The 129730-nt window shown below is 42.2% G+C and overlaps 1 protein-coding gene across 4 annotated transcripts; it reads right to left on the bottom strand.

The window, feature by feature from the left end:
* Nucleotides 1-18938: 18938 nt before the first annotated feature.
* Nucleotides 18939-88928, bottom strand: ELOVL6 (ELOVL fatty acid elongase 6). 4 transcript variants are annotated; one of them, XM_085222899.1, is made up of 4 exons: nt 88608-88924; nt 45211-45342; nt 27591-27742; nt 18939-24853 (listed from the first exon to the last, which is right to left on the bottom strand). In XM_085222899.1, the coding sequence occupies exons 1-4, from the start codon at nt 88694-88696 to the stop codon at nt 24429-24431; spliced, it is 798 nt and encodes a 265-aa protein (XP_085079025.1). In that variant the 5' UTR covers nt 88697-88924; the 3' UTR covers nt 18939-24428. The 4 variants fall into 4 exon arrangements, with proteins under 4 accessions (XP_085079025.1, XP_085079027.1, XP_010708396.2 ...); XM_085222901.1 differs by lacking the exon at nt 88608-88924 and adding an exon at nt 84975-85168; XM_010710094.4 differs by lacking the exon at nt 88608-88924 and adding an exon at nt 49531-49555.
* Between the last annotated feature and the right edge of the window lie 40802 nt (nt 88929-129730).

Raw genomic sequence — 129730 nt, 5'->3', positions numbered from 1 at the left:
CTTAACCTCAGATTAACATCTGCTTCATTTCAGTGTCTGTCTGATAGCGATATCAATAAACATCATCATCTTACAGTAAAAACTGATAATTAAATCTGTGCCTGCTGACTCGTTATCTTTTGTGCCCAGGGGAATAGTTGCAGATAGCAAAGATTTAATAGATAGGAATATTTTATATTTCACTATATAATAATGAGTATGAAGATCTTGTAAGCACGATCAGGGATTAGGCACCTGTAGTGTGTGCCTATGGACCACTGAAGTGCAGTGCAAGGCAGACTGTCCTGGCGTTGGTCTGAGCCTACTGTCAGTGAGTGCACCTCCATGCTCAGATAGACTGATATCTGTGGTACTGGAGTGGACCGCTGTCCTAGTTTCTGTCTCTGTGAGGTTTTGTGGCTGCTGAAAAGGAGTGGTTTGTAGGGAAAACACGTCAGTAAGAAGTTACCTTCCATATGTGTGTGTAAGTAAGAGGACTCGCACAGTTTTGTAGGTAAATTTAGTGTCTGGCTTTGGTTGAACAGAGCCACAACTGAACTATAAAAATCCTTCATTAGTGACTCCCTCCAGACTGCCCAGTAGTCTGGTGGTAAACAGTCTCTCAAGCTGATGGGTGTACAGCTCCACCCGTGATGAGGAACAAGAAACGTCCCAAACCAAAGCACAAGGCACTTTCTAGTGTTACATGGGAGCCCTGCTAGCAATCATACCTTTCTTGGTCAGCAGCTTGCCTCCAAGCTGACAGAAAAGACAGTCCTGCCTTCTGCATGGTAACACCCCAGTGCTGGGCTGAATTCACAATTCCTGTTGACTCCTATTTCTTGCTCAGACCTGCTCAAGTGGTCCATACAATACAAGCATAGAAAACTACAACTTTGGGAAGGTTTATTTTGGCATTTAGCTTAATGCACAACCAGCACTTTCTTGGATGGTGATACAGGCGTGAGTGGAGGGCTTTGGGTTGAGAATGAGGAGAAGAGACAAAAATCCTCTAGTTAACTTTAACATTTTTAAGGAGTCAGCCTATGCATTTGTACCTTTGGAAAAAGTCACTGTGAGAAAATGTAAATGAAGTTCTGCACTACCACCAGCTTTCATGATATTAAAGCAGATATAGGTGCAATGTGGCAGTGATTTGATACCCCACAAAAGATGGATCCAGGGACTCGTATTTGACGAATATTTAGAGATCTGAGACAAGTCTTTCCTTCTTTAGCTAATCTCCATCATTAAAACATGGGAGAATATCATGGATTAATATATTTTACATCATGAAAGCCTGATCCTATTAAAATCAAAGGTAACTATCCTCTTGATCTTAATGGGTTATCATTTCAGTCATTTAAATAATTTATATCTTTAAAAAAGTCTTGTTTGTAGCTCTGTGGGAGTATTCATTGCAGAGGAGTCAATCAGAGGTCTATAACATGTATTGAGAGTTTGTGTAATGCTTCAGAATGAGGCCCAGCTGGAAGCAAAATGGGGTGTGAGGAAAGATAATAAGGTACGTTATTCAAAATCTTCACTGACAGGACAAACCTCATCTGCCAAGGCTTAGGCTAAAAGTTTTTGCTTCACTTTTCCCATGTGAGCAGTCCCAGTGGTCAAGCCACTTGCATTAACCCATTTAGCCTCCCAGAAATGTCTGTTTGTAGAGAGAAGGGAGAAAGCCTTGCTCTTTCCCCTCATTCCGGAGAAGAAGAGGTGACACTTGAGCTTTGTTTGGCTTAACTTGTTTATAGCTGTATTTCGTTTGGCTAAACCTGTTTGTAACTTTATTTTCCATTAGGAGAAGAAACTTTATTTTCAGAGAGCACAGCCCTATCAAAAAAGTCACGGGGATACTGGGGGATGGCAGCTGGACATGAGCCAGCAGAGTGTGCATGCAGCCCTGGAAGCCAACAGTGCATCAACAGAAGTGTGACCAGCAGGGCAAGGGAGGTGATCCTGCTTCTCTGTTCTGGGCTTGTGAGGCCTCACCTGGAGTACTGCATCTAAATGGGGAGTCCTCAGTACAGGAGAGACATAGACCTGTTAGAGCACATCCAGAGGAGGGCTACAAAAATGAAGCAAGAGATGGAACACCTCTTCTATGAGGACAGGCTGAGAGCTGGGGCTGTTCAGCCTGGAGAAGAGAAGGCTCCGAGGAGACCTGATTGTGGCCTTTCAGAATCTAAAGTGGAGGTATAACAAAGAAGGGGATAGACTCTTCAGCAGATTCTGCTGTGACAGGGAAAATGGCTTCAAACTAAAAGAGGGGAGATTTATTTTGGACATAAGGAAGTTGTTCTACAATGAGGGTGGTGATGCACTGGAACGCGTTGCCTGGAGAGGCTGTGGATGCCCCATCCCTGGAGACACCCATGGTCAGGCAGGACGGGCTCTGAGCACATGATGGAACTGTAAGTATCCCTGTTCATTGCAAGGGATTTGGACCAGATGACCTTTAATGATCTCTTCCAACTCAAAAGAATCTATGATTGTATAAGTAAGAGTAGCAAAACTTTGGTGAGACTATGTATGTTCTCAGAACTCTCAATTTTGAAACATGTTTTGCTTCTGATCCAGTGGTCTCCAATCTGTAGGGATGTTCTGAACCCCTTGAAAGTGACTAGGAGCTTGTCCACTGTGTTTTTTTGAGGGTGCGGGGGCTCTTTTGGCATATGAGGACTTTCTCACCTATAATCGGATAAGTAGCTGGGGAGAATTCTACATGAATCACATCCCTATTCCACCCTACTTGTTGGGTCTGAGGGCTTGGACAAGGCTTTGCCCTTCCTCTCAGGGCACATCTCATGTATTTGTGATGCTGTGTTGTGTTCTCTTCCCTGCTCCAGGGCCAGGTGACTGTTTAGCTGGTCCTGCAAACTGCTGTCTGGCTTTTCCTGACACACAAGGGCTCAGGGCTGCCTTTCAGCCTGTACAATGACAGCTTCAGATCGTTGTCTGTCCTTAGAATAACTTGCTGAGGAAAGTGGTCTTTGGCTTGATTAAATTGTGGACTTTTTGTTTGGCTGGCAGGGCTGGAGACAGTTGGGCAGTGCCAGGTTGAGGCATCCATGTTTTCCTGACACAAAGTCCTGGGCTGTGCAGCAGGCATGGAGCTGGCTGGTGAGATGGGGCAGGTGAAACCTGAACAGCTTGGATTGATTGGGTAATTTGTGCATATTGCTATGAACACATGAACAGCCATAAAATGCCAGTCAGTGTTATGAAGTGCCTAATAGAGCTTTTTGATTTACTGGTGCTGGTTTTGTTGTTGTTGTTGTTTTTGTATGCGTGCATTGGTAAAGAGCTTCTGGGAAAAGGAACTGTAGTTGTTAATATTCAGAGATTAAAATGTTGGGTTACCTGTCCAGTGGTGTCTTGGAAAAACTATATCTCATTATATGCCTGATTAAAGTGAGATCAAAATTAATGGCGTGGGGCTCACGTTAATGGAGCAAAGCCAGCTCATAACCTTTGCTCTTTGAACCCTTTTGAAATTTCTGGAAGCATATAGATCCCCCCTAGAAACCTTTCTGCTTCCCTAAATGTATTTCCAACTACAGTTCTCAAAGGAATGCATTATTATTGGCCTATATTTACATTTATAGAGAAAACACTTCCATCTGAACTTTTAAGTGCTTTACTGATGCTAATGAATTCTGGCTGGGGAGGAACATTATTTGTGTTTATGAATAAGGCACCTGAGGCAGAGAGTGAGAGAGCTCTTTTGATGCATTAATACATTAGGGCAGCTGCATAGCCCCAGCACTTTGCAGCCAAGCCTCACCCAGCACCTTTGCCTCTGTCCTTGAGGTCTAACACAACGTCTCATCCTCAACACAGTGGGCCCCATGGACTTCCTGGCCAGCTTGTGTGCAAAATGGGAAGGGACCCAAACCCTTCTTTCCCCTCTACTGTGGCAAGACATGGTTCCCTTGCTGCACCAGACTCCAGCCCATGCAGCGTGCTCTTCTTTGTGGTTGCATTGACTTGAGTGACTTCCAGAATGTTCCTGTGGGACAACAGCACCCTCAGGTGTCACTTAGGTGTTAACCACGCTCTCTCTTTCAGTGCTCTCATCTAAAATAAGTCATAGATTATTAACATTGAAAATACCAATAAGATCATCTAGTCCAACTATCAAATGAGGAGCACTTTCAAATATCTTGCTTCTGCAGATTTCATTGTTTTCAATGATTTCTGGTTGAGTTGCAACCTCCACAGATGTAGTGAACCCCAGCTCCCAGGTCTCCTGCTTGCCTTGGCAAAGTCAGCTGCCATCTCCCAGAGCAATGGGCACACATCTGTACCACTGGCACCTTGATTTCTGAGCAGCGGAGATCTAAGAGCACAGGAGAGAGAGGAACTGTGGCAACCTCAGACAGGGACCTACACAATGCATCAGAACAGCACTACATAAGCCAGAGAGCATGCATATAATCAGGGAGTCATTCAGTAGCAGCTTGCTGAAGCCGAGTGCAGCCTCCAAGCCTTTGATTTTGTTTTATCTTCTTCTTGAGGCATATCTCAGGGGGCTGGAGGATGTGTCTGATGCTGGAGATGTGACAGGATCAGGGCCAGGGAGTGGCTGTTTATCAAGAGAATGGTAGAAGTTCTCTTCCAGCAGGATAGTTCAGAGAGCTGGGGCAACAGAAGGGAAGAAATTGGCAAATCACTGTTATTTGTTTCTAGGTTCTGCTCCTGGTGAATTCCTAGAATCATAGAATCATTTAAGCTGGAAGGGACCCTTAAAGGTCATCTGATCCAAATCCTCTGCAATGAACAAGGACACCAACAGCTCCATCAGGTGCTCAGAGCCCCTCCAGCCTGACTTCAGATATCTCCAGGGATGGGGCATCCCACCTCTCCAGGCCACATATTCCAGTGCATCACTGCCCTCATTGTAAAACAACTTCTTCCTTATGTCCCAGCAAAATCTCCCATCTTTTAGTTCGAAGATATTTCCCTTTGTCATGTTACAGCAGACTCTGTTAAAGAGTCTGTCCCTTTGTTATACCTCCCTTTTAGATGCTGAAAATCTGCTCTCAGGTCTCCTCAGAGCATTCTCTTCTCCAGGCTGAACAGCCCTAGCTCTCTCAGCCTGTCCTCATAGAAGAGGTGTTTCATCCCTTGGGTCATTTTTGTGGCCCTTCTCTGTACATGCTCCAACAGTCCGTGTCTCTGCTGTACTGTGGACTCCACATCTGGACACAGTACTCCAGGTCAGTATAGGTCTCTCTCTCTTCCATCTACCTTAGCATAGCTTTCAGGAGGATCTGCTCCATGATGTTCCCAGGCACAGAGATGATACTAACAGGTTGATAGTTCCCTGGGTCATCCTTTCTACCCTTCTTAAAAATGGATGTGAGACTGCTTTTTTTTCCAGTTACTGAGGACTTCACCTGATCACCATGACTCTTCAAATATCATCAAGAGTGGCTTAGCAACTACATCAGCCAATTCCCTCAGGACTCGGAGTTGCATCTCATCGAGACCCGTAGGCCTATGGCTGCTAGGCTTATGGACTTACAAGCTTATGAAATTACTGCTCCAATTTTTGCATGTAGAGTACAACTTGAGTTGCATTCCAAGATTGCTTGGAGGCTGCAGATAGTGACCTCCCAGGTGAGTTTCCTGCTGACTTATTCTACAAACTGTTTTCTCTATTCTCTTTCTTTTGTCCCAAGTGATAAATATTGTTGTTATTGACACCTAGCAAATCAAAATGCACAAATTCACATTGTAAAAACTGGGTGTGAAGTTCTGTGAAGCTGTAAAATAAGGCACTATTAAAAAACCCAGCCTGTACTGCTGCCAGACAGCACCATTAAACAAAGAACTGTGAACTAATTAATCTAACTTAAAAAACAGCGTTTCTCCCAAAGCTCTTATTAAATATTTTGGAAAGCGGTAGGAGAATTTGGCAATTTGATGTATCTTTGACAAAACTCATAGCAATAGCCTTGACATGCTTAGGAATTTGTGCAGAATTTTTCCTTTTTTTTTGGGAGGGGGGAGGGAGAGGAGACGGCAGGAGGTACTTGTGGAATTTTTTTGCTGTTGTTTTCAAGCAAAATTCCCTGTGTGCAACTGGATCTTAGAAGGGTGTAAAGACTAAGTGAGGATCTACACAGGTTTTTCATCATCTCCAGTAGTAGCTGTATTGCCAAAACTATCATCCGTGAAGGAATTTCATCAAACACAAGAGGAGTGGAAATTAAAGCCATTGTTTTGAGGTAATAGGTAGCAATTGTTTTAAGGTAAGAGCTGCTTTGATTTCCATACTATAATGTGTGATGTGAAAAAAAAGAAATGAGGATCTGGGAGGCTCAGTTTAGAAATAACTTGTTCTTACAGGCAGATCTGATGATTCTTATTCAAAAAATTCAGAAGGTGTTTGCCACATACTGTTCTTAACCTTATAAAGAGGTAGAAAATTAATTGTGGAAACAAACAATGCACTTTATATAAAATGGACTGACCACAACCTATGCAAACCTATCTTTGAAAACCTTGTCAAGAAATGTCAGAAGGTATTGAAAGTGCCTATAAACCACAAGAGCTGATGGTAGGAAGCTCTGGGCTGTGTGCTGTGCTGCTTTGAGCAGTGGCCAAGGGCTCTGAGCCACAGTTAGGATCCTCTGCCCATGCGCAGCTGGGAGAGAACCACAGCTCTGATAAAGCTGTCTAACACTTTTTAGTTTGCCAGGGCATTTTGTGCCTCTTAAGACTTCAGTATGCTTATCTTGTTGCAGAACCAGGTCACTGGACTGAAAACTCTGTAGGAGGAATGTTAGGTGGGTTTTACTTGTAAGAGAATTGTGTGCTAGGGTTTGATTTGGGACATTAATCTTCAGTGCTATCATCTCCTTTCACGTAACTGATTAAACTCTTTAAAAGTGGGACTTCACATAAGTATATATCAACTGTTGTTCAGTCTTCAGTTTGAAACAAGTAGTATTTAAATGCAGGAGAGCAATGAGCGTATGTCATGGGGGAGCATTACCTCAGTATGTGTGAATGCAGGTCCTGCAGAGTGCTAGCACAGGTAGCTGGTTGCTTCTTGTGTTATTTTTGCCTTGTGTTAGGTATAATCGGAAGACCAGAAGCTGTTCAGCCAGAGCCTATACATCAAAAGATATACTGAATTATAATGCTAATAGGTATCTGGAACTGACTTTTATGTGGTCTGATAGTGATAGGACAAGCGGGAATGGCTTTAAATTAAAAGAGAGGAGATTTAGGTTGATGTTAGGAGGAAATTCTCTACTCCGAAGTAGTGAGGTCCTGGCAATGACTTCCCAGAGAGATTGTAGATGCCCCAACCCTGGAGGTGTCCAAGGTCAGGTTGGATGGGGCCTTGGGCAGCCTGACCTGCTGGAGGCACCCAGCCCACAGCAGGGGATTGGAACTGGGTGATCTTTTAAGGTCCCTTCCAACCTAAGCCTTTCTATGCTTCTATAATAACGATATATGCCCTAATACACAGGGAAACCCTGTTCCAATCAGCATGTTACAGTAAACCCAGATCTGTTTGTTTGCCGCGCTCTAAAAGCATATAATCAGCAGTAACGTATGACTGGACAGCTGGGTTAATCTTTTTGCTTGGATTTATGAACCTGTTAACAAGCCTTCCTATAACCTCTGAAGCAGATTGGTAAAGATGCTGTTATTAAATCGCATGGATTTTGGCCTCAGCATTGTCAATGAGAGGCTTTGTTGCTGGCTGAGAGCGTAGAGCTGTGCACTTGAAAGTGGGTATTATAAAAATGTGTATTCTCTGAATTAACAGTTGAATGAATTTTGGCAGCTAGTTCTGTGTTTGATTTTGTATGTTCTCTGGTAACGAACTTTATAGATACAAATATTTGAAAAGAATTAATTCAGACTGATGCAGAAGTATTCAGTAAAACAGAGACATATATTCGCTGCACAATGATTTTTGCTCTCCCAGCCAGGGGCTGGAACTGGTCCCAAGCATGACCAGTCACAGCCAAGCAACAATCAGTTTGAGAACAAACTATTTGTTTACAAGCCTACTCGATAGATAATTATACACCTACTTATTAAAATAATTGGTAGATTAAATGGTTGTGTAGTTGTTTGTAGAATGGCATTTGTGACTACTCTAAAGAGAACAAAATAATTCTTTCTGGAATCATGGAACAAGAAATAATTTTTAGGAAATCACAATTGGTCTCTGGTGTCCTGCAAATGAAAAGAGACCGGGTTCATCCATCCCTGGGTGCAGTTCATTGAGAATGGGTTGTTCTAGATCCAGCTATGGACGAAAGACTGAATTTAAAGTGGCCAAAAATTATACACAGCTGTAACTGTGAGTTTTAAAATTCAAGTAGGAGAAAGCTCAGAAAAATAAGAAAAGCCATTTCCACATGGCTGAAATGAGATAACAACCCAGGACAAGATCCCTTTGACACTGCCTCTGTCTGAGCAAGTAATTGCATGGAGGGAATGAAAAAGCTGAATTTGCAGGGTGCATAGGAAGAAGGAGAAGACAAAAGGAGAAAGGTGGCAGCAGTTTTGAGCAAATGCTTTGGAGGCCAAGGAGTAGAGCTGTGGTGGAAGCTTCAGGCAAGGCCCTGTGCTACCTGATACTTTGTTACATTTTGATTTCCAAGAATGTTAAGAAGGACGTCAGGAAAGGGTGCGATAGATGACATTGCTAACCAAGGCTTGTGAAGGTTTATTTTGTCAAAGTTAGTGAGTTTTAAAAGCACAATTCAAGGAAGGTTTTCCTGTTTGTTTTCTGCCAAGATCTTGAGGTCAGACTGTTAGGGAGAGATGCCTTCTGCAACAGAAAAGCAGGAAAGAATATCTGTTCTTGCCCATGTGGAACACACATTCTAGAAAATAAGTCAGAGTTCACAGAAGTACACTTATTTACAATGTGTTTGTCAAAGGAAAAGTGTGTAACTTCATCACTTTCCAGGAAAAGGGAAATTTGCTGAATGGCTGTTTACTGCAGATAGTTTGAACAGCTGCACAGGTTGCACCTCCTCTTACCTTCCTTTTGGGTGTGAGTTCTTCCTTCATCTCTTTCTGAGTCCCCGATGTCTTAAGCTCTACCTATGAAACTGTGCCACCTCTTCTACCCTGATCCCCCATTTCTACAGCTTGGTGCCTCTCTGTCATTTTCATATGTGTTGAAAATGTTGGTTAAATTCCTTCCTCTACTAATGAGTCTGTTTGCAAAACTAATTATGGCTGTAAGCCTTTCCCTCAGTATCTTTGCCTAGCATTCTTTTCAGTTAAGCCTCCACAAAATTACAGAGCTCCTTCCCTTTCAGTCATGTGTTTTTATTCTCATCATTCAAAAGGTTTGGGATCCTGTCCTCTCCATCTCACCCCTTTGCTCTCTGGGGATGTTTCCCCTTCTGTCTTAAAGAGATGCCTCCACACCACTCCAGGAAGACACATTTAGGAGAGATTTACTGCCACATAACCACATCCTCTGTTGTTTTTTGGGTTGCTGTTGTGTTTAGTCTCTGTTGAGTCAGAGTGAATGGCTGCATTACTGCCTCTCACACATGTGCTTGCGTAGAACATCATTTTCTGTACAGTACAAAACAAAGCATGATGGATATAACCCATTTGGTTACTGTTGAAACAAGAGACCTCTGTCCTCAGTCATTGGGAAGAACCTCACATAGATTGAATGGATGATTTTGTTACAGTCAGGCTACACACTGAACTCGTACTTTTGGACCGCAGTTAACTGGTAGACAGCAAAACACACCGGCAATGCGACAGGTAGTTTGCTGACAAATCAGGCTCTGGCAGCACGAGGGAAGGCCTTCTGCCCACCTGCGCCTTGAGGCAGCGGATGAAGGACCGCTCACCGCTCGGAGGCTGCGGAGGGCTGCCACGCTGCCGACCAGCAGAGGGCGCTTTGGCACAGGAGAGGCGTCACGGCGGCGGCTCCCGGCTTCAGGGAGCGAATCCGCCCGGGATCCGCTTCAACCACTTGGTAAGTAAACACGGTGATGGGTTTCTTGGATTAAATCTTGATGATGCGGGACGCATTTGGCGTTTCTCGAAGCAGCTGATGCAGAGTTGTTATGTCTGAAAACAAAGCCTTTCCTCTTTGCCTTTCCATTTTCCCAATCAGAGGACACGATCTTGGTGGAGTAATAATCTAAAGCCTGAAAAGGTGTTTGGATGGAATTTGCATGACACCTGGATCTGACCCTCTGTAACACAGAATAAGCTTCACTTATTACTCTGAAATGTCTTGCTTGATTTTTCTTACTTAGTGTTCTACGTAAGGAAAACTAAAGGTCTGTGAAATGGAATTTGGTTATTTGTGCAAACAAGTCTCTGAAGAGCAGCTTACAGCTGTGCTTTGCCTGCTCAGTCCCTGCTCCTTGCAGCTAGTCCCACTGTGCAGGCACGTTGTCCTCTCAGGCTTCACTTATATCTCCCCAAACCAGATTTGCAAATGTTATAGCCTGGGCTCTAGAGCAGTTCTGTCCCCCCCTCTGCTCAGGCAGGCTATCCCCCACTGAGACTGGGCCGTAGTCCATAGGTAAGTAAGTTAAAAATCAAGGCGTTGCTCTGTTGCATGCAGAGTTACAACAAAAAATATCTATCTTCAGATATTCCCAGCATGATCCAAGTTTAGGAGCAGTATGAGAAATGACAGTTCAATTAAGGTGATGGGTTCTGCTGCAGGGAGACCCTGGTTGCTGAGATCCAGGAAGGACTCCCACTGGCTTTGTGTGCCCCTGCACAATGTGTATTTTAAGCTGCTACTGCCTACAAGCTGTTTTTCTTCAGCAGTCTTTATATTCTGCTGTATGTACACCTGTAAGCATTCTGGGCAGATGGAGACACATCTCAACATCTTTATTGATTGATTGATTGATTTTTATTTTTTGGACTTTCTGTTGTTTGGGGTATTTATTTCTTGCTCTAAGTGCAACTGTTTTTTTTAATATTTGAGCTGTTTTGTGACTTGCCTGTTTCTTCACACCACTTCATCAGATATTGTCAAATAACATTCAGCAATGGGCAGGTACTGTTTAGCAAGCAAGTGTGCAGGAAAATATGCGGGGGGTTAGGAAGGAGAAAGATGTGAGAGAGACTCAATGCCTTGCAGAGAGCACTCTAAGAATGGCAGCTGCAGTGGAAGGGCTGGTAGAAAAGAGAAATCTGCATTGTATGAGGATCTCCCCCCACAATACACTTTCAGAGACATTGCTTCTTTCCTGAACGCTTCTGTGCACTGTGTTTATTGTTGCTTCAGCAAAGCTTTCAACCAGGAAGCGCAAAACCTGGTGGAAAGCTTCTCTCAGTAAACATCTGATTTTTAGAAGACGAATTAGGAGGAGAGTGAATGGCTTCAAGTTGTGCCAAAAGAGGTTCAGGCTGATATTAAAAACTTACCCAAAAGAGCAGTCAGGCACTGGCACAGGCTGCCCAGGGAGGTGGTGGGGTCACCGACCCTGGAGGTGTTCAAGAACTGTGGAGATGTGACAATAAGGGACACAGCTGGGAAATACTGGCAGTAGGTGGGTGGTTGGACTTAGATGTTCTGAGAGAGCTTTTCCAACCTTAATGATTCTATGAATTTATACTTAGGACAGAATACATTAACACTTGCTATTGAAACTTCATAGAAATTCTGTTGCCATCAGCTCAACATGACTCTTAGAAAAACAGTAGTTGCTTCTCAGATTTACTGCTTTTCTACCATAACTTTCCATTAATTTCATTCATAGACTGATTATGCTTTTAAAACTGTTCTGCCAGCAGCTGCTTGAGGGCTTCTTTCAGTCATTTTCCACAAGTTAAGTATACTTTCCTGGCCATATCTGCTCCACTGGAATAAAACTGGTTCAGTCATTTTTAGAAAATGAAATGTTGTTCTGTTATTACCAAGCATACAGCTCGGTAATCATGAGCTTTATATTTCTTAGAAAATGCTTTATCTGGCTCTAGTATGCTAAGAAGACCCATTAAGGGTCATAATAATAATCATAGGAAGGAGCACAGGACTGAGAGGCAATCCAATAGATCACCTAGTTCTTTCTCCTCTGGGATAAAGGCCAACTATCTTTATAACAATATCATGTTCTCCTATAATACTGTATCTTCCTAATATATGTTCTCCAGTTCTTCCAGTGATGAAATGCTGCACTACAGCCTTGCCATACAGTCCACTGCAGCACTCCTCTCTTCCTGCCACTACCATTTGCTTACGCATGTGTGCTATAAATCCTCCATGGATGCTTTGAAGTACAGCAGATGAGCCTGAGAAGGTCAAACCAGCTGTCTGCTTCAGAACAAGACTTTCTGAATGGCCTTCTTTGGAATGGCAGTTTTTCAAAAACCTTACCCACTGACATTTTTCAGGCTTTCTATTTCCAGAACGATAAAGATAATGATCAAGAAACATGATTTTGTCTCAGCAAATGAGAAAGCGACTGTGGGTAGTGAAGAATTCCTCCCCCCAAAAAAGCCTTTGTGCATCCCATGGAATGAAAAATAATGTTGCAGCTTGCACGCATACAGTGCATGTATGATTCAAAGCAGAATTAGTTTCCTATTCGTCTCTAGAGATGGAGCTGCTCTGTGGTTGGCATGATTCAGAAGGAACTCTGCATGAGATATTTCATCAAGTTTTGAGATTACTCAACAACAGAGAACGAGAAGTCCCATGGCATTAAATCATTCTGACTGAAAGACACTGTAATATATTTTTATAAAAAATTGTGCCTCTGCAAAATTTCCACCTCTCTGTAGGACGTGTCTGTAAGGAATTAAATTAAACCCCCACTTAGGCAGAGGAAGGAAATAGGATTAGGAAAAAACTTCCAGTCTCAGTTGATGCATAAATAGGTAGTGACTGAACTGCTATCTGTAACGCAGGAACAGCAGCAGATCACTGATTTTTGTTCGTTCTTTATCACACTGTGAATGGTTACTACTTGCTTGGATGAATGGGGGTAATTTTTGCCAATGACTTTCTGCTAACAGTTTTTGTGGTTTGGAAGTCTAAGTGTAAAAATAATGGTGCAGTGAATCAACAGAACTTGGCCTATGTTGTGACTTGCTGCACTGCTGGGGAAAAACAAATGCTTTCCATGCATTCCTGCTATAGAACTATGTCCTAACTCTTCTCTGGATTGAAAATAGAAGGATAAACAATGATGGTTTATTAAAGGGTTCTGGGGTACGGCCAAATAAAGCTCATCAAATTTTTTGTGCTTGACACACAGGTATTGTGGTCAATGCAATGATTTTAATTCTAGTGGTGCTCTCTGATCTTCCTCTATTTACAAGATTTTTATAGACTTCACAGTAAGTGAGTAATGTCTTCTTCCTTCATTTTATATCTCTGTCATTTTAAACTACTATCTGAATGAACTATACAGCTTTTTTGAAGTATTTTCTGCTGAAATTCCATATGCTTGTCAGGCTAATAGCAGAGACAGATTTGCCTCAGTCTATTTTATGACATATCCTAGGAAAATAAATAACTGCATCATATGAAAGAAAAATAGTGTTTTCTATTCCCAAGGAAGATTCTGTCTTGTTTCAGGCTTCCACTTCTCTTTGAGTGTGTATGTTCATTCTATCTTTGATAACTTCATTAAAGATGGAGAAATGATTTATTAGTGCTCCCTTGTCCCAGCCTTAGCAGCTCTGCAAGCTGTGCTATAAGACACCAACTTCTTAGAAAAGAGGAAAAGCAGAAAGAGAAGGAAAGGATGCTGAGAAGTCTTCTGCTTCATTAAAAGTGGAAGTGGAATTAGATTTTGGCAGCTTTTCTGGTGGGAAAACAGACCTATAGAAACATCACAGGAGTTTGGTTTCTTGTCACCAAACATCCTAATAGCCACAGCATGCCACCTGTGATTCGCTTTCCTAGAGGTGTGGGAAATGCTGCTGCCTTTGATTGATATCGGGCTCAGTAAAACAGTAGTTACTCGTTGATCTAACAATCCTCCCTGCTAGCAGTTGAAGAGAGAGTGAGCAAAAGGAGCTTCCTTTGCCACTTCTGCATCTACAGTATTTCCCTTTAGATGCCCAATGGCATAGATAGATGCTCTGTGGCAGCAGGAGCTTGAACTACGGCCATCAATGTCAAAGGGCAGATCCAGCAGGCCACTGAGGGATTTGCTCTGTTGCAAACTCTCTATGGTCTCACACTATGATTTTAACCATCCGACAGGAAGCAGCCAATTAAAAAATATGAGAGCAGAGAAGTGCTGGGGAGGCAGCTAGAGAAGTCACAGAGATGTTCACTTTCTTCTGATGGTGACACTTGTGTTGGGATGCATACCTCTTATTTGCCATTTGCTGTCCGTGGATCACAGAGTGTCATGCAGTGTGGTGGAAGTATGCTCTGAACTACACTGCTGCACTGGAAGCTGCTCTAGATGCACCAAAGGGAGGCAGAGAGCTGCACAGGCACTGTGCATGCATAATCATTTTGTGCTGCAGAGCAGAAACTGGTGGCACCATCAGTGGATCCTCGATGGGTGACCTCTGCACAGGTGCAGACAGCTGGCAGTGAGCAGCAGGAACTGTGGGAGGAGAGGAATCGTTCTTAGAGGATGAGATCACACAAACCTTGTAATTATGTGCTGTACTGTCCTCTAATTATGACATTGAGATTTTCAGTTTGAGTCTTTGAAAACAAGTTTAAGAAGTGTCAAGGCAGTAGTTACTCTAAAGCTTAGGATGTGTTAAGAAGTCCTGCTGGTGAAATACCTTTTTTCTTTTTAAAACGAGATATTTGTTCCCTTCTTACCATTTGCATGACCAATGGAGAAATCAGCTAAAATCCCAAAGTATTTAAGTATTTTCTTTTGAGACTTTCTATATATTGACTTTTGAAATGTTCCTTGTTGGTGATAATTATAGCAACACTTGGCTTCAGCTGCAACAGAGGGAGATGCTTAAAGATGAGTTGCTCTCTAATGGATGCTACTTCTTCAAGTTTTATGGTTCATCTTCATTATTTTAATTATTCTTCTCTTTGCACAGTTATAATCACTATAAGGTATACATTACTGGACAGTATAAACAGCCTGTATGAACTCAGAATAGACTGCTTGTGCTGTTCTTGTGCAATGCACAACTGCTGCCACAGGCATGAACAGGTATAGGCAAGTGTGACTGGGAATAGTTCCGCCAAGTTGCAAACAGGACTGAAAGTTTCACACTTGGAGCCCACTTGGAGCAAAGAGTTATGGAAGTTGGTGGATAATACTACCTTACATGTTTGCGTAAGTGAAAGGCATCTAAATGAGTAAATGAGTAAATGAGTAAATAATTTAAAAGTAATTTAAAAAAAAAAAAGTAAAAGAGAGATATCTCAATGTCTCTGTTCATTGTAGGGGAGTTGGACTAGGTGACCTTTAAAGGTCCCTTTTAACTCTAAGGATTCTATGATTCTTTCTCAATCTTGGCTCTATTGGCTATGGCGTGCACAGTCTTTGCTGGTTATTATCCTGAGCACTTTCCTTTCTCTGTTACATTTGCAAAGAAAGGTCCACACTACAGCTCTTCAAACTGCAGAGTGCCATCCTGTGGCACTGAGCTTATCAGTAGGGCTGAGGAACAATTTACTTATAGCAATAATCTGGACATTTTCTTTTAAATTGTCATTATTGCTTCATTTGTCCATTTAAAACAAAAGAAGAGTGATACCTGCATAGAACCAAATCATTCATGTCTGGAAAGCACCTTTGGTGCTGTAGACAGCTAGCCACCAGTCTCAGTTTTTCTACTACAGCGATTTTTTCCCACTGGGAGAGAATGTTCACAAGGTACAGTTTGAAAGTAGGATCCTTAGCAAAAATGGGGTCTATAAACTTTACACTTCGGTTGCTATTTCACAGCTTTGCCTGCAGCACAGATTCAATGTCTGCCTAAGATACTTGCAGACCGTGGATGATAATTCTAAATTCTACTTCACTGTTTCTTTAAAAACCTCCTGATTTTAAAACTCAGTTGCAACCTTTTAGGAAAGTAACCCCAAAAATTTTGTACAGCAAGTATTCACTCAAGAGACCTGGGCAATTAAAATATTGGTGTTTTTATATAGAATCACACATGAATTTTGATGTCTTTTCTTGATCTCTTCAGAATTCAAGAAATAAAGTTAACTCCTGGAGTAGCAGTCTGTCACTATCCTACACAGAGGGTATGGGAAAGTGAAAAAGGAAAGAAAGTGGAGAGAGAAGGAGGAGAGAGGAAAGGGATGAGAAGGAGAGGAAGACCCCTCTCCAAGCAATTAAGAGTGAAGGAGATGCCTACATGACTCTCGTACATGTCAAGTTTTCTCAAGCCATGTACATTTGAAGTTCTCTCCTCCAAAAGACAGAAAGCCTCTCTAACTAACATCCCCACCTCCAAAAACCAGCCCTAAGAAAGCCCTCACAGCTTTCCCCTCAGAATGTCACAATTTATTTTGTCAAGGAGATCTTGCCATGGGAGGTTTGGAGTTTGCATTCCAGAAGTACCTCCCTGGATCAGGACCCTGACAAAAGCCAAACATTCCATGAGGCACTTTAGCGCATGCTGTTTCTCCAAGTTGTGATGGAGACTTTTGGTCAGGTTTGCTGTATCCACAGTTACAAAATGGCAGGCTTATGAGAAGGTATCTGGGTAACAGAGATCGCCTGTTTTTTATCTTCAGTGTTCTGCTACCAGCAACTCTTATTTTTTTTTTCTTTTTTGCACCTGTAGTCATTTAATTTTTTCACCAATTTGGTGCTTTTATTTCCAGAATAAGACCCTCAGGCTCTTTAGCCCTGCTGTGCTATGGAAAGGACGGGAGCCTTCTTACCTGTCAGCAATTGGCATCTGTCTGCAAGGGATTTCTCTCTGACCTGCACTCTTTGAGCAAGGTAGGCGTTCCCAGCCTCTGCATGCAAATCCATACAGTCCACCAAAACTGTCTGCTGTATGCAATGATCCTGGCACACCACCACATTCCATTTTAATTCTTCTTCTTCTGCTTGAAAGAACAGGTTTTGCCTCATTTAATTCAAACAAGCCCAAGATCTTCTCCAGGTAACAGTGACAGAATGAGAGGCAATGGTTTTAAGTTGAGCCAGGGGAGGTTCAGGTTGGATATTAGAACAAACTTCTTCTCTGAAAGAGTGTTGATGCATTGGAACAGGCTGCCCAGGGAGGTGGTGGAGTCACCATGCCTGGGGGTGTTCAAGAAACGTGGAGATGTACTTATGAACACGGTTAATGGGCAGTATAGCTAGTAGGTGGATGGTTGGACTAGATTATCTTAGTGGTCTTCTACAACTTTCATGATTCTATCATTCCAAGATCATGCAGAGAACATATCAGCTCAGAGGTGTCCATATAGAGACATATATATATATATATGACATATGTAGGAGCATCTATCCTGACATTTGTTTTGCCAGTACAGTCATATTCTAAAACGTGTAGCTTGCACAGATTTTGCTACTTCCCTACATAGTTTGTGCCCTGACAAGGCTTGCTGCTTTAGTGGAGGGCATGGTGGGAGTGCACTAAGGCGCTCAGCCAGAAGCAAGAGCTTAACCTGGTGTCTTCATAGTTGTTCGTAGTTGTGTTTTGACCACCCAGTCATCCAGACTAAGTAGATGTTTGTGATAAGTCAGCTCCATTGGCATACCCTTACTTTTCATTTTAAATAAGCCCTGTTAACAATCTGACCATCTGTACTACCCTCAGGGCACATCTGGTATAGACTGTGTGGGGTGAGCCCAGGAGCAGAAATCCAACCAATAACATTCCTGAGGTGGTACCTTGTGGCCACTCCATTTTCCAAAGCCTTCTCCAGGCCCCCTGGGTCACCCTTGCCACCCTCTGGGGTGCGGTCACAGGACTAGGGACCTGCAGAATGAGGATTCCTCGCACCCATCCTGTGCTAGACCAGAGCATCTCCACCTCTTCAACACTTGCCTGTGTTCCCAGTCCCGTACTTATATTGTGCCAACTACCAGATGTGAGGGGATGTTTACCTGAGGTTCAATATGTTACATTCTTCCAGCCTGAATCTCAGTGAGCAGGAGTAGCTACAGGCTATAGTCAGAAACGACACGGTGTTATGTTCATTACTTTAAGAGATAGCAGGCCTGTAATGCTTTTATCTCCTTAAACCTGGCCTTGCTTGCACAAAAGTGTTCCTGAGTAAACAGTGCTCTCCTCAAAAGCTGAGGCCTTAGGTATCTTGCAGACATGCCCTGAATTTCCATCAGCCAACATGAGCACCATTTATCTTATGTAGATAAAGCCATGTCGAAAGCCAAAGAGGTGAACAGCAAAGCCATTGTTGGCTGGGTTCCACTGTCTGCCTGATGAACGCGTGGGGAAAAGGCTTTCAGTGCCCTTGGCAGTTCCTGTGCCACCGGTGGGCTGTAAATGCCACTGTATGTCTCCCCAGCCAGCCCAAATATGGGCCTGACCAATCCTAGCACCAATCATGGTAATTTTAGTAAAATTCTGGAAGAAAAATAATACCGATCTCCCCTCCATAATCCTTTATTTGTGACATGTAAAGCTTTTATCAACAGATAAACAAGAAATAAATTATTCTATATGGCTCATTCCAAAACCATGATGATCAGGGAATAAAAGGGGCACGTGAGGGTTCAGGTTTTGTTTCACCCCAGAGATGCAGAGATCAAGACAGCGAAAGGGCAAATGTGAATAAAGAGAACATGCGAGCATCAATTGCGCTGCACTGGAGTCATACAGATGCATATGTGCACACAGAAAGAATACACATAGTGCTTCTGTGTGGCATGTGGAAATAGGAACATGGCAGAGATTTGCTGGGAAGCAAAAGGCAGAGCAGTTCAGGCTGTAGCCTACTGGACAGAGAGTTGTTTTTCTTTCTCAACAGTTGGACTTGATGGCACTACAGGGAACTGATTGGGCAGTACAGATAAATAAAACACAGAGATGCATTTTATTTTGAACCAAAAGTTAAAATTTTATTTGGAATATCAATATACCAAAAAAAAATAAAATAAAATAAAAAACTTCATTTTATGTAGTGAAATAGCCATTTGAAAATGGTAAAATAAAGACATTTCTCATACTATTCTCTCGTAGCTATTGTACACGTATTATTTTCCTTGTTTTTTTTCTTTTCTTTTCTTTTCTTTTTTTTTGTTTGTTTGTTTGTTTGTTTTCTGAATAGAAATCTAGCTTGAGCTTTAGGGCTCCTCAAAGCCTAAAGCATGTAGTGGCTCTTTAGAGAAAGCAGATAAGTGAATCAGAGCTGTGTTTCTTCAGCAGACAGCCCTGTCTGAAGCTGTCCAGGGCCGGACAGACATGAGACTTCTCAGGAAGGTCACTATTTCAGGGGAATATCATTTCATACCCATTGGGAAATACCCTCTGACCCCACTTCATGCAGCATTTTATCGAGCTTTATGATGCACTGAGAGGTCCCTGGTCTCCCTTCAGTGTAGGGCTCTTGTGCAGATCTCACCTTATTCGTGTTTAAGAAATCGAATTAATTCTACCCTGTGTGTGGTTGTCGCTCTGCTATAAAATAAGTCTGTAACAAGGCACTGATCCTGTCCTTGCCCCTGTAAGCAAATGGTTTCTGTGCCCATGTACACTGACCACAATGGAGTGTTTGTAATAGCAGAATCAGGGACTCATCTTTTAGCTTGTTTTTAGTAAAATAAATGGGATGGGCAACCATCCTCTGCTATATTTTACCTGCTTTATCAGGGGGGTTGGACTTAATGGTCTCAGAGGTCCCTTCCAACCTCTGCCATTCTGTGGGATTCCATGAAAATGTATTGAAATAAAAGAGTAGAAACACACTGACAGTGCTGAGCTGTATTTCTTCTCTTTTAGAAGGCTTTTGGAAATAGAACTGAGGACTAACATCAGGGCCTGGGCGGTTTGTGTCACTTCTCTCTGAACCAACCACACTGCAATAGACTGAAGCAAAGCTGGTGGACATCTCCGGGCACCTCACTAGCAATCTCATTTTCTGCAGGTATTCAGCCACGTGCTGAGCTTATGTGGCACAGTCTACACTGTGCTGAGCTTTCTTCCTCAATCAAAGACACTTTTGTTACTTAAAATTGGTTCTGCATTTATGACTTGTGATCAGTAGCTCTGTTTCTAGTTCTGAAGTACAGAGACAGAATGCAAATACTGGAGACATTATGGCACGTGCTTACAAAGGCTGCTGTGTCATGGCCACAGTAATTGGCGCCTTACACTGACTGTTACCTGAAAACGTGATATTGATCCCCTAGGTGTCATTGCTCTCAGTTAATCCATTCTCCTACATTTTTCTTTTTAGGAGAGAAAAACGACAGCCCCAGCAGTTGGCTGGCTGTTAAAGCACAGACCAGCAGACCGCAGGAGGCCTTTGGCTGCAGCCTATTTTCCATCGTGGCACACCCTGGGCCCTGCACAGCCTCAAGGCAAGCAGGCCACTGTGCACGAGTCAGTCCAGCAAGAGGCTCAGCCCTGTCCTCAAAGCTTCCTTCCTACCCAGGCACCGACTGGTCTCCACTGCCACCTCACCTGCAGTTCATGCTCCCCTACAAAACAGGCTTTGTTTATCCCTGCTGTTCAGCTGGACCTCTTCGAGTGATTCCTTTCCATGCTTAAGCCCTTATGGTAAGACAATGCTTTTATTCATTTCCTCTGAAATTGTGGTGAAATATGTCTTTGGGAAGCAGCCACTTATGTGTTATCAGTGAGCTGAGATGCACACCATTTATGACTGACTTACAGGAGGCTTGTCAGCATGAGGACTTTCCTTCTCCTCTCAGACACAGCTTGAAGGAACTTTGCAATTACCCAACTTCTTGGTGTTTCCCTATCAAATCCTGCTCACAGCTGCTTACAGGTAAACATGCACAACCCTACTGTTTTTATTTCAGTACACTGGATGAATGTGTCAGACATGAAGTACAGACCTTCAGCCCTGGCAGACTGACCTTATCATCAGTGTAACTTGCCTGACTTCAGCAGTGAATCTCCTGACAGCATTGTGGTTACTGTCACAGTCCCATAATTTTTAGTGCACTATGCAAGCTGCAGTCCCCCAAAGCATGTGTAAATATGGCAGAACTGCAGCTTTACTTAAAGTTATTGCCAAAAAAAAAAAAGGGTTCTGGTAGTGACAGAATAGTGTGCAAGTGTGGCCCCAAGGTTTAAACTAGGGGAAATAAGTAGGACCCAGTTAGCTGTGTTTGGGTTGAAACAGCTGGAATATTAGACGTGTCATTAGAGATGACTGCCTCGCTGTTCAAGTACATAGGTTAAAAGTGATGTCTAAATATCAAGAATGCGCTTTTTAGAGGAGGGAAAAAAACAATCAAAAAGGAAAAACAGTATATGTTGACTTTGGTCATATCCTCAACTTCTTTAATTACACTTGCCTCCAGTGTAAAATCTCAGAGAAGCCCCACGGCCAGTTGGAACTGGCATGTAGAAATGCCTCTGTGACATGCCAGTTCCAACTTCTGATGGCAGATGTATCCTCATTTATTCCTTACGTGTCTGATCTTGCTGTTCCTTCCCTACACACATACTTGCCAGCAAACTTATCCTCCCACTGGACTCCCCCTCCCCACAGGTTTCCCCGCACATCTGGGGTACACTTGTACTGCATCTGGAGGACGCCTATAGGCCAGCCCCTGGTCTGGAGCTGCTGACCAGACAGCTTAGGAGGTACCTGGCCATTGGGATGGCTGGGGACATCTCCAGATCTAACCTGAGAGCTCACAGGGATGTGGGCAGACTGGGAGAAAACAGCACCTGTGAGGGCTTTCAGGAACGGGAGTAAAACGCCTGCTCTGTTCAAATCAGTGTCAGCATTACCATCATTTCCATCTTGCACACACAGAATGCTTCCCCTGCCCTCCCCCCTCATGCAATTAAGGAACACAGTGCACAAAACACAGTGGGTTGTTTGCACACTCGTTAGCAACCCATCCTGTTTTCTGTCTGTGTAAAACTTGGGCCACAGGTCTTCCGCTAGCTGCAGTATCACTTCCTACTTGTAAAGCTTCTTGGGCTTTTAAGCCTCTACCTGCAATCCTCCAGCTACCAGGGGTTGCATGCAGCTCCTTGCGTGGCATGATGGGGCCACCAGTTCCCATCTAGGGTGTAGGTAACTTGAAATTTGGGTTTTCCTGGTCACTCAGTCTTCAAAACCTGGTTCTTAGCCAGGGCAAAATTAAGCGTGAGGATAAAGGCTTACTCAGCATTACAGTTATCTACTCCCAGGCTGTAAAACAAAATGATTTACACATCTAATTGGTTTTGCCTATTGTTTCCATGTACACAGTAGTCCTATTAATGAATATCATAGCTTCATTACTGGATATCACATTTTGCTGTTTGTTGTGTACCATAAAATAATGTCAGCACATCAATAACTTAAATAACACAAATGTAAACATCTTTTCTGCTTGTTATAATTATGATTTCGGCCTACAGAGGCTTTTTGATTTTTAAGACCATTCACATAACATGGAATGTAACTTTATTTGTTTTTCTTTTGAATATAATGAGACACCAAAAGCCCTTGTCATCTTTTAACAAGATACTAAAGCAGCTCTGTTTCATGAATGACAGCACAATTAAAGCTAAAAATCAGAATTAAAAAAAAAAAAACAAACAAACTCTTTGCACTGTACAATCTCAAATTAAAACAAGAAAGATAATGACAATCTTTTGCGTTAGCCAGGAAATGTGATTCTCTGCCGCTGGGCTTTTTTCTTGCTGACAATTCACAGAACGTGTATATGGGTGTAGTTATAGGTGTGTGTATTCTATGCAGAACAGCAGTCCCTATTTTGTTGATCTAGTTCTTCTAATTGTTTAGTTAAGCTACCTAACTGATACAATTTAGAGTACTACAATAACACATTTAACATCAAGTTTACATACTTGCGTCTTTGAAATACTAGGAACTTTTACACATTTTATTTGGCTTTGTAAGGACTGGAATATCACAGATAATGCAATCTATTCATCTTTGAGAGAATATGGCTGTTATCAACTAGCTCTCTAAGGTTCAGAGTGAAATACATTTCTCTTATTTCTGTAGCCGACTGCGGAGAAGAAGAGTGTCTTCTTTAGTGGTCAGTCTGATGTTACAGTACCGACTCTGCAGAGAGAGAGATACATGTTTAATGAAGAACAATTCTCTCTGGACATTAGAGCTAAGCTGTTGCAGCAAAATCACTCCGCTCAGACTAATTTCCTATACCAATCTCAAGAAAATCTTATTCCAGGCATGTTTTGCAGTAGTATCTCCATGTGACCAGAGGAGGGCTCTTGGCACATCTTCATCCAGCCTGGCAGGTGAGTGCAGAGGCACAGAGCCACCCAGCGCTGCCCGGTCCTGCACCTCTTCCCGTCTCCTCGCCTCCCGGGTTCACCCGACGCACGGTTTGGGAATCAATGGGAAGAGGCGTTGCTTGCTGCTCGCTGGCTAGAGTGGCTTCTCATTTCCCCTCATTCCATTCCGTGTTGCTATGGGTTAATTTGAGATTGATGGATGATTCTTAAAAATCATGTTTCAGGAGTTGCCTCCCTCTCCTTCCTGAACATTCATCTGCTATTAGCCCCTGGTAATTTAGCATATATCGGTTGATTTAACCCTCTATGTCTTATCCTGCTGCAGAAACTCCTTGCCGTTAGCTGAAAAGCGCACCTGGAAAATGCACTTGCTGAGATATGTATTGCAACAGCGCTTCTTTTCACATTAGGCTCTTGTACAAGTCCTGCTCCTTCCTGCACCCTAGAGAGGTGCCTGCCTCCCAGCCCTACTCCCTTGGCACAGGACAGAGCAGAGCACTCAATCTCTTCTCCCCGCCATTCATGACCACAATGAAATTCAACCGCTTTCCACATAGGTGTACGTGACATCCTCTTGGGTTTCATTTTGGCTAAATCTTTTACAGAAAAGATTTTAATTTCACAATCCTACCATTAATGTAAATGTTTTGTTCAAGTTTAATGCTGAAAAACTATTAGAAAGAATTTAGAAACTTTTTTTCACAATAAAATTCTTTTCCATCCCAGGGAAACACAGTTAATTTAATGTATAATTTCAGCTCTATTTTTTCCCCTTTTCTTTTCTTCTCACTTTCTTCTTTTCTTTCTGCTTTTCTTCTCTTTTCTTCTTTTTTTTCTGTTTCTCCTTTTCTTCTTTCTTTTCTGGAGCAGGCAGGTACAAGAAGGAAGGAGGCTTTCATCAGCAGTCCTTTGAGTTAGAGTAGATTGCAGTGAGTCCTCACCATGATAGGATCATAAACTTACTGGGTTAAACCAAGCTAACTTTCCCTAAGCTGCCAAGTTTTAGCTGCACCATACATATATGTGTTTCCTTGTGCCATTTTCTTTTCTTGTAATTTTGTTTTTCTTGATGACCCTGAGCTATGGCTTCTGTCTCATTCTCACCACTAGTCAACCTTCTTTGCTTTTGTGGTTTTGCCGATATAGGCCTCAAAGAAAAAATGGCAGAAGAGCACAAAGTAGCTGAGGTACATGAGAGAGGACCAGATGATATTTTGCACATGGGAATGGCACTGGCCATGCTGCATCCAGGAGAAGACCAGGTAGTTGATTACACAGCCGACCAACATCTGGGTGATCTGCGACAAGGTGATGAACATGGCAAACTTGCGTGAGACTCTGAAGCCAGCAGCCCGCAAGGCATAGTAAGAGTACATAACAGCGTGCACTCCATAGTTCATGGTCATAAACCAGCCACCGCCAGCCACCATGTCCTTGTAGGAATACCAAGAATAAAGTAACACAGTAATGTGATGGTACCAGTGTAAGAAGATGAGCTTCTGTTTTCTAAGAATAATGAATATTGTATCTCCTGTAACAAAAAGAAAAAACAGAAAGAAAAAAAAAAAAGGGAGGGGAGGAAATGAGAAACACATCAAACACAGTTACTGAATTCTGCAATGCTCTCTTCCCATTGCTCTTGCTAGAGTATATGCTTTTGTAGCATGAAATAGCACCTCAGCAACTGAAGTCAGAGCTTGTCAGATCCGAGCGCCAGCTTGGGTCTCATCTCTTGGTGCTTTTTGGAAAACCCAAGAATCCCCTTTTTGTTGACTGGAAATCCCCTGTTTGAATACTCCATAGGTCTTTGCTGTAAACATAATATGTGAAAGCCTAAAGTGAGGCAGGTGGACATACATGCATCACCTCCGACTGTCAGGCTGTCCATCGTGCACTGTGACTACAAGAGAAAACCAGAGAGCAGAAAATCTACAGAGGAAGCAGCACAGTGGTTTGAATGTCTACCTGCAACTGGCTCTAATTAAATGTTATTATGCAAAAAGCTATTGTGTACGTTACTGAAGGTCTGTAATTGCCAGAAAAAAAAAAAAAAGGTTTTAGAAAGAAATTTGGTTTATGTTGAAATGAATATTCTCTCTGCAAATTCATGTTACTGTTTTAGAAAAGCAAATTTTATTCCTCATTCCTGTCTTTTTCTTTCTTCTGCTTCTCGTGGTTGCTCTGAGCATCCCAATTAGATCTAACCTATACATAATTAGATATAATGAATATATATGTATGCTACTTATGTGCTATTGTTATAGACAGTGTTTCCAAACAGGTACTTTGAGATTTGAATCAGGGCCTTATTTCTACATATATATCCCTGAAAATCCAAATAAGAGTATCAGTGAGGGCTGGAACTGAAACTGCACCATCTGCTCTAGGTCTCCAGTAAGCCATAATACTTCTGTTTATCTCATTAGCTACAAGATGTTGACTCACATTTCAATAAGTAATCATATGACCGATTTATTGTTGATGCGTAGTTCGAGCTGACGTCCTCCAGTTTTAACCAAATGAGATTTCAGTGGTTTTGCAGTAATTTAAGCAGCAGGAAACCAAAAGATTCTGACACAGCAAAATAATTGGTGCCTGTCCCTCCCAGTGTTTATGCTGATGAATTGCTATCCTGTAATTTGCTGAATCAAATTCTCTGCTGAAAGGTAAAGACTTATTTTGCTGCACACCTGAACACTGAATTCTGCAGCCCTTTGAGGTTTGGCAAAGGCATCCTCCTAAAGGAAAGCTGGAGGGCTGCTGAATCACTGTCTTCTTCCTGTTAAAACAATCCTCTCTTACACTAATAAGCTGTGGGATCAGAACACACACAGATGGGATGTTAAGTTGGCTTTGGCATGCATATCGTAAGTATCATTACAAATAAATCACTGGAGAGACAGCCATTTATAAAAAGCCGCATCACACTGGATTTGGGATTTAAAAAGCCAGGGATGTTGTGGGAAACTGGCTTCTACCTAAAGATAGCTTTCAGCATTCAGAAGAAGCACATTACTGTTCATAATTGTATGCCCACACATATATTTAAGGATGAATGCTGCAGAATGGAGGTAGCTTCTTGCCAACACAACGGCTCTAGCCCAGCCTCGCACCAATATCCACAGGGTGGGTGGCTGCCAATGATGCTACTCAGATTGGTCTGCAATCACTAACTACTTCAGAAGTGATTGGCCAGCCCTAGTAGTGCTGAAGGGAATATCAAGGGAATCACCCTTTGTCCTTACAAAAGTTTCATGGGGAGAAGAAGGGATGTGACATTTTCTCAACATCTGTATCATGTTCATAAAGTATACTGGTCCCTTGGGGCTGAACCTACAGATCTACTGCGTGAACTTGCAAAGCATGAGACCCCAGCTATGAGCAACACCGGACTTGTATCTCCTGCTGCTGGAAGACATGGGGTAACAAACACAAAAATACAAAGCACATGAAAAGTGCTTGATGGCAAGCTTAGATATTGGAAGGGTGGCAGTGTGTTCCTGGCAAATTGTTGTAGACTTGAAAAAAAAACATCTCTGGAACTACAACTCTAACTGATATTTTCTGATGGAGATTTCTTATTAGCTTTTCCTGGTTTTCATTCTAACTACAACTCTTACTGTGTCAGGATGCCAAATACCCTTGAGTAGTGGCCACTTGCAGATGAAGACAGTGTCTAACAGCAGGAGCTCTAAAGAGGAACAGGTAAACCTTTTGCCACTTACAGGATGCCTCACAACTGTGAATCCCTGGCTGATGTCCAGCTGTTGTTAGACAGCTAAAATCTATGGCTGGCAGATAGGCTACATAAATTAATGGACAGGTTGGTGATGAGGCAGACTCCGGTCCTTTAAATACACTGGAACTTAGTTGAGGACTTGGACCTACCTGTTCTGTTACCTGAAACCAGCGTCATCACAGGTGTGCTGACAAAGGCTAGGAAAAAGCTCAGAAAGCTGAGCTGTAATTTCAGCTTTGAAGATGTGTCTAAACGAGGCATACTTTGGAGACCTCCGTCTGGACAGCCTGAGGTGTATATAAATAAATGAGATTGTCCAGTATGACTAGGACAACCAATCTAAGGGCTTTACGCTCTGCCAAATTAATTGCAAAAAAAGCAGTTTTGAAACAATGACAAAGGCCCAGCTGCTTTTCATAAAGACTGGCAGAGAGGCAGAGGAGAAAGAACAGCACTGAACTTGATGGCATTTAGAGAGAATGCTCTCTTCGTTCTGCTTTGGAGAGAAAAAGGAAGACAGAGTACTCACCTAGTTCAGGTGCTTTGCTTAGCACAAATGCATATGCCCAGAATTTGCTGACAGGTCCAATGTAAAAACTCTGGTCACACACTGACTGCTTCAGGCCTTTGGTCATCAAAATGTACAGCATGTAAGGAGCAGTTCGAACAGCACCGAATATACTTTAAAACAAAAAGAGAAAATGAACAAAGTTGAGTAGATACTCGGCACCTATATGTGGTCACTTCAATTCATCATGAGAAAAAAAAAAAAAGCCATAGATGTTCTGAAAAAAAATGAGCTTGAGACAGCCTTAAAGTTGGATAACTCTTCTGGCTTCTAGGAAGGTATTCTGAACTCATATTTGCAAAGTGGACTGCAGTAGTATTCCCTGATGAAAGTCTGGAAAGGTAACATCAGTGGTTTTTATTTCATTACTACAGGAAGGAGCCTTCTGTTTCCAGGAACAGTTGGAGACCCTAATTCCACTGAGAAAAACATGCAGAGTTTTGATGCTGGTGGCTAGAATATTACAAAACATGAGTTAATAAAGAGCTGCCATCAATACAACCAGGAACAACTCTCTCTTCTGATTTCCTGAGTTTTCTCGTCTCTCCCTGCACATGTTACATCCATGGGAGTTCTGAGCAGTGAAGAAAACAGGCAGGGTGCACAGATTACAGTGGGATGTTGTAGTCAGGGCTGGTGGTTTGGTGCACATGCTGACTTCATCTCTTAACAGATCATTGCTAACAGAAGAACTGACTGGTTGAATTGTCGTAAACAGCACAGATTCACCCTCATGTCGTCAGCAAGGTGCAAGGTAACAGTGTTCTGTAAATGAGAAACATCATGAAATTTGAATCATACTAATTAGTGCAATTATAGAGGAGATAAGTTCAGATAACAGAAGACATCCAGCTGATGGAAGGAGATTCTGTCTCAGCAGTGAGGCACTTTGCAGAAGTAATTGCCTCACTAGAACCCACCCATTGTTTAATACTGTCGCTTAGTGGGCCTTCAAAAGCCACGACAAATACGGAGTGAAACAAGCACCTTTCAGAAAACTGGAGCAAAGAAAGGCCCAAATTCTTGTAGGGTTGAGTACATCTTCATATCACACATCCCTATGCTTGTATTCAGATATACCTTATCTCCCCTCTAGCTTCTCTGTGGCCCTGTTCTACCTGTCTTGCTTGGTCAGACTGGATGGTTCAAGTAAGCCTGCCAAGCTCTTGATAAACATTTTTATATTATTTGTATGAAGTACTTAGATTTCCAAATCTACAGCATTAATGCAGCCAGTCCAACTTGCCTGCTGTTAGCAGCAGCTCTGCCCTTTGCCCACCCTAGCCCACTGCAAGTTATGCTCCTGCACTTTTCCATTTTGTTGCGTGAGGTTTGACTGTGCTGTCAGAAAATTCAGACAATGGTCAACACTGCTCTGTTCTCCATAGAAGCTACTAATATTAGCTGCTATTTGAATGGTGGTATTTGTTCATGGGTTCTACTGCCAGACAAGTCCTCCTGTTCTGCATGCAAACAAAAAACTCATCTTGCTGTGGTACAGGTTTACAGAAGGTATTTAGGTAAGCCTAGGCTTCCCAACAGAGCCACCCAAAGTTTTGAATATATTTCCACCAATAGGCAAGATAGCAGTGGTAGTCCCTCACATACAGATTTTGGACTTATCCATCCCTTCACAAAGAAGGGAAAGTGCAACACTTCAGGTGTCCCCGCAGCCTGAGATGTGGTTCCTCCACAGGATTTTCCCTCCCAGAAGTGCTGTCTGTGCACGTTTTTCTCACGTCTTTCTGGCATCAGTCCCTTCCACCTGGCAGAGAGTGCCCAAGCCTGCTGAAGGAGTTTTGAAACTGGGTGCAACTTGTTCCATGCCTTCCCTCCAGTGTTACACATATGCTGTTTTCCCAGGAGCTGCATTTCTTGTTCTCAAGACGACAGGAGATCTTCACAGCAATGTAATCAAATCACTTCCTGAGGCACTGAACTCCTCAACTTGGCCAGGGCAAGCTGCTGCTTGCCTCCTGTTTTTCGGGTGGTGGCAAAATCAGGTGGAGGAAGATCGGGCAGAAGAGTTAACAATACGCAACCAGTTACCCACTTCTCCCATTCGCAAATACTTCAGAGCTGACATTAAAATGGAAAAAAAAGGAGGAAGTCTTGAATTAAGAAATCAAACAGCTGCAACTATGGATCTTTGTTTGTAAAGAAATTGTACTGCTTTTCTAAAATATCATATATTATTGAAGTTTTAAAGCCAAGAACTCACAAGCACATACTCAAATAGGAGGAGCAGTGTCTCAAGCAACAGGCAGACATTGATTTAACTGCAGGTGACTCAGAATGGATGCCCATGGACTTAATCTAGACTGATAAGAGAGCAGAAGAGTATTTGCCTTGTGGGGATGGCACAGTCACACTTTGCTGTCCTAGTGATGGCATGATGGCATGCATGTGACTCCTTCTGTCTTTCTGTTAAGCAACAATTGCAGAGCTCTCCTTGGAATGGGTGTACATGGGCACACACACACTCATTCTTAATTGCAGCAGGAGTAATTTCATGGTACAGTAGCTTCCCTAAAGAGAGGTTCATGACTCCAGAAGAAGTGACAATGGCTAAAGGTGGTGTGTCAGACACCTGAAATCAGTATCAGCGAAGAACAAACTAGATTTTAGTATAATTCACAAAGGAAGGCTTTATAAATAACGAAGAGGTAAACTGGAAGTAACTGATCTGGCTGATCTTAATACATGCCATGGGTAGGTAGCTATTTGTGCCAAAACACTTGCCAAGAGGCACTTACTACAGGAGACAGAAAAAGATCTAGTGTATGCCTGCAAATACGCCTTGGATCCGGCGAGCTTGTTGTGTTTCTGTCACTTAATCTTGTTTGCTCCGTGAGGTAAGATCAACCAACACATTTCTATCTTGCAAAGACATGATGTGCAGCAAAGTGATGACACTGCTTGCTCAGTAAATCACTTCTGTTTCATTTTGCCCTTGCCCTACTCTGTGCTGTAGCTTTTGTGAGGTATTGAAGTGAACTGCTTACCAAAGCAGTCTGTCTAGCGCGAATCATCCACAGGGATTTCAGAAATAAGGTAGCAGTGAATTACTGTACAATTATACCCTTTTGCAACAAGAGAGACTGATCAGAAACAAACTGCACAAGCTAATGCAGCTTTCTCATCTATTCAGACTCAAAATGTCCTACATTCTCCTCCCTCCAGGCAGTGGCTGCTCTGCTAGGCTAACAAATGCCCAGCTGATATTTTGCTGGCTATAACATGAGCAAAACGCATCCATGAGTAAAATAAAACCTAAAACTTTTCCCTCATAAACTTGCTTTCAAATGTAGGCCTCAAAAACCATCACATGCATGGGTCAGGGCAGCATTTTTGAAAGAAAACTGAGAGCCAGGAATTCCCTGATGTGACAGAAGACAAAAACAATCAATAGCCAAAGGCTGCTCACTGCTCCATGTTTCCTCCACCATGCTGTCAGAAACATGGTTTCCAAAAGCCAGAGAGGGCAGCAGGCAGTTGAGACCCCTATTTGACCTCAGCTGTCACTGTGGCAGGCCCAGCTCCTCCCGTTGCAGCTACATCCCTACAAGTGGCACTGCTCAGAGCACATCCTAGCCCAGGAGCAACACTGTAGGACTGAGCAGGGAACATGGCTGGTGCATTAAAAATATACATTAAAAAAGCTAAAGAAATCCAGGCTTACATTTATCCCACAGCAATGGCATTATTGCATTTTGTACTGTCCTACTCAGACATTACTCATCCTGACCATGTCTTCTTATCTAGAAACAAGCCCACACCCCAACTTTTCAGCACATAGTTCAGCACACAATGCAGCAGCATATCCTGAAAGCACTGTGAGATCCACAGAGAGGAAATCCTTTGCACTGGATTAGTGCCCTAAAAAAAACAAACAAGCTGATCCAACGCCCCATGCCCATTGGACGGATCTCTGCAGAGACAGTGACCAGAATGAGTGTAAAATACATTAGCTAAAGGTGTCAGAAGCAAAGTGTTTTTATTTTCTAAAGCATGTCCCTGTGCGCTGTAATCTGTGCAGGTGTGGCACCAGCAGGGAGCAGCAGGGAGCCCATGGGCAGCAAGACCATGCTGTGCTGCCCAGTACTAGAGAATTACCATAGGGACTTCCTAGGGACTGCTCAGCACAGGCATACGGCCAGGCTCCTCTAGCACCCAGAGCCCCACAGCCTGGCTCATTAATTCTGTCCCATCTGCCCAGGAGGCAAGTCACAGAATCTCTGCAAATGCAATTCCTCCAAGTGTGGTCCTGGGACACCCAAATTGAGGATAATCAGGGCCCCGGAGAGCAGATATTCCTCGCCAACTCTAGCATCCACACGGTTTTGCAGTCCTTCCTTGTCACACCACAACGGTGAGAAAAAAGGAGGCAGCTTTTTTTCATTTTAGCATGCAAAATGTTTACAAAGGAAGGACACTGAGTTAGAAAGAGATGTTCAAAGGTCAGCCCCACCAAAGAATGCAGCGCTTTCTAAACCTCCTTTGTGATAAATCAGGCTGCATTCAGCTTTCAGGCCTGTTCAGCAAGTGTTCTCCTAGTCAGATTAAGTTTCCTTTCTCCTTTCTGCTTGGTCTCTTAACAAAATCAAATGGCCTTTCTGTGCCCTACTTCATGACACCTGCTATCCTGATGCAGGAGCGAGAGGCTGTGGAGTGGGTGGCGCGTGGCACGAGCACAGGGTGTGTGGACACCCCTTGGGCTGGCAGTGTGGGGTAGCCTGGAAACACATAAAATATAAGCAGACACTGGGAAAACATACTGGGAAAGCATCAGTATGAAAAGTAGCTGTCTGAATTAAGTTTCTTGAACAGAAATGCAGCTGAAGCCACCTTCATTAGAAAAGCTCTTAGCCCCCCACTGGATGGCTACCCTTGAATCTGACATGGCCAAGAAACTCAAACTCCTGAAATAAAAGGTCGTAAACTAAGATCAGTATGGACAGGCAAAGCAGTCAGATAACAATGTACTTGCTACCTTGCTATGGATGGGGTGATGATACTACTAACCAGTGGGAAAGAAGGTAATTTTACGGAGCTGTTTGCTTCCTCCAAACCTAAAATCAATCATAGAATCATAGAATGGCGTCAGTTGTTAAGGACCTTAAAGATCACACAGTTCTGAGCCCCCTGCCATAAGCTGGTTTGCCCCACGATGTCAGGCTGCCCAGAGCACCATGCAAGCTGGTCTTGAATGCCTCCAGGGATAGGGCATCTGCAGGTTCTCTGGGCAGCACTGCCAGGGCTTCACCACCTTCTGAGTAAATAATTTCTTCCTAACACCTAACCTAAATCTCTTTTTTTTTAGTTTAAAGCCATTCCCCCTTGCCCTATCTGTGTTTACACTCTCTGGTGGCCGCAGGCCCTGCAGGAGAAGTGTCCCAACTGACAACAAGCTTTTGTGTTAGCAAGGAGAAGATCTCATACAAAATTTTAGTAGTTACAACAGGAGGTTTACGGCAGCCCACCTTCAATCTGTAAAGCAAAATATGAAATTGCATTTCTTTCAGTTCTGCTGGGATCTGGCTGCAGTGAGGATAATGGCTTATAGCTGAGTTGAAATCAAAGGGAATGCCCAGGTTAAAGCAGTTACTTGGATGGTGCAAAATGAGGAAAGGATATTATGGCTGGGGTTGAGCCCACTGGTTTTTATAGGTGCCTGGGCACCCATTTGAAGCCTATTGTTCCCAAACCCTTAGGGGTAGACATGACAGACAGTTTCAAGGCTGAGGAAGAATTAAAAACATAACAATAATCTTTCAAGAGTATGCAGAGATGACATTCATTCCCCTGCAGGGAGGGGACTGGCAAGACCTGCCATGAAATACCAGCTTCCTACGTAAAAAAGCTTGGGCTGAAAGAGAAATACATTTCCTGACTAATTGCCCTTAAACTTCATTGGATGAATCCAGGAATGTATACGGTGTAAACTGTAAGGTTGCTTTAGGCTTATCTATCTGTGATTGCAAAATCATGGTACCCTTGCAGCAGAGTGAGCAACCATAAACTAAGAAACTGATCATTAACTACAGATAAAACACGGGAAATAACTGGCTGTCATTCAGTGGCCTACATGGAATTGATGGATCTTATCTAGATCTCAAGTAGCTCAGTCAGTGCAATAAGACATGTACTCTAATCTCACAAAAAAGCAGTCTAGAAAAGGATCTGGCATCCTACATCCTAAATGGTCAACGTGGTACAAGGACAGCACACATGAAATTTTTTCTAATTTATTTTAATATATTAATAACTGACTTGAAGAGTCATTTCATATGTCTGCAGATGGAGATTAAAAATATTTTCCTTGCTTTGTTGAAGCAAGGGTTACATTTTTCAACTAAATGCATCTGCCTCTTGGGTAGTAAAGGATATGCAGTGACAATGTATTCACTAGATTATAGAAAACTTTGGAAAAAATAATACTAACTAGATGTTTGGCCACATGTAACATTTATGAGGCATTTCACAAGCATTTAAAAGAGAAGACTTCTTAATAGTGAGTTACTTTGAAATCCAAGAGACACACTTGTTCAAATTATGGCAGATAAACTAAGCCCAACTGTTATTTTTATAATGGCAGAGAAGACTGACATAAATAGGCTGCCGTTTCACCATCTTTCAACATTTCTGAGGTGTTTTTGAGCAACATCTAGGTTAGATATGGAAAGAGAGAGACCTGGCCCTGCAGAGAGACTGTTCTTGGGAAACACATGCAAACCACCTTCCTGTTTTACCTCCCAGAACTGGCCCAAGTACCTCACAGAAAAACCCCATCCCCTCATCAAATCTGCTTGTGATGAGAAGGACAACTCATTCTCACCACAGAGCAGACCTTCCTTGTTGCTGTACCAAAATTTTGGTCTTATCTGCTTTCCAACAGCCAAGAGTTCTACCACTGCCAGCTTGAGTTGCCCCACAGATACCAGTGCTTCAGCAATATCCAGGCCAGCAATTGCTTTAGCTCAGATGTCTATGTCTAAACCATTCAGGTTTAGACCTAACTTCCTTCAGGCATTTTTTTGTGTTGGCATCACCAAGGCTCTCAGCATTGTATTTGTGAATATTTCTGTCCTTAATGGCGTTCACTCTTGCAACAGCGTTGTAAACTGGCTGAGCATTGATCCATTTCAAAGACTGAGAGGTAAGGCAAACTGAAATTTAATTGTCCTGTCAAAACAAAATCTGTGCCTGAGCCAGGACAAGCAATGTTGTGCAACATCATGAATTGCATATGGCTCAGCACCTTGTCCATGAGATCTGTTTGACTTAAGCAGGACAATTGACCTCACTCTATAAGTGAAAACAGTATTAGAGAATCCACATAAATGCTCTGGACTGAGGCATTTTCAGAGAGAAGACCCTCATATAAACCATTTTCTGACCTATCACAATTTTTTTTCTCACTTTTTACTACTACTCCCTAAACTTCCAAGTCACAAATTCTCTGTCTTAAACACCCCAGGCAAATCTACATTTTTAAATGGTTTGTGGACATTAAATAAAAAAAAGATTGTCTATAGACGTACATTTCTTAACATCACCTTTTCATCATGGACACCTCTGATATGTTGGTAGCATACTCTCAGGACATAAAACACAGAGCAATGTGTGTGAGACACAGTCAAAGTTCATAAAGCCCTATTATCCAAGAAACACAAACAGCTGAAAACTTACTTAGCTAGAAGATCAGATAAGAGCAAAGAGCAATGCATGCTTGCCCCACACTTTGTTGTACTCCTATTTTTCTTTGACATCAGGCTAATACAAGCATGGATTTGATCTGACACAGCTGGACACGAGGCACGAACAACAAAAGTCCATATAATGAGTTTGAAGAGCATCCCTGCTTCTATTTCACTTTGTCTTGCCCCCTTGATTTATGTAGGACCAGATCCCAGCAACCTGTTCTACGTTAGGAGAAAATATTTGAATTCTTTTTCCTCATGGATTTTTTGCTGCTGTTCTGATTATCATGGTTGCTTTGTATGTGTGCTCCTTGCTGATCCCTTTACTCGCACCAGTGAACTCAGAAGAAAACTAGACATTTAAAACCACCCTCCTGCAGTTGATCCTGATCCATGCCCAACTCCTTGTGACAGGTGCAGATACAAAAACCACACCAGTGAGGTGGAAAATTCTGTGTCAGTGTTCTTAAAAACTCACGATTTCCTTTGCTAATGCCTTCATTTGATAAAACAGCAGAAAATGTGACTATTTAATGCCATTCAACAGCAAGTGATTCTATGGGAAGTTCATTTCAACAGGTTTCTATCCAAGTCTAGGAAGAAGAAGAGTGAAGACACAACCAAGCCAGCCCAGTCACAGCTGCAGCTACATGCATGGACAAAAACAGACCCTGAACTCTCACAGTAAAAAGAAAATCTCATTATTTTGAAGTCAATACGGGGATTTTGCAGAAGACTGCAGTGCTGGGATTTGCAACTATCATGATGTTGCTGTGCACCTCAGTAGAATTCCTTTCGGCTCTATATTGTTTCTGTTTCACCGGAAAAAATTATGCTAGCTACAATTTCCCCATATTTTAACTGAACAAACCATTAATTATTTTCTTACAGTTGGAACGAACAAGGAAAAAGTATGGAAAAAACAACTTGGTTCCATGATATCCCTTTTGCCTATGAAGTCTGAACACCCTTAGAAAGCACATTTTCAAAGGTTATGAAACCAGTTTTGAAGAGCACTTACATTAATCTCATACTTTAGGAAGAACATAGAACTCATTTTCTTCAGTTCATGCACCTGAAAGGCAATAAGGTACCTATAGTCTTCATTGTAATTGTAACTATTGTAATTAAGAGCACAATTTTCATGCATGATTTGGGGTAATAAGTGCCTTTAGCTTCCTGAACTCCCTGAAAGCTTGAAATGATGCTTTTGTTCCAACTTGTAATTTCACTTCTGCAGCTGAGGAGGACACATTCACTGTCTTCCAGAAGGTGTATCTGCTAACTAGAGATGGACTGCCTATGTTGTGGTACCTCCAAAACACACGGACACAAATAGTTACCTGCGAGGCTGCAAGAACACAAAGAATTGGGCAAGTCCCCTGCAGAGAAACCTTCCTTCTAAAGCCCTACTGCTCCACTGCTCCTCAGCCTCTCCCCTCTCCCATTCCTCTGACAAGGCAGCAGAACAGATGGAGCTTATGGCTTGCCCACTTTGAGGGTGATGGAGTCCTATTGAGGGTGGAATCAAAGCCACTGCACTCTTAAAAAAAAAAAAAAAAAAAAAAAAGGGGGGGAGAAAAAAAAAAAGGAAAAAGGAGTTGAGAAATAACATATGCTTGTCTCAGTGTGACACTCAGGTAAAACCTAGTGGTCAGCAGTACTGAACATGCATGATGATGGGGTGCTCTAGCTCTGAGTACCATGTGTGCAAACAAAAATTCTGCTGATCTTTGCAGTTTTTATCCCTGGTTTAGCCCAAAGAATTTTCTTTGCATAAGTTCCCGCATACTTTGAGGTTTGGGCTCAGTCCTATCAAAACCCAAAGCAAAATTTAGAGAATTCCCCTTCCATCTCTACCCCTCTTACATATAAACCTTGCATTTCAGACCTGCTTGCTGTATCTGACCCAGATGTTTCTCCAGAAAGCTTTTCAATACAAATCATCTCAGTTTTCAGTGGGGACCAAACCTGAAGCCAGGCCAGCTCAGAGTGATTTAAAAATTGTGCAAATATTTTACAGGGCTCTACGAAATAATACATCATTTGTGCAGATTTATATACACATAAGCATATGCACTCATGCCTGGGTGGTTATGACTTTCCCACGTGATGAATTATTGGGAAGGAATGGAGGAATTGGAGGTATGTTAAAGTGACAGCTCACTCTGTGGCTTCAAGTGAGGGCAGATACTGTGCTCCTTGCTTCTACATGGGGCTACTCCCTTCCGCCCTTCTCTCATCATAAGATTTCCCAGTCACAATTCACCTGATTCCTAAAACTTTGTCCTTTTTATTGACAAAATTAGAGGAAAACAAAACAAACAAACAACAAAAAAACAGGCTTATTTCCTTTCCTCTCCAGGGACCTCATTGAGCATCTCAAGCAGTGACATCTCTGCAGGGCTCCGGATCAATGGATGCTGTCACTGAGCAATTTTAATCATGTTAACTCCACAGCAGTGTAAAATCCATCTGATTCTCTCTTGCTAAAGAGCAAGCTCAACACCTCTACCAATTGCTACTTGGAAAAGCTTATTTATCTGTGGATAAAAATCAATCTGCAACAGCTACTGTATTCTGGTCCCTCCTCACCAAACCTGAATTCTCCCTCCAGGAAATGCAGTTTGATCCTACACCTGCCTTCTTTACAATTGGGATTAGCTATACTCAGGCAACCCTGAGGAGCAGAGTTCAAAAACAATGCAGCCCCACAATGTAGGCTGGTGGCGGAGCCTATGCTGCTTACAAAGAGCCACAGAAAACAAAATGCCAGCATCAGATTCTCATGAATAGTTTTTATAGCAGTTGTGCTTGGTCATCGCAAAGAAACATGAGAGAACAGCAGAATTTGCTTACAAAGACACCATACCACACTGAAAAACATTGTTTTTCATTCTTTGCAAGAATGCAGTTAAGTTTTCCAGCTCTACCTACACATCCCTCTATTTCATCTGACTTCCAAAGAGTTGGTTACAATCCAATCAATAGTAATTACCCGTCATCTATTCTTTGCCCCTCAGTGTGCTGTTACCTAACAGCGGTCTCTGACCACCTGGCACACTGGACTAGCAGGAACACTATTTCTTGACGAAAGCTATCATTTCTCAAGCAATAACTCACTCTTCCATCACTAAATAATAACTGGATTCTGGCTGCTGCTGAAGAGCCCCAGCACCCTGCAAAGGCTGTATATACAGTGAGGCAATTTTCTGTTGAGAACTATTTCTTAGTTCTCAGATATTTATTTCAGCAAGTTTAGATTGTGGCTAAGCTGCTAAAAAGAAAAAAAAAAAAAAAGAAAAAAATCAATTTTCTGCTTAAGCCCTGCATTTGGTGCAAAATCTCGTAAGAATTAAGGAATTCATCTAAGGATTTCTAAAGCAGCCCATGAGGATTCATAAGCATAGTGTACCTCTTAAGCGATCTTTAATGAATGCTTTAGGAGCATTTGCACTTGTTCCTGTGTCATCACTAAAATTATTTTCAGCATCCAATGTTATCTCAAGAAAATTTTAGAATAACTAATATTCCAGTGATTTAAATGATAATCTGAAAAAAAGTGACACATCTATTTCTGCAGGATAATTTAAAGATACTTACAGGATCAAATGTATCAAGTTGGCAAAGTAACCGCCATGTGTAGCATTGAAATGTATGTATTCAGGAGTTTAAAATTATCCTGGGCAAATAAAGCCAAAATATAATATAGTAAAAGATTTAGCAGAGAATCAAGCCACCCAATGGAACCAGCAATCACTAAAGCTATAAAACAGGCAGGTAACAACTCAAGTAAAATCTAAGTTACAGATAACGACTAGTATTTGACTGAATAAAGAAGGCTTAAAGAAGCTAAAAGTTATAATATAGCTGTAATGAGATGCTCCGAGTCATAAATTAAATGGCAGCTACAGGTCTGGAGTCACTGATCTCCCCTTTCGGCTCAGTGCTCCTGTGGGCAGTCCAGCCCAGGAGGCTGCCTGCAGCTGGTGAACAGCAAATCTGCCAGGGATGGAGCAGCAATACAGGGAAGGTGTGGAATGACACAGGCATGAGGAAGCTCACCTGCTTAGAAGAACACCTTAGAAAGAACATTGTACACTTGTCACATGGTGATGGCTTAGCTAAACCGTGGCTCATTACCTGTGGTCTGCTTACGCAGGCTCAGTTCATTACTCCCCTGATACACTACTCAGAGAAGAGAGAAATCAGCTGCCATGGGCTGGGGCAGGGTGACTGCATGAGAAAGGTGTAATTTGGAGTTACAGAGGGTCAACACTCTCACTGATTTTGAGTGGGGACAGCAGGGCCAAATGGGTGCTACAACTGGTTTCCAAATAACGTACTGCATTCACTCTACATTTGGTTTTCCAGCTACAAAAACAAACAAATAGGAAAAAAAATCCACTTTTTTTTAAAGGACGGAAGCCCACTTTCATGCTAAATTTAATGGCTGCCAAGGGAAGTTTTCAAGAAATATTTAAATGTTGTACTGAGGAACACATGGTTTAGTGGGAAATATTGGCGATAGGTGGATGGTTGAACAGGATGATCTTAGAGGTTTTCTCCAACCTTGGTGATTCTGTGATTCTAAAGAAAGCAATTTTAACAGGAATTGTTTAGCCAATGCTATCTGCATCTCCTGTAAAGTTGCATTAGCCAGGTCTCATGTGGCTTCAAACACAGTTCTGGGAATAAAGATGTTTGTCATGAGATGCAATTCCTATTTAGAATAAATAACGTACATATTGGGCATGTCTTCCTGAGAGGACTTTATTGCTCCTAGTCCATATATTTCTTCTACCTTCACACTGTTATTTTAATTCCAGATAGCATTTGTTCTGCAATTTATAAATGCACTGTTTGCATTTCCCTCTTGGGCGACAACTATTAAGTCTCATCAAAGGGATTGCCTTCTTTCCAACCATTCTGAACTCCTGCTTTTCACCCAGCTTTCAACTTTGATTCCAAAATGGCAACTAAAAGATGTTCCCAACATCTTTTAAATAAGAAAATCAGTTTATATAGATGAGCATGGCTCAATTGAAATAAATCATTAAGTAGATATTTGGGTTCTGAACAATCTCATGTTGAGAATATCAATGCTTCTCAAATATAATTCCCTTGCTTTCAAGTTCAAAAGAGAGAAGATAATTAATTCACCTTAAATGCTACTTATTAACTAATGCTATTTGGCAAATATTGCTCTTTCATTAATTTATGTTCTCTGAGAATTTTCAGAACCTATATAAAACTTCAGAGTATTTTAAGATTTTAATGGTCTGTTCAGCAACATATGAAATGAAGTTGTGTTTTAATCTCTGTGGTGAATGGCAGACCTTGGGACTGGATGGAAATTTCAGTGAGTTTTCATCAACTGTCTTATGCATAGGCATGATAACTAGAAGGTATTTCAGAGTCCCAAATCCGAACAATTGGATTCCTGTTTTTAAAGTTATGTCCAGCCCTTTCAGATCAGCTCATCTCAGGACTGAGCTGCAGATATAATGATTTATTTTGGATTATCTTATTGGGAGCAATCTGCAGAACAAGCGCATACCTTTCTTTCTGACTGAAGGAACTGGGGCTGTTTAGTCCAGGAAAAAGGAGGCTGAGGAGAGACCTTACTGCTCTCTTCCAATACCTGAAAGGTGCTTACAGTGAGAGCAGGATTGGTCTTTTCTCACTGGTGACAGAATGAGCGGAAACGGCCCCAAGTTACACCAGGATAAGTTTAGGTTGGATATCAGGAAACACTTCTTTACAGAAAGGGTTTTAAGCACTGGAATAGGCTCCCCAGGGAGGTGGTTGAGTCACCATCCCTGGATGTGTTTAAAAGCCATTTGGATGTGGTGCTCAGGGACATGATTTAGCAGAGGGTTGTTAGTTAGGATAGTATGGTTAGGTTATGGTTGGACTCGATGATCTTTAAGGTCTTTTCCAACCTGAGTGATTGTATGATTCTACAAAATGCTGCTGTGCTTGTGGAAACAAATCCATTAGAGCAGTCTCATAAAAGAAAAGTGAGTAACCTTCTTCCAGTGAGATACTTTGGTAGTGTCTTTCAAATACAAAATAAGTTGCTACTGGAATATTTCATTTTTGAGGCTTTGTGGAAGACAACTGGTGGCCATTCACACCATTTCAACCTCTTGAAGAGAAAGTGTTTCCCAGGAAGAATGACATACAGATACCCTATACTGACATCAGCCTCTGCTACAAAGCACAGCTGAAGCTGTATTAGAATCTACATGACCTCAAATAATGATAGCAACTTCAGCAATGCATAGTCTGGCCACACAAAGACAAATCATGTCTCTCATGGCACCAGTCACAATCAGATTTAGCTTCTCTCTTCCTCCCTGTATACAACTGCACCACAATGGATGCTTTAGGTTCCCCCTCTCTTCTATTGATGTGATTGTGTCCCTTAGGGAAAACAACATTTTGCTATTATTAGTCAGCATCCTGACACTGATTCTTCTGCTGAGAGCCCTTTAAGGATGGAGAGTGACTGAAAACAGTGCCATGCCACTGTCTTCTGCGAAGGCAAGGCAATCAAACCCTTGTGTGAGCTCCTTGATGGCAGTGCTACCCACACACAGACTCTAAGGCCCATAAAAGAACAAAAATCCAGCTGAGTTGTAATGAAACCATGAATTAATGATTACACATCCTCCTGTGAGACCCTTGGTTGCAGTTTTGCTGATGTTTAAGATGCCAATAGGCATTTTTGATACAGACTAACTAAAAAAATACTTTGGTGTCAGTAAATGACCCTAACTTCTTGTTCAAAGGAGCACAAATATAGGACTAGCAATTCAAACTTATGTTTTTGCAGGTTTTTCACTCTTGGAAATTTTCTTAAATACACGGCTGTCATTTTGACATGCAGGTGAATCAGCAACAATTTCTTTGGGATCTCATAAGTCTGAAAAAACAAACAGTGGGCTCCTGTTGACAAAGAACACCACAGAGCTGCTCCCACAAGACCTCAGTGCACAACCAACTGGCTGCAAATGAAGTGCATAAAATGGAAGAAAAACAAAAAAAAAAGACTGAAACCATGTCATGCCACAAAACAATGTCTTCAGTGCTTGAAACAGATCAACAAGTCTGCTAGAAGGGAAAAGGAAAACAATCCAAGAAAAACATCCCAAACTAATTTATCAGCAAAAGACATCAGAAGATCATGTTTTCACAGTGGTTTCAAAGTGAAAAGCAAGATTTATTGTCACTGCCTCCACAGAGGTATTCACATAGAAGCAGTAACTTTATCCCAGAGACAAAATGTTCGAAACTAGTTGATGCTTCCAAAGGGAAATAAAGCTGCTTTTCTGTCTTGCAGATCCTGCTGGCTGCCAGTGTTGACACAAAACTTACTCTTGACCGAACTCCCTGAATGCTCAGCAAGCTCAGCAGGGTGTTGTAACTTGTTTTGTTTATTTATAAGCGTAGCAAGTTTCCTACAGTAGCTGCTACCACATTTAAATATCTTGGCAAGAGCAAGGCGTGCAGGATACATTGTGAAGGAGGACCATGTCATTGCCTGGCAAGCAATTTCGTGGGTTTTTTTTGTTTGTTTGTTTGTTTTAAGTTCAGAACACAATTTTTCCAGCCTCTGCTAAGTGTTACTATTTCTGAGGATATTTGAAGTAGGTAAAAATGGTAGGAGTGCTAGCAGAGAGATAAATAAGGACTCTGGAAAAAAGTCTTGCTCTGACCTTGAGGCTGAGGAAAATACTGAGGGCTCCCTAGGCAGGCTTTTCTTCCTCACTATAACTGCTCACAACAAAAGTACATTACTTAGCATTTCCTAATGGTATTGTAAAAGTCATAGTATTTCAACAACCCATAAAGCTAACGAGGAAGACTTTTTAAAATTGAAGAGCATTTTCCTAGATCTGTAATAAGTCTACAAGTGAAACAACAGCATCTAAAGCTATCCAAGTTTACCTTCAGAGGAAGTAGATATATCTTTCAGATCAAGTATGTGCAAATGAAACACCTCATCATGAAAGGAGCCAGAAAAAAAGTCTCTTGGAAAGTAAAATTCAAGCCCCTTGTAAAATTTATGGCAGTCAAAGTCTAGAACAGCTGGCTACAGAGCCAATAAAGTTGGGAGTGACTCTGGAGTGATCATTCTGGCAACATGACACTTCACAAAGGTGAAAACCACATTTTAGATTTCACGCAGACTTCCCCATCAGCTACTACAGACTGTGCATTAGTTATTTCATATGATTACGATGGGAAACTCCAGCTATCAAGTAATGAACATGTTGATTTCAAAGTCTGAATGTTCTCAGTCCACCTACACAGCACTTTCACACCATAGCGCACTGCTATTTGTTGATTACCGCATTGCTTTGTTCTTGAGAACTAACTAATCAGTGAAATTGCTTACAAGCCCCACACTGTCAGCCTTACAAGCCCCACTGCGTCATGTCAGCCACAGAGTCACCTCAAAGCAGCATGATTTTAAAAATCATGCTAGTGACCCTCTTTGAAGCACAGTTATGAAGTGCTACAACCTCTCTGCATACATCAGCTTCTTTCTTCTGGCTATGCTCAATAACAAAGTATAATTGCAATATATACTTAGGGATCCAGCTGGCTACAGATCACTTTACAAACTGATTCACAAGTGACGTGTCACCTAAGAAGCAATTCAGCACTTGCTGAACTTCACCAAGAGATGACAAATGTGGACAGTAACAACAAAATGACGTTAGACACACAGCCAGAGGCACAGCACCAGATGCCATAAAACAAAAACAGTAAATTTTCAATGTTAGAAATTGCTCTCAAAGTTACCCCAGAATGCTCAAAGCTTTTTATCTTATTATTATTATTATTTTAGGAATCTTTAAATGATTTAAATCAAGCAAACGTAGCTTAAAGTTCTACAGGTAGCATGTTCCAGCTGAATGAAATAAGTGAAAAACCTAATTTATTTTTCTTCGCCAGAGTTTTAGGAAATGCATAAAACTGATTCTGAGAAGAAAGAAAATAAGTATAAGGCAGCAAAATAATCAGACTTCTCTATTTCTGCTTTGATTTACTCTTTAGGAACTCTCAGCATAAGATACCCACATCTGTGAAAAATAATTCAACATTCATGGCTGCTCAGTACGCACCGTGCTTTCTGTACTTGTGAACTATTCAAATCAGTAATTATTATACTGATACTAGAAAAAGATACTGGTATCAGTGTTAGATATTTGTTTACAGATTTTTCTGTACTGTAGAGTAAACTATCAATGTAAACCTGATTTCCCCATACTCAGTGATATACAAGAAACACGCATCTAGAGCTGCCCATCACTAAAACAGAGCCTTTTTGTTGTGGAGCCACCCATTTGCTGTATTTGTAAGCTCTTCACTTCTGATGGAATAACCAGAAGCCAAATTCTGATCTCAGTCACAGTGGCCCAGGTTTATCCCACTGTAATAGAGGTCAGAACCTCAATTAAATATTCTGTATAGGCACCCATATAAATGTAATGCCAGCTAGCAAATCAGAACAAGACTAGCGTCTTAATTCGTTTATTTCCATTTGTAGTTTGCACGGTAAATTTATTGCAATGATTCAATGATTCATGTTTTTTCTCCTGTCCTCACTTTCTTTTTCACCTTTGCTCTCCAAGAGCATTACTGATTTCTTCCCTCTTTGAATGCTGTATGATCTGGCAAGTCAAAGGGGACCATTTAAATTGTGAGGATTGGACCAGGACATAACCCTAGGGAGCAAGCACTTAAGAAAGGCCACTTCTGGGCAAGCTTGTTGCCATACTAGCACTGCTGTTAAACCTTACAAAACCAAAACCCTTTTCACAGTCTACTGTTGAAAGCAGTTGATGAGAAGGAATGCCTACCTGAAGACAGCAAGGCTCAGGGACCAGAGCACTAGTGGTTTCCTCAGTTCAAATTTTGCTCGTTTATTCATTAGGTGCCGACCACCAAAAATGAAGGCAGCGTACAGTGCTGAAAATAGAAAAGATTTCTTCCTGCAAAACAAAAACAAACAAAAACAACACACCTGTCAAGAACTGAATTAGTATCAGATAGATAGCAGAGTCACAGCTGGATATAACTGCCAAGTACTTATGTGTTTCCTTGAAAGGAAACTGCAGAAGACATTCCCGCAGCCCAGTGGAGATTTCTGTTCCTGTACAAATCTACACACGTATAGATGTTTATAGATATACAGGCATATAGATCCAGGTATTACTTCAAGCAAAACTGACCCTGGGGTAGTTCTCCCCCAAAGGACAGACATGTTTAGCTCTATGTCTTCCTCGATTTACAAAGACTGATCTTCTGTGAAGATCAGAATAGACACTAGAGAGCTCATGTGGTCCTCTACCTTCTACAAGCACAAGGTGAATGCTTCATGAGGTTTTGTGACTTGTTATTTTCATATCCTATTTCCTGGTACTTGGCAATTTTGTTTCCCACTGTTTCTTACAAAGAGATATTTAAAGATCTTGAACATTTCTAGGTAGTATGGCTCTCAAACCAGGGCCAGATGCAAGAGGTCAATAGCCCCATTAAGCTGCAATGATGCTGTCATGCCCTGCTTACAATTGCCATTGTGGGAACTCCAGTGAATGTGCTGAGAGGTCATGCAGGGCTCTGTTGAGGAACTTTAGTGATACTGGTTAAACTGCAAGCTTTATTTTTTAAAAAGCTGACAGTAGCCCAGCTCAGCAATAGTCAGCAAGCATTTGAACTCTGGTACTATAAATCATTGCAAATCAACCACTGGATGTTAGAAATGGACTCAGTCTGGGATTTTTTCCCCACACATCACTATATTACACAGAGTAAAACACCATTAATGTACAGCTCTAATGGTGGCCTGACTGGGTGGCTATATTTAGGAGCAGATTTTTCTCTATAAAACTATAATTATACAATAATATCAGTGGAATACGGCTTTGCATCAGGAGGTGTTGGTTCTTTCTGAATCCCTAAAGGAAAGACACACACAAACTTTCAAGAAAGCTAACTATTTTATCAATATCCCAGGAAAGGTGATAGCAAGAAACAAGATCTCACGTCCCTCCTGACACAGGAAGGAGGAACACTGTGATCTTCATAACTGTACTGGACTTCTTTCTTCCTCAGCAAGATACACCATAATAATTCATACTAGGTGATATTTCATTTTAGTCCTTATTACTGACATTATTTCTTGTGAGTTCAGTCAGCTGAATGAGGTCAACAGCCAGATTACACTAATTAGAACAGATTAATTTTAGGTCACTTTACTAGCTTTTTAATGAGTTCAGCATTGTCTGCAGTGATTGCAAACAGCATTCCCATTGCACACAGCTCAGTGCTGGCAGTACTAGACATGAGGTGTGACTGCTTGCATGATGTGATGCAGAGAGCAGCTGGAAGCTGTTTCAGACAAGGAGTGAGACAACACCTATTTCCTACAGAGAGAAGAACAATACTGAATGAGGATTAATTTGACTTTGAATGCATTTTATTTTTATTTTTGATGACTCCTGATGACTTCTGATAACTTCTACTTTTGCCAGCCAAAGGTCTTAGAATTTTCCACACTCTGCAGCATAATAGTGGATAGTTATGGTTAGTTCAGTGAGTTCAGTGAGACAGTTATAAAGGAATTGCAGAAGTATGTACTCTTATTAATCTGTTAAACAGCATTGGATTAATATTACCCAGCCTCCAAGCAATACTTTTGTGATAGACATTCATGAGAGGTTCATGACTACATGACTGGTCCCTGGACTGGAGATACAAAGCAACAACAATCTCACAGCACTCAATTATATCTGACACGTTTTCAGCCAAAGAGAGCTCATACCAAATGAGGCTTTTTAAAGACAGAGTTTTGAGGTCATTCAACAGCACTGCAACTTTTCATTACTGCTATCTGTAGAGACACTAAGTAAAGCAGAACAATAACAACAACCTGGAATCTTAGAAAAAATCCAACCCCCAAGTAACTCTGTGGCAGATTCACATCCATTTGCTTCAACGCTAGCATGTTCACGTGTTTGTAGTCAACACTGTTCTTCAGGGTAACACAGCAGACATAAAGACAAGGCTGCCAAATCCTCCACATTTTTCTGACATTTCTGTTTCTCGCAGTTGTCTCCCACCTTCCTACATTTTCAGACTTCAGGGACTAAGTACTATCTATACTGAATACAACTCCATATCTTGCTGTAGAAAGTTGCCAGCTTGTTCCCCCAGAAGGGAGGCAGAGGAATTTTCTAGAGGAGCTGTAAGATGCCCTGCTCCGTCTGGACATTCCTGTGAAACGGGAAAGGCTGAAAACGCAGGTGGCATCCCTCACCTAAATGCATACTAATAGACTCAGGCTGCCAACGTGCACAAAGCGCTTCGGTCACTGTCTCATAACAATTCTAAAGCAGGGACAGGCTACGGTACTTCCTTCAGCTGGAACATAGCCTACAGTGTTTGACTGACCCTCTGCATTGTGTAAATCAAAGAGAGATTTATTTTTTAATAGAAAGTTTGCATACTTATACGCTTTCCAGAAGCTCGCGTCCTTCATTAAGATTTGCTGCCTGTTAGAGCAACAGAGACAGGAAAGAAGAGAAGGAAAAGAAGTAAAATTGAGAAGAGAGAGGCAAAAAAAAAAAAAAAAGTGATTTAAAAAACACTGAAAAGAGAAGAAATGACATAGCATTCAAAAATAACAGCCTAAGGCCTCGTGATGAGTCTCACACACAGCAGCACGAGCCATTCTGGTATCTGTGATGTGAAGTGGAAGTGAGATTACTCTAAACACTGCAGCGCCTCCAACGAGGTGTTTGCAGCCCAGATGCACCATTGTCACTTTCTTATTCTGAAAATAGCAGCCTGAGCCATTGTTGTAGAGTTTGCTGATACTAATGAGGAAACTGATACAGGTATATAAAATTTAATACCTTCAAAGGATTTTCTTTAAAAGTTAAGGAAATCCTCTCAGAAACACACAAAGGACAACCTTCACTGATCTTTGAATTATACAGAATAAGCCCTATTACAGCACTCAGCAGGGGCACAATAAAGTGAAGCAGGGTTATTCACTTCAGTTTATCTTCTATAGGTTTTTAGACATGCTTTTTATAAATATGTATTTACTTTCCGCACACAGAGCTCATTCTTAAATTCATGACCACTTCTGCATAAGCAGTTAAAGGCAGTACAACAAGTCAAAAAAAACCCAAACAACTACATCCCAATAGCCAGAGCAGAGACAGTTTCAGGGTCCTGATGTTTTTCTTATGGCATTCTTCATCAACATTTTGTTTACTTTACAAAAAAAAATACACATTTCACTAAAAAGAAACACACACACACAAAAAACACTTGGTAAGATGAAAGATATGGCACCTTCCTTACTTGCTTCTCCCAGCTTTCAACAAAAAAAACCAGTTGTGTTTATTATTGAAACTCCAACCTTGAGAGCCTCAAGCAACTGTAATGTGATGGAAAGTACAGTGATAATAGTGGGGTAGCAAAGTCTTCAGCTGCAGCAAATAAGGACAAGCCCAAATGCAGCAAGCCCTTAAATGAGGTCTGGGAAGGAGTGGATCCTGGCTCCACCCCTTCTGGTCCCACAGTATCTTGCATGCACCTCAGCTCCCCTGGGTTGGCCCTGCCTTCCCACCAGGTGCTCAATCACTGGTTTAGGCTGTGACATAGCATTTCTGCTACAGCAGCATAAATCACACAAGCATCTCCATGACCGCAGTCCACTAACAGTGGCTAGCAGCCTTGGCAAAGGAACTTTCTCTTGGAGGCTTGTTTAAGTATCATACATTCTGTGTGTACAAAAAAAAAAAAAAAAAAAAAAAAAAAAAAAAGTGAAAATGCTTCACAGTCTCTCTGGGTGTCTACTTCGGAAACGCTGTCAAAGCAACCCTTTCTCTCCCTCTTCTCAGTTTCAGCCCTGACAGAACCAGCACAAAAAGATGCGACGTGTCAGATGTGTGCATGGAAACACAATCTGAGAGCTGGAGCTGCTGCCTTTGTTTCCCATTGATCACATCACCCTCATAATGAAGAAAAAGTGAAATGCAGAAGACGAAGACCAGCCCCAAATGCACACGGCAACACAGACCAATTTACTCCTACAGCCTAACCATCTTTTGACATTTATATTTAGAGCAGCCAGGACGAGTCAGACACGCGGGTAGGTGACTCACCAATGACACACTTTGACGTCACAGGCTACTGGAGTGTAAACAGGGATACATCTCAGAATGATCGTCTGATTTCCAAATCTTGCCTCTCAAGGAGTGCTCAGACCTCCAACTCCCTTGTGAGGGGCACTGCTGGATATGTGAGGGCTGTCCATCTCAGCAGCCAGGGCAACTCCCCATGCACCCCTCTGCCAGGGCAAGAGAAGAGGAATCAGAGAACAAGTCCCAGGCAGGGTCCACTATCCCCACAGCTGCCTTTTCACTGGGGTCTTATATCCATCAACACATTTATGGCATTATCAACATACAGAAGCTGCATCCTCAATCCACGGGCTCAAATCCATAGAAAAGCAGCTTGGTTTAAAGGGAACTGAACTTTTTTTGTGGCTTACCACAAAATCACAAGCATCTGTGATCCAGCTGGGTGCCTGCCTACAGATTTGTTCCCCATCACCAGCCTGTGTAGGCACTGCTCCTGGGGAGGTAAGGTCAGGGAGTGAGGGGCCAAACCCTCCTTGTTAGCCATAAACTAAAGTGAATGCAGCTAGGGAAGAAAACAACAATGGGAAACCTTATAATTTGCTTTCCTTTTGTAGGGGAAACATTAGAGAGGTGTAAAGGTGCTAAAATGAAGTTAAAATTCATGGACAAATGTTTTAGATAGAATAGTCAAACTCAGCTGTGAAGAATATGAAATCCCTTGGTCTTTATAATCTTATAAGCTTAATGAAACAAACTACAAACCCTTAAAGCACGTAAACTACAATCCCAAATCTCTGCAATGTCATAAAAGAAAAATTACTCCTCAAGCAGAAAGCAATGCAGAAAACAAGATCCCCAGAACTGTGGATATTGATACCAGTTGCCAAAAGTTTATTATCCATGAAGGCAAAACAGCTTTATCCTGGGCTCTGTCCCAGATTTCCTCCGCTTCTAAGCTATGCTGTGAACAGGGACCCTCCTAACGAAGTAGGTGACAGTGTGCTTGCAGTGATGGGAGTCTTCTGGGTGTCTTTACCTAGTGCAGCAATGGAAATCTCAGCCTGGCAGGCTGGATGTCCTCATTCTGCTGATATCCCAGGTGACAGCATTCAGCCTCTGCTAGAGTCCATGCACATATCTCCAGCATCTCCATTCTTCCTTAAGGACAGGCCAGCATCTGATCTTACTGCTGATGCTGATCATAAATAACTACTATATGGCCCAAGATTTACAGCATTAGAACTACAAGTTGATTCATAGGAATGTACTGGCAAAACAATGACCATCCTTGGCCCTGTTAAGAGTCTTCATGGCTGCTGATGTAGTCAGAGAAGCTTCCTCTCCAATAGGAACCTCGGCTAAACTCATTGTATCGCTTTGATACGCACCTATGTAATGCTAAGAATTGCAATGGTTATAAGAGGTGATGAAAGCAGTGTCCCCCTGGACCCACCAGGCTTTGGTAGGCCTTTAGGCAGCTGCTGGAGAGATGGCAGAGAGCAGAGAAGCCAATGTAGGTCAGAGCACTGCAGCTCTGATGAAAAGTTACAGTACTTTCACTCTTAATTTCATCAATGCAAATTTAAACCTCTGGCCTCTACAATAAAAACCTGGAGCTAGTAAACAAGCTCAACAGCAAGTGAACTTGAGGACTACTGACCTACATCTCTCCTGGTTAAAGCTGCTATTTGTACCGAGGTGTCACCTGAAAGCAATTAATGATGATATAAGTTATGTTATAGAGACACAGCTTGAAAATAACTAGATCTCCTATTGCCCCACTCCCTTGATCTGCTTCATCTGATCAAAACAATCAATGATTACGAAATTTAATGAGTTTATATTTAAGTATTACATCAACGTAAGACCTACAGATCCAGCAAGATCCCTCGCAGCAATTTCTGAATGTTATTTATATAGACAAGCGCTGCTTTAGTCAGTGCTTTGGGGACAGACATTTATTTATTTGACAGGACACGATGCAACACTGGAAATAACAAATCAGCCAGACTTTGCTAACACTACGTATATCCCTGCATATGCAGGTCAGCTATCTCTACCATTGCAAGTGCAGCTTGTAAGTACCCTTGGAAATAGTGACTTTTGGATCCCCCAAAATATCGAGAATAAAAATAATAATTTAAAAAAGCAGTTGTTAAAAGTGGAAAAAAACAAAAACAACAACAAAAAAAAAACCACAACATCCAAAACATGAAAAATGCAGTGATTGCAAGCAAGTTTTTCAGTCTCTCCTAAAAGACATTCCAGTAGATGTTGCTTCCTTTCAGCCTTCTGCAATACTACCTCAAAATGATGTTGCCTCTACTGCTAGTGGATTGCAAAACACAAACAAACAAAACACTTCTGAGCACATTCACAGTCAAAAGACACAGGATTCTCCTCTGGAGCACAGCGTAGCCTTAGAAACAGGGCAGCCACAAAACATGTACAAATAAGCCTTTATATATCAGGCTTGGGGACTACCTTATGGACAGGATCACTTTGTCACTCTTTCAGTGCTGGCAAAAATTAAATTCTCCTTGAGGAAACCAAGCTGAAGGGGTGCCTGAAAAGCACAATAAATTAGAATGACCTCACTACTCTTCTATTCCTCATCTAAAGGCTGAGATCCAGAGAGATAGACCTGAGCAGGGCAGCAATGCCATTTTGTGGCTCAGGTCTGATTAAAAGGAGACACTGTTGCCAGTGACATCTCTGTAGTGGAGCTGCAGAGTAAAAGGACTTGCTTTCAAAGCCTGTAAAAGCTCATTGCTCTGTGAAGGAGGAGGGGGACAACAGAGCTCACAAAAAAGATATTTGAGCCGAGAAGGAAATGAAGGAATCATTTCCATCATCCATCAATGAAGAAAAATCAGACCACCTGGAGAACAACTACCAGCTCTGACCAGTCCTGCAGTACGCTTTGATGATGACGGCAAAGATTGCTTGAAGTATCTAATAAAATCTCAGGATATCTGGCCTTTGTCTACTGCTGTGTGATCAAGTGACAAAGGCAGCCAATGGAAAAGCTGCAGCAAACCTGAACTCAATTGTTAATTAAAGGAAACCAACAGAATACACACACACACACACACAACACACACACAAACACACACAAACACAAAGTGCAATCTTGCATCTTTTCAGCCATATCTCTAAAACAAAGAGCCCTTCCAAACAGCAACTCCCTCTTTTACCAACTGGGTAGCAAGTTAGAAAAATGTTTTCCAGCAGCAGGAAGAAGTTCAGAGCTGCCACAAGGCAGGTTTCCATGTTACTGCCTCCTTATGACATGATGCTCTGCCTCTTGTCCAACATGTCCCCCAGCACGGAACGTGTTAGCTGGCTATGTAATAATTACCGAGCAAAATTTTGAGGAACTAGATTTCTTCACTACATATGTAAGAATTTTATGCTTTTATTCCTAGCAGAGGCTTCCATCCTCAGACTAATATGTTAATTTATTTTTGAGTACTTTCTATCTGTTGCAATTCTCGTGTCATGGCCATGACTTATAGTCTCTTCCTTAAATCCAGAACTGTTCTACCTGAAATCAGTGCCTTTAAAACAGAACATTACAAAGATAAAGGAAGAGGCAAGCTAGCCTGAATCCAGCTAAACTTATTTGAGAAGAAAACGTACAACACCCTGAGAAATACTGCCAATGGTAAACCAGCGGAAGTAATTTTCTCCTTATGGTCACACTTCACAGTAGCCAGCTCACAAAGTAACAGGCCAGATGACACTCCTAAAGCCTACAGTGGAAATGAAAACTGGGCAAGAACATAGTAAATGTCTGTGATCCCCACCACCCCTTCCCCAATTACTCCCATAGCCAGGCTGTTTTTCAGGCATTTTTGACAAACATCCTGTTTGCAGTCCTGAACGAGCCTGTAGCAATAGGCATAAACCAGCAGGAGTGGCACAAGGCAGTACAAAGTGCACAGTATTAAGGCGGCTTACCTATATCCTGTCAGCAACAAGTTGATGACAGCTCATTTGGGCTTTTCACCCCTGCCTAAACCTTTGTGCCTGAGGCAGGCGCCCACGTCTCCCATTAGAGGTGATGGGACATGCCAGCTACCTGGCTGAAAAGCTGGGGTCTTTCTTTTCGCTTCCAACCGTGAGAACATGGCTGTTCCCTGCCCTTAGTTGCTGCCTCACCTAATTAGATGGGATCCTAAACTGCTTAGCAGTATTTCACTTTCCATCGCAGTACAAAGAGCCCAGGTTACTATAGGATTAGCAAGCATAACATTAAAGTGTTGTGTACACATGGAGAGGTTCAAATCCTGGTTTCTGCCAAATCCTGGTCGCAGAGGACCTGCTGGAACATAGGAAGTACCAAAAGGAAAGGAATCTGGACCAGAGTGGAGGTGGCTGCACACGTGACACTGCACAAAGGAAAACCAGCATGACCAGGAGATAGAAGTGACTGGCACACAGCTCCAACGGAAGGAAATAAAAATGCTTTTAAACAATTCAAATACCACCTTCAGAATTTAATGACCTCAGTGACTAAGGGGCATAAACAACAAATTACTGTAAACGAAGAAGAAAGCCTGCTGGCATGTCAGTGATACCACTTCAGATGTTTTAAAATAGAAAGCAGTCTCTCACATAAGTAGGGAAATAAGTGATCCAACCTTCACTTTTTTCCCAAAGGTCACATAACCAAAATCTCCATAGATATTCCTTTTGCTATCATTTCTCTTAATTGAATTGCCACCACCGATTTTCTCTGTAACTGTTGGATTTCTCTCCAAGGCAGGCTTACTAACTTAGGGCTTATACAGAGGTGAAGAAAAGTCTGGTTTAGTAAAGAGACAGGGTACTCCTCAATAAATTTTTATATCACACAGAAGGTGTGATGTACCCATTTATTCTCATCACCTATCCTTACCACTTTCTTCCAGATGACTTTTACAAGACACCAGTAAACCCGTGTCTCCTGCACCTGCCCATGTTCCTGTCCAGCCTATGAGCATTAACTATACACAAACCCATTTTCATTAGTGCCTCGTGCAGGGATACTCTGATGCTCCCTTGGCAGCTGTGTGCAGGATCTGGGGGGTAACACAACAACCTTCCCTTGCCCAAAGCAGCACCATCCCAGCGCCTTCCAGCCTGCACCGACCGGGCACTCCAGTTTCTCTGCAAGTGCTCTGCACACACATTAACAATAGCGTGCTTTTACAAGTTTCTCTCCCTGGGAAAGGCAAATGCTATCTCTTTGAGGCTGGTAATGATCAACGCAACAGCATGTTTGCTGTGGAGCTAACACAAGCACCCAGAGAAAAATGTGTAACAATGTACATTCAACAAGTTTTTCCACTTTCCTGATACCCTAGAGCAAATGGCAGTTTGCCTACACTTACTGCTTCCCTTTCTCTTTTTCCCCTCAGCTGTAGCCTCCTTTGAGATTATTAAGACTAAGAGCAGTATAAATGCAGATCCGGGAGTTTCACAATTACCCTGTTCAGACCAAGCTTTCACTACTGTCTCAAGTTCAAAACACCAAGTGGAAAGAATTTACTCCTTCTTTAAGAATCCATGCCAGCAATTCTCTTCCCTCCCCATCTCAGTGTTTTTTCATTTTATTTTTCTTTCCTGCCTCCCATATCCACAACAACTTACAAACATATATGTGTCCCTGCATCTCACCCCTTCCATGTTCAAAAGCAAAAAGTAATTGGCTGCTGCCATGGTACTGCAACTACACCTAGACATCAGAGGCTGTTTCCAGCTAGTGACTGGGTGTGCAGAAGGGTCTGAGTAATGCGACTGAGCTTTTAGAAGGAAGCATGGACGAGAAAGGCCTTGCAATGAAGGCCGTGTTCCTGTGGCTGAGCTTCTCACCCACATTTCTAAAGAGCGTCAGATCCAGGCTGCAACCTGCGCTCCACCCATCCTGCCCCACCCTGGGAGCTTTTGCCCTACATAAAACAAGGGAGTTACAGGGCCACCAGCCAGGCGACAGGCCTAACGCAACTTCAGTCACAGCCCTACCAGCCTGTACTGCTTAAGTCTGCAGATATTCCTTTCTTCTGATGTGCATTTAAAGACTGCAAGTATACACCCAACACCCCAGAGCATCTCCCAGTGCTTCCCTTTGCTTGGATGGCAGGAAGAATGAGTCCCACTTCTTCCCACTCACTCCCATTAAATAGTGTCAAGTGTATCCATAATAACCAAATAACACTGTTAATAATACTATAGGAACATGCTAAATGATCCCATTAAATATTAATTAGAGAAAATGGTTTCATGAGCCAAATAGGTCAGTGTGCTAGAATTCAGTCTTACATAGTAGAGATTTAACCAAAAGCACTAATAAGTTTGCATTCAAAAGGAGACTGTAAACATTTTTATTTATTTATTTATTTATTTATTTATTTAGTAGAATGATATTCAAATGATTAGGCTAAACTTGGAGCTCACATTGTGGGATCGGCTCACACACTTCTGAGAAGTCTCAAGAAGATGAATTTGTTCTGTCAGCTCTTCTAAACTTTGAAGATGACAAGAGGCAATGTGAGAGCTTGGGAGCTCCTCGGGACCAAGGAATTTCTACTGTAATTAATAATAAAAAGAGCCAGCAATGATGGGCCTATTTGAATCTAGTGTCTGCAGTCATTCAATAGAGCAATGAAGGAAATGATCTCAAGCTTCTCTTACCCACCATGGTGTACAGAGGTATTTTAAATCATTTTATATGTCCTCTAGCTAAAAAGAAAATGTCCCAGTAGGAATCTTAATCATCCTGCAGCTAATAGAACTGAAAGGTGCCAGAATAGAGCCTAAGAGATGCTGGCATGACTTATCCTGCTATGCCGGACAGCGTGAACTCTCCTGAGAAACTCCCTATATCCCCAGCTCCTCAAATCCAAGAAGACCAGAATGCTGCAGTGACCAGTGAAGCTATTATGTTTTTCCCCAGCAAAATTTATCAAATGATTCCTCTCTAGGCACAATTTGAGAGCAAACCTGCAACTCTTCCCCAAGCACAGTGAAGCCCAGCATGAAACTGTTCAGCTCTTCAAGTATCCTGCAAGGACAGACCATATAGCAAAGACTTGAAATCAATCTCTGCTTCTTTCCAGAGAAATATATGGCAAAGACAGAAACTAAGCTAGGGAAACATTTGCCTCTGAGGGGGTTGGGGTAAAGGAGAAATGAAAGTCACTGCAGCCACTTGCCAGAGAGGGGACATTAGTTGTTTCATGAACATTACCTGTGATAAGTCAACGCCTGACACCTAGTTTCTAAGCTGCCTTCTCCATGGTGTGCCTGGGGGCACAATACAGGGCTTTGTCATCCCTTCAGAAGCTGCCAGGGCAGGACTGAGAGAAAGAAAAAAAAGAAAAAAGAAAAAAAACAGGAAAAATGTGGAAACACAAATCTGAAGGAAATCAAATTCAGGTTGTGGTTGTGAGTCAGGTCAGCCAGCTACAGAGTAAAGGCAGGGCCTTTTCTTCTCTTTCTTTCTCTCCTTCAATGCCAGACTTGTTTAACAAGGCTTTCCTTGACTGATTTTCTTTTGTAATTAACAAGTGAAAAGGAAACATGCCTCCTTGCATTTAAAAAAATAAAAACAAACATGGCTGCCCTAGCAAGCCATTTCAATTTCTAGGGATGGAAAAAGGTCTTGCTGTCTCTGCTTAAGCACTGTGCTACTTTTCAGCCTTGGTTAATTTGGGAGGGAGGGTGGGGGAGGGAGCAAGTGTTTTAAAAGATTGAGGATTTTTGTTTTCATATTCAACGGTAAACTACCAAAAAAAGCAGTGAGACAGTCTCTAGCACATAGGCTGGGACAAAGCTATCACAACAAACACAGCGGGTGGCTCAGCTCACAAGCTCTGAAAGACTATCTTGATGCTCACCGTGTGCTAACCACAGATGCTTTAAATAAAAAATAAATAAATAAAAAGATCTCTTGATGCCTTACATAGACTCTCACAGCGCTTCTCTGCTAGGTGTCTGTTCAAACAGCCTGGCAGGTCGTTCTTGCTCTCACGCAAGAGGGAAGGTGAGGAGGTGTATGTAAGTTCTCTGGCAGAGAACAAACACATAGACACCAGCCTGGAGTGCATGTAAACTGGAAGACAATTCCCAGCTGTCTTGACACCAAAGTTCCACAAGATTCTGCTTTCTAAGTGCAGAAGCATTTGCCAGCATCAAATATAGGGATTGGCAAGCTTGTGAGAAAGATTAAGGGCCAGCTGAGGGGCTGCGTGACCTTGCAGGTTCCTTATTGAATGATGCTGCTCCAGGATCTGGACAAGCCTGCCTGTCAAATCGCAACACAGGATGACTGTGCTGAAAGTGGCCTGGGAGCACTGACCAGGAGAGGAAAGACTCCATGGTACACAGGGTAGCAGCAGTATTTTACCTCTCTTGTCACAGGCTCAAAGCACTCAAATCCAGCAGCTTCACTTTGCAAATACTTCTCCTTCACTTTCCAGCAGTTCCTTTACTGCTAAGCAAGTGACGCCAACGCAAACCCTACAGGATAAAGGGCTAGAATTTGTTGATTATGATAATGGAATCATAGAATCATCTAGGCCGGAAAAGACCTCCAGTGCCAAGTCCAACTATTAACCTCACCTACAAAGTCCCACCACTAAGTCACATTTCCTTAGTCCGCATAACCCTTAAATATCTCCAGGGATGAAGGCTCCATCACTGGCCTGCGTAGCCCATCTCAATGCTTGTCCCCCTCTCTCAAAGGTTATCTCTCTGCGAAGAAGTTTTTCCTAATGATCAATCTAGACTTCCTCCAGCATAACTTGAGGCTGTTACCTCACATCCTATCCTCTCAGCATATAAAGGGGCACTAAAAGAGGACAGACTCTTCAGCAGGGTCTCTTGTGATAGGACAAGGGGAAATGGCTTCAAACTAAAAGAGATTTAGCTTGGATATACGGAGAAGGTTTCTTTGACAATATAGGCTATCAGGCACTGTCACAGATTGCCCAGAGAGGTGGTGGATGCCCCATCCCTGGAGACACCCAAGGTCAGGCTGCGGGAACTTTGAGCACCTGATGGAGCTGTAGATGTTCCTGTTCATTGTGGGACTAGATGTAGCCTTTCAAGAGTCCCTTCCGCTCCAATGATTCTATGGTTAACTCATCACCTGAGAGAAGAGACCAACACCCTCCTTGATGCAGTCTCCTTCCAGCAGCTGTAGGTAGCAATGGGACCAGATGCACACAATGAAATTCTGACCAAGACTCATAAGCCTTACTACAATGTACCAACAGAGCTGTACAGGCACCTTTACACCAGTCACATTCCAAGGAGGGCTGCAGTTCTCAGGCAGAAAGAGAATAGGGCCACTCATGGGCTACCAGCAGGCCCAGCGGCCGTGTTCCTTTGCATGCTTGCTCGTGGGGCTCTGCCCCCAAGGCCTCTCAGGACTCTGGAACCAGGGTTGAGCCCTGAGATCTCTACAGCTGCAGTCCTGGGCCAGGCCAAGGGCCTGCATGGATAAAGGCTGGCAACTCAGGCAAATGCAGAGAAAGTTAGAACTCTGGGGTTGACTGCATTCCTCTGGGGTTGACTCACAAAAGCAGTGTGAGTCAACAGTCTTCTTTACAAAGACTATACCTCCACTCCCTTCAGTTCACATCCCTTTGTGGGGCCAAAGCACTGGTGTTTGCCTGAGAGCAGCCTCCCTGTACTGTTCCGCTTGGCTTTGCTCTCACACAGTTCAAAGGGCTCCACTTTGGATGGAAACACAGAGCACAGCGTTGGAACACCTCTTTGGGGAGAAACCTGCCTGAGCTGTGCCCGTGCATGGCTTCCTCATCATTTCATTTCTTTCACTGAAACGCTTTGCTGCATCACTGCATTGGTTTGGCTGACAACTGTGTTTCTGGTAATGAAATAGTGAAGTATTTGCTAGCCCATTGCAAGTAAATATGACATTTGAAACAAGAGCAGGGACATGTTCATTTGGTTTGCATCAGAGGCCATGGTTTTGCACTGTAATGGAACAAGAACAGGGTTAAGAGTTCAGGGTTTGGTTCACAGCATATCTGTGGAAAGGAGTGAGAAAGGGAGCCCAGCTACTGCAATATAGACATTGGCACCTATCTGGGAAGTACTGGTACTTCCAAGTTCTCACTAGCTTAGGCTGACAAGTCTTTGCTGGTCTCACCCACCAAGAGACCTCCTGGAGCTGCCCTGATGGCACATGGCCCCCTCCACAGCAGCCACCAAGATAAGCAAGGAGGAATGAACAGCAACACTGTCTCTCCAGGTCAGGTCAACTCAGGCCAGAGCTGAGGTGATGCGGAGAAATGTATGTTGCCCAGCCTGTGCAAGAGAAGCCAATAGGCTGCCAAGCCATTGTCAGCTTCCAGCCATAAATTCACACGTAGGTAAAATACAGTCTGTGCTTTTCCACATAGCTCTCTATCTCTGGCCATAAATATATCAAGACAAAATAAAACTAGCATAGGCTGCTGCATTTTATTGGGTGGGGAAGCAGGGAACAACCCTTGCTTAGGGCATAAGTATCTATTTCCACAGCTGGGACATTCAGCTCAGCCAAACTCAAATGCTGCAGGCAAAGCAGCTCTACTGCCTATCAAATAATAAACTGTCTTTATTATCTGTCTTCTAATCTGCATTGGACCAGTGGGAAATAATGCAGCAAGGAGGCCAAACACAGCCAAAGCACATGGTGAAATGGCAGCAACTCCCAGAGATGTGCTTAGGTCTGGTCCACAGCTCCAGAGCATTAGTGGAAAATTTCCTTCTAGTTCAGAGTACTTTGGGAAAGCTGAGTGTTAGTTGGTGAATGTTGTTTTCAGCATTTGCTACCATAACTCTGACAGTCAAACTTGACAGCTTTAACAATCTTATTTTATTTCTTATTCCCTGCAGTCCCTCTCCCAATACCTGTCCTTAAACAACCTTTCTAAGGGGACAGATAAACATGCAGTGATCTTTCCTTCTGTGTGACCCCTTCATAGGCAGCCATCAGAAAAATGGGTCTGTTCCCTTCCCCGAGGTTCCCTGTGATAATTCTGATCTGTTCAATACTGTTCTTTGCTGACTTGATTGGCAAAGCTGCCCCTCCCTGAGTGGGTGTGTTGGTTTTATACTGCTTACTAAGCGAAAAAGAAACATTTGAAAAAGCTATCTCTCATCTAAAAACCCCACGTGTCCCCTTTCTGCAAGGGCCAATTAAACAAAGGTATCTGGAGAAAAGAACTATGTATCTGACCACATTAGTGTTTTGGTCAACCAAAAAAGTTAGTTTAAGTCCTCTACAAACTATGGATACTTATGACAGCCATTTGTAGGGAGGGAGAAGGAGTTATCACTGCAGCCTGGCTTTCCTCCCCTGTGGAAATCAAGCTGTGCAGCTCCCACTGCCCACATCAGGTGTGCCCCTGGTCTTGCTACAGCTCAAGAGAGTTGAGAGGATCCCAAGCTGCCAAGAAACATCGCAAGTAAAGCAAGAGCAAGGTGCTCTCTACCAAAGGAAAAAAAAAATTGATGTCTCTTTCTGTTCATTTTCTGCCTGCCCACTACAGCTAGAGTTGTTACAGTTCATTTCACTGGCAACAGCACAAAACCATGTTTGTGCTGAGGTCAGGTTGCTGGTGCTGTGAGCTGCATTGGGCAACTCCTTCGTTACAGTTACTCTAGCATAGGTTTCTCTTGCAACAAGACTCAAAGCAGGCACGTCCAAGCCATGGCCGGTATATGCCTGGCCCAGCCTGCCCTGGCCCTGCAGCTGCCCCTGTCCCACCATCACGGCAGCAGCTTTGACCCACCAAGTGGTCTAGCCTAGCTCCAGACACGCACCTCATTGCTCAGCACCAATCAAACCTCAGTGTGCTATTAACCCTATCTGGGCTGAAACTAGGGCACGGGGAGGACACAGTACAGGGCTGACTCAAGTGATGGCAAATAAGTTTATACGTTGAAATGCATTGGCTAAACACAGTGCTCTAAATAGCAAAGAGCACACAGTTGTGATCACTGCGATGAAGGAATTTCAGAAAATGTTTCAAGATTGTTGAAAAAATAATCAATTTTTTTGTATAGCTGAGACTTCAATTTCAGTTGACATAAATACATGATCTGCCAACTTTCAAATGGAAGGTATTGAGTTGCAATCAGATGCTCAACTCAAAAATCTGATCATGTCTGTTTACCAGACTTGTATATAAGACCTGTCTTACCAGAGAAAAATACCCCTCACTTCATAATCACACTTATTCATGTTGCTGTCTGAAAAGCAGATATGTTGCCCAGTGTGCCATCATTGCACACTCAGGAGACACACTGCTTACTTGTTTCAGGATTACACACCACTGGACAGTAAGTGATTTTCCACAGATCAAGCACTGCATGAAACTATCCACACAATGCTTAATACAAAAGCTTACAAAGTTAGTAATTTTCCAATCTGTTCTCCCCATGATGGCTGTTAGGAATTTTCAAACTGTTATTAGGACTTTGGATTTTCTTGCCAATTTGGCAATGTCCCCAAAGTATCCCGATTAACTTTCCCTTCAAGGACTACTGGCTCTGGGAAGTCCCTGGTTAAGGAAATGTATTGATTCTTCTGATACCTAATACAACGGGAGCTCAGTTTGTTTAGAATTAGCCTTCAACAGTGCTATCCCTTTTGGCAGTACATACATTTGTAAACTGTTTTCAAGGAGGAAGCATGAGAAGAGTAAAATTTCATCAAAAACCCATGACTAACATCCTGAGAGCTGACCAAGAATTGCAGTCACTTCCATCAAACCAGCCTGATGTGTTAATTTCACAAAAACAGGGCCAAATATCCCACTCATTTTACAGTTTTGTTGCTCTCTTTTTTAATGTTTTATTTAAAAAAAATAATATATTATATATGCGCTTATAAAAATTAACTATATTATGTATTTCATATGCAGCTCAAGACTATTCCTCTTCACTCAGCGCAGTCCAGGCAAACCAAAAGGTTGGACATCCACACTCCAGAGGATGTCTGAAGAAGAGCTTATTAGGAGCAAAACGCACCAAGCTTCATCTTACTTTCCAAAAACAGCTCACTGGATACATTACATACACATTTACCACATCAACTCCATTGTAGGTCCCTTGAAAAATCACAGCTTAATTGCAGAGATATGAAACAAATACATAATACTTTCAACCTCTGTCTTGTTGTCTTAAACTTTGGAGACATTGTCTCCTGCAACATGTCTGCAACACAGATGTGTTTGCTAAAACCTGATAACAACACAAAAATAGTAGGGGGAAATCTAATTTTTTTCCTAACAATACCTGAGCAAAATGCCACTGCATTATAAAACACAGGAAGAAATTTAAATACAGATAGATTTACAGTCATGACTAACAGTTTCTCTTCTATATACTCATATGCATATATTGTACACTTATATGGAGTACTTTTCCTAGCCAATAGTTGATAAATGCAACTGATTTCATGCTGTAGTTAGTTTATATACTGGCTCATCTGCCTTAAATACCCATATAACATTGGTACTGCTCACACTCTTTAATATTCTTTTTTCAGTCTGCAGAAACGCAGGAAAGATGTTGCAATTTTAGTGATAGGGAGACCATGGTGTAGAAATAGAGCTGTCCACATTCACATCTTTGCTTTTGAGGTCCTTCTGTGGGTGAACATTGTCCAATGGTAAGAATTAGCAGAAAATGTATTACAGTTTATTTCCCCTTCTCTCCGTAATCTTTCATCTGTTCATCTCAGGAAACAGACAAATGTGTCAGACTCAGTCTATAAAGCAAATAGTTTTGCAGGGGATACACTCAGATGATCTTTTTTTTAGGAGTAAATCCAGCCTGTGACTGTAAGCAAAAGCAAAGTGTCTTAGAAACCCTTGAGAATTATCTAGTGGAGGCTAAAAGTGATACCACTTATTCCTGGGCTTCACATGGAGCTGCTTCCCCAATGACCTGCATATACACATGGAGGGACAGGTCATCTCACCAGCCACACTGAACACTTCTTGGTCCAAAGCTGACCACACAGTGCAGATGGCATTGCTTTCCATTCTCAAAGGCAGCAGGTACCTCCAAGTTTATGCCTCCAGTGGCATTGGTGGGGTGCATGCAGGTTCAGGAAGACGTGGGAAAGTAGGGAGACTTTGCATTGCATGACAACAGCAAAGTCAAACAGCAGTCCTGGTGGTGAGTGACACTGGGAACAGTCTTCTGAACTGATACGTTATACTGGGTATGGAAGTGATGTGGGGGACACATTCTCACGCTCAGCAAACCGGAGTCATTGCAGCACTGGGCTGTGGGATTAGTGCTTGGAAAACTTGAGTTGCTCCATCATAATTTCCTGTGCTCTTGAGTAAAGAAATCTAACTACATCCTCAGACATAATCAGGTGGCAAAAATCACTTGAATAAATACCTTTTCGGCTCTGCTCAGATCTCCTCAGTATATGCATGTCTCATTTCTATATAACCAAACTAATCTTGATGCTGAGTTGAGTTTGATTTTATCCAGGTCAATGACAACCCTACTGCCCCACAACCTTTTTTATCTTGCTGACATTTCAGTGTCTGAGGTAAGAAATAAGGTAAAAAATATTACCCAAGACCTTCTTCCCCTACTCAAACACACTTCTAATTATTCATTTCATTAATTGATTGCATTAGGGAACTGCAGCATCAAGCATATCAAATTTAGGACACATCTGCATTCTCCCTTTTAATACCTCTTCATGATTTGCAATGCATTTCTCTCATTTAGAGGCAGAATAACATTTCCTAATGCAGACTGAATTTATTCAGAAGCACAGAAGTCAGTTGCCTTTACTACTGACAGATGCTCTTCAATGTAATTAGTTTCATGACTATTAATGAAATAACTCATTTGAACTTTTGCCACTAAAATGTTAATGAGTAAGACCGGATAGTGGTTTTGTAATGGGATATAGATCCTTTTACCTCCACAGTTTGTTAGTTCAGATCTGGCCCATGTCCACCGTGACCAAAGGTCATTTACTACCTGAAGACTACTTGATAATCTGTATGAGATGAGTTGGTTGCATTAAGCCTGCGCTTAGCAAGGAACAGCCTAACAATTTGCTTTCAGCAGAAAAGCAAAATGGAGAAAGGTCACTGTAGCCTGCTACTTTTACATAGCTGTGGTCAGAAAAATTCAGTCCTTAGGACTGTTTACCCAGAACCTTTCACCAGCAATGTACTCAATGAAAGCAGAAAAGAAATAATTTGAGCTGAAAAAGCTTGTGGATTTTTTGTGCAAGACACAATTAGCCTCTCTGACTCACAACCTCAGATTGTTGGCTTTTACCTCCTTGAGTGCTTCTAAAGAAAACTGGAAAATAAATAAATAGTAAGACTCACAAAAGATCAGCCAGTCACTCATTAGTTCAGACAAAACATTTCAGAGATGAACAGTGTTATTTCTGGTACACTGTTCGCTTTTATGAGAGCAAAACCAAAAATTTACACAGGATGTCCAAAAGTGGCCAACAGATACTGTACTCACAGGTTTCAAAAAACGATGCTTTTCTGTTCGGGTAGTGATATAATTCAGCCCATAAATAAACACATCCCTGAATGAATAAATTGACCCTGATGGCAGAATGGTGCAAGCCTTAAGAATTGCCACTACAGACATGCAACAAAATCATTTGTTCAAGGACATACAGAACTGGCTGTTTAGGTAGGATAGGCACAACAGAACAACTCAAGCAGAATTTCCAGCACTGCACTCAAGCTGGCATCCCTCCTCCTAGGACTGTACAATCCAGGTTACGCACCTCACTAACAGGATGATACCTCCAGTACCATATTCCCTTGCATTGTCAGCTCACTGTTGCCTCTGTATTGACTCAAAGTATGGCCATGTAATGAAGGAATTTGGGAATACTGTCATTTTGCTAATTGTAAACTAAATGCAGTACTTTAGCTTTTGTTCCCTTAGTTTTCTCCCTTCGGTCTTTAGGTTCCTAAGAATGTACTTCTACCTGGACTAGAATATCTCCTGAAAAAGATCACTGGTGAGTGACCACACAAATACTCACTGCTCATTTTGGCTACAGAAAATGAAATGAAAACTGCCTCAAGCCTGTGAGGATTGGACACTATGACAAGAGCACTCTTTCAAATGTGATTATGAGCCACAATCTTTGAATGCTCATGTGTGCAGATGCAGGATAAATGAAATGATTTTAGAGAGCTGTTATTCCAAGAAATTTTTTTACATAATGATCAAGACTTAGGTTTCAGTTTTGCACTTTCTTTTTCCTTTTTTTTTTTTTGTTTGGTTGGTTTTTGTTTGTTGTTGTTTGTTGTTGTTGTTTGTTTGTTTGAATCATAGAACCGCCAAGATTGGAAAAGACCTCCAAGATCATCCAGTCCAACCATCCACCTACCACCACATTTCCCCACTAAACCATGTCCCTTAGTACCACATCTACACATTTCTTGAACATCTTCGGGAACAGAATACCTCATATTAAGACAGCTCATTCTTTCCTTGGAAGGTAAAATCAGTTACTGAACTACTAACCAGGCAGCCATCATATATTTACATACGCATACGTATATGTGTGTGATTAGGCTTTCCTCAGCAATATACAACACATCAAAGTCCGAAAAGAATTTATTGAGCAGCATTGTCTTAGACTTCACAGGGGGCAGGGACTGGGGACTGTACATGCCTGAAGTTTTCAGATGCCAGCATTCCTGTCAGGTACCTTTTGCAAACCAGATTTTTGTAAAGTTTATTTATTAGTGGGAACCCACTGGGGAGGCATCATAACCACTAGTCATCTTCAAAACCTCAGATAGCAGTAAGGTTAGTGTCTCACCCCCTGTTCCTTTCAAAGGCAGACATTCACACTACATCCTGCAGCCTTAACTCCAACTCCTTCTCCACTCATAAGCAGTCTTTTTCTTCCAATTCCAGTTTTCCTACAAACATGTCCAACAGAGCATGCGTCTTTCAAAGAAGACCCAAAGAAACTACTTATTCATTCATTACAAATCCTCCAAACTCCACATCAGCGCAAAGAACTGTGGATTTCCCTGTTATACTCCTGATCCACTGACTGTAGGGGAGCTTGGCACAGGCCCAATGCTTTCACCAGACCACAGCAGCCACATCCTCTCACGTTACCCTGCCACCAAGTACTGTATCACATCAGCTGGCTGGTACTTTTAGCCAGGAAGCCACACTGCCAGCCAGTGCTGTCATTTTAAGCACAAACATATTCACATGGTTTGTTTATCAACTCTAATACTTAATCCAAACACACTGCATGCATATTGATATTAGCAAGCAAGGGTGACAGAAGGATTACCTCAATGGAGCAAAACTCTATTTGTCTTCATGCAGACAGTCAAGAAGAAAAAGTGCTCTTTTAATAGCACTGCTGGAACACTACACTTTGATTCTCTAGAAATGGGGGCATTTCGTTCTGTCCTCATATTTTCCTTTAACAACAAGCTATGGCACTATCTTCTTATTGACAGATTTTGTTGCTGTTTGCAGCAATAGTTTCTTTATTTTTAGTATTTGGGCTTCTTCTAAAGTGGGATCTTCTGCACTTCACAGTGACGTTCCTGAAATAACTTTGTAGAAGAAATAATGAGCCTCCCGTTACTTTACAGGTTCTCTAATACAACGTAAGCAGCTTTACAAGGCTTAGCTAGTCTCTGCTGACCTAACTGCACATTTCACTCCTACAATAAACTAAAATAAACAGCCTGCTTCCAAAACAATTGCCCAATTAACAGCGATTTGGTGATTTTCTTATTACAAAATAAATCCCAGTCTTTCAAAAAGTCAAAAATCAGACTTATCAAGCAACAGTGGATTAGATCACTATAAACCTCTCATGTTGAAAATGACAGACTTCATCTTAAGAAGCAAACCAGAACTGTGCTAAGATTGTTATGTGTTCTTTTGTTTCTGTTTATTTTTTAATTTCCAATATTTTGAGATTTTTTTTTTTCCTTTGGCCTCTGACTCACTATATTAAGAGCAGTCCCCATGTTCAAATCCCCTTTGGCTGCAGTGTCTAACCGCTCCCCAATCAGCCCGCTAGTGCTTTTACAGGATCTATCTGCCACTGAGTCCCCACGTACCCGCAAAGAGCAGGAGGTCACTGGCTGCTGCTCAGAGCACCTGCAGAGCTGGCCCTGAGCTCAGCCTGGCCCTGGCAATGGCTGGCACATGAGAGGCAGATTTCAGTTGCCGACCTGCCATAAACTTCTCTGGGTCTACTCCAGGAGAGTCAATAACTGGCTTTTTTATTAACAGATCCATTTAGTAGATAGCAGCTCATGGAATTTACTGTCTGGACCATCAACGTCTATTGCACTGTGCAAAAGGGAAAGAGGCAAGGACTTCACTCCTCTACACTGAGTATGTACTAATATTGGGAAGAACCAAGAGGAGAGGGCTTCTAATTGGAAAAGAAAAACAATTTTCTCAAACTCAGCTCACCACTCCTGTGATGGCAGATGTCTTTAAATCATTACCATCAATGTTCTGAACTAGTGCCTTGTTGGGAAAATAAATAAATAAAAACAAAATGAAAGCTAGGCAACACTCAATTCAGCTCAATCTATCAGGCAGAAAATTGCATATTGATAAAATTTACTTCACAAGGGTTTAATGCTCTTCTTTTCACGGCTCTAGTTCTACTTTAGCTAAGCATTTGGTTTGTGAAACCCCAGTGGCAATTCTATAGAGCATTATAAACATATTATCATTTAACTTTATGAAAATAAAATGGTTTGCTATCCACAGCCCAAGCACAATGCCTGGGGTATTTTTCAGTTTCTCATTTTTGGATCTTCACCTCCTGGCTGATTCATTCAGGCAAAGGTATAGGTGAACGAGCACAATGATCCAATGGGAAATGCAAGGCAAAGGTACCTGTAGGCACTGCTACATGCACCGTGTGTAACAAAACTATGTAGGTAAGAGATTAAGCAAACACTTGAGCTGATCTCATGAACCAGCGACTAAGAGCAAAGGAAGAGACACGGCTCATTCCAAGCAGCTATTTATGTTGTGACGAGCCTTATCTCCCTGAGTGCCACCATAAGCACTGATAGCACATGAAAAACTATGCATGGGAGGTGGATTAATAGATATTTTTTACCTTGTTTCACACACACACACAAAAATACATAGAAACTCACTATGACAGGAACTGACAGGAAGCGCAGCTGAAAAGGGCAAAACCTTCCAAAGTGCCAAAATGTTTTCCACTGTTGTGTGCCGTTCCACATGTTTACTAAACCATGTGATGTTCTGACCACCTTAATATAAAAACAGTCAGGACCACCATGCACTCTTCATGCACAAACAGGGACCACAAATGTAGGCTGTACCTGCCCATTTTCTCTACTAAGCACTTCCCTAAAGATTAAAAACATGAAGAAAAGCTGGGCTTACTTCCTTCATGGCTATAAAAATCAAAGACCAAAGTTCTCAGAGGCTAAGTCACACAAGACAAATCAAAAAACAGCTGACTACCCAAAATATTTGACTGGTGGACATCTTCAGCCCTTGGGAAGAAATAAGAAAAAAAGAAGGAAACCTGATGGCTACAACAAAAAGCATTGCATAGGGCCTTAACTATGGTCCCGGTAAAAGGAAAACCAAAGGTTCAGGCAACCTGTAACCCAGAACATATGACCCACATCTTCCATGTATCCTTCTGAAGATAAGATACTGACAAGACAAACAGAAGGAAAACCTTCACAAACAACTCACCATGCAATTCTGAGGTGAAATTTTAATTGCACAGAAATAAAGGCCTTCAGCTTTATCATTACAAAAGCAGTTTTACCTTTCTCCTCTTGCATGCTTGAATTTCTCTTGATTGTGCAAGTTCTGGCAAGGTGACATTTATTCAGCAAATATATATAACAGACTGAATTTCTAAAGTTACATGCATAAATGCAGTCATATGCTTTCCTGCCATTATTCCAGGCTTTCTCTTAAATACCATCCCTCCAATGCAACCATGTATAAAAGATGAGCTCTCCAGTGAGCACACAGATTTGAAAGGCACCCTTTTCTATAGCTGGATATATTACATATCCAATTTCATATTTCAACTGGATGTTCACAAAAGCCTCTTTGATGAAAATGGCAGGAGCAAAATGGCACTTCACACAGGAACGTCTAAGCCCTACCACTTTATCTTCACAGAATCACAGTGATCATCGAGTCCAACCCCTCCCGCTGAAGCATATACCCTGTAATAGGTCACACAAGTAGACATCCAGACAGGTCTTGAATATCTTCACAGAAGGAGACTCCACAACCTCTCCGGGAAACCTTTTCCAGTGCTCTGTCATCCTTATCGTAAAGTTCTTCTGCATGTTAGTATGGAACTTCCTATATTCAAGTTTTAGGACACTACTCCTTGTTCCATTGCTACATACCACCAAGAAGAGCCTGGGCTCACCCATTTGCCTCCCACCTCCCTTGAGATACTTATAAGAGTTAATCAGATCCCCCCTCAGTCTTCTTTTCCCCAAGCTGAACAGACTCAGGTCACTCAGCCTTTCCTCATCCAGGCCCTTTATCATCTTTGTGGCATGCACATACTTTACAACATCGAGAACCATCTTGCAGATGAGTGAATGAATCACTAGTCAAAGAAAAAGGAGAAGAGACAACACGGATATTAAGTTATAATATGGTATTTTTCATCCTTTCCCTTTCTGTGGCTTACAGAGCATTCTAGTAGCAATTCCCCTACTGCATTATTTAATTTCTTTCTCCATGTAAATTGTCATTCAGAAGTCATTAAGCAGAGAAAACATTAAGAACACATAAACGAATGATAATTGAATGACAATTCATTTATGTCTCCATCCATACATTGCAGCTATGTATGCTGAATAATCCAGATTGTTCATCCAGGAAGTATTATGAAAACCCATAGCTTTTATTTGCTAGTATACCAAGAGACTTAGAGAACCATTGCCTGCATCTTGCTCTAAGTCAACACTACACACTTCTGGAAAGCTCCTAGTCCTTTGGGGCAATTCTGGAAGTTTACTGGCTTGTGTGCATGCAATCACAAATTCTCCTCTCAGATGCCTCTGAGGCCAAATTAAAGTATGATACAATTCTGAGATCTTCACCAGCAATAAAATTTACCATTGGCATCTCTAGAATTGTTTCTCAGTACTTAAGCCTGCCTCTCCTTTTCAGTAAATAGAAAGGATGTACCCAGCAGTTGCCAGAAGAAAGTTAAGACTGATGCTTGGCTGCTGCTCTGCTTTGGTTACTGCTATTAATTATGCAAAAATTCCTTCAATTTTCAAGGCTTTATGGATGTCTTCATTCCCTAGTTTCACTCTGTTGCCCCTTATTAACACTTCACCTGCCTCAGGTGGTCTTTTCTTCTGTTTTGAGCTATGCTGTTACTACTGCAACACCTACAGTCCCTGTGGATCCTGCTCCAGGGATGTCTGCAAGGAGGACAAAGCCAAGCCCATAGCATCTCACAGGTGCAGTCTTTCTGAAAGTGTTCTTGCGTAATGTAGGTCTGAATTCAGCCCTTGGTATTTTTAGATAGCAAAATGAGCTGAAACACCTTTCATTACAGAAGATGCATTGCCTGAATCATTTCCAATCAGGTGTGCGTAGAGGCATCGCATAAAGTCGATCAACACCACTCATACAACCAAGGGTACAATTAAGGGAAAAATCCCCAAACAGCTCAGCCTACAGATTTGCACAAGAAATGCAATGGAAGTGCAGCAACATGTTTCTTCTCTGATTATTTCCTGTTTACACAAAACCCAGCATTGAAGGAATCCAATCACAGTAATCACCACAGTAGCTAACAGTGCATAGGTTAATTAAATTTTGCAAAGAGAGGTTCACTATGCTTCAAAGGCTGCCCTTCTTCAAATTCCCCTTGTTCTTGGCTGAAAGGAAGAGGTTCCAATACACAGTCCCATTCACAATTCACTATTAAGTATGGTTAGGGTTAGCAGTATTTACACTTGAGAAGAGTTACAAAGAGACAGCTAATAAGATGACCTAGAATACTGCAAATTCCTTCTTGTCTCGCAGAAAATGGCAGTCTCAAGTCCCTTGGCACTGAGATAATTTTCCTGCCTTTTGAGATGCTGACTGGAGGGGCTGGTGTTTTCCCACCACCACCTCGTCAGGCTCATCCTCCAGACTTCCCATTTATTTCCCAGCTACTTATATTGCCTAAACAACATTGGCTTGAACTATAATAAACAAATATGCAATAGTTCTAGCAACAACTAAAACGTACAGAACTAGCCGATCCATTCATTTTTATAACACAACTTCCTAACCTGTATCCTACAAAAAAAGGCAACTGGCTCTAAATACATCACAAACCTGTGTTTTTTCTCTCCCCATGCAGGCAGTTCTGCAGTGTAGGACTAGGGGAAAGGATGACCAGTGCCCATATGCAAGAGTTTACAGCAAGAGTTGTCCACCATTCTACTGAACAGTATTACTGTAATTCTGTATTGGGCACTCTAATCTGTGCCTGGTCACCTGTTATCACTGAAGGATAGCTTGTATAAACTCGGATGTATGATTTTATCACCTGCTAAAAGGTTTCCATTTAAAGCCAGAGCTATGTCTGCTTCTACAGCTGACTATCATGCAAAACCACATGCAAGACATCCAGATTTCCACACACCATGTGCTGACGTTTCTAAGCTCTCAGGGATCTGGCTGATTTTACTCTCTGTCTGTAGGAAAACCTTTGCCTTGAGAAAGACTGTTGCATCTATATTTGCTCTGCTTTGCTATGTACAGTTAAGGCAGATATTATGGTTGCATCTGTGGAGAGCAAAAGAAAGGAGAAGCACTAAATAAAGACAAAAAGCCTTGATGTAAAATGATGATTTCATAACTGAAGAGTAATTGCATCAGAGATTAGCTGTTAGTAGAGACAGCATGACTGTACACATGGAATAACCTAAAAGACAATTGTGAATTTGGAGAGCATTTTTCCACAAGGTGAGAACGTTTCACATATCATTAAAAGCTGAAATGGTCTTGTGCTTTTTGCTTCTGGAAGTCTGTACTTCATACTTCACTTCCTACCTACCTGGCTTAGAACCTGGTCCTTATTCATCAGTCCTTTCTCCACAAAGCACTAGACACACTACAGAAGTGTTTATCAGCTTTGTTTAAAAATGAAGCATCAAAAGACTTTTTAAGCTGAACAAATGAAAACCTGAAAAAGGCAAAAAGCAAGCAGTGAATGTCAGAGAGATGCAACAGTGACAACGGGAATGAAATACTTCAGGTTCAGCCAGATTAATTTCATCACGCACATCTTAGCTGCAGAATTTAAACAGTGAAAATACTGTAGCCTAATGTGAACTAATAAACTACCAGGAGGAGTTTGGAGGCATACTGAATTATTCTTGATTAGCAGAGAAATAAAATGGTGCTAACACCTGCAGAAAAATAGGTCTAGTACAACTTCTGTAAAAACTTCACAGATCTGACAGAAAGTATCCCAAGTGGCACTTCCACTTGGTGCAAAAGTATTTGTCATGTCCAGGGAAGAGTCAATGGAGAAAATCTGTCAGATGCAAGTAATTGCAAAATGACTCCAATACATCAGCACCTCTTTGTTTAAATATTTGCTCGATTTCAAAGACTGAAAGATATTTACTCATAAATCAGTTAAATATATAAATCCCAGGATTTGTACACATTACCTCAAGTTATTAGACAACAAAAGCTGATCCAAGAAAGGTTAGAAAGCATTTAATGTGGAACCAGAGACAGAAAAGCCTGACAAAACATACAGAAAAATCATAGGAGGATTACATCCATAAGAGAATCAAATCTAGGTATGCATTTGAATCCCTTTTGGAAAATTAGCACGCTGTTATATGCCTTATGGTACAGAAGAAAATTTGTCCTTTGGTTTGGAGAAGCTTTGCCTCAGCCAAGTGTGGCAGGGCTGGCTTTGCTAGCTCAAATACTATGTCAGAAACATGGCAGCCACAGGTGCAGACATAAAAGCTCCTTTTGTACATGTTTCCCATGTCAATCATAAAAGGTATTCCTTGTAAGAGATGAACTGTCAACTGGAAGATGCTCTCTGATAGCTTAGTTACAGTTATACTGCAGCAATTCTCAATAAGCCAGGAAATCATGAATAATTTTAACTTTAAAGCTGATACGCTGCCTCTATTTTTTAAATGAAGCAGGTATATATGTAATGCGCATTTACTTTAAAATCTGATTTATAAGATCAAAATGTCCGTATCCTGGAGTACCACTAAATCCAAGCTAGATTCATTTTTAATCACTGCAAATCAGAATGGAAACTGTCAGCTACTAGAGGGCAGATTAAATTTTAATATAGTTCAGAAACTCTGGAACTTACAATTGAATTGCTGGAGAAGCATTCTTATGCCAAAAGAAGTTCAAATGAAACAGAAAAAAAGCAGCAGCTGATACTTATTCTTGTGCTGTAACCAGCAGGATGTTTCTCCCTGGGAACCTGAAGTGGGCTGGAAACACCCAGAGCTGAGTTTCATCTCGGTGAACAGGGCTGTACGGTCTGTTGGACAGCTTCTTACACCTCCTTGGCTAGCACACTGTTTTATGCCTCATTTGAATCAGTCCAAATCTGTTCCCCTCCCTCTACACCTCTGCTGGGCAGATGCAGTCACTCTTTCCAAAGTCAGCTGCTGATGCTTCTACAACTATGTCAGTCTATCTTGTGAAGATGATTTTAAATTTTAGACCAAATACAGTGCTGAAGTCTACATTGGTTAGCAGAAAGGAATTCACCCAAGGATGTGGGAAAAACAAGTACTCTTTCAATGAGCTACCAAGTCTGAAGCTTTAAAAAGCATCAACATACCATGTAGGCCAGTAAATAGTAGTGGATTAAACATGAACGCTAAAGGTCTATTAAAGTCATTAAAATTAACTTGTTAGCCTTAATAACAACTAACTGCATTAAGATGTCTCAACACGCTTGTAAAATAAACAGCTGGAAAATCTGGCCTAAGAGAGAAGTAATATATGGATGTTTGCCCATCTCCGCCCACAGCCCCAAGCATCTTCAGGAGGTACCAATCGCTTCCTTGTATCTTAAATGAAAAGCTGGATGGCCTGACTTGGGCAAGGGAATGGATATGGAGTTCTGGGTCCCATTTTCACTCCTGAAATCTGCACTGAAGCAGCCATTCATCCCCCAAACTCACTGTGTGGCTGAACAAGGGAACATCAAAACACTGCTGCTGATTGGGGTGGAGGAGAGATCCTCTGTTGCAGTGCTGCTGCACCATGCTGAAAACAAAGCCCATAGTACCCACTCAGAGTACGCAAAACCACTGACTGATAAAGATGAGGTGCCTTTTCTAAAGCTCTCATATTACTGTCTGTTCCAGGGCTGGTTTCTGTTTGGTTGGGTAAAACGAATATAAATTTATAATTTACAAATAGGTGGTGCCAGATTTCTTTGCCAGTAAATATAACACAAAAACAGAGGAAGCTGAAGCAGAGAAGGACTAATTTAATGGAGGACATGCTTTGGTCATCATTCCTCACTGAATGGGCCCACAGTGCCAGGCACTGCTTTTGAGAATCATTAAGAGTAAGTGCAAAAAGTATACACACCTTCCTTATACTGTTTACAAACATATTTGGTACAGTGCATATTCAGAATCAATGATAAAAATGTAAATCCAAAACCGAGCAAAGTTGGTGCCAGGTCCTTAGTATTGTCACTGAAATGCCTGGAGGGCTTTCAGTTTGAGAAGCCGACAGTCATTGCTGCTACAAAAACATTTAACAGAAGAAAACACCAGAGAAGCTGTGCATTTCATGCCCTCCAGCACTTGCAGAAATCCCAAATCAAAAATGCCAAGACTTTCAAGTCTTGAATTTCTGTTCGCAAATGCCAGATGTCCCTGGTGTGACTAAACCTGCAATACCGACACCTGCAATAAGCAGTACCATAAATACAGGTTAGCATAATAAAAAAGAACTGGTGTGTAGAGGTCATAACTTCAACACAGACAGGATTTCAAAGGCATCTTCACTGCTGAATTACACTTGGTGATGTTGGGGAATGCTGGCTGCCCACTCCTGCTGTGACACAAACTGATGAGCAGGAAAAGGCAAATGGGAAGAGCGTGCTTCATTTACAGCAAAGCTGTTGTGAGGTTATCCTTCCTGTGTGGTACAAGCTCCTGGGAATGGATATGTAATGCTCTTTGATCCACGAGGGAAGAAGCTGTCTGCTAACTAGCTTCTCGGTAATTGACCCTTCAATGTCATTCCTTGCATGAGGATTGCTGGTAAAACATTGTACATTATCTGACAAAAAAAAAAAAGAAAAAAGAGAGAGAGAGAGAAAAGAACATCATGTGAGGGCAACTTCATGAGATCGGCTTCAAATCAGCCTTAGGCAAGCAGGCCCTAAAATCTACAGTTGGATAAGAAAAAAGAATGGTGACTTGGGTGACTTGATCAGAAGAGATTGAGAAAGAGATTGAGAAGACAAGACAGACACAACCAGCTGGGATACCCACAGACAAGATTTAGGAGCCTTGACTCTTCAGTGAAAAGAATTGAAGTTGTAATTGTATCAACCTAGATCCTCAAAGATTTTAGGGAGTGTTGCTTAAGACTAGTATTAATAGTATTTGGGCACATAAACAGGAAACGAGCTGTACTTCCAGGTGCACCTAAGCATTGTACATTAAGAGCAGTCATCTTTTCAAGTGGCAAGAGACCCATACACTCAGTGGCTCTGACTAGAAGATCAAAGTGGGAAAACAAGCAGGGCTGAAAGGGAGCAGATCACCCAGGGAGAGGAGCTGGGTGAACCTCATCTGGGAGCATCCTGACAATCTTTGATTCCCTATGCAGAGAGCAGAAGCAGACCAGTAGGGCTCCGGCAGCCCTAAAGCTCCTCCAACTCCTAAGCCATGCCCAGCTCCTGTGCTGCACAGCTTGGAAGCACTTTCACATGGGGACAGCATTGCAGCAAGTGACAGAGGCACAGCAGTCTCTCCCGTGGAGGCCCTTCATCCCCTTTAATTGATTGCTGTTGCTCACTTGTATGTGAGCAATATTAACATTTGACTTGTAATGTAGATATTTTTCACAACAATCACAGGCAAACACATGTACTCTGATCATAGAGCATCCAAGGCACAGCCCTGGGAGCAGAGATAAAAATCAATACAACAGGAAACACAAGGGAAAAAGGCAGCACCAGCATGAGTCAGCAAATGCGGGCAGCCTTGCTGGAAGCAATGCAGGCAAAATGAGATGGGAAGCCGTATCAACCCAGTGACAGTCCATCCCTGTACAAAGCACCCCACTTGCAAGGAGGGCAATGCATTTTCATGTAGCTTTGGGGAAGGTTTTGCTGCAGATTTCTTCCATTTCTCCACTTATGTAGGAAAAAGAAATCCATGTTTAGAGATGGAAGGGTGATGGTAGAGATCTAGTCACTTGTCACCACAAAGACAACCTGGTCTCAGAATTAGCCCATTGGCATTGTAGGCCAGAAAACGCTCCACTGGACCTGTTTACAAATTAGCCTGTGTCCTGGCTCATCCTCCCACAAGCTCTGCAAACCAAGTCACTGACCTTCTGCCTTTGGCCAGGGAATCACACATGGCTGCACCGCACTTTTTGGCTGCGGCTACAGAAAGTGGTGAGTAGGACAAGGCAGCAAAGGACAGGGCTGGGAAATCTTGCAAAACTCACTGGGTTTCAAACCACCAGCAAACTTATTGCCAGTTGCCCTTTTTCTGATACGGCACACAAAAGCCATCACTAGCCAGCGTCTCTGAGAAATAGGCCCTTGATCCACCACATAACCCCATTTGCCACATATGTACTTCCCTCATGTGTTGTCCCTCCTCTCCATGGCTCTCCAGGAGGAAGCCCATGGAATGGCAGCTGAGCTCAACTTCGCAGCGCTCATGTCACTATCTGAATAAAGCTATTTTATCACCACCACCACATGTAATCCCACAGACTGGAATGAATCCCAAACATCAGTTTTCACAGTGAGGGTCTTTGAAAGCCCACAGTTCTCCAAAATGGCGTGTTACCCCTCTTAGAGCTCCTATAAGGAGCCACTGATATCCCTGGGTTTGCTCAGTGCACAACAGAGGACACTGAGAGGAGACCTCATGGCAGCTGCAGCTCCTCACAGTGAGCTCTGCTCTCTGGGGACAGTGACGAGCTCGAGGGAATGGCACAGAGCTGTGTCAGGGAAGGGTCAGGTGGGAGTGAGGGGAAGGTTCTGCACCAGCAGGCATGGAACACCCTGCCCAGGCAGTGGGCATGGCCCAGAGCTGCGAGAGTTCAAGCAGCCTTTGGACAGTGCTATCAGACATAGGGTTTGGATTTTGAGGGGCCTGTGTGGAGCCAAGGGTTGGAGTTATTCACAACTTACAGCTTTTGCACACATTCAGGCAGCCAGAAGACCGCTCAAAGTCTGTGAGCCACAAGCCACATGTGTGCTTCCATGGGCACTAAGTACCAACAGACATGTCATCTCCATCTCCTATTGGCTTGCTTTTGGGAAAGTCACACAGCCTCCAGAAAAGCCAACCGGAGCAGTCAGACAGTTTACTGCCTTCATCAGGCCATTCTGAGGCTCCACACGAGGTCATGGCCCCAGGCAACGCCATGTCAGGTGGCCTTGGCCATCTGATTGCAGCTGTGGTTGCGTGCTCCAGATTCAGCAAACACAGGCAAGCCAACCCACTCTGACATCTCCCCCATGAACAAGGAGCAACAGGGAGGCTGCTGTGTTGCCCAACAAGCTGGCTGACACTCTAGGGGCAGGGCCAAGAAAAACACATGCCGGTATGAAGCTTATACCTGATGTGCTTCAGCTTACTGTATGTACCAACGGAGGCTGTCGAAATTGCTGGAAATCAAAATCTTACTTTCTTTTAAAGTCATATAGGAGCTGAGAAGAGACCTCACATGAAAGTAAATGAAGTAGTCAAGCTAGCCTGGTGAGATTTTCAGGCACAGTAGCTTTGAGTAGCTCTCAGAACAGCACCAGTAGCGGTGCAGAACCATTACTTGCAAGGCAGCTACTACCATTAGATATATTGCCTAGCTTTCTGTCATTAAAGCATATAACTCATCTAGCACATGACTGTAAATATTCTGTCTAGACCTTAGTGAAAGGCAAAAGGATACTAGAAAACAGTATCTCTGCACAGTAATACAATGAACACAAGTGTCTCTTTTTTAGCAACACATGAGCTATTTGAAATTCCACCACAACTCGTTCTTGAAAATTCAAGCAAGGAAAATTGACTAAAGATGTCTGAAGCCTAATTCATGTCCCCTTTAAGCAGATGCAATATGATCTAATTTGATGGAACTGGACCTACTCTTTGCCAGCAATAAATTTGGATTGTAACTAATAAGGTCATCAGGAGACAACCTGTCAAGACAAAAGCCTGCAGAAAATCGTAAAAGGAAAGCATAGCAAAATACTTGTGGTCTGTCAAGAGGTTCCCTCAATCACATATACTATTTAAATTCATGTAGTTCGAAACTGCTCACCTTACTCATAAAAGTTCAGAGATCCAAGGACCACCCTCATGATCTTAGATACCTTGCAGGTCTACCCTGGAGCCACTGGCCTTCCACCAGGGAATATGCTTCATGACGTCAAACCTGCTGAATTCACGGGGACTGCTAAGGCAAGAAGAGAATTTGGAAAACCTGACGCTGAAATCTGTGCTCCCAGCTTTAATGTTGATATGCAATAGATGTTTTCTTAATCTAGTCCATTTTTCTTTTCAATCAGGGCATACTACTAGAAAAAAACAGAGGGAAGAACACTGCTCGCTCACCAGTGTTAGATCTTATACTTATTATTTCTGCCTGGATTGCCTACTTTATCAGCCTGATGTGCATCTTTCCTACATGTAGACACAATCTCCATTCTCTTCATATTCTTCTTGCATCTTTTCCAACTATTCCACTTACAGTAATGACCATTTCAAAATATGCGCGTTATCACAATCATTTTAAATACCAGCAGCTACATTACATTTACCTAACACATACAATTTTAGAAACTTTCTCTCTCGTGTTGAAGTCAGCAGAAAATTTACTACAGATTTTACCCAGGATTTTCCCAGCTAGTTGCAGCAATGTGCTTTTTAGCACATGAGATATGACACAGGCTGAGCAAAGCTACAAACCAGCAGCCTTCTTTTGTTATTGCTCTATTCCAAAAATCAAAGACCATGCAACTACAGCTGAAGGCAACATACATGGGCAGTGCCTTGAACAAGGGCATCTCGTGTGGTATTGGACCCACAGAAATTTAGTAGTATGAAGGCAGTATGATTGGCATGAATTGTCAATCCAAGTAAGATTTAAAAACAATAGATTTAACTCTGAAGTATTTACAGAGTTCTGAAACAACAAATAATTATGTAAAAAAAAACAAACTTGTGCTCTGTGCACACAGAGCCATTGCAAAACAGAAGGTCACTACAGGACTGTTCTGGTGTGAGTGGTACCAAAAATAGTACTGTCTTCATCAGGCATAAGATCAAAAAACAGTATTTAAGCATACAGGAGTGACCAAGTGAGGTGAAAAGTTGAACAAGGTCAGTATCTTGTTTCAGATAGCAGCCAGCAGCGGTCTCTTACACAAAAATGTAAGGGGGCAGTGCCCTCACAAAATAATAAAACATTCTGCATCTCAAAACACTTTTGTTTCTTGAATAACTTGTTCATCATGGGTCCATAATCAATGTTGTGTACCCAGTCAGTGTTCACTTAATGCAAATCTTTGCTTTATGCAAACTTAATGCAAATTTCAGCTTCTACCTAGGAAACACAAAAATGAACAGCTGTTAACCAAGGATGATGAAGAAACCACAAGCAAGCAATGAATCTAAACCTAAGCTGTTCAAAAAGTTCTTAGTTATGAACAAACATTTCCCTTAATTGTGATCTGCAAAGACATGAAAAAGGAGTTGGAAAACCAGCCCCTCCAGGGAGCGCAAGAAAGAAAGAAAACTCAAGGCTTTCAGCTGCCTGCATATGTCATATGTCTGAAACCACAAAACTCCCATTAATATTTACAGAAGTCCTGCATTTGGCAGATACACAGGAGAACTGGGAAAATTCTCTATTAAAGCTAAAATAAGAGGAAAGCCAGACTTTGTAAAGATTTCTAAACAAAACCACTATCTGAATGGAACAGTGCAACAACTTTGGCATCTTGCTTTTGTTTATACTTAGGGGAATTTACTACCATCTTAAGTACCTCTTAACAGCCCTAAATGTAAAAGAAAAAAGAAAACCAGACAACCTTATTAGTCAGAGGATTCAACTCCTCACTAATACTATGTTGGTATTCTTACTGAGATGAACTTGGCCCACTGTTTCTTCCTCTTAAAATGTTAATTGGCAATACCCGGGATTGCTCTTTCTAGGTGTGTTTATATGACTGATGGCTCAAGACATACAGGGTAAATATTCATCCTTAATAATACTCTGGACTGACCATAAATTTCATGTCCAGAGGTAAGTGTATTCATCAGATTCCAGAATCAGTGCATTCAAATTGAGGCGCCATGATTGTGGATGATGATCAACTTATTTTTCACTCGATTTCCAAGCTTCATATGCTGTAACTAATGACCAGTAAGCTTTAAAATTTCTACTTAAAAGTTATCATCAGAAGATGTCTGAAGCTTTATTGGACTATGTGAAGGACAGTTCCTTCCATAAATTTGCAATTACAAATGATCCAGACTTTTGTAGTTTAATCCCATCATAACAACAATAAACTGCCTTCTCTCCAATGTTCTAATACAGCTTCTTAGTCTCCGGTTACCACAATCAAGGAGACAGACTTTGCCCCATATCCTTGCCAAGAATGAAGTCTTCTTCAGTGCCACACAAATATAAAGTTGCATGGTATTAGCATAAAAGCTATGTTTTCTGAATTCTTCTAACACAACTAGTCATACAGGTCTTACCATCTCAGAATAACCTTTGTGACACAGTTAAAACACACAAACAAACAAACAGTAATACCTTAGAAAGAAATTGCCTCATATTTTCCAGCTAAGAAATTAAGACACAAGGAACAATTTTCAGAGATGACATAAGCCCCCAACTTTCATTGAAACCATGGGGCTCCAGCACATTCTGAAGTACTATTCCTGGATGATGGATGTGGGTTTGTATTATGGGCTATGTGGGTTTGGGCTATGGCTATGCTCAATTTGAGGCCAGGTTCCCCCACACTCAGGGATGGATGTACTGATCATTGCTCCCCTGTATGCTGCACATTGCACAAACTATTGCACGCCCTCTGCAAAGCCCCAGGATCTCTGGCACAAGGTAAAACTCCTTCACCACTCCAAATAACCACTCTCCCTACACAGGGTCAAAGATTTCTTGGCAGATACAAGATCTGCCCATCATTTCATCACTTTATGGCATGTATCCTCTGCAACATTCTGGCCACTTATGCTGGCAGATCAGGTCATGTTACTTTTGGAGCATTTCCACCTGCTCCTGAGTCCATAATTAACACAAGTAAGCCTCGTGGCAATCAAAGGTAAGATTGTTGCCCCCACAAGAATCAATAAGGCTTGCAGCTAAAGATGCGTAATGGAGCACAGTACAAAGGGCACAAGGAAAGTTGCCATCATGTGCAATTGCTACTTTGGATGGGAAAGCAGTACGCATTGCCACTTTGGCTTTGTCCCTTAGGACCAGAGTAATAAGTTGCACCAGCGGAGGTTCAGATTGGATAGTAGGACATTTTTTTTCTCAGAAAGAGTGGTCAGGCACTGGCACAGGCTGCCCAAGGAGGTGGTGAAGTCACCATACCTGGAGGCATTCATGAAACGTAGATGTGGCACTGAGGGATGTGGTTAGTGGGCACGGTAGGGATGGGTTGGGGTTGGACTAGATGATCTTAGAGGTCTTTTCCAATCTTAATGAAGTGATAGAGCTTCTTCCTTGAATTAGACCAGGTACAAGCACAACCATGTTCCTACCCACAGCACTGCCTGCCAGGATGCCACTAACCTGAGCATCCCTGCAGAGCACCCCACTGGACTGCACTTGCATCCCACAGAAAGCCCAGGGAATTCTACACTGTGACACACATTTATGGAAGCGAGAACAGCAGGGCTCACAGTGTCAGAAGTGCTGGGGGCTTCACTTAGGGATGGAGCATCACTTAGCAAGGCACTCTGTCAGCACAAAGTAAAGGCAAATTTTTTCTGCATCAGGCTAGGACAAGATTCAAGTAGGCTGACAAAACAGTTTACAAAAAATAAAAAATAAAAAAAAATTGTATAGCACTATTGTATAGCAGTACACAGGTAAAGTGGTTGTACTAACAGCTCACGTCAATACAGTCTGAGTCAATAAAAAGTTTATTTTACATTTCAGTTAATGCCAACTTACATTTAAAAATAATATTTTAACCTCTGACCATTTCCATTAGAAAAAAAAGCATTTAACTCTCTCTTGATTAAGCTTTCAAAAGAACATTTTCTGTCATCTTCTTCATGCACTCCCAGTGGACCCCATACTACAAAATCACTCTCAAAACTACAGAAAACTCCGTAGGCACTCAAAGTTTACCCCTGAAGCAAAAAGGGAAATCCCAACTCTATTTTCCTGCACTTCAACAAACTCTGAAGCAAAGCCGAGTCTCTGTGCTCACCCATCAGTCTGTCCCCATTGCCCGCATCCCCAAGGCACTTGGGGATCTCTACATTTATCGCTAAGAGTCCTCACATGAAAGTCAGCTGAGAAGGGCTTGGGCTAGGCTCTTAAGCAAGGTGCAGAGACTGCATAAAGAGTTAAAAGAATAAATAAGTACAAACATCCCTTTATCCCCAGTGCTACTACAGATAGCACAAACAAAAAGCAAAAATTTGAGGGTTCAATAACTGGCCAGACCTTTCTCCGCTGAGAACAACATTAACAGCACCAGGCTTTACTCCTTAGGGAGCAATAGATGCTCTGGTCACAGAAGCTGACTGCACTTTTAGTGGTCTGGGAGAACAGTTACATTGAGTAGCAAATGGAGTTATCAGAAGTCCTAATGATGCTAGTTGCATTCTGCTCTCATGACATGATCCTAGATGAAGATGTTAGCTATTTTTTTCAAAAGTGCCAAAGTAATTTAGCATTCTGTAGCTCTTCCTAAGTGAAAACTTTCCTTAGTATTCAAATTTGCATTTGAAAATAATGGTAGTCTCCTAAATGAGTTCATGTTGGCCATTCTTACTAGGTGACTAGTCCCACAAGCACACAATGTTTCACGTATGAAGCAGAAGAGATGTCTTCACTCTCAGAAGCTTAAAAATTCATGAAGCTGCACAACGAGAGATGTGCTCAAACTCTGGGAATAAGGTGAAGGAAAGGCCAGTGACTGTGTTTCAGAGGCAGGCTGAATCTAGAAGTCACCAACACATTTATCTTCAGGATGATATTTCTGTGCCACCATCTTTTCTGTTCTGTTGTTTTCCTCAAGCACACACAGAGACAGAAAATAACTGATCACTCAAACTCTGAAATGACAAGTGCTGCTGCTCCCCGCTGGCTCCATCCTTGCACTTTCACAGAGACAGAGTTCTGTGATGCTGCAGTACATCAGTCTTTTGCTGAGGAAAGGATGGAGGAAATGCAAAGGAGTTGTTATTTGCTAATTTCCATGGCACGAACATCACTCCATACCTTCAGTCTTTCAGCTTTCTGGCCAGCTTGCACCAGAGAACAGCAGAATGGCCGTCTGGGCACTGGAGCAAATGTAAAGGTAATCTACATTCTCTGAACTTGGTCAAATAAAACGGCCTCCATGGTGAAAAGCAACTCAAGTGCTGCATTTTGCATCCTTGCCATGGCACTCAGGAGAAGGACAGGGTGACCACAGCATCCCTCTTCATGTTCCCCTGGCATTTTGCAAGCACTCAGTTTAAAAAATATTATAAAGAAGTAGCTTACATCAATCTTGGGCTGCCATTCACATATGCCTGGAGTGATAGGCACAGCCTCCCAATCTTGATTTTTGCATGAGGTAAGAGTACTTAAGTGGATTAGAGAAGCTTGTTCTGCATTTAGGAAACAAACCTGTCCAGAACGATGGTGCCTGCATGAATTATTAAAAGGGAAGCACATCTTGAAACCCAAATTGGCACACTTCTGCCTTTCCACATCTATTTTCAATTTGAATTGGAAAGAGAATTATAGCTCTCAGTCCCCTGCCACATAAGAATTTCAGATAACAAAAGGTTAAAACCAACTTTTTGAATACAAAAGCATTTACGCTAATCTAGAGCTCAGAGTTAATTTCACAGTCATGCCTGAGTTGCCAGACTTTCCACAGGGCTTCACTCTGTCCTACAGCTTTATTAACAAAAATGGCCACTTACTACAGCACAGCCCCACAGCATCCTCGAGGAGCAACTAGCTCTGCTTTCATCCTCCTGCTGCCACCTGAGAGCTCGCTGCTGGCTGACAAGGGTTAAAGGAAACAGAGAGACATGGAGAGGGATGGGGGGAGCAGAACCCTGCAGTGCAGAACTGCCAGGGCATCAATGGCTCAGGATGGGATCCCAGGGCTCTGCCGCCGGTGGCGGAGCAGCACAGGAAAAGTTTCTGTGATTTTCGGCAAGCCCTCGCGTGACGTCACCCCAGGCAGATAATCTCGGCGCAGTCAGCACAGGCCTCCTGCCTCCCCATTGGCGAGCCCCTCGTCAGCAGACATCTGAAGATAATTATTATTGGCCAGACAATTATAACAGGAACAACTGTCACTCGGTGCCGATGCCCCAACCTGGCGCTCTGCGGCACGGCAGCACCCGGCTGCCAGCGCTCCCGCCACCCATCTCTGCTACTTCAGCTCTGGCCACTTTCTGCCGCTGCAGTGCCTGCAGCCGGGATGGCAGCGTTACTGGCCCCTTTGCTGCATGCCTGCCTGAGCCCGCAGTCCCCTGCAAAATCCACAATTTATTGATTCAAAGAAATTAAGGGCTACAGCAGCGCCCGCTCTCATGGAGCAGCTTGATTAAAAATAATAATATTCTACATATTATTTGCTTCATCTCTTTTCAAAGAAGTTTGGGAGGAGGTAGTAGGACGGCTTGATCCAAGAATTCATTTTAAGCAATAGTTTTTAACAAACTTCTGGCTTAATTCCTATCTCGCTGAAATCACAACTCCCACAGCACAAGCACGATAAAATCAATGGGGTGCTACATCTTACATGAAAATCCAGCTATCTGATGGCAGATGGTGGTAAACAACAGCCTTCACACAACACAAATGCAAGTTGCTCCACAGGACCCAATGGATCTAGCAGCTCATTAGCCTCTCCCAAACCTGCTGTTACTGGTGTGGGGTAGGGGACCAGCTCTGCCCCTGAGACTGGTGGACTTGCACCAACCCTGCCACCATGCAGTAGGGTGGTGGGATGGCACACCAGGAAGGCATGAAGTCCATGAGCATGGAGGTGCTGGGAATGGACCATTCATTTTTCCTCTGCATTCCAACAGCAGCCTCTGCACAGCATAGCTAATATAGGCCCATGCTCCAGAAAGTCTTCTCACTGTGGGAGAAGGGTCTTCATAAACTGAAAGAGGAATACCTAGGATGAGGTAAGGAAGCCCTGACTCACTGCTGTCAAAGCTCTCAGCTGTCAGGAAGGCTCCATCCACATTAGCCTCACAGTGAACACCTTCAGAGGCAGACAAGGGAGTGCGAACAACCCCAGCACATACGTGCGTTGAAGGCAATCATGGGTGTTTGCAACGAGTGAGGTGCCAAGTTCCCCGTGACATTCATTTGCCCTGAAGAGCAGCTTGGAGTGGGAAAATGGAGGCAAAAGAGTCTCAGCCCTGGCAAAAGAGAAGCGGCCATGTTGTCCCTTGCACCATCATACATACAGACCAACCACACTGGTACCCAGGGGGGCATGCCACTACCCCAGGACTTTGTGTTCAAGCTTTTCCAGCTTGGCTGGAAAAGTTATAATTAAAAGGGCTTGTTACTATTTAAACAGCCCAGAACCCAGAGGGTATGTAAAGGGATTAATATGCTGCCTAAATCTGGTCTGTCTTCATATGCAATCAAGTTGGACTCCATGGATGTTCCAAACCCAGAAGCTGCTCAACACTTAGAGCTACTTCCTTGCCTCTTACACACTACAGATATTATTTATTATTATTTTTTGGCCTTGTAAGACATCGAGAACTATTTCTGAGATGGAAGTAAAATAACAAATGTCACACCTTTGGGACTTGTTTACCTACATTTAATGACTAGTAAGAGCATAAATTCTTGCCACAGACTTCTGGGAAGTCAGACCCCTTAGTTCATCCTCCTGTTAAGGAGGAAACAACAGTGTTTATCCCTACTTAATAACTTCATATCATAGTCATGACGTGTGCATCCAAGTTCTGCCTACTAAGCTGGGAAGGCAAACACTGCCATCAGTGTCAATGTAGACAAACATACAGAGTAAACCAGTGGGAAATGGGGAAACCTCCTTGTACAGCCCTTAGCTGCTGTGTTTTATTTGTTAGTCTTCCGCCAACATCTCACATGCTGGAATAGGACCAGTTTTATTAAGTGAGCAAACTTCCATCAGATGAAGATGCATAAGCTAACTTGAAATCTGGGAGAAGCTTCACCAGTATTTTCAAGAGAAGCTTGCTAGGAGAGAGATTGCAGCAGGCACGGCTCTATCTCGTCCCCTGAAATGTCCCTGGGCCAGACTCTTCTCCTCTTCTCCTTTACTTCTATATGAATCAAACTTACGAATGCATCAGCTCTTTTACAGAAGGTGAAACTACACTGAGACTCCATGCACATGGAGCATCCCATCTCTCAGGCTGCACAGCAGAGCACAGAGTCGATGGCCTCCTGTGTTGGGCCCAGGCAGCAGGGCCTCATGCTGATGAGTCCCAGCTAGCTAACTGCAGCAAGCACACAGCCAGGGAGACTTCAGTAACACTGCTTAGCATTTACACAGTGCTTCATGTCTCCCAGGCCCTCAGCAAACAGCATCTCAGCCATCAAAGCTCTCTACCCCACAAGGTAATTGAGCATTATTACCCGGGGTCTCTGCTGGCTGGGGAAACTGAGGCCCAGGAGAGGTTATGTAATTGTCTCAAGGTCACATAATGAAGAGCAGGAGAACCATAAGGACGATGCAGGAGTCCTGGTTCCCAGTCATGTTCTTTAATCTGAACTGCATCTCCTGTGGCTCATCCAGCTAATGCATATCTCAAACATCACCCCCTCCAACCTCTTCTACCAGTCTGTCCTATTCTGATGGCAGTTTTTTTCCAGAATGTGGACAAAATGCGAAGCATCCAACTCTCAGGCCGAGAGCACCTATATGCTCTCGTTTCTCCAGAGACATGAGCAGCATGGGGTACCAACGCAAGTTACCCACACTAGCCATTATACAGAGTGTCCATGCGAGTAGTGAGCAATACAGGGTACCCACACAGCTCATCAGCAGGACGACAGGGATATGCAAACCACAAGCTGGTCATTTTGCTTATCCTGCCCTTAAAAAAGACCAGACGACACACGGGAGGATGCTGCAAGCCCCTGCCCAAGCTCCACCAGGTAGCTGGCACCTTCCTGCCTCCACGGGCAGGGGCAGCGCTGTCCTCTGTTGCCCCACAGCTTCCCGGGCTGAGGGGACCGAGGGGCCGCGCAGGACAAGCCCGGGTCCCGGCTAAGGGAGGGCGGCGGCGCGGCGCGGGCGAGGCGCGCCCGGCGAGGCCCAGGCGGGCGGCGCGGCACGGGACGCGGAGGGCGGCGTGGGCGAGCGGCCGCGACGGGGAGGGGGATCCCAGCCCCCTGCCCCCGAGCTCCTCGCGTAGCTCGCAAAGTTGATAGCGTAGCGGCTGGAAATGAAGTTTGATGAGGGATCCGGGGCGGGGGGAGCGGGGCCGGGGAGCGGCGGGGCCGAGCAGGTAGCGGCGGAGCCCCGTGCCCGCGCATGAAGCCGCGGGGCCGCGCAGCCGGCTGGGCTCAGCGCCGGCACTCACCAGTTCTCCTGCATCCACTGGATGGCCTCATGCTCGTTGAACTGCTTCTCGAATTCGTATTCCTGCAAAGTCAACACGGACATGTTCATTGGCCCGGTGGCTGCGGAGCCGCTCCCCGCGCCTAAATGCCTCCTGCCGCCTCGGGAGCCGGAGATCTCCCGCCTCCGGCCTGGCCGCCCCGCCTCAGCGGTACCCCAGGTTTAGCATAGCTCCGCTCCCCTCCGCGCCTCTCCTCCCGGGCCCGCCGGTCTCCTCCTCTTCTGCAGCCGCCGCGCCGCGCAGCGCCCGGGGGCGGCGCGGTCTTAGTGCCCGCCCGCCGCCGCCGCCGCCGCCCGGGACACCCGCCCCCCACCGCCCCCCGGCCAGCCGGGGAAAGGGGAGCCCCCGGCCATGCTGGCAGCCCCCAGGTAAAGAAGCACGGGGTGAGGCTTAGGCAGCAGTGCGCTCCCCAAAACGCCTCACAGCCCCCCGGCCTTTCTGCATCTCCGTTCAGCGTACACCTGCTGAGGCTGCGGGCCCCGCAGCAGCGCGGTCCCCGTGTTTCACAGCTCGGCCCGGCCTGCGTGCTGCGAGAGCGCTGGCCTGCAGAAGGGTAGCCCCGCTTAGGGGCCGCTGGAACGTAGATCTTCACTCACACGTAGGGCAGAGACCTGACCCAGGGCCGTCACCTTCTTGGGGTGTACCAACGTATCCTTCATTTCATCTTTCCTGGCACATCTGCCCCGTGCTGTTGTCACCAGCTGAGTTCCTCTGGCTCCAGCACGGCCAGCACCCTGGCCACACTTCTCCCAACAACTCGGGCTGAAGGTAGGGCACAGCCCCTGCTAGCTGTGCAGTCTGAAGGCAGCGGGGTTCCCACTTTCATGGATGCCAGACATAAGCAGAGCAAAGCCAGCACAGGTCAGCATGCCCTTGGCTCTTGTGGATTTCAGTTCTTCTTGGCATGGAAATGTTTAACATTGTCCAAGCACAGAAAAAAAAAAGAAAAAAAAACACGACATAGAGCCCCCAGGATGTGGGATACCAACATAAACCTAACCTGATTGGTGTTTCTATCTGCATCTTGACCACTATGCTCTTCAGCATCATGTGTTTCAGCTGCTCACACTGAAATTGCAAGGCAGTGCTGAATTATTGTTTACTCTCATTGTACCAGAGGTCCTCAGAAGATCCAGGTCCAGCAGTCTTTCCTCGGAGAGATTGCTGTCTGCATAGACATGATGCAGTAGCTTAGGAACACTCCTCTCCCTGCTTTCCACACCGAGAAGGGCAGCTCAGAGCTTTCCAGAACTGCTTCCTGCAGCCATCAGACTGTAGATCAGGCAGGGTTTTGGTGTAGCGGCCTTCCTGCGCTTTCCTGCTCCAGATGACTGCCCCTGAAGCTACTCAGGGTTCAGCTGAGCAATGGGAAGGCTCCCCACCGTCATTCCAGGAGCAATGCAGCTCCACAGCAGCTCTCTGCCTGCATGACCTGCTCCTGTGCCAGCCTGGTTCCTGTAGGTTAGCCCCAGCTATGCTACTCCAGCTGAAAAGTCACCTGGCAGTGCTCTCGTGGCAGCGTGTGCCTGGGCTTGCTCCAATGGTAGGCTCTACTTACATGTCTGAATAGTATATTTAGTACAGCAATGTGGAGAAATCCATTCACAATTCAACAAACACTATTGTACGTTAACTTGCTTTTGCCGAGTGTGACTCTTGAACAAGTAAATCTGGACACAAGCTTTGAGAGTTCTGTACCTATATTTAGGTGAAGCAGTTCACAGCCAGTCCTTCTTCCTCTGCTGTCCTGGTCCCACGTAGGCTACCTGAGTATTCTTCCCACCACATGGCTTACTGGATGGTAACACCTCCACTTACAGAACTTAGGAAAACCTGCATAGACACTGTGTATAACACCTCCACAGCCTTGCTTCTAGGTGCTTATATAAGTTGCATTTGAGAGCAGTAAAATACATAGCCTCTTTTAGGGGAAAACAACTGTTATATAACCATTTTAAAAGTAATTTGTTTAACTCTTACATGAAAGCAGTGAAAGTTGTAAATATCCTTTCATGAGGAACGGTGGGGTGAGAATGATGAGGTTTCAAAATAACGTCTCCGAAAGACAGGGAACACAACCTTAGCAAATCTGCCTGCATTCACATGCAAACCTTTACATTTTTCCTATGGGCTCCTTGTCTCATTCAATAAGTGGCTAGTTATCAAGCATTAATATTTATTCCCCTCATTCAGGATGCTTCTTAAAGCTGTACAGAATGTGTAGCAGCTAAACACTGCATTTTATACCAGATAGACAGCAATGCCATTTACATTTTACCCAGGACCATTTGGTTGAATACTGTGAGCAGGTTCATTCAGGGTTTACAAAGAACTGTCTAATCAGGTTGGGCACCTAACCATCATCATTCCCACTACTAAGCAAATACTTTTTCCTCCCTTGTCACAGTGTTAAATTACTACAAAAACTATTAGGCTTCATTGCCGTGAGGAGTGATTTTGAATAGTTTGGCGTCCGATGTATAGCTGGATGTTGACTAAACTCTTAGCAGCTGCTGGGAAATGAGACACTATATTGCTGACAAGTCAGCATAAGGTAGGGTAAGTGGCAACGAGAGACAACATTGTGATTTAAACATAGCATCAATTACAAAAAGAAATAAAAACTTGAAGGAGGACTGTATACTGAAAGCTTTTTTTTCCATCTGTATCAACTGATGTATTAAAGGATTTAATTTCTCTCTACAACTTTGGCTGTCTTGAAAGCAAAACAACGTACAAATAATGGAAGCCAGAAAAAGAATAAGGATTCCTATATTCTTTGTAATCTGGAAAAAATTCATTGGTGTTCTTGGGTGGTGCGAATGGCAGAATGAAGTAGGTAGGCATCTCTGAGACTACTAGCTGGTCCAGACCTGTCCTTTCAAAGAGAATGTTTTCATCAGGTACCAGGGAATAAACAAGATGGCCAAGAACCGCTTACCAAGCCTGTCTATCAGTGAAGACCCACAGCTAGGTCGGTCAGTGCCACTGTGCTGTACTGGGGCTGTGCCACAGCCTGAGTGGCTGCTGTGGTGGGCCTGAGCAAATCCCAGTAACAAACTGCTGAGCTTGGGCAGCCAGCTGATAATAAATCTTTAGTCAGCACTAATCAGAATTAAAATGTTGTAAAGGAATTTAAAGCTGAATTACTGTATCATCTTCCAGATCTGTAAAATAAGCCGTGTCTCAACATAATCCTATTCTGTTGCACTACAGTAGCCAAAGACTTCAAGTTGATCACATGCTTAAAAACCAACAGAGTGCTCTGAAACCACCTATCTCTAAGATCACTTGCATTATTCTTAGTGCAGCTCACACCAGATAAAAGGGAAATGACAACGGGCAGGAGTGAAATGCAGCATAAGAGTACAGCTCCCGTGGGCAGCTTAGACAAAAACCTGCCCCTCTGCATCACTGGGGCTATGGCTTAGATGGATTAGATAACAGCTTGGCGTGTTTACAAGTGAGGTGATGAAAGCATTGCTTTCACATGGTTCATTTCCTCACTCCCTACGCTCAATATTTTCTACACAGCCATGAGCAGCAGAAGCATTTCTCAATTCATGCTTGAGCTTCGGGCCATGGTTCTGTGGCAAGAAGTGGAAAATCTTTTGTGGTTCTGAAGTACACAAACTCTTGTGCATAAAATGCAATCCAACAGCAAAGCCTTCCACATTATAGCCATTTTCATATAAAAATTTGTATTTCCCATTTTTCTATACTCTAGTAGCAGTTCTAAGTGTGCCCCAGATGGTATCCATTCATAAACAAAACGCAGGATTTTTCTTCCTACATACATTTTCTGGAAGTACATCTGCAGATCTGTAGAGGGTTTCATCCCATCATTCATCCAGGGAGAGAACTCAACTGAAGGCTTATTTTCTTAACTAGACTCTAGGGTTTGATCCCATCAGTAAAACAGAGAGAAAATGAACTCATTTTCCCTGCTGAGAGGTCAACAAAATGATCTATTTTTTAAGGGAAGGAGACAAAAGAGGGAAGTGAAAGGCAAAAAAGCTCAAACACAAGCACACGAGTTGGATACCTACACTGGTCACTCAAGCCTGCATACTGAGATCACACCACAGGTTTATGGCAGAAGTTGGAAGATGAGACAAGCTTTGTGGTACTTGGTGCTGGATGTTAATACATATATTTGCTTATCATTCCTACATACTACCTTGCAAATGTATTAGGGTAAGACCAGGAAGTGTGGTTGATATAATGGCATCTGTGCAACCACGTTACTCTTATACTGCAGTATGAAACAATCACAAGAGCAGAAGGTGGTGCTTCAAGTGATCAATGATGTTATTTCAGGTGTGCATTTGTGGGTGGGTATGTGTTTATTTTGGGTGATATGGAGAAATAAGGCAGTAAAGAGCATGTATACATCAGCCTTAACTCTCCATACTTTTTCGCACTTCTTGAAAACCTCAAGTTGTCTTGAAAGAGAGCAAAAGCCTGACTGTTGCTTTGATGAAGTGGCTGCATATGAAAATACTGGGTATCCTGAAAATCTTGTGGTTGGATTTTTGTCTTTGTGGTTTCAACCTCTAGGACAGAACTTAAGTGCCAGCAGTGGTTAGGAAAGTATAATTAGTCAGGCTTAGGCTTTTCACCTGCTTTTGCTCTGTGCAGGTTTATCTGCTTCCAGAGCCAGTAAACTGATATCACTATCTCTTCTGAACAAACAAGTTTGCTACTCTCACTTGCCTAAAAATCTTAATATGTAACAGTGGTATTGCCAAAATTCTCACAGGCTCCATCCCAGCCATCACAGCTTGTAGTACCTATAGATCTTCTGCTTGCTATGGGATTTTGAGGGGCCAGCTTGCAATGGCTCTGGAAAGTCCTGCTGAACTCAGCAGGGATGAGCTGTGTTGCAGTGCTTGCTGTCCTGAGGCAACAGAAGCAACAATAGCATTTGGAAGCCATACTCAGCCCACTCACTGCCCATTGGAAGATGAGAGCCACCACTTGAAATCCCACAACAGGAAAGCAATAACAAGATTAAATCCTGTTGATTACTATTTATCTATTATAATTAATACCACTATTACTTATCACTATTATTAAATAAAATAAACATGTGCTACGCAAATCCCATGCAGGGGCTGTTATGCAGGATAGGACTCAATCATCAGTCATGCTGCATAATCTCTCTGATGGTGCCAGTGAGACCATATAGGTATGCATACATGAATGCAGTGGCCCACTGATTTAAAAGGTGTAAAAGAAGGTCTTGCTTTCCTATATAGGAATGTCATGTTTAACTTTATAAATATTGATTATATTCCATACTGGGGATTTAGCAAACAAACAAAACAAAACAAAACAAAACAAAAAAAACAAAAACAAAAAAAAAAAAAAAAAAAAAAAAAAAAAAGAAGTAAAAAGATGTCTAGCTTCAAAACTAAAAATGGGAAATGATTGCTGGGATTTTCTGTTGTTCTACTGCTTTGTTGGCTGGACTAATCCTGCAATCAGTGATGAAGAGGGTACAAAAGCTGAGTATGCCTTTATAGTCACCTCCTCTGAAATCTTCAGCTTTACATAGAAAAGTCACTTTGTGCCATCTGGAATCTGTGCAAAAATAGTCTATAGAAGAACTTTACTTTGCAATTTAGAGTTATGTGCTCTTTAGAGTACTGGAAAGAAAAGTCATGCAATAAAGTGGTTTTACAGAAAAGTAGTTGCAGAGAGAATGTCTTTTTAAAAGGCTGCTTTTAATTTTTGAATATATCTTTTAACATCTCCTGGAGTATGCAGGTACTTTTTGGCCTCAGAAATCCTTCCTGTTGGTGTTAAAATAAAAAGCTCTGTGTTAGCATTAGATTGAAAGTAGACATGAAGAAACAAGAGGATGACAGGATGACAATAAAACTGCCAGGGTTTTTGAAGAAAGTCAGTAGAGTCAAGAGGAAGCATTTGTACCCAGCTGTACATTTGGTATGTTGTTACTGTATCAGAGAGAAGTCCGTGGGTAGGCACCGTCATTGCCCTGGCCTCCTACTACCTGATCTCCTGGGCAGTTTTATCAGTGTAGATGGAGATGTGTTGTGTCAGAGCTGAGGACTCTGGCATTACTGACTTTGGGTTCAAGGTATTTGCAAGGATGTGAGTATTACATAGTGCTTTCTGATATTCCACCTGGCCTCCAGCAGCTGTTCCCCTTATCTTGTGTCACATCTGCCAGTCCCAGGGATGTGCTGGGTACACAGTTACCATTGGAAGCAGACATATACATGTGGATACGTGAGCAACGTCCATGTGCCAAAGTTATTCTCATTCCACCAAAGAGACTATAGAAATGACTCCACTGTAGGTTGCTGATCATGTGGAGGATTAATGCTGTTTGGGAAGCATTCCCAAATGACAGGTCATTCTGATCTCTGCTTCAGTGGATTGCCACGCTGGCAGGGGAAGACTGCCTGAGTAGAAGGGCTGAGCCAACCCAGTTGCCACAGAAGGGGAGTTTCCTCTGCCTTCTCTCCTGTTGGTCCCCACCTCTGGCACTGCCCTAACCCCTTTGTGAGCTGATTCAGCCCATTAAAGGGGATGTCACCTACCAAAAAAAAAAAAAAAAAAAAAAAAGTAAATAGCTCGTGTAGTGATTTGCAATGCCCAGGTGCTGACCAAGGATGTTGCTGTAATGCAAACTTAGAGTAGAAACAACTTCCCACAGCTAAGAGCAGAGTGCTAACACAGGTTTGCCACGGGCTGACTCTTCTTGCCAAAAGAAGGAATTATAAAGTTGCCTTGGCTTGACTGACTTGAGCTAGATGTGGGAGAGATCCCTGCTTCAAGTCATCCTGATTTGGAAATTAGCAGAGTTCTATAATGAAGTTTGAGTAATAAATTGTCACATTGGCATAAGGTGAGATGTTAACACAGCTGTTTAATTATTAATGAATATATATTAAAAAAAGATGATAATGTATGCAAATACTGATTTTTTTCAACATTTTTAAAGGTGCAGATACTGGGAAAAATCTTTCCAGAGATAAGAACTACCTTCCCACAGAAATACACTACTATCTTTAATCCTATACTCTTTTCCCCAGCCATTTCCTCCACCCCTTTCCAGGACAATCCAAAGATGACAGAAGAGTTTTCCAGCATGATCATAATTACCAAATTATCACTCTGATAATCATCATGACTTGAATATGCAGAGGTCAGACACTGATCAAAGGAAGCGTTCCAATTTTTTGCCCGGGGCTTTTCCCTAGCTCCCATAGGAAAGGATGGTGAATTCATGCATTTCTTATGTGAGTGCTTCACTTGTTTAAAACAATACCCTACAGAAAAGAACGACTGTTTTATCAGTTAGTTCTTAGGATCATAAATTTTGTCACCAGAAGCTCAAGGACTGAGTTCCAAAGGTAAAATGATTAATTACTGAAATCAACAGAATATTTGTTGGACTTCAGTCAGATTTCAAGCAAATACAAACACAGTTTACTTAGCTTATACTACAAAACTGAGAACCTGAAGATTTTCGTTCATTGACCCTAAGTGAGTTAATGCTAAAATTTCCAAAACACTTCACTTCTTTGCTTCAATGTTTCTGAAAACAAACAGCTCTCCCATTGTGACAGATAGTGTGAGATTAAACTCATTATTGAATTTCATATGTTTGGAAAGCCTTGAAAGGAAAGTGTTATGTTATATACAAAGCATAATTACGATGTTGCTTATCTGGTACAGATGTTGTCCACAAAATTAACTTGTGTCATACTCATACTGCTAATAGCACAAATGATTCTCTGTGATTCTGGTCATCAGTTAAGAAAGATCTCGATGCCAACTTGCTGTATCGAGGTATCAATTACTACCATGTTGTAAAATGCCAGTGTTGCGCTTGTCATGATGATCTACTGAGACACAAAGAGACAACTCAAGAGGCTGCTAATTATGCCACAGAGGCAGAGCCCTGACTAGGGAGAACGCAGAGCTAAAGCATGCATAGGGAGGCACTGCAGGAAGGATGGTTCCCTAAGCAGTCTCCTGATTTATACCTCCCCAAAGGCTGTATATCAGTTTCCCTGCACAAGCTGGCTCAGAAAGAGGGATCCCCTTCCTCTGCTTGGAGTTTCATGGAGATAGATGGAGGAGAAGGACCCAAGCAGGCCATGCTAGACAAAACGATCCCCATGGAAAATGCCCTACAAAAACTGATCTGCAAGTTGATGTTTTTTCTGGTGGTTATTTTTTCAGGAAAAAAATAAAAATAAAAAAAAATGTTGAGGCAGATGGTCATCAGGCTGCCCCAGAATTTTTGGAAGTTTTTTATAAATAAGGAACAAGGACCACATGCTCTTGTGATAAAATGCTGTGCCTCCCTTGAAAGTTGCAGGGATTTGCATGACCATCAGGAAGGGGATCATTTTAGGAACCAGCCATGGGACACCTGCTCCCACAGCACCCTGCTGCTTGCTGCACGCTGGGAGCAGCCCACTTATGCTGGCTGGCTGTGCCCTCTGCTGGAGCCTGTTGTGTGGGTGCTTCAGGGTGAACCAGGCTCAGAGCTGGTCCTGGACCAAAAGGCTGGGCAGTGCTGAAGTCCTAGTTGGTCACATAGCTCCGCTCCCTGACCTGAGTCTGGCCCTGCCAAGGCAGCTTGGCCTGGCCTGAGCTGGGAAACAGCCAGGCAGTAGGATGTGAGCAGACAAAAGTACTTTATGAGGCTAGGCTGTCCATGGCACAGAGACTCTACTTCAGCTTCCCCTCCACTGCAAACATGCCAAGTCACATTTTCATTAGAGGGTTTTGCAAAGACCTCCCAGGAACCAAAACTAATACTAAAATGTGTGTTACTGGCTTATTCTCTCAGAGTTGCTATTATCAATGTTCATAATGTGCATGATGGTAACAGTTTCTGTTCTCACAGGAAGGAGTGTGGATCACTTTGAATTTACCTTAAAATAGTTTAACATTTTCAAGAGGATTTTTCTCATTAGGGAAAACCCATTCCATGCACACTCAGAATTACTATGATAATTCTCACAGAGAGGAGGGGCAGATTGATACTGAAACATCATCCCATATTTGTTGCACCAGTAGCATTCTAGCAAAAGTGAAAACTTCTGACTTGCTGCAGACAAGGCTGTGCTATCTCTACCCTGTTGCCTAGACAAATAAATCTTGTAGATTATCAGACCTACTGCAGGTCATAATTCCTAAGATTCACTCAGATAAATAGGAAACACAGAAATATATTTTCTTTATTTATACCTTTGTCCTCAGATGGTAACAGTTTCTAGGATTTTTTTTTTTCCTCTCTAGACATTTCTGTTTCATTTCACTACTATTCCATTCAGATTTGTTGATCTGACATCTGTATCCTGTCCCTTTGCTTCAAATCAGCAAACCTCAATATTGGAACAGTTAGGAAATACAGGCAACAAACAGAATTATTTTATATAGAATAAATTATTACTCCAAAACATTAAAAACAAAAACAAACAAACAAACAAAAAAACGTAAATACCAAACAGAGCAGAAAGAAATCAGATCTTTCTACACATCTGAGCACACATGCCCCAGAACCTTTCAGCTATGCCTGGCATTTTGTACTTTACTACGAATTTTTGTGAACACGTCAGCCTCGCTGGTGTAACTTCAGTGACATTAACACCCAGCCTTCACAAGGGCTACATTTAACTTCAAAGCCCTACTGCACATTTTGAGATCAACAACTCTACAAAAAAACCCTCTTCATTCTCAGTTTCAGGCAAAGTAGTTAAACTGACTACGAGACTGCACTTTCGACTTGTATTGCTTGGGTCAACCTTTGGAAATTTCCTGTGAAACACTGTACCCGATTGCATATAAAATGAAGCCTCTTGACTTTGTTTTCAGTTCTCATTCTTGTGTGGTGCTGGTCAGAAGAATGATCCAAAATGAAATTAAGGTATTCTCATCTCTCCATGGAGAAACCTATGCAATTACTAAAGATCATGAAGAAAGGAGAGAATGGAAATCAAAGGAAAATTGGAATTATTCTTGGAAGACTATTAAAGCAACTATATTCATTTAGATTTGTCAGAACTATTTTTGTGTATAGAACTACTTGATGGAAGAAATCCAATTCATTTCTACGCATGTAAACAAACTTGCATCTTAGTTTACACTTTTCTAAAGGTAAACAACATTTACGTTTAATATCATATACATCCTATGTGTTTTTTAAATAAAATATAGCATGCAATCAAATAGTATTTTGTGTATTGTGTCCTGTTTTTAGCACCGAGATGAAGGAGCATCAGAGATTAATTCAGTGATGTGTTTACTTATAAATATATATCATGATTTACCATAGATGTTCCTTTCATTTTTGGCAGCTGAAACTAAGGACAGCTTCGCTGCTGAGTTTCAAAAGGCATTCACCTGCATTTTCAGCATGGAAGGTCACCACTTGTTTTTCTAGCTGGACAAAAAGAGCTGTGCAGTAGCTCAAGCTGCAAGGAGGAGTGATTCGAAGTACATTATGATTACTGAAATGTAGGTTTCTGACTTTCCTAGCATATCTTTAGCCTCTGTCCTCCTGCTGGCCACTATAATCACCACCTTGCTCAAGCATCTGTTACTGCACTCTTCACATTTTCAGAGCCTGGCTGACAAATGGTGACCTCAGTCAGATGTTAGGGAACTGAAGCCATCATCTGTTGGCTGATAACTCATCAAAGTGGAATATAGACCTTAACTGCAGAAGACACTTCAAAGTCAACCCCTGCTTCATAGAGTCTAAGCACACTGTTTACCCTTACATAGAGTATTCCAACAATTCTACTACCACGTGATACTAATTAGGCAGGGCTGGGTAAAATTTTATTAGTAAATGCAGCTAAATGTAGTAGAGCATTCTGTCTAAAAGAATCTGAGCCACATCAGTTCAGCTGAACCGAGTTACAAGGCTGGATACCATCCCACCAGCCCTGGGCTTCCCATGTTGCTGCCAGCACTGCTCTTTGCCTTTTTCAGCACCTATGCACATCCACTGTTCCTACCAGTACCTTCATGCTTTAATCTGCACTGTCAATACAACGGGAAGCACTGACCAGCTTTTGCTGTAGGCGGCCTTTCTATCTTACACGCTCCCTCTTATGAAAACGAGCCCTTTTATTCATTCTCTCCATGTCAGAGTGCTGGGAATAAGTACTGGCAGAGACAATGCTGAAATGTTTCAGCTCCTCTGTACGCACCTAATTATACCCAGGTGCAGGTACAGCTGTAATTTGTCAGGGGTGCACTGAAGCACATCGGTGATCATCCCGGCCTCTTCCCTGACAAGCAGAGCAATGCAGTGATCTCACAGACAACTTCCTCGACTCCGCCTGCAGAACAGCACCCTGGATTTCAGCCAGGGTTTTGCTGCTGGAGGTGCTGGGCTTATGGGTAAAACCATGTTGTCCTCTACTGAATGCAGAAGCTTAGCAAGGAATGACTTTAATGGGCACCTAAATTCCATTACACACCAAGGTAAGCAAAAATGTCCTCCATTTCCTTCATGGATGGACCCCATTGGAATTGGTCAGTATTTCCTTAGTGGGAACTGCTCACTGTCCTAAGTCCTCCCTAAGTACTCTGCACTCATTACAGTGAGTGACTTTGCAAGGGACAGTCCACATGTCTGTGTAACGCCCATTTTGTTTATAATTTCATTAAGGCATTCTGGGAAATTTTCCAATTTCTGTATCTATTATCTTAGCATTCCTAGGTAACACAGTTGCAACAACATCACTAAAGGAAGATCAACCATTTGATTTCAGTTTCTTTTATTATACATACATACTTTTTCTAGCCCAATGGGAAAACAAAATACCTCCTGCCCCACCTTCTGCTTGGTGGGGAGTGGAACATCTCACACCAATGTTGAAATTTCCATACAAATCACATTATTACATGCTATTTTTAGCAACAGCAACAAACCAAAGAACCCTAAGTAACCCTATTGTATAAAAACAGTATCAACATAACTTGAAATAAAATATTAAAACCCAGTATGTAACCATCATATTAACACCGACTGATACATGATAGGTGATCTAAACTGCCTTAAAGGTACAGGACATTCTTCTGAGGGAGGTGTTTGTATTTTTTAATGTAGTCAAGTCTCAGCATTTTAGTATCTCCTACATCTACCTGACTGTGCAAGCAAGAAATCAGGCCTGTGCTCCTAGAGAGAGACAGGACTTTGTTTCTTCCTGAATTCAGCCTGTTTGGGGTGTAGCAGTAAACAACTGAATAGAAATAATTGGCAAAGGAGGATGTCAGCCAAGAAAGCATAGAGGACAGCAGCACTGTTAATGTTGTAAGAAGTCCATGCTTTCGTTTCAGCATCACTGAATTTTGCACAGCCATCACTTATGCCTTTAATTATTACACATATGGAGCAAGCTGGCATGATGCTCTGTGTTGCTCCAGAAGCACAGGTAGCTGCAATCATGCAGACATAGTTTACGCACTTACACATTTGCAGAAACCTGCCAGTGGTTCTGACAGGAGACTGGCACTTGGATTCCTTAATGAAGTGGCAGCCAAAGACTATTTATTTTTTTTCTTTTGGTATCTTGTCTGCTCTAATTGGATCACTGGGAGCACACTTGGAAAGCAGCTGCAGAAAAGCAGCACAACATCACTGTATGGGAGGCTCTCTGAATCGTGGGTGGATGCCAGTAGGAAACATCTGCCTTTTAAACTCAGGTGACAGAGGGGGCAAATTTGGAGACAACTGGTAAGGAGAAGACAGCAGTGCCTGTTTTCATTTCCATTTTTTGAGTGATAGTAAAGGTCAAATTAAAAGATTTAAAACCACTCTTCCCCAGCTCCATGGTGTGCTCTCTGCCCCCCAACATGACAGCTTTCCAACAAAGCCTGGGGACAGCCCAACATGTGATGCAGACAATCTAGGTATGGCTCCTGTTTCCATCAGTGACCTTGCTCTGTGCATCATTCTCAATAAGAACTTCTATTCCCTTCCTCTACCCTTTCTCTGCTCTTTGCTTTTGGAGCTGAACTTCTTTTTTTGAGGTAGAGACTGAGGCACTTTTATATAAACAATCATAGTGGGGCTGCCATCCAGAGTTAGGAGATAATCATAATATTAAGAAGAATAAAACAAGACTGTCCTGGAAAAAAACACTGACCTCCCACAAACCTGAGTTCTCATGCAATAAATACAGTTACCTCCTCCAGAACTGAATTTGGCCTATTTCAAAAGATACTGAAACAGGAAAATAACCTAATTTCTTGGGGTAAGAGCATCCCTATGGGAAAGTTTGCAGTTATTACCTTTAAAAAAATCAGGCTATGAATTTTTCTTTGACATTTTCTAAAGAAAGTTCATAATCAGTAAATGTAGCTGTTTTCTGATAAGATTAAAACCAACGTGAGGAGGGAAGAACAGAGAAAACTCTTTTTTCACTACACAGTGCTGAATTAACTGAACCTGAAATGCTCTGCAAATATGCACCTCTGCCAATGAGATTTAGAAAGAAGCAAAGCGAGAGCTCTCAGGCAGGTTTCCTGCCAGTCCCACTTCCAGTTGCTTGGCTGCTCTCTTCCCTGGGAAAATGGCACCAAGGAAAGTAGCCTGCCTGGCCAACAGATCCCTGGCAGGCAGAAGTTTTGGGGACTCCCAGGGCTAAAGGTTACAGCAAAGCTTGCTGCGTAGCCACGTTACTCAAGGGTAAGGATGCTTTCAGTGCTGACAGAAAGGACTCAGAATGCTTTAGTTTCCCTTGGGAATTAGGGCAAAAACAAACTGTGAAATCCCCATTGCATTTATCTGCAAAAATTTCTAGTTTTGGATAAATCTCTAATTACATCAATAGGGTTTTATTAGTGATACCCAGGAAGGCAATCAGCAATATTCTCCAATGGTAAAAGCTTGGCTTTCAGCATGAAAGGCTCCCCAGCTTGTCAGCAGACTCCTACAGTAGCACATTGCATTTCAAAGTGTAGTTCTTGTATTGAACTGATTTTCCCACCATTAAAGGTTAATCAATCACAAGAAAATAGAATTTCACCTCCCTAATAATGGTGACAAATCATTTATTTTTTCTTGTTATTTTCTTTCAATGGCAAAGCTGATAGCTCTTCCTGGACAATTAACTACAAAGATTTATTAACCTAATACTAATAAAATCTAACAGTTACAGGAAAATCACTCACTGAGTAGCAAAAACATGCAAATATTACTGTTCATGGAATACCCTAGCTGCTACAGATTTTGAGGAGAAAAAAAGAGGTATGATTGCTTTTTACTGCCTCTGGACAAATGCTAATTGCATCCCGTAGTTCCAAGCACATTTCCTTAGCTAGTCTAGAGGGTAGGTATGCAATGCTAGTGAGCTGTAATAATAATTCTGTACAAGTATGCCACAGCTTTTTATCTCAAGGACACTTGCAACTTGTAGATGATCATCTGATGGCTGTGTCAGCTCTCTGCTACTGGTCTGACACCAGTATGGATGCATCTGCCTGCTTCAGCAGTAGCAATCTAGAAGCAATACCCAGACTGAGCAGCTATGAGCTTTGCTGTTCTAAAGCTGAATCTGTGAATAACAGAAACCATAACTGTTTGTGGCAGATTTGAAAACTGATTAAATGGTGACTGATGATGTGATAGAAGTTACTGTGATGGAGGGAGAAGCATTTTGGTGTTGTGGTCCCGTAACAAGTTTGTGGCCTCGTCAGCATGCTGGGCAAAGCAGCTGCTGTAATCATAAATAATGGCTTGGGGTGCCTGGGCTCCCAAGGCCTCTGGGAAGAACCTGAGATTCAAAGGCTGGCCTAGTTTCCCTCTGGCAGGAAGGAGGAGACCATGCACCAGTGCTCACCTTGGCCATGGTGGGAAACATCAGTTGTACAGCCTCAAGTGATGAGGAAACCCTTGTGAATCACAGCTAGCCACAGTCAGTGTATACTAAGTGATACATCAGCAATGTTCAAACAGGCAAGGAAGAGCCAGGGCTGTGGCCTGTGCTGCTGGGGCTGCATCTGTACCAAGCCAGCATGGGGAGGCTCCTACAAACACAATGGAAGAAATGCCTCCCATGCAAGTACCTTCAGCCTTGTACCACCTGTTCTCTTGCTTTTCATTTTTTCTTCCATTCTTTTCTATGTATCATATAATATTTTTAAGCTACTATACATTGTGAATAGTTTGAAGATATCTACTTAGTTTCTTTTTCACACAAAACACCTGCTGCATTTCCTGACATATAATGGACAGGCATTAGGTGGCAGTATGAACTGGAAACGTCAGTATGGGGCAACAGGAAAGATACTAGTGTTTCTAATTTCAGTGGTAACTTGGGAAGATTCACTACATTTGCTGCTTCTGTCCGAAAAATGGAGGTGTAAGTAATGATCTAGTGACATCCTGTAAAGATTAATTATCTAATGTGTTGACAGAGCTCTGTGCTTGAAAAATGTACTCTGTGAGCAGAGAAATAGTCAAGTAGCAAATTCTTCTTTCACATCAGTTTAAATGTCACACTTTTTGTCCTTGGTTCCTGCAGTGACACATTTGATCCATAACTCAGACCATACATTCTCAACTATTCTATTTTTAGATTTCAGAGACTCAGACAAGAATTTATAGCTAAATCTAACTTCCCAAACTGCAGTTTGACAGCACTGATCAGAGCTAAGTACACAGTGCTAAGTGAGAGGCTGACAAAGTGCTTTCATAAAGTCATCACAAGTTAAAGATGGAAAAGACCTAGTAAGCCATCTAACCCACCTTCCTCTGGAAAATTTTCTTTTATTGTACAGTTTACTAGTGCTTTATCAAGGCTGGTGCAAATGTTGTCCGAAGTTTTCTAGGAGAATCCCCTGGCTGGCAGACAAACAATACTCAGATTTCTAGACCACTTTAGGGCACATTTTCCCCCAGTTTCAGCCCAGAACTTCCACTAATGTATCTCAGTGAAATCCTCATCACTTTTCATACAATGAGCTCAGAGAGGAGTTTGGATAAAGCCAGGGAAGTATGAGAATACCCCAGCTAAATTCTGATCTGAATGTACTTTCACCTACATCTGGGTGCTGCTGAGGCCCATTTCAGTCACACCAAGTTTGCCTTGTATTATTGCTATTCCCACCCACAGAGGAGCATCTGCACACTCAGGAGGGCAGAACAGAAAAGAAGGATTCTATGCCTGGGAATAGACAGTAGGCCTTCTAAGTGGCAGAGCCCAGTCTCTCTGCTTATGTTTCTACATCTGAAATCCAGAGCTAGCCAGCTGTAACTCCACTGTATCACATCACGTGCCCATTTCACTTGCTCTGTGCTCCCATCTTTGCACATTTATTTTTCAGCCTAGGTGCTTTATACGATTCTTCTTTCCTTCAGATTATTTCCATCTATCCCTCTGTCTCAGTGAGGTAATTCACATATTTTCAATGCGAATCTCACACTGTTATTCTATGCCCATGTTGTACCCTCTACAGACTTATTGTCTCTTCTATTTCCTCCAGGGCAGTTACTTATACATTCACATCATCTGCATTTTCCCTTGTTCTCTCATTAATGAGGGCACCTGCATTAAAACAAGCTCAACACAAATCCCTTTCTCAACCATTTTCCTGTAGGATTCATTTCTTCTTCACATATTTTTGAAAAGAGTTCCTCTCAGAACTCTTTGGGTAGAGGAAGTTATTCAGCTGCTCTCGTTGCTCCAAGTCCTACCCACACTGTCTGCCTCACCCTTCTCATTTCCTTTTTCATTTTATCCTCTGACAGTGGAACATTCTTATATCTAACAAAGCAGTGCTGAAAAGGTGCTTATTTTCTATACACACTTGAGAAGTGTAGAGCAATTTTCTCAACATTCAAAGCAGTGTAAAGAATTGATTTAAGTAAGACTCTGACCACATGCTCATCTTTATCAGTGTATGAATGATCATGCAGCTTTGACTCACATATAGTTTGGGATACCATCAGCAATTTTCACAGAGGTCAGAAAGGACAACTCTTGAGCAGCACTCTCCCATATTAGTTCTCATTCAACTGCAGCTAGAAGAAAAACAATATAAAATTTAAAAATCTTTGTTTTACAAATTACTGTACCACAAACATTAATGAGAGCCTGTTCCCATTGTTAAATTCAATGTCTTATTTCTAATCTCATCTTTCTGGCTTCAAGACTGCAGAGAACCATTACCAAAGCTTGTAAACTGCAAGTAACTTACTCTCTAACTTCCATTTGATAAGGCAAATGTTAGCACCTACATCCTGGATTTTTTGCCCATAATAAATATTTTCCAGCTTCCTGTTTTTATCTCATAACTTCTCTCTGAACCTGTTTCAGATTGTCATTGTCCTTGTCAAATTGTGGATGGAAGAACTGGAGACAGTTTTCCATTAACTCTGTCTCCAGTGGCAGACAAAAAGAATAACATCCTCACACCTTTGCTTTAGGAGCTGCCCTATGTCCAAGGGCCTCACTATGAACTGCCTGTCCAGGAGAACGCACCACTGCTTCCAATCCATTACAGAGATGCTGCTGTCTGGGGAGCAGGAAGATTTCTTCCCTTGTGTTTTTTGTTTGCTTGTTTCTAAATTGTACACAATATGTATCTATGTAATAAACTTCAGCTTAAGACCTATGTTGTTTACCTTAATCCTATTTTATCCAGAGAACCACACTGTATTGTGGGCTTTTTTTTTCAAGCCCAACATTGCTGTAATTGTTATTGGTGCAGTACTTCTGGGCTGCTGACGGTTAGTACGTGTGTACCTGGCTAAGAAGCAGTCACCACTGGCCACTGCAGTGACACAGGTCCTTGCTCACAGTTACCCAGTTCATGGCCACAATTAAAGAGCTGCCAGCTATCTCACTTGTAACATGAACTATGATAATTTTATAACATTCTTATTATTTACAATACTGTGTAAGATGTAGTGAAATCCTTACCAGATGTCTAAGCACAACATATCATCAGCATTATCCAAGAGGATACAGTATCTAGCAATCTATTACAAATGTGAAAGCACCCACGGAAACCGTTTAATAAATAGTAATAAGTATTAATTATAAACCCATTAATTCTCCCCCTCCATTTGTTTTATTATGTCCCATTTAAAATGTTTACTCGGAATTAATGTCAGAATGAGAAATAGCACTTGAAAGCATCTGGGGCATGCCATCTTCTGTTTGTAAGTACTGGCACAGCTCCAGAGATTCCCCTTTGTCTAACGAGTTATTTAAAATCCATCTTTGAAATACCAAGCTCCCCAGCCAGCTCACTTAAAACTCCTGGGTCTTGAGAGAGCCAAACAATTTATTTCTCTCACTGTAACAGAAATCTTCAACAAAGCTTTTCTCTAAAACATCTCTCAGATGTCTGGGGACACGGAGGCACTCTAATGGAAGCATCTGTGATGCCGTATACTTCATGTAGGTGCCCTCAAGGTTGTTCGGGCTGCCACCTGCCCTTGGCAGTAGTGCTGTCCCCATGGTATCCGTAATACTGGTACTAACCTCCTCAGAGCAACGAAACCAGAAGTTTTGCTCACTGTACTGGCAAGTCCTGCTCTAACAAATGTGCTCCAATGGGACACTCCAGGCATCCAGGCTCCTCAGAGCTGCTTGGTTTGGTTTGGTGAGACAGGACTTGGTTCTAAGAGAGGTTCCTTCTTGGAGCATCCCAGATAAATTCCCATCAGCCTAGCTTTTAAATGTGGTGAAGGTTTTCAGCTGTTCTCCATAAGGCACCTACCCCAACACTGGGGCCAAGGCAAGGAGTCTGCTCCCTCTGCTCTCTTTCTTGACCAGTGGTTTCAGACAGAGAATAAAATGCCCAGATCCCATTTCACATACAACCTAGTCTGTGGCTTTATCTGAAGCTTCTATGTCAAAAGAACAGTCAGCAGGCAGGGGAAGCAGAGAAAAAGCTGAGAAGCTAAAAGCTGGTTTGCCCTGTAGAAAGAATGGGTGAGAATAAATTATACACAAATTATACAAAAATAATCCACCACAAGAATAAGTAGAAAAATCATGCTAATCCTATTTAGACCTGACAACTCTCAATATATGCTTATTTATAGGACCATAATCCCAGAGCAGTAAATAGTGCTTTTTTTTTCATGTTCCCATGAAGATAACAGGATAGAAAGAGAGGTCTGTAGCATGTAAAAGGAAAAAAAAAAAAAAAAAAAAAAAAAAAAAGGAAGAGAAAAAACATGTCGAAGGAAGAAATTGATCATGTAATTAAAGTAGATTTGTGTTGTTTTAAAACAATCTTACACAAAGGAGATTCACAAGGAATTGCTTTCACAAAATATAAAGTACACTAAAGATGAGGAAACAATTTGCTTCAACTTGTTGAGGCCATCAGACAGTGTACAAGTAGCCTTTGTTAACTATAAAATCAGGCAGTGGCAGCTGAGACTTGTTAGCAGGAGCAATGGCAGCCGCTGCAACCAAGAACAAGCTTCTGTGTGCCTGTGAGAACATGAATGCACAAACTCCTCCATTCTTCCTTCCACATCAACTCCCAAGGAGTGCTCTGCACAGCAGTCCCTCTGGGGTTTCACCCTGGGTCGCTGCCCATGATGCACTAGTTGAAAATTGGCTCAGAGAAGAAGGAGAAATGAGGGAAAAGTGTGGCTAGATCAGAAACTAAAGGTGATATTTCCTGTCTGGCCATACATCTGAATGAGGAATGTCCTCTTGTAGTGGATATTTGAGAGCCTGGCCTCACCTCTGGGTGACAATGCTGCTTTTGTGCCAAAACACCGCTCTAGGTTGAGCTGGAAAAAAAAAAACAAAACATGAATACCTATTAATCTTTTGACCTGTTGCTTAATAAAAAACAACACTTAATTAAAGATCCTATTTTTTTATTCACCCAAAACCTGACTGCACTTCACAAGGCAATGTTCAGAGATGGCCCAGAATAAAGCAGATTTGAACCCTGACTTCAGCCATTGCCAAAACTCCTGTTCAGAAGCCCTGCTTTTATTCATGTAATAGTCAGGATTTGGGCTTGAATTCTCAAACTGTGCAGCAAGGAACATTGTAAAAATACTCCTGTGGAGATACATCACAAATAAGCCTTTCCTTTGCTGCGATGGTGGTACCCCAAGTGTGAGATTCACAGATTTCCTACTCTCTTCCAGGTTCTCCAGGGAACCACCAGTTTGACCCACATAGCTCTTTGCCCCCACATTCTTTGGGGGACATATTCAGTGAAGTCAGCACCCACAACTGCCTTGGAGAGTCTGATCCACAGCTTTCTGCTTGCAGGCAAATGCCAATGTTCAATGGCACAAAGTCTGATTCTTTAACCTGTAACTGCAGCTGGGAAGCTGAAACTCTTCCCCAGAGGGTCAGGGAATGATGTACGTGAGCTGAATTTTATTCCTGCTCCTACTATTTAGGAGGCAACAACAGAACAGTGCAGCCATTCCTCAGCTAGAAATTCTCCAGGTAAGCTCCTGTTGAGGCAGTTGTGCTGCTGCAGCAGCATGTCTTGGCTTGAAGTCCCTGCTCTCTGACTCATTCAGCTTCTGCAGCCTGCTTTACTATACGGTGTGGGTAGGTGCTCTGCCCTGTCACTAAGACCACCTGAGCTGGCTGGAGACACTGCTGCCGCTAGGAGGAAATGCAGAGCCCCTATGGGTAACAATTTGTGTCTATTCTGCCTCTGTACAGCAGGGACACTGAGAATGGCTGCTTACCTTTGTAATGCTTTGAGGATAATCGCGTAAGCAATTTTCTACTTACCAATTACCTTATGCCTTAGGAAGTCAGCTGGTGCACAGAGAATCTGATTATCCAGGTCTGGAAGCAGTGTTTATCTACAAATTGGACAGAAAACTCTTGACCTTATCTCCTTGCTCCTGTGAGGGCTGTCTGGTGGTCAGCTGTGCACTGGCTGTGTAAGGGGCAATGAGCACATACTAGGGAGGTCGCCTGGGAGGGCATAGCTCTGCCAGTCCCTGCACCAAGGTTTCCAGAACAGCTGTCTACTCTTCAGGCAGCACTTGAGTGGGTGTTGGCACTGTTCCCAAACTGATAGCAATTGTGCTGTGCCCCTGCATGTGTGCATGGGAACCTCTGCTGGCCATTTGCCAAAATGATCAGTTCCATTTCTTTACAGATCTGTACATCAAAGGGGGCCAAAATGCCGCCTGCAGTCATTGTGAGCAGGACTGTGTGCAGAAAGCGACAGGATCTGCTCCTACGCTGGCCTTGGCGTACTTGGTGCTCGGTGAAGAGAGGGAGCTTTCCAAATTAAAAGAGGAAAAACAAACAAAAAAAAGAATACAGTTGAAATATCCAATGTGTGGGTTCCAAACAATCCCAGTTTCCATGCAGGTTTTTTTTTTTTTTTCCTATTGCAAATAGCAATTCACATGCAGCATAACAATCTGCAAAGAGCACTAACCTAACAGATTTACGACAAGGGTATTCCTCTCCTGAGTAACGTACACAGATTTTAGGCTGCAACTTCCAGTCTGGAAAAAAGAGAATTTGGATTGGAACATTCTGGCTACTTTTGGACTATTGGATATTTCAATATAGAACTGCTTTGCAGCTGTAGGTGGGATGCGTAGCTAAGAATTAATTCCTGAATTAGACTGCTCTTTCTCATATAACTGTATGGCAGTCTACTGCTCTTTCTGATAAGACCTTTTCCCATTCTTCAGACTGGGTGTTGCACCTTGCTGAAAGCCTGCGCTCAAAACAGACATTACAACTGCCTTTGCTGGTAACGGGGTGGCTCGTAGAAATGTCAGTGAGTGACTGCTTTTGCATTTTGAGTACTAGTAAGATTCCAGCTGGTCTCTTGATTTCCTGGTTAATGGCAACTGAAAACAGCTACCATCTGCTTGCATGGTATTTATCTCTGAAGACTTGGTATCACCATTCAGTCATATGTTCCTATGTCTGTAGAGACATAGCAAGAAGCTGAAATGGTCTAAGAGCATGCAGACCCCTGAATTACAGTTTACGGATGAGTAAAAATTTTGCCTTGGCAGCTGCTATATGGGAAAAACATGGTGCCGGTCACACAGCGTAATGCTGACAGTGGCCAATCTTCTTTCTGTCTGAGTAGGTAGGAGAGAGCAATATGGACAGGACAGAAGCTTGCATAAAGCTCCAAGTTGAGTTATTTAGGTGCAGTGAGAATATGTACCAAGTATCTACCAAGGACTCTTCACCTGCTATTAAGAAACTATTGTATAAATGCACATCTTTAACTATTTAGAAATTGTATGCCCAGAATTTTACTCTACTATTTACAGCACCTTCTTCAACAAAAGCTACATTTTGCTGTTGTTGGCCCAGCTTCACTCCCATTTTTAGTAAAAAACACCAAATGAATATCACAGAATTGATACTCTGCTCCAACTTGTACTCAAAAATAAGAGTTTTTCCACACTCAAAGCCCACAGCTGATTTTAACAAAATCAGAACTGTGTCCAGAAATGAATTAGCTGTTCTTGCAGGACAGTGCTTGTAGCTGAGTCCAAGAGCTAGTGCTGATCATACCCAGGTGCTCCCAAATAAATGATAGCTAGCACTCAAAATTGTTGCTAATTGCAGAGAGGCATTTTGGAGCTGATCCCAATACTTGTTCATGTGCATTTAAGACAGAACAGGATAGCAACTGAAGAAAAAACATACAAAAATATTAAGTAATGAAAAGGAGATTACATTGCTGGAATTGTTGCCACTTCTCTTTTCAAATTGCATGGTGAAATTAAAATAATCCCAGTATACAGTGGAATACTGCATACAGCTGAAGGATTCTATATTAGATCATTGTATACCGGACACATTTAAATGCCATTTTACTGTAAAGCCACCTACAGTGTTTTAGGTAGAATGAAATTAACTATTAGCTAAATGTTTTTAGTCAAAATGAGAACAATTATACTTTGTTTCTTTTCCTGGAGCAAATATGCTTTGCAGGACAAAAAAGTAACCTGCTTTTCTTTAGGTCAGTTGGATATTTCCATCTTGCTTCAAGTATCAAAGAGCCATTTTGCTTCCATAACTCCTATTCCACTGTCCTTATAGAATCAGGTCCTGACTCTTATTATAAAGTCCTGGTAGGAAAGTTAGATCTCCCCCATGTGTCAGTTAAGGAATAAATTAATAATACTTCGGAAATGATAATATCTTCTACTTCCATTACAGAACTCAGCATCAAGGCTTGTCTGACTCAGCAAGCTTTTTCCATTTAAAATGTAACTATCAATTTTTTTCTTGAAAAAAATAAAAGAATAAAAAAAAAAAAACAACAGAGATACTTATCTTAACATTTTATCCAGAACAAGTAAGAAGTGCATTTATTGTTTTCAGAGCATGAGGATGTTTGTGGCTAAGCAACTTTCAGGTCTTTTTACAAAAGGGGGAAAAAAAAAAAAAAAAAAAAAAAGAGAGAGGGAGAGAGAGAGAGAAAGGAAAAGAAAAAGAAGGGGGGGGGGGGGGGGAAAGGAAAAAGGAAAAAAGGAAAAGAAAAAAAAAACAACCAAGAAGCCTAAAATATGATAGAAATTTAAGCCAGGGTTAATTCCTTTCACAATTCCATTGGTGTGAGTGAAGGGATCCTGGGAGGTCTGCAGCCACAAATTGCTGCAAACCCCTCACATTCTTCCCTTTGTATGATTGCTTGTTTCAAAAGCTTATCTGGGAAAAAGCATTTCTGCAATGGCAGAAATTAATGAGATTTAAAAGAAAATCAAATTATTTTTGTGTTCAGAGCTCCTTGACCAGCAGTCTGGGAGAGTCACTGCTAAAGCACAAACTTCCTCCCACACATTCCATAAATATGCCTCAATAATTGACAACTGTGTAAGTAAGTGGTGGATTAGTGACCTTGAATATCTCAGCATTAAATCAGTGCCTAGCAGTACTACCAAACTGGTTTTATACAATCAGATAACAGTAGGTGGCAAATTCTACTTACTATCAGGCAACTAAGTGCAAAACATGTGAAGACTTACATCTGGTCTGCTGCTCCCTTGAACAGGTTTATAGGACTGCTAAATGCATGGGTGATTCCAGCACTTATACTGCATGAAATCTAGGAGACCTATTAAAAAAGCAATGAGAAGGAGTGTGGTAAAAATTTGGCTTTGTTTCTTTCCAATTTGCTTGCATCTCTGCTGACACAAAACCGCTGCCCTCCCTTGTGACCAGAGCTGTGCTGCTGCCTGGATGGAAGCACAAGCTAAATCGAAAGATTGTTTTCTGTTCAAAACTGCAAGACTGTGTTTTGAATATTTAAATTGTGGGGATTCCATTGCTTCCCAGCAGCATCTCATGACTACTAAGTAACCTGCTCATGGCTCTTTCAGAAGGCTGACTCTTCTCGTGGGATACTCTCACATTCAGAAACCCGGTTCTGAACAGAACAGTACTGCTGAAATGGGCACAGATGTGTAACAAAGATCTGGTGCTGCCACTGGAGCAGACCAAAGCCTACAAATTGAATTTAGTGCACCAGAAAGTCAATGCTAGGTGTTCTGCAGTCATGTTGGATGTTTCAAAGTCATGTAAACTACTACATTTCTTCCACTGTATTTGTCTTCTCTTACTGCCTCTCTGCTATCTCAACAGAAGTAGGAATATGGCATTTATGACCAGAACTGCCTACCTGCAGTTCTGCACTCCAACACAAAGAGAAAAAATGGACTGACCCAAAATAAACCATTTTCTGTAGTAAAGCATCTTAATCAAAAAGAGCTTAGTAATATGCTGTCTCAAGTCTTGTTTTCACCTGTATTTCTTGAGATTTTATTCCCCAGTCTGTCTATAAACTTTGCCAGCATATCTGGACTCCCTCTTTTTGGCAGCAGATAAGGCAGAGAGGCCTGCAGATTAAATATAGCTTAGAGATAAGAGGTGACAATGCATCTAAATGAAAGTGCTATATATCTGAAGTTTGCTTACTTGTCCTGACTCCCTCCAAAACTCCAGATGCCTGCAGTTAGCACTATCACAGTGAGGGCTCTAGCAGTCTCACAGTGCAGGACAGCAGAGGGACACAGTAAGGGACAGCCCCAAAGCAGGGGATGGGAGGGTGAAGGAACAGAAGTCATGTTTGCTTTCACAGAGCCCACAAAGAACCCCGGTGTGGTGTTTGATTCAAGGCACTTTCCTTGAATCTTTGATGCTAACACTTGAGATGTAGATGCAAGCCTGCTAAAAAAAGGAATGCTTTGACAGTACTGAAATTCAAACTATACTCTGAACATTAACGTTTACTATTACTTTGTAAATAATGTTATCAAAGACATTGATAAAGAAAAAAGCTCTGACAACGTCAAAGCTGATTACATACTGCAGCAGCAATTCTTGGCTGCTTTTTGAATACTCTGAAAGTTTGGTATCCAAAAATAATGTTGCAGGAGATGAAAAAATGGGTGTTTCCTGGAATGACCTATTTTCACTGTCAGCTTCAATAAGAAAGTAATACAAATCTGTATGAGCCTGGTGAAACTTTGGAGAAAGTAAGATTTCAGTCAGGGAAAGGGAAGCTGCTCAGCCCAGATACCCTCCATTCAGCCTGCAGGACAAGGAGTAAGCACCAACAGCTTTTCTGCTTTATTGAATCATAGCATTGTTTGAGTTGGAAGGGACACTTAAAGGCTATCTAGTCCAACTACCCTGCAGTGAAAAGGAACGTCTACAGCTCCTATATGTTGCTCAGATCCTGGATCAGCCTGACCATGAATGTCTCCATGGGCAGGGCATCCACCACCTCTCTGGGCAACCTGCTCCAGTGCTTTTTCCCTCCTGTCTTTAAGGGTCGCTGATGATGCCAACACAAGGCAGTTTTCCAGCTCAAATGTGGTTGTTCAAAGTGCTGAACTGATCAGGACCTCCTTTTCTTTGTCTCCATCTCGCTGCTGCCTTCTCTCTTTCTTCATTCTCCTTCAGTTTTCTGCTCCCATGTCACTTCTCTTTACCTTGCTGAGTCCCCTGATAACAAAATGACTACTTAGATAGCTGTAAATTTCAAGGGTGCTCCAGAATATTATGCATCTTTACCAGACATGTTCATAATTTAATGTTATATATTACAATTAGCAATTTTTTTTCCTCTTGGATTTATTTAATTAAAGTTGAATTCCAATTAGTTGTAAAAATAATAGTCTTCTTAGTCAGCTTGGGTTCTCAGACTAAAATATATTTTCAGGTAGAGTGTAATTCCATTTTCAGAAATCCAAAATCTTTCCATGTTAGTCCAGAAGAATCCACTTGGTGTGTAATTTAAGTTCCTTTTGCAAATATGCACTAGGCTATCATATCTTAAGAGGAAGGGAACTATTCTTTATGGACAGAAGCACAGTCAATATCTCTAAGGTACTTTAATGAGATCTAGTCCAAGCTGAATAAATTAAGACTCACAACAGGGTGAAATGAATATTTTTTTTCAGTTCTTGAAAAAAAGATGTGCTTTGAAAATTAGAAACTTTGAAAAATGGATTTTAAATGACGAAATGTTAAAATAATCTTTCTCCACCTACAATCAGGTTAAAAAAAAAACAATCAACAATCTAGGCCTTTCACATCCAGCAGTGCCAAAAAACCAGGGCAAAACTCAAGGATATTGTAGGAAAGAGTCAACAACTGAATAAGCACAATAACCATGGTAGAAGTCAGAAACGTAATCACACTTCTGATCATTAATAAAACAAACCTTAAGGTTTAATTGCTTCAGTAATTAATTTATGATTGAGGGAAATGGTTCCTGTGGATTCAGCTACAGATTCATAGAATCACAGAATCATAGAATCACAAGGTTGGAAACAACCTATAAGATCATCTAATCCAACCGTCTTCTTACCATTGCTACCACAAACTAAACCATATCTCGTAGCTCCTCATCCAGACGCCTTTTGAACACTGCCAGGGACAGTGACTCCACCACCTCCCTGGGCAGCCCATTCCAGTGCCTGACCACTCTCTGAGAGAAAAAGTTCTTCCTCATGTCTAACCTAAACCTCCTCTGGTACAACTTGTGGCCATTTCCCCAGGTCCTGTTTGTTCCTGGGAGAAGAGGTCAAGCCCCTCCTCATCACAACCTCCCTTCAGGAAGTTGTAGAGTGCAATGAGGTCTCTCCTGAGCCTCCTCTTCTCCAGACTAAACAATCCCAGCTCCCTCAGCCACTCCTCATAAGATTTGCGCTCCAGATTCAAAGCTACCAGGAAGGTATTTTTTCTGAGAGATCAGTGAGCACTTTCTGGGCATAAATAGGAGCTGGTTCAGCAATGAGGCACTCAAGGATGGGCATCTCTTGTTCTGAACAGTGACAGCACAGGAGCACTGATCCTAGGAGCTCCCTAAAGCTCTAGAGTGTGCTTGGAGCTGATTGCCATTGGGACAGTGTGGCTTACCTTTGTTAAGAGGCATTACTAGGGCTTATCACACTGCACTGAACACTTACGCAACATTTGCCAATAGGGATTTGCACTGTGCAGCCTCATCTCCTGTTTCAAGTAAATACAGACAGAAATTTTGCTGCACTTCTTTTAAAAGGAAAATGGTTTGCAGTGGGCTCCCATGTGCACAGTTTGCTCTCAGCTTACCTTTCCTAGATATTTCATTATTTTTTTTTTTTTTTTCATCTGATCCAGATAAATGACTGGAGCCAGAGGAGTGATCACACTATGCTGATACTACAGAAAATGAAGAATATGTAGTACACACAGATTTTAGCTGCAACATATTTTGCAAATTCAGACTTTCAGGTTTGCATTGAGCCAGTCAGAGGTAGACCCCCACAAAACCAATGAGAGGTTCGTGCAAAAAAAAAAAAAAAAAAAAGGAACTACAGATAAAATGCAGCTGGTCACTGAGTATTAGCCATTTCCACCAACACGTTTATCTACATGTAGCTAAATGAACCAGTTTGAAATCCTACCCCAATCCTGTACATACGAAATGTGTCATTCATGTGTTGCCCACATGTCAGTCATATGACAGCCTATTCATGAAAGTTTCCTGCTTGATTTGTAAACTAAGAAAAGGATGAAAAGTTCTGAAAAGCTTGCAAGAGAACAGTGTGTTGCTCTTTTCTGTTTCTCAAATCGTAGTAAATCAAACCAAGTGCAGAACTTCACAAAGAAAAGGAAAATATATTACTAGTGCTTTCAAAATAGACATTTGCAATCAGGGTAGTTCACATGGATCCAGAGGATTTATCTTTACCCTCCTTCAATAAATTCTGTTAACATCAGAATACAGGTATTCTTCATCTGTTGGAGTCTATTCAGGGACTTCAGGTTTAGACTGTGAGCATTTCACCTGCTCTCAGGAGACATTTTTTATACAAATTCTGAAGCAATCCTCCTTAAACCTTTTGCAAGCACATCTCCTTTAAGGCTGTCTTCCTTTCTGAGAGTTTAAACAAACCAGGAGAAAAGCTGTATTTACTTCTGGCAGGACATCTGGCCCAGCAATATGGTTATTAGACTCAATGCAAACCTGTCTGCAAATGCAAAGATCCTACATACTACTCTGTGATCTTGGTGATTCCAACTCAGTGTCTGAGACACATATACCTGGAGTATAAGGAACAAGACTGTTATTCATAAATCTGCTATTTTCTCCTGCCATTCAATCAACAATATCAGCCACACTGAGTTGTACAAGATAGTCACAAAGAAAACAAAAAACACAGTTATATCCATCCAGAAAGTCAAATATTTCTGGGAGAGCTATGGGCAAACCTGAACTCACAGGCTGTTCTGCTATTTTAAGAGTTCCATGGGACTTCATGACAACTCATCAGCAGTTGGCAATGATCTTCAATACCAACAGCAGCCCTGGCACAGTCCTGCTCATGAGGAAAACAGCAGGGTAGCTCTCTGACCCAGTGAAGACTGCTGGAGAAAACTGCCCACCCTCTGCAAAAACTCACACAAGAGAACAAATCCCCACACTGGTATCAAATTCTGATTTCACCATTTTAGTAGAGCCTCAGTAACTTAAATGACTTCAGCAGAACCTTGAAATGTCTTCGCAAGTCTCTTAGTTTCTTAATCATGTTTTAGTCATTTATATTATGAGAACTGCTGAAGTATGTTCCATGTAAATTCAGACTTGGCCTTCTGTACAGATTCATAATTGGAGACGAGCAGTCAGGAGTGATATAAATAGCTATCACAGCCTAATTGAGGACAGCCTCAGCGTAAAGAACTAAAAGATAAGAATGAGACTGCACAGAGAACCTTAAACTTCTGATTTAAAAACTAATTAATACAATTTATTTTGAAAGAAAGAAGAGAGTGATAAGACAGGAAAAACTCCTCTGAAACAATTTCAAGGATTGCAGCTAGGAGAAGCCTGTCACCCAGACAAAACAAATGGGGTTTTACACTCAAGAAAGGAATTCAGTAAAAATGAAGAGGGTGTCACTTGGCCAATTAGATCAGCCCAAACTGAAAAACTATAAAGGTCATGCCAATTATAATGACAGTGCTAGGAGAATTAATTAAAAGCTCGGGAATTGATTTCCTCAAAGAAACAAAAAGTGAAGAAAAGACAAAAAAGAAATTAACATCAGCAGACAAAGACTTACAAAGTAAACTTTTTAGAAATGGAGGAAAAACTGAAGTTATGAAAACACATTGGTTTTGCAAGAGATATTCCTCACTTAGTGCACTGAAGCAGAGCCTTATCTCTCCTGAAGATGACACACCTGAGAAGTTAATCTTAAGACTAGATGAAATCTAGTTATATTAATGCACAGAATGGATGAGAATGCCATCTCAGTTCCTTATAAGCAAATTTCAGTCTCTGAAAGGGAGAAGTTTCTCACTTCCATTAAGAATCATACACTTGGTGATAGCTTCTGTTTCTGCTGATGTGGAAAGTGATAAGAGGCTACAGTGAAATGCAGAAGTGCAGAAGCATGAGACTGATAGATCTGCTCCAACTGATTTACAAATGATTCTTTTTTGTAGAATATTTATTTTTTATATGAAAAACTATGTTGGTTAATTCTCAGTATTTTTAATGATTTTTAAAATAAGGTTTATAATTCTAAGCTATTTGTACTTCTGAGGAAGAAGAAAAGATATAAAACTGTGATTTTTAGTGTGCTGTAACAGTCACTGATTCTATCTGAAGACATCAGTCAGGCAAAGTTCATCAAGATCTTTGGGTGTCAAATTCTGGCAACAACCAGTGGATGAATTGGAGATCTGTGTCACTGCTTGCTGTTCAAAAATCTGGCAAGGAGACTTTTAGATACTCAAATGATATTTTTTGTGATAATCAAGATGGCTTCAGAAAAGAACCCACATGCTTTGAAGAGCTTTGAGGTTATAGACAAATCCCTGGGAAGCCTAGCAGAAGCCAGCACTTTTATTGCCAGCAGAGAATCCTGACTAATTCCTAGGAGGTGAAACTGAGAAAGTTAGGCATGAGGAGGAGGAGACATAAAACCAGAGCAGTCCAAAGGCAGCTGTACCATGTCTGCTATATGTCAATGAAGAATGATTCATTTTCAGTGGATTGTAATCAAAAGTTACGGAAGAAGTGTTCCAGGAGAAACTTTGCAATGAGAAAGTGTAGACACTGAGTATGGGTATAAAAGGAAATACTATTGCTATTTTAATTACATTTTGTAGAATCCCCTATAATTTCCAGTTCAAAATAAATCATATATTGCCTATTTAGGTAAGCAAGATGGATATCTTCAATACAAGGCTATTCGTGAAGTGAAACAAAGAACTGAGCACAGAGCACAATCACATTTCTGAGGTAATTTCAGACTATTAATTACAAAAACTCAACTGAGTTAACACAGTTGTAATGGATTTAGGAAACAGCTATCTAAAAAATAAATGTAGAAAATCAGGTTTCTTGATTTTCAACATTTCTTTCAGGGCAAACAAAAGGCAAAATGTCCCTAGTCAGATAGAAGCACAAGAGAACGTCTCATCTTATTCATCTGTACCTGACCTACATACCATGTTACATCTTTTTAACATTAAGTAGCAAACATTAATACTTCAGAGCTTTTCTTTCAGAGAGAATATTCCCAGCAAAGAATCAGCAAAGGCATCCCACTGCTATCACTGGGAGGTAGACTTTTCTAGTATGTTCTAAAACTTACCAAATATCCTTGCATTTGGACTAGGTGGTCTTTGACAGTTCCTCCCAGCATAACTATTTCACTCTTGCTCTAGTGAGGCATGAGCCTGAGCTCCACTAACAACATGTGTAATCTGAAAAAAATAAAACCCATCAGTTTATTGTAGAAAGACGGAATGAGCAAACAAAAAAAAAAACTTGTCTTAAAGCAAGGGCAGTGAGTTTTGTCATTTCAGAAATGCAACACTCCAAAATGCAAGTGTGACTACTGCAGCAGTGTAAAAGGAGAGCACTGAAAAAGGGCCATGTTAGCAACCACCGAGTGTGTATGTGCTCTTCATCTGCTCCCAAACTCCACAGCAGCTGCACAAAACACACTTGGATTACACTGATTTAGGAGGATGGACTAGATAACCTCTGAACTCTCAGCCCTATTATTTTCTATGATTCAGCAGAAAGAGAAACTCCCTTCTTGTGCAAATCTCAGTTCTTGCAGCTCCAAACTCCCATTTTTCTTTTCAGGTGTCTAAATTATATAAACACAGGTATCTTATCATTAGACATAAACCAGACCCAACGTAATTACAACACAGATCAGTTATCAGCAGATTCTTGTTCCTGCCCCTATTGAGTTTCCTAGAAGAGGAGTGCAGACATAAAATACACATGATGCAAGCCTTGTTACACAAAAATAGGAATAGTCACTCTGGTGATTATTATTGAATTTGATCATGTGTAATTTTGCCAGCTTTTGTCATCAAAGGAAGTCCATTTTTTCACATACTATCAATGTGAGCTAGGAAGCTTTCCAGGAATTTAACAGTTACTGTAGACTCGGTGTGTTTAAAAGACCATTTACTTTGTGCCTAACTTCATCTTTATTCATCACATAGTACCCTATAATTACACACACTAAGAGATTTTAATAAACAGATTTTTACTGCCATTGTCAACTTCACGCTATAAAAGATGCCTAGTCAGACTGGCAAGCTTCCCTTTCCTGAGAACTTCTTTTACTAAGTATTGAAGCTAAGACTGTAGAATAGCAAAACCAGATGAAACAGAGCACAGACCAAACATAAAATTTTCCACCATCTTTCCTGACATTCGCAGTTTTCTTTGCGTGACATCATGTGATCACTCATGAGAGTCACTTTGTGATTATTTGTGGTAGCTCCAAATCAGTCTGAGCTGGTTTATCTTGAAAGACAACCTACTAGTTCTTTGGGAAAGCAAAACAACGGCACCATAAACTATAAGCTCTCCAGAGTAAGAGTAAGCCACGTATATGTTTATTGCTTATGTCTTGTCTGACAAGTTTAAGAGATCCTTCCCTTCCATCATTTGTAAATGCATGGAAATGAAGATAAACTGTCCATATGGGAAGCCTGACAAGGCTGTCAATAATGCCTGTTTCACTGTCAAACTATTCCAAAGAACCTTCTGCTAATGCAGAATTAGACAATTATTTTAATGTTTCTTTTCCCTTTTCTTCTAAGTATTTTAGGAATAAAAAAAATGAGCCAAAAATTATGCAAAAAATTAAATCCAGAATGCACGCATAAAGAAAGTATAGACACAAAACTAAGCTAGAAATCGAAACACTGTATCCTTTACTGAGCCTTTGGGCATGTATGTGACAGAAGCTACTTCTGACAGCTTGGATATTTTGCACACAATTTATAATTGAATTTTGTACCCCTAGTTTTGGAGTTCAGCAGATTAAGCTTGGCATCTGTTTTCCAATAGTATATAGGAGGCAGTGTAATAGTTTATACTCCTATAGTACTCCTATAGCTCCATTATAGATACAGAGTAATGCAAATTTAAACCATTACAATGTACAAGTTTGCATCTTGGACATTTAATTCATTTATTGCACGGCTATGGTGTTCATTTCTGAAGTAAAACCCAGCCTCTGTTAAAATCAATAGGAATTTAACCTCCTGTCTTAGAATGGCCTAGATTTGAGCCTTACAACGTGTGCTTGCACAGCAGAGGGAGAGAAAAAAAAAGACCAGTGAGATTATTTTAGTTTCATGTTGTTGGCTGAAACGGTTGGGAGTTTGGAGAGGGAGACCTTTCCTAAGCATCTCTACTATTTAGGACTTCTCACCAATACACAGCTAGAAGGAAATGCTCCTTCACATGCAGTTACAACTCTTCACACGGAACACCCTCCACAAAAGCTGTCCTGAAGGCTAACAAAAAGTTTTGTCCAGAACTGGGTGCTTCACCAGGGGTGTCTTGCATGCACTTAGGACTATTGGACATATGTAGCTGTGCTAACCAGACTACTGTATGTTGAGGAGATTGTGATTTATGTAGCAGTAGATGTGGGCACATTCTGCTTGGCTTTAAGGACAGCGTTGCTCTGTAGGAACCTCTTAAGTCTAAAATTTGACTGTTAACTGCAATGGAAAAGGCTGAGGATGGCATTCACATATCACCAATGATAATGCCAACATGTCTTCAAGGGAAGCAGCGTTACTTTCAAGAAAGTCTCTTGAGGCACACGGTATCTACAAACCTCTTCCTGAATGGGAAGTCCATGCAGCACGCTGTGCTTGGAGCACAGCTTTGTCTGATTCTGTATCATCTCAGTAGTCTCAGCATCAGAAGGGATCCAAGATTTTACAACTTTGTCATCTTTTGCGCTGAAGCAGCACCTCCTGGTGCAAAGCAACATACAGGCATGACTGATATCCTAACTCTCTCCTCCTAAACAAGTGTTTCCAGGGGAAAACCAGCAGCAAAGCTAATTAGTGCTATTTAGCAGAAACAAGGACAGGAGAATTTGGCACTAAAGCCTGAAAACAGGTGAGCATCCAAACTGTTTTCTTTCTTTATGTCACGTGTCAACCTGCCTCTTTAAAAATACCATCATGTAGCTGATAACCCCCCTGCATTTGGTCAGCTGAAGTAACTGGGTGAAGCATGCAGGCATATCAACACTGTACAATCAGTGAATATATAGATGGTATAGCATACACAATAGCTTGGCTGATGTAATAATTATATTGGAGTAGGAAAAGAAAAACACTCATCCTTCCTAGGCTCACAAAATAGACTCCAGTGGACCTCCAGAAAAGATCCTTCCCCACTGGCAGTCAGCTCTTAAATGGGTCTAGAAGAGGTGGAGCCAGGCTCCACCCCTGCCTGCAGCACAGGTGAATTGCCTTCACCTGTGCTCTTGTAGCTGACTCATTGCTCACCTTAGGTGATTAATCAGAGGTTCAGGCCGTGATTCAGCAGCCCCATACGCTCACTCACTGCAGTTGAGTTCAGCAGCAAAGCACTCATGGAGTCAGACTGCAGGCTGTAGATGGGAGCTGCCCTCTTCAGAAATATATCCCATCATATTCATAGAATCATAGAATCATTCAGGTTGGAAAAGACTTAAAGATCATCAAGTCCAACCATGACCTAACCAAACTACCCTAACAACCCTCTACTAAATTATGTCCCTGAGCACCACATCCAAACGGTTTTTAAACACATCCAGGGATGGTGACTCAACCACCTCCCTGGGAAGCCTATTCCAGTGCTTAACAACCCTTTCTGTAAAGAAGTGTTTCCTGATATCCAACCTAAACTTACCCTGGCACAACTTGAAGCCATTTCCTCTTGTCCTGTCACCAGTGAGAAAAGACCAATCCTGCTCTCGCTGTAAGCACCTTTCAGGTATTGGAAGACAGCAATAAGGTCTCCCCTCAGCCTCCTTTTCCCAAGAATAAACAGCCCCAGTTCCTTCAGTCTCTCCTTATAGAGCATATTCACCAAGCCCTTCACAAGCTTTGTTGCCCTTCTTTGCACCTGCTCCAACACCTCGATGTCCTTTTTTTACTGAGGTGCCCAAAACTGAACATAGTACTCAAGGTGAGGCCTCACCAATGCTGAGTACAGGGACAGGATTACTTCCAAGTCCTGCTCACCACACCATTCCTGGTACAAGCCAGGATGCCGTTGGCCTTCTTGACCACCTAGGCACACTGCTGTCTCATATTCAGCAGACTGTCCATCAGAACACCAAGGTCCCTTTCCTTCAGGCAGCTTTCCAGCCACTCCTCCCCAAGCCTGTAGGGTTGCCTGGGGTTGTGACCACCAAAATGCAGGACCCAACACTTGGCCCTACAGAAACTCATGGAGTTTGCCTTGGCCCATCAATCCAGTCTATCCAGGTCCCTCTGTAGTGCCCTTCTCCCGTCAGGCAGATCAACACTCCCTCCCAACTTGGTGTCATCTGTGAACTTACTGAGGGCACTCAATCCCCTCATCAAGATTGTTAATAAAGATATTAAATAGAAGCAGCCCCAGTACCAAGCCCTGGGGGACACCGCTCGTGACCGGCCGCCAACTGTATTTAACTCCATTGACCACAATTCTTTGGGCCTGGCCATCCAGCCAGTGTTTCATCCAGAGGAGCATATGCCCATCCAAACCATGGTCAGCCAGCTTCTCCACAAGAATGTTGTGGGGGATAGTGTCAGTAGTGATACAGAATTGCAAGCAGGGGCTGTGCCTATTTAGGAGCACAGACAGGATCCTCTGTGTTTGTTTATGTTGTCACTTGCAGGGTGGGGGAGTGATGGCTCTGAGTTCATGAAAAGAAAGTAAATTCAGAGAAAAATATGTCAGCACAAACAAACCTGACAGCAGGTATGTGCATACAGTACACTGGACTGGAATCTGTTTCATCTATTTCTGACTATAAAAACTGGCCAAACAGCAAACAGCTTTCCTTTTTTTTATTGTCCTTCCATAGTTTGTATGTCAGAACAAACAGCTTTTCAAAGGCAGGAGATCCAGGAGCTCCAAAGCCTTTAAAGCAGGCTTTTCTACTTCCCATGTTAAATGCAGCACTTCATTCCTGCCCCCAAAAACTTGTTAGCACAGCTGAGAAAAAATGCTTGATAGAAAGGCATAAGCCATCAGCTCTAGAGATGGGATCAGCACAAAACATATGGAACTGAATTAAGAAAAAAAAGCTTCCAAAAATATCTAAGGGAGACTCTTTTCCACTTTTCTATAAATGCCAGTTACAAGCCTTTTTTCTTTTTCTTGTTTATTTTGTTTGCATGTCTTTCATTAATTACATCTTTCCATCATTTAAATGGCTGCTATTTCTACATTATTTGAGCACCTTTTCCTCTTTCTATCCATCTAATTTTTCTTATTTCATTTGCACAGTGTCCTTGCACTTTCAGATGTCCTTAAGATTACTTAGGACTGCTCACACCCTGAAATGTGCCTGCCAGCCTCCTGCTCTGGGGGAATCTGGGGGAAGAGTGTGGGGGGGAATTTCCTTCTCTCCTCCCAGCTTCCCAACAGATGCAGACAGTGGTGGGTGAATCCTTCTTCATTTCCTTCCCACCATTATTTGGTCATTGCTCACATGCCATTTACAACTGTCTGGTAAAAGCACCCTCACTTTGGCACTGATGGCATGGACACTTCCACTCACAGATGGTGAGAGAAAAAAGCCAAGCCACAGAGGGATTAGAACTACTATTTCTTACATAATTATTTTGAGATTTGAGCAGTTAGTGCAGCAAGAAATCAGCCACATGACCCCTTGCCTGCTTTCCAAATGGGCTTCTGCCTGGGTGCTGAGCACAACTACCTTGTCTTCAAGCAGGAGCCTGGATTGTCAAGCCTGGATTTTCAGTGGGAAAAAATACTTTAAATATCTATCTTCTGTGTCCTTGACTGTAAAATAACAGTGTTTTGCAGGGCTAGGTGCAGAAACAGGCAGCCACTGAGTGGCTCTGTTTGTGGGACAACAGACAGCTCTTCCAGACTCAGACCCTCTAGCACATGCAGAAATACCTGTAGGCTAGCATCACTCTCAGTGACATACAGCAAATGCCTTTACACAGCGAGTGTTGAACAGTGTGTTATGCAATGTGACATCGCACACATGCCCGGCAGAAGGGGTCAGAGCAAAAACCACACTGCAGCTGGGTCTTTTTTCAGCTGAAGTGGCAGAGAAGTGTGATTGGCAGTTCTCCCATATGTGGCTGTGCAGGGACTGCTTGTCATCCCTACAGCTGGTGAGATGAACTCCTATGACACCTCTCACTGAGGGACAGGCACCACACCTCAAGTAACGTACAGCTCTCCCTCTGATCAGATATTGTTATCATATTATGTAGATATGTATGTATCGGACTGGACCAGGCTCTGAGCAACCTGATCTAGATGGGAGGGAGGGAGTTGGACTAGATGATCTTCAAATGTCCCTTCCAGCTCAGGGTTGGTTGATTCCCAGCTGAACATGAGCCAGTAGAATGCCCAGGTGGTTGAGAAGGCCAATGGCATCGGAACTTGTATCAGAAATAGTGCAGTCAGCAGGACTACGCAGATGGTTGTCCTTCTGTACTCGGCACTGGTGAGGCCACACCTTGAGTACTGTATTCAGTTTTGGGCCCTTCACTGCAAGAAAGACATTGAGGCCCTGAAGCATGTCCGGAGAAGGGCAACAAAACTGGTGAGGGGTCTGGAGCACAGGTCTCAAGGGGACAGCTGAGGGATCTGGGATTATTCAGTCTGTAGAAGAGGAGGCCCAGGGGGAACCTTATCACTCTCTACAATGACCTGAAGAGAGGTGGTAGTGAGGTGGGTTCAGCATCTTCTTCCAGGTAGCAGTGATAGGACAAGAGGGAACAGCCTCAAGTTGTGAGAACCTCAAGGGGAGGTTCAGCTTGGATTTTTGAAAGAATTTCTTCTCAGAAAGATTGATGAGGTACTGGAACAGGCTGTCCACAGATGTGGTGGAGTCTCCATTCCTGGAAGTGTTTAAGAAAAGTGTAGATTTAGTACTTAGGGACATGGTTTAGCAGGCAATATTGATGGAAGGTGGACAGTTGGACTAGAGGAATCTTAGAGGTCTCTTTCAACCGTAATGATTCTATGATTCTCACCCATCTTTCCATCAGCTTAATTTCCCCACTGGTATCACCTGGAGACTTCTTCCTCACAGAGGCATATATCTCAGATCCGGAAGAAGTCTTAAAGTTAAAACTTTGTTATGTTCAAGATGAGGGCACTGTAGAGGTGGGGTTGAGATAAAAGTAGTCACCCAGAAGTCCTACATGCTATCTTAACCCACACTTTCCAGTTAGTAGGAAGCAGCACTGTACGTTATTGTGACAGTAAAGGATAGGAAAAGAGTGGAAGAAAAGCTCAGGAAACAGGACAGCAAACAGATTCTTCTTTTGAAGTGGTTCCCAGGTGTGCATACTGGGCTATATAATATTTGGTATAGCATCATGCAATGGGGTGTGCACTGAACTCCTTCCAGGCTGTGCTAGCACTCCATTACTAGCGGGTTACATGTTGATAAAGACAAGTATACCCTGCAGTGATGACCACTTGAACTCGGCAGTGTTCAGTGTGCAGGACTGCACTGGCACAAGGCAATTGTCAAAATGTCTTCTCTGTCTTCAGCTGTCTAATTGCACTCAGGGAACTGACAAAAAGGACAACTCAAGACTTGTCTCTCATCAGCTGCTTTCTACTAACACAATGTAGGCCTTTTCTCATCTGATAATTCTTGGTCTGCCTGGAGAAAATTAATTACACGAAATAATTACAATTCTACAAATCTCACCACTTCAGAGTTGTCTTTGCTGCGCTAGGACACTAGAGCACCAGGCTTTGGGTAAATGCTGCACTGGAGAGGAACTGTTCAGCATGCCAAGTGAAGAATGTGCTTTATACCATCTCCAAAATTGAGAGTCATAAAACCAGCAGGAGACAAAGACTCACAGTGTTAAAATTAGGGCATTTACAAATGCTTTGAAGTTCAGATGCACATTTGAAAAACATAAGAACCCCTACGTTCATCAGTTCCTTCTTCATCCTTAATTTCTATTATGTATGCAATATTGTATTTTATTTTTTGAAATCTTTCGACTTTGTGAACACAGATAAATCTGAAGCTACCCCATAGAAAGTCCATTAGCATCCAAACCCTTTTGAATCTCAAAAATTTCCAGTTGTACCACTTCATCTTTGTCTCTACAACTCATTTAAAACCTGTCTGTATTTTCCTGAGAATCAGGCTGATTTCCTTTCTCCTGTGAGTTAGATACCAAAAAGCATATTTGAGAGAAAGACTGAATTGTGGTCAGAAGCTGCCTGGGGACTCTGGAAATCTGCATTTCTATTCTGCTCTACTAAAGGTGATCTTTGTGATTTTGGGCAGATCATTTACTATTTCTCTGACCCATTTTCCTTCTCAAACCTGATGAAAATAATATTTCCATGCTTCACACCAGAGTTATGAGCATAAATTAATTCATATTTATGAGGTACTAAAGGAATTCTGATGAGTACCATAAAAACGCTGACTTACAAATAAAGCCCTCTCTGTGTTCTGGCTGTCCACTGATATAGCTGTTTTTCTCCACTTCTTAAAGTAAGGACTTCTTTTCCCAGAGTAATATTTTTCACTTGTGACACTTCTTGATTTTACCTTAGAACAATGAGTACTTGTACACTGCAGTTGCAGTGATTATTTTTATGCATGATGTACTATATATGAAGTTTCGGTGTCCTTTATAGCCAAACAGAGCAGAAGAGTTTCTTTTAAGATTTATTTTTAAAGCCTGTGAAAAAGCACCAGACTTGCAGCTGACAAGGGTGAAGCATGGCACTTTAATACAAAAAAGCTGAGGGAGGATGGGAAACAGAAAAGAAGAGCACTGCTTACGATTACCATTCAATCCTAGGGAGACTTCCACAATCCAGGACTTATAAAGTGCCCCTTCTTACTCAATCTGGAAGGCAGGTCTTTAGAGGGCTTCTGTAGCTCTTTTCCAACTTTGTTGGTGACAACCAACAAATAAACAAACCAGAGGAAGCAGAGAAAAGCAGTCTTACATTCTTTCCCTTTCATAGATGAACTTGAACCCTGTTGTTGGCACAATGTAGGAAATCTTTAGCAGAATCTACCGTGCATACATTGATTTCTTCCAGTAATTTGTGCAGTCCTACCTGAAGAAGGGCTGTTCCTATGGGGAATGAGCAGCTTTGCTGTCACAGCCTCCTCCAGCTCCCCAAACCTGTGCAGCACTTGGATCAAACCATTTTCCATGCCTTGCCACAAGGCAGAGAGAAATGTCTGCTTATTGTTATGGAATCTGACTAATGCCTATTGCAGTCATGTCGAGTCAGCAGAAGGGCTTGGGAAGGGTTACAGTAATGCAAAAAATTTATCTTTCTCTCTCAAAAAAAAACAAAATAACAGTTTTTACATCAACTTTCCAAAGGATACCATATATGCAAATGAAGATTTTTGTTGTCTGAATGCACATATTTCTCAGTGTAGATTTACATTAACATTCAAGTAATGTATAGGAGTTAGCTATATCATGCTATTTTGAAGTCTGCATAGGTAAAAGGAAGCCAATATATGCGGGGAAGGAAGTCTTCTGACCACTATGCAAAGCAGCTTTAAAATGTCTTGAAAAAAGAAAGTGATTGAAAATCTCTCTCCCTACGCTTGAGCAGCATTAGGAATAATAGGAAGCTGTGTGGCATCATTCAGAAAAGAAGACTGTTGTGTAAGTAAGACCCTGGTAGCAGGATTCAGGCAGCCCTTTGATTATTCTTGCCTTTGAATGTCCTCAAGCTGGACGAGAGGAAGAAGACATCATTTTAAGCCATATACTGCCACTTGCAGGTCAAACTAAGTCCACGTCAGCTACACATGGCACAGATAGAAGCCCATAAATGCATATATATGTAGTTCAGGCTTTCAGAGAGGGATTTGACAGATGCACTAGAATTTGACATCCTCTCCAGACAGCAAGTTTGAATAAAGCATGCTTTTGCACCTGTGAGGAAGCCTTTAGCAGCAAACATCTCAGCAAGTCGGATTGCATGCGTGAGTTATTGGCGGAGTAGCAGAATCCCTAGATTTTCACAATGTTGACATTAATGCATGTTGATGTTATTACATGCAGCCAGTTCAGGATTGCATCAGGGTGAGT

Source organism: Meleagris gallopavo, chromosome 4, assembly GCF_905368555.1.
Source record: "Meleagris gallopavo chromosome 4, MGAL_WU_HG_1.1, whole genome shotgun sequence".
Lineage (NCBI taxonomy): Eukaryota > Metazoa > Chordata > Aves > Galliformes > Phasianidae > Meleagris > Meleagris gallopavo.
This window is presented reverse-complemented; position numbering and strand designations above follow the sequence as displayed.

Coding starts and splice junctions, on each gene's coding strand:
- ELOVL6 (XM_085222899.1), bottom strand. CDS start 88,696: ATGAACATGTCCGTGTTGACTTTGCAGGAATACGAATTCGAGAAGCAG. Junction 27,743..45,210: donor CTGAGCCTTGCTGTCTTCAG/GTAGGCATTCCT, acceptor TTTGTTTTAAAG/TATATTCGGTGCTGTTCGAA. Junction 24,854..27,590: donor AAGCAAAGCACCTGAACTAG/GTGAGTACTCTG, acceptor TTTTTGTTACAG/GAGATACAATATTCATTATT.